Here is a 117933-nt window from a genome sequence, read left to right as displayed (position 1 = left end):
GACTCCTTGGTGAAGTTAGTTTCACTTTGCCAATGAGTTCAAATAATAGACGAGTGCAAATGTGTAAAGGCTATGCTAGGTTTTAGTAAAGCATGGTTTAAGAATGACTATTCCATACGGTCTCGCAAGCAGCCTCCTTCAAATGCGCCGTTGAATTATACCGATTATACCGACAAATACCGATGCATTTATTTGACATATCGCGCGTTGCGCCATTAAAGGGAATGACAGATGTCATTCTCATTGGTTTAAAATGATGTTACGCCCCAAACACACCCATATGACTGATTAAAAGACCTAGGAACACCTTGTTACGCCATGCGCTCCACTTTTGAGAACGAAACCCCTCCCAATGTGAACTGGACATCCTACTAAATTTGAATAGACTTTTGACGAGTGACGATGCACTTTAGAATGTCATGATAGGGCCCTATATCTTAAAGCTGCAGTTGGCAAGTCTGACAGATTAAGGAGACTATTAAACATTAAAGTTTACAACTCTCATGCCCCTCCCTCCCACCGAGCACCCTCTTATCGAGTTTGTGCTTGTCAGTGCACACCAGACTGCACCAGACTGTGATTGACAGTCAGATCTCATACAGAGTTTTGCAAAACAAATAACAGGCTCTAGGTGGAGGTAGAAGTGCGGGTATTTTTTCTAAAACCAGCTGATTTATGTTGTTCAGTCGGAGCATAATGTCGGTTTCAGTATGATCAAAAAAATCTTGCCAACTGCAGCTTTAACTTATAAAGGTCCGATCCTATTCAAACTTAGTTCACACAATCATTACATACAAACATACTTTGGACGCACACCGAATGTTGTGAAATTCTGTCCACAGGGGGCGCTGTCAATATCTCCAATATATGTCTAATCTTATCCAAACTTCGTACATCACTACAACATTCTTTGGAGGCACACTGAATTTTATGATATTTTGTCCATGGGAGCGCTACAGTAAGTCAAAATGTCCAATATTATCCAAACTTGGTACTGAAAATCAATATTAACTTTGGGGGGGGGGAGCCGGTGTTGTGTGCCTTCTGGTTTCTCCACCTACTGGTTTCCTTGCGCGTGCATGCGCTGCAGCAGTTGTCAGACATTCACAAACAAGTTGTTTTTAGGCGGTTTGAAGTCGCTTTTCATATACGCCATGAGCGCTCGGCTACATTACAGCCACTCGGACAAAAGACGTAAAAAAATATATGTTTTGAAAACTAGCATTAAACTGGATTCGATACCGCAAAAGCAATACATGCACGACTCTCTCCAGCCTGATTCCCTACTCCTTGAGCCAACTAATACCTGGCTGTTATGCGATACAATTAACTATTGTAGGCTACCATCAATTAATAACATAGGCAACACCCAGGTAACATGTTGTCCAGGCTATCTGAAACAAGTGGTTGCCCTTCATCTAAAACAACTGGTTACCTTAGGCTGCTACGGCCGTCAGTGCACTGTGCACAGTATGCTACTCTTTGTGGTTGATCAAATAAAAATAAAATATGTATTTGGTGATGGCGTTATTGTAGGTCTAGTAGTAGTAGCCTAGTAGTAGTCTAGTAGACCTAAATTCTTAGAAATTAAATGGTACGACAGAAGAAACGATCTACATTTTAGCGCACCAGACCGCGATGTCTTCAAGGGTTGATTGAATGAAGGGAGTTTGCAAAAATTAGCATATTTTTCAAGTCAATAAACATTCTTACGAATGTCTTTGTCAGGGAACATTTGACTTTTCAAAACCATAGGCCTGATAGTCGCTCAGACAAGGAGTTAGGCTATAAGATAAAGGCAATACCATTTGTGTCACCTAATGCAAGACAAAATGTTGCTTGTGTGGTTAATTAATAGGTGATTGATGACGGTTTTCAGCGAATTGGAGTGGCTCAAAGAGATAATGCGCTGAATAGGTCGGTCTGGTTCATAGGTGTGCGTATTTGTTGCAGGTTCGAATCTATTTTAATGCTATAAAGTGCAAAATTATAGCCTTTATTTTACATGTATTTTGTACGAGTGATTGTAGTGTAATGACCATGGGATAGATATGAAATGCGACTTCAAATCCGCCGAAAACAACTTGTTTGCGAATGTTTGACAACTCCTGCAGCTGTGGTGAGCAACGCGAGCACGCGCAAGGAAACCAGTAGGTGGGGAAAACCAGAAGGCACACAACACCGGGATTAGTGTGTGCTTCACCTCACTGTGTGTTCACTGTGTGCTGAGTGTGTTTCACTAATTCACGGATTGAGATAAATGCATACCTGTCAACATTTAGCTTTCCAAAAGCGGGAGATTTTTTTTCGGGGGCGGGGCGGTCAGTGTTTATACCGGATCTGTGTTTGCATATTTAATACGTTTCATACACGTGTTTCAACACTGCATTTCAGTCGTTGCTTTTACCTTACCATTAGCCTACCTTACGCATGCCAGTTATGTATCCACCAGCTGCCTGCCTGCAGCCTACTTCCAAAACTCCAAAGCTGCTTGCTGTCAGATTTGGTTCCGAGGGCACAAGTTCAGTGTATCAACAACACTCAATAACAGTTTATGTGATGTGTTAATCAATTAAATTCCCAACAATTTCACAACAGCTAGTTCTGGAGTAGGCCATTCAACTAGCCCACTTGCTTACGACGAGACTCGTAGACGAGGCTGCGCAGTCGGCACCCGCTTCCTTATTTGGGTTTTGGGTTGCCAGGTTTTAGCCTATGACAAAACGGTTGAAATTGAAACTAAGTGATCGTGTATGTGTAGGGTGTATTTCATACACAAGCTGGCAACCTGAATGGATCAGTGATTTTAAAATGAAGTTTGATGGCCATGCAAATTACGGGAGTTTTCCGGGAGAAATAACAAAACGGGAGGGTGCTGGGAGATGACCTTGAAATACGGGAGAAACCCGGGAAAAACGGGAGTGTTGACAGGTATGGATAAATGCAGAGAACAAATTTCCCTCACGGGATCAAAAGAGTATACTTACTTATACTTATTACATACTTTGGATTCTGTCCATGGGGGGTGCTAGCCGCCGCACCAAAACAGTGTATGCAGCCATAACCGTAATAGGTACAGACACTAGGCTACATTTTCACCCAGTGTTCACCATAGGTCCAAAATCAATGCATGGTTATCACAAAACAAAAATGACCCATTTCTGACCATAGGGGGCGCTATAATAAGCAAATTTATGTTTTTGCTCATATCTCCAGAACCGTAAGGATTTTTTCACAAAACTAGACCGTTGATCCGATTCCTATGAAATTCAGGACTCATCACCTTCAGACCAAGCCTAACAGATTGGCTTTTTTCTGATTTTTAATTTGTCACTCCAATTGAAAGTTACGCATCAATAACATTTTGGGAAAGTGGCCTATAACAATTCTATTACAAATATTGTACCTTGTAAAGGTCCAATCCTATTCAAACTTCATACATACAATAAATACTACATTCTCTGGAGGCACACCAAATTTCGTACAATTAGGTCCATAGGGGGCACTACAGCCCCAAGCCTTCATTCTGCTAAAGGGCACTTCTGCCATTTCACTTGGACCCCGACAATCTCCTTTTTTCGGATATATTTATTATTATTATTATTATTATTATTTATTCTCATTATCCTATATGTTGTAGAGGCATACTATAGTAGCTACATTTTAAGTATGGTTCATGTATGATCAACTGAGATTGTATTGTATTGATAACCTACTAACTGTAATTCTAATTCAAAAAGTGTGTACCTCAGTGCAAACAGAGTTTTCCACAGATGGTGTGCTGATTGTTTATGGTGGCCCATGAAAATGAAGTTGGACCAAACATGTTGGTCAAACCTGCCGCCATATGGGACTCCCTTTGGAGGCATTTGCCGATGAGTTATGGCAAGACTCTGCCACCTCTTCACCCTCAACTAACATTTTTCATTCAAATCGAGCCAGTTAGCATGTTGCAAATCAAACAGCCTCTCCTGTGTGTGCTTTGTTCATGGTGCCAGACGCCCCTGCTGTGTGTGTGTGTGTCTGTGCTTGTGTGTGTGCATGGTGTGTGTTTCCTCCCCTGCACACAGTGAGGCCCCAGTCAGTGTGCTGTTCGCTCTGTCTCACCCAGCGTGACACAAGAGGTGAGAAGGTGTGACCAAGTGTAGCCTCAAGCCTTACATTCAAGACAACATGACATCATTCTGGTTAGAGCTGGGAAGTCTCACACCGTGCAATTCTCACAGGAACGGGTTGGTAGTACAGTTGTTGTTTGTCTACTGCTGTAGCTGGTGTTCTTGCTGTTACTGTTGTGCTGGGGCAGCCGTGGCCCACTGGTTAGCACTCTGGACTTGTAACCGGAGGGTTGACGGTTCGAGCCCGACCAGTGGGCCATGGCTGAAGTGCCCTTGAGCAAGGCACCTAACCCCTCACTGCTCCCCGAGCGCTACTGTTGATGCAGGCAGCTCACTGCGCCGGGATTAGTGTGTGCTTCACCTCACTGTGTGTTCACTGTGTGCTGTGTGTGTTTCACTAATTCACGGATTGGGATAAATGCAGAGACCAAATTTCTTTCATGGGATCAAAAGAGTATATACTTACTTACTGTTGTTGTTGTTGATGCTGTTGTTGTTATTATGACCGCCGCGCAGCAAAGCGGCGGTCATATAGGTTTAGTCAGATTTTTTATTTTTTTTTATTTTTTTTATTTTTCGCATGTCCAAATTTTCGTCAATGAGTCCCGGGACACTGAAAGACCGGGGTACACGAAACTTGGTGGGCATGTAACCCCATATGGATAGCATGGAACCATCGTTTTTCGTTTTGATCTGTAGCCCCCCCGCTGGACTGCACCCCCCGAAAGGAGGGTAGGGCAGACACAGTTTTCTGTGAATATCTCGAGAACCGTAAGGTTTAGGAGGACCATTTTTTTTTTGTAAGTTGATCTCAAGGGGCCATGTCAACCCATTCCATAACCACTCATTTCATGTATAGCGCCACCTAGTTAAACACAAAAAAGTAAAAATGAGGTGTTGTAATCGCAGGTATCTGTGACCTAACATAGTCAAAACTGCACGAAATTGGAAGTGTAGGATCATGATGACACCCTCTGAATGCACGCCAAGTTTCGTGGAATTCCGTTCATGGGGGGCCACACAATAAATTAATTTATGTTACTATACACCAACTGGCCTGTAGGTGGCCGGAGACAGTTTTCTGTGAATATCTCGAGAACCGTAGGGCCTAGGAGGTCCACCTTTTTTTTGTATGTTGATCTCAAGGGGCCATGTCAACCCATCCCATTACCACTTATTTCATGTATAGCGCCACCTAGTTAAAAATTAAAAAGCAAAAATGTAGGTGTTTTCATCACAATATCTCTGGCTGACATGGTCAAAACTGCACGAAATTGAAAGTGTAGGATCATTATGACACCCTCCGAATGCATGCCAAGTTTTGTGTACTTTCGTTCATGGGGGGCCTTACAATAAAATAATTTATGTGTACATTTAGTGACGTACACCAACAAGGATTCCCGGGACACTGAAAGACCGAGGTACACAAAACTTGGTGGGCATGTACCCCCACATGGATAGCATGGAACCGTCATTTTTCGTTTTGATCTGTAGCCCCCCCGCTGGACTGGACCCCCCGAAAGGAGGGTAGGCCAGACACAGTTCTCTGTGAATATCTTGAGAACTGTAGGGCCTAGGATGACCATTTTTTTTCCGTATATTTGCCTCCAGGGGTCATGTTAACCCATTTCATGTGCACACATGTGCACAAACAGAAACACACGCACACACACACATTCACAGTAATCATACGTATGACATATACTCACACAGTAGACATATGTACACTTCCATGCACAGGCACATACGCAGGCACACACACAAGCACGCACACACACACACACACACACACACCCACACACATAACATAACCATAACACAAACAATCAAGAATTTCTCAGAATTATGAACAGGCAAGATGGAGGTGGGGTTGTATAAAATGAATTTTACATGTGAAAATCTATGAACTAATCATGTTTTGGTACTTGTTGTCTAGCAGATACCAGTGAGAATTGAGTGTGGATAATGCAATTTAGTGAGACAGTTAGAATCATATAGGCCTTTCAGCGTGATTTCTTTTTGTGGAAAAAATGTGCTGGACTGGGCGGCGGTCATATTTTGTACCGCTCTGCGGTACATCTAGTTGTTGTAGTTGCTGTTGAATACCTTGATGTCCAGAGGGGTATTTCACAAAACCTAGATAAGGGATTAAGCTTTTTAGGTTATCCTGGATGAATTTAGCCTTGACTTGGTTTCACAAAAGAGATGGCACATAAGTTACCATGGGGATTTATTCTCTGCACCTAGCCTGGGGGGTATACTACGAAGCACGTTAGACATATCTAGGCTATGTAGACATATCGAGGCTTGACAAAGCCTTGACTCAGGGGTATACGTTAAGTGATACTATGATTGCAGTTATGTGATATATTTATCAAACTAGGCTTTCAGCTCAGATCTGTGCGCGTTCTCGGTGTTGGGATGACTTTGGCCAATCGTGTAACGTGGAGACGCACAAGACCGCCTCTATTTAAAAACAATTACTTCCGCATTCATGAGCGATAGCTTAATCTACACTGGGGTGATTTTTTTGTGTCTAACCTATAACATCAAATAAATCAGTTATCAGTTGTTGTGTGGTATGCACGTCCATGTGGGATATTTGCACGCACAGCACTATTAAAGCACATTCGAGATCCAAAATGTTAGTAGAGGCGGAGCTCCACCTGTAAGATATATGACAGAATCCTACACGTGAGATAACTTCGTTTTTAAGACAATTGATTGGTCAGTGTGCGGTAGATTACATGATTTGAGCTATAACTTAGCACATAACCTCCTCCCGACCAGAGGGGTATTTCACAAAACCTAGATAAGGGATTAAGCTGGGATTTTTAGGTTAGACCAGGCTAACAGCCAAGCTAAGTTAATTCTAATGGTAATTATGTCGTCTTATTGGTTCAGCTAGCTGTCATTCACATCAGACCTCTGTGCTAATTATGACCGCCGCGCAGCGAAGCGGCGGTCATATAGGTTTAGTCAGATTTTTTTTTCTTTTTTTTTCTTTTTCGCATGCCCAAATTTCCGTCAATGAGTCCCGGGACACTGAAAGACCGGGGTATACGAAACTTGGTGGCCATGTAACCCCACATGGATAGCATGGAACCATCGTTTTTCGTTTTGATCTGTAACCCCCCCGCTTGACTGGACCCCCCGAAAGGAGGGTAGGGCAGACACAGTTTTCTGTGAATATCTAGAAAACCGTGGGGTTTAGGAGGACCATTTTTTTTTGTATGTTGATCTCAAGGGGCCATGTCAACCCATCCCATAACCACTCATTTCATGTATAGCGCCACCTAGTTAAACACAAAAAAGTAAAAATGAGGTGTTGTAATTGAAGGTATCTGTGACCTAACATAGTCAAAACTGCACGAAATTGGAAGTGTATGATCATTATGACACCCTCTGTATGGACGCCAAGTTTTGTGGAATTCCGTTCATGGGGGGGCCACACAATAAATTAATTTATGTTACTATACACCAACTGGCCTGTAGGTGGCCGGAGACAGTTTTCTGTGAATATATCGAGAACCGTAGGGCCTAGGAGGTCCATCTTTTTTATGTATGTTGGTCTTAAGGGGGCATGTCAAGCCATCCCATTACCACTTATTTCATGTATAGCGCCACCTAGTTAAAAATGAAAAAGCAAAAAATTTGGTGTTTTCATCACAATATCTCTGGCTGACAAGGTCAAAACTGCACAAAATTAAAAATGTAGGATCATTATGACACCCTCCGAATGCATGCCACGTTTTGTGTACTTTCGTTCATGGGGGGCCTTACAATAAAATAATGTATGTGTACATTTAGTGACGTACACCAACAAGGATTCCCGGGACACTGAAAGACCGGGGTACACGAAACTTGGTGGGCATGTACCCCCACATGGATAGCATGGAACCGTCATTTTTCGTTTTGATCTGTAGCCCCCCCCCCGCTGGACTGGACCCCCCGAAAGGAGGGTAGGGCAGACACAGTTCTCTGTGAATATCTTGAGAACTGTAGGGACTAGGATGACCATTTTTTTCCGTATGTTTGCCTCCAGGGGTCATGTTAACCCATTTCATGTGCACACATGTGCACAAACAGATACACACACACACATACATTCACAGTAATCATGTGTATGACACATACTCACACAGTAGACATATGTACGCTTGCATGCACAGGCACATACGCAGGCACACACACAAGCACGCACACACACACACACACACACCCACACACACTCACACACACACACACCCACACACATAACATAAACATAACACAAACAATCAAGAATTTCTCAGAATTATGAACAGGCAGGATGGAGGTGGGGTTGTATAAAATTAATTTTACATGTGAAATCTATGAACTAATCATGTTTTGGTACTTGTTGTCTAGCAGATACCAGTGAGAATTGAGTGTGGATAATGCAATTTAGTGAGACAGTTAGAATCATATAGGCCTTTCAGCGTGATTTCTTTTTGTGGAAAAAATGTGCTGGACTGGGCGGCGGTCATATTTTGTACCACTCTGCGGTACATCTAGTTATTTTAATTGTGATAGCCTTATAATTATTAACATAGCCCTAGGTACTTGTTGTTTGCTTCTTTTGTTGATAGATGTAGAAAGCGCTTTATTGACGTTGCGTGCCGAGACAAGGAAGCACTCACACGTGGGTTTAGACGTAAATTTGCATTCAGTTGGTCTACCACGCCTACTCCTGCTGTTTTACAGAAATAGCCATGATTCCCCATTCCATGACACCAGTTTTGTTCATGGCAAGAAGTTACCACATGTCTCACCACCTTGGACATGAAATGTAGATCACCCACCTCAGCAGTTCTACCTTTTTACAAAAACTTCTTCTCTTTGAGTATTGTACAGGACACGACATGCAATTGTTTTCATGTAACTGCATGCTACATGCATCCAATTCTATGCTTCTACACAAGCATTGCGCAGGCAGGAGTCGGGCAGGATTCTGCCATACACCCCCTTATTATTTAACTATGGAAGATGGGAGGCGTAAGGGGAGGTGGTGCGTTGCGAGCGGAGTAACACCGATGCTGCAACTTCGGCAGGTAAACTGCAAATAAATAACCTGACTGATTGAAGAAGGAGGCGTGGCAAATTCCGTCACGCTCTTCCCGAACTTCCGTTTGTAAACGCCATTTCACTAGTTCACATTCCTGAATTTGCATAAAGACATAAAAGTATAATAGAAGAGCATGTTTGGCGAGGTCTCTGGCCATGGTCCTGAAGGGCTTCGCGGAATCGTGCCGGAGTCGACTGCGCAGGCAGGTGTCGGGCAGGATTCTGCCATACACCCCAAAAATTGCGTCTCGGAGCAAATTCAATGGGTGAGCTTTCCTCAGATCAGAGATTTTATCTGATATATGAGTGATAGGCGTTGGAGGACCACCGGCCGAGAGTTTTGAGGCTTGATCGGACAGACCGTTATTTGCAGCAGTGGTGGCTGCACCAATCCTAAAAGAATGAGTCGAGTAACAGCCTGCTGGGATTCCGACCTGCGTTACAACAGCTTTGAGCTGCATTTGAAACCAGAAGCGAGTGACCCAGGAGCGTCCGTCGTCTGTAGCAAAGGGGGGATCTAATGGGGATGCGATAGAGGAACGACTTGAGTTAAGACAGCCAAGAGCCGCCTGTCGTCTATGGCAGAAGGAGATCTAATGTTGATGCAAATGCATATTTAGCCTAACATTGACACTGACTTCAGTTCACCCTATGCCTCCAGGCAAGCCGTGGTGGCTACTCCGTGAGCCTATAACTATTAACACACCCAATGCGACCGAAACTAGTTGTTAGCTAAAAACAGGCAAGCAGCAAAACAAGTGCCTTCATCTAGTACATGTTTGTGACATGTATCTAAACAGCAGAAACAAGTGGGCTTTACAAACAGCTCTAATACAAAGCAACAAGATAAGAACTACCTCCCTCCAGTAGTTTCCCACGCAACCTAGACCATGAAGGTCTGTAAACAGATAATGGGCAGCAAGTTCTGCTTAAACCAGAGGGCAAACCGGCAGTCACTGCGAGCGGAGTAACACCGATGCTGCAACTTTGGCAGGTAAGCTGCGAATAAATAGGGAGCCGAAGTCACGCCCTTCTACTTCCGGTCCATGGGACCTATCTTTCAAAAGAATATGAACGGTAGTTAATGGGGAGATTATTTATTGGTCCAGTTTGAATTGTGCCAAAAAAAGTATTTTTTGGTCCAGTTTGAATTGTGCCACGAATTTCACATATGATGTGTGTGAATTTAAAAGATAGTTTTTTATGTCAAGAAAGTACTGTTGTTCGATAGACTTAAAAAGTTATGTTGGTTTTGTGAGAATCCGCTCAGTGGACTACATCTCTCGTCTCGAACGATGTACGTCACCAACGTAATGAAACAATAAGATTAGGGTAGCTGTCAGTTAACGGGAGCATCTTGCTGCTTGCTGTGTCACTTAACAGTATCTTATGTACAGTCTATGGACGAATACAATTTACCTGATGTGTTTAATCCTCTGACTCATCATGGTATTTTCATCGGCAAGGAAAGCCCAATTAAGACCTGTTGCTGATATGCTTGTACAATCTAGTGTGGCTGTGAATGAGCTAACGTCATTAGCGCGACTGATGGGTTTGTAGTCGTTGGAATTACAATCTTTCACAATGTTGTAATTCAATAGTTCCGAAACAAACGGCAAATGTCTTTACATGAAAAATTGTCTTTAAAATTGACAAACATCATATGGGTAATTCAAGGCACAAGTCAACCAGGACCAGAAAATAATTTATTTTTCGCAATAGACTGCCATTCAACCAGGGGCGTAGATTTGCGTGGGGACCGAAGGACGTGTCCCCACCAATGTCAAATTACGACTGAAATGTCCCCACCAATATTCAGGTTGAAATGGGGAAAAAAGCGCTCACATGCGCTACACAAAGAGTTAAATCATTTCTCACTTCAGTGCTGCGGATCATCTCGTACAGATCTTGTAATGTGCAGTAGCCTATAAGGGTAAATCGCGCTGATTTGAAGTTACCTATAACTACCAGTGAGCCGCAGTCTCCTGCGCAGCATGCAGCGCTTCATCTTTACTTCACTACAAGCATGAAGTGCGTCCAAATTCACCCATTCTTCTCTGTTGAACTCCTCGAGAAGTAGGCTATCATGTGTCACATGAAAGAGCCTTTTCTCAGCTTTTAAACGGTGCTAGCTAGCCACTGTTTGCTGTAATAAACAGTTTGCGAGAAAAATAACTTCAAGAGATGTAATAATTATTCTCTGCGCCCATCTCCACATCCATTCGTCTCGGTGGAATATCGTAATCCTACACACTCTTCACGCAACACATCACAAACCATATATCAGAATAAACAGCAGACCTTACCGAACACAAAGGTGTAATGCATTCCCGTGTATATTTAGCTGTTCCAGAGTAATCCGGTTTTTAAATAAATTATAGCAAAATTCAACATGGTCTTTCGGCTGCATTTCTTAAAACTGAGCTGTGCTTACATCGCCTAGATATCTGTAAATATTAGAATCAGATAATATACAGGCAGCTCATGTTTGTTTGATTTCTTTTCACAAAATGCTAAGCATGCATGTATTTAAGTTTCTTAAAACTGAGCTGTGCTTAAATGGGCATGATTTCATAACAGACCAAATAGAAAATAAATGTTAAATATAGCCTACATATTTGTAGCCTACATATTAAAATCAGATTATGTAGGCTACACAGTGTAGTTTAGTTAGATCAAGTTGGACAGTAGCACATTTTAATCATGGATAGTAGTTGGACAGTAGCACATTTTAATCATTTTATATATTCGGGGGGGGGGGTGGGGGTGGTAGTGGGTAGTGTCCCCACCAAAGCTCAGACCAAACCTACGCCCTTGCATTCAACATTTTTTGAAAGGTCCCATGGTGGCTACCGGAAGGGGCGTGACTTCGGCTCTCTATAACCTGACTGATTGAAGAAGGAGGCGTAGCAAATTCCGTCACGCTCCTCCTGAACTTGTGTTTGTAAACGCTATTTGTAAGTCGCTTTGGATAAAAAGCATCTGCTAAATGAAGAAATGTCAATAAACAAATAACGTGTTATATCTGAGTGACACTTTCAGAAGCATCTCAGAGGTAACATCCATAAAAGAGTAGACTTGGTGCGTATTTGAAGTAAAGTAGAGGGTAGATGGGCTTCCAGATCGCTCCTGAAGAGGGCTGGTGCACAGCTGGTGGAAGAGGGAGCACTGACTAGAGCGGTGGCTAAAGCCTCCGTCGACGTGTCACATATGTTACGGAGCGCAGACAGAACCGGTGGGAAGCAGGGGGAAGGGCCAGACGGGGCCCACAGACCTTCTTCTCTAAGCATGTTCAGTAGTAATACATGCAGTAAAATGCCTTTGGAATGAAGATTATCTCAAGACTACGGTATGACTTCACAAGAGTCCCTCGGGAGCGGGCTCACTTCTTGCTCACGGGCCAATAAACATGAAAATATCCAAACTTCACTGACTAAGGAGCATCCCTGTGTTTTGAAAACAACAAACAAACACAACATGAGATAAACACACACACACACAAACAAACAAACAACATGGTACACACTTATGTGTCTTGTGCGCCTACTTAGAAAGAACTTAAGTGTTTTTGAAATTTTCTTTTTTCTTTCCAAAGGAACCATATGGATAGCATTTAGATATAATTCACAGTGGTGGAACAACTGTGCTCTCCCAGTGTGGAAAAAGGATTTCTGAATGGCACCAAACTCAAAGCCTTCACATCCTCAGCGTTTTATCGATGTGGAGACGGAGGCAGTGGTGTATGAAACCATCCCTTCACAGTTTAGAGCCTCATATGACTTCTAGGGAACATGCCAGTGACTGAGTCCTTGAAAAAACACATTTATTGAGTTTCATTTAATTGATTTTTTCCTTAGTAGACAGCATAACATTTGCATCTAGCTCATCCAACAGCTTCATTATAAGATATGAATATGTGTAATGAAATGTTTATGTATTACATATGTATATCTGTTTAGCAAAGATGTTTCTTTTCTGTCAAGAAGCCAGAGCCTCTTTTCTCTGTGTGAGGAAAAAAGTAAAAACATGCCAAGTGCGTGTTTAAGAGGAACCCTGTCTGGAACCGGTTTTCTTTGTTTAAATCAAACCAAGCCTGTGTCCTGCTGCAAAGCTGAAAAGTATTTTTCCAATGGTTTCCATGTGCCAGTCACTGCTCCACTCCTCGGGAACACGGAGAGAAAAACAACGGATAGCTCTGGTGGAGAGCGCCTGTGTGTTGTCTTGCGTATGAAAAAAAGCACCTCATGGAATATCCATTAAGTGAAAAGTAAATGAGACTGGCAGAGTGAAAATCCCTGTTAGCACCCTGTTGGGGTCAATAGGGGGGGAAGAATGCTGGGCTTCTACGTCTAGGGGGCCCTGCTCCCTGTCAGCTGAACAGAGAGCTGGGGGCACGTGCTTGAGTGTCAGTGTGAGTGTGTGTGTGTCTGGGTGACTGAGTTTCTATGTTCATGTTGGAGAAAGGGAGTGTGTGTGTTTATGAGAAAGAGAGAGAGTTTTGAGTGTGTGTGTGTGTGTCTGTGTGCGTGTGTGTCTGTGTGTGTGTACATGTGTGGGAGACTGAGCATGCAAGTTCACGTGTCTGTCTCAGGATTTGTGTTTGTCTTTCTATGTTCCAGGTAGTGTGTGTGTGTGCGTGTGTGTGTGTGCGTGCGTGTGTGTGTGTGTGCATGTGAGTGAGTGAGTGTGCATGCATGCGGATATGTCTGGTCCTGTAATTCTGTCAGAGTCGAACAGTTTTCTTTTATGCACTCTGGTATCTCTCTCTCTCTCTCTCCCCCTCGTTCTCTGTCTCGTTTCTCCTCTTCCCTCTGTTCCTCTCTCTCCCATACTCTGTATGCCAGTAATGTCTTTTCATTGCACAGGATATTAGCCATGCTCTGGGGAGGCTGGGGAACGGAGGGGGTGGTGTGGCGCTATGGTGTGTGGAGGGGGACCAGCTCCCTGCCTCTTCCTCCGGGAGATTCCCACAATCCCCTAATTATTTCTCCTCGTTTTTCCACACGGACCCCAGGAGGGCGGCAGGAGAAAGGGAGCAGAATTAGCTGATTTCACAGAATCGGGGGAAAGCCGATTGCCTACTGGACCCTTGCCGGTGGGTGTGCGATAGGGAGGGTAAAGGGAGAGAGAGAGGGTGATAGAGAGAGAGAGGGAGGGAGGGAAGCTCCTGCAGTTGGATGAGTGGTATTAGTGCATTATTAGGCCTATACTCCTCTTTTTAGTGTATCTGCTTACATATATATGTTTTGTTTTAGATTAGATTGAACTTTATTGTCATTGTGCAGAGTACAAGTACAAAGACAATGAAATGCAGTTAAAAGCTCATCATATGTTGTGTACAGCTGTTTACAGCCTCCTAATGCATATTTAAGTGTGTTTTACTGTAGAGTATGTATTTCTAACAGGTGGTATATGGCATATGGTAATGTTACTGTATATATATGTAAAATGTCATTTTCTTTTCAGGTCAGGTTAAGCCCTCCACCTGAGAAGGTCTTCTGTTATCGCAGTCTAAAGTCATTCAAAAATAAATAAAACCATGTGTCATAAACAGACATCTGTTGCTACGACTTCTCTTGACATCTGCACCGTTACCTTGATAATCTGAATTTACCATTACGTTTTATGTGCTTTCAATGAGAGCAGGACCTGAGGTAGGTAGGCTACAGTACGTCAGACTGTTATGAGGTCAGCCACAAGGGGCCTCAGCCCTCAGCAGTGAAACTACTCTGCTCCATGATTTACGTTTGGCCACTGCTACAGTTGCTTTTGCAGGCTGGTGTTTGCAAGACGTATGCAAACAAACCTTTTTGTAGAGCTTGCTCGAGGTTATGATCATTTAATACCATACAGGCTCAGAGATGATATGAATCTTGGAATCAACCCTGGCTTCATAGTCCAATACAGTTTAAAGTGTTTGGTTCCACTATAGGCCTTATCCAGATCTCAAAATGAAGATATTTGTTTAATTTGATTAATAGGTCTTGAGACAAAGAAAATGAAATGAAAACTCAATCATAGGAATGACTACAAGTATATATTTTACCAAAGAATGTAGAAGCAAACATGACTGAATGAGAAAGTCTGGGGAAAACATTATACTAACCACAGCAAGGAGCTAACATCACATACTAGATCAGTATCATAAATATAAATAGCATATGGGGATTAATCTTCCTGACTTTGGAGCTTGTCTCAACAGTGAATAACAAGTATTTCAGAAGAAGGAAAAAAACTACAGAACTAAGAAACAAGACAGTGAAAGAAATTAAACGTTATTCGGAGAACAATTGAAGCTTTTACCTGTGAAGCTCCTTTACTCTGCATAGAGGTTAGGCCAAGACTTGACAAAGCTACGTTCACAATGACTGTTGCCAGTACCAGCTCTTTCTGTCTCGGTGATGTTTCTAAAACATACCTTGTGCCAACATATGTCTGAGGATTATTTTTCAATATCAGGTCTGCTGTAGTTCATCTTTTCATCAAGTTGGATGACCAGGAGCACCCTGTGGGCATGTGAGTGTAAACGCATACTCCTGTCTGGACAGATGAGCACTCTCAAGATACATTAAAACCATCTGTGGACTTCCTCAATCTCAGACTTGAAAACGCACACACATGCACACACACACACACACACACAGGAGGACAAACAATCACACAATGATAAATACACAGACAATTTTGTCTGCTCTTCCATACCCATGCTTGATCACATGTAGACACAAACACACATATACATCTAAACACACACACACAGACATACACACCCATATGCATGGTTGTTTATCCATGTGCTTTACATAAGCATACACTAAAATCCAGACATATAGAAACACACACACACACACACACAGGAGAACAAACAATCACACAATGATAAACACACAAAGACAGTTTTGTCTGCTCTTTCATACCCATGCTTGATCACATGTAGACAGAAACACACATATACATCCAAACACACACAGACATACACACCCATACGCATGGTTGTTCATCCATGTGCTTTACATAAGCATACACTAAAATCCAGACATATAGACAAACACACACACACATGTTCAGTGTGTAACAGGAGCACATATGGATACATGTGGAAACATACACAAAGTCAGAGCCTGAAATACGCTTCTCTCCAGATGAGGTGCAGAGGAAAAGGACAAACTCAGTATTCCTCAATAAATTCAAGTTAGCATTTGTACATTATGCCGGCACAAGACATGGGGGGGGGGGGGGGTGAAACGGATACCCCCAAACGTTGTTCAAAGGACAGAAAAGGGAAAAAAAACAAATAAAAAAGATGACAGTGGGGGTTATTGGTTTTTCTTCTTCTCCCATTGAAATAGCTTTAGATCAGTTGGAATGTACTACAGAAGTTCACCCTACAGAAGAAGTCCGTGTTTTATGGTCAGTCAGAAATGGGGACTGCAATGGGGCAGTCCATGAAACAATGGAGGCATTCATCGTTGTGGGTGTCGAGACACAGCTGCCCCAACGCACACATACGCCGGGTGCAGCACAGTGTGTGTGTGTGTGTGTGTGTGTGTGTGTGTGTTAAATCCCCTGCCACCACCAGCGGTATCATGAAACGTTTGTGTCACTGTCCTCGTAGGACACTGACTGCTGTGGTGTTTCTCAAAAAGCTGTCCTTCCCGCCCCAAGCCATTCTTCATAGTTACACAAATAAAAACAAAATGAAAATAAAAGAGTAAAAAAAAATGTATTCCAGATGGTATGCTTAGTATGATTAGTGTGAGACCTCAATGTTTTGATCAGATGGTATTTTAGAGGAAGCACCACTGTACCATAGTGTTGGTGACTGCACTGTTGATGAACCAACAAGTCCAACTGTTCCACTGAGGAATCTGTCCTTCATTTGAAAGCTGGTTGTTGATTCTTTATGACTGAATGTCCCTGTGCTTCAGTAATAGTCTTCATCGTAGTCTTTTGACAGCCCCAATCCCATCATCTCTTTCATATTGTCCACGTAAGTGGACATTTCATCTGGAATCACAAAAAGGGGATCCGGTTACTCACAAACAAACAGACTCCAACTTTCGAATATCAACAGCAGGACCCATGCTGGCATTTCCCTGACATCTCGTTAGCAAGGGGCCTCTAATCTATCCTAATTATGGTTCTTGGATCCATCCACCCCACAAATGGAGCACAGATGTATCGGTTTCCATCAGCTTTCCATGGAAAGCAGGACAGTAGCTCACAGTAGAACTTGCCAAACACCAAACACCCCCCCCCCCCGTCTCTTCCCTGTTCCTTATACTCCATCCACTACTTCATCTCCTCACCACCGCACCACCCAAGCCCAGAAGGAGTCTAGGTTTCACGTTTCAGAGGTCTCAATTCTGGCCCTTGACCTGGATGACCTGAAGGCTTAAACCTGCCCAACATATGCATCTAACAACCCCTCCAAATAGGAGGGGGGGGGGGGGGGGTCAGGGTCAAAGGGTCAAAGTCGTTTTGTGTTTTTTACCTGGAGGCAGGACTCCTAGAATTGCGGAGGCTGAGGCGTTGCCAAGCTCGTTGCGGGCCACACAGCGGTAGGTGCCCGAGTCCATCTGAGTGGCCTCCTCGATCTGGAGCCAGCTGGACAGCTCGTACTTCTGGGGGCCTCCACGAGACTGAGAGACAATCCAGAGATTCAATTAGATACGTGTACATGTTCTCTGGAAACTTGCACCGAATCATTTTGTTTTTCAATCACACACACACACAAACACACATGTGGAACACACACACTCATCCACCCCCGCACCCCCCCCCCCCCAACACATACACACTTACACACATACACACACTCACACATACACACACACGAACACAAAGAATTATATTGTTCCGTGGTTCCCACTCCCAATGAAATAAGAGACCCATCCAGAGACTCCTACTCTAAGTGTACGCTGTAAGGAAATACAGGTGTTGGATGGGATCAGTGGAAATACGTGTCACTAGGTGCGGGATTTCATCCAATAAACATTTCCACAGGCACTTCCAACAGCCTATACGCAGTTACAATCACTAAGAAACCATCTATACATGCATAGGCAGTACCATAACACAGACCCCCTTGTGCTTCATACTGCTGCGGATTGCATAACTTTTCATAGCTTTATTGTTTTAGGAATGATGAGAGCTCTACTGTGCAGCCGTAACATTAAACTCAGTTTGCTGCCAACACCCCCTGCCAAGAGATAATTACATATAAAATTCCATTCTAGTTCTCAATGTTCACACTCATCTTCTTGGTCAAACTCCTCTACAATCGTTGTTAAATGTTTCCACAATGCATAATGATGTTTAATGTGATTAAGTCAATGGGTCTTGTTCAATAACATCTCCTTTGAAACAGTTCCAAACTAAAACAATTAGACTCAAAAAGCTATTTCAAAACACTACTGAAACATGTAAATCAGCCAATGTCATAATATTTGCAAATACACATGTAGAGGATTTGAAATAAATCTCTTGGCTTAAAAAGGAGTGTTTTCAAATGTGGGGACTTCCCTCAGTCTTCAGTACCCTTGTCTAGTGACCCTTGGTCCCCACACCAGAGTGAACTACCTGGACGGAGATGTGCGGGTCATCTCCAGGAAGGACGACATCACGGCCGTCTTTCCTCCACTCCACCAGGGCCATGGGATAGGCAAAGACCTCACACAGGAGCGCCATGCTGCTTCCCGTGACGTTCACATGGTCATGTGGGGGTACCTTGATGATAGGGACTGGACAGGCACCGGAGACGGAAGTGTAGAGAGCAAAAAACAGGAGGGTGTTTGTGTTAGTAACAGAAAGAGAGCGAGAGAGAGAGAAACAGAGAGAGAGAGAGAGCAGACACAGAAAGTCTCTGTGCTGTTTTACCCTGTGGCTGGTGTCAGTTGGGATAATTGGGACTTAATAAAAGAGTAAGAGAGAGAGAGAGAGTCGGGTTAAAGAGAGAGAGGAAACAGATAGGGAGAGGATAATGTTCAAGAGCTATTTCCTCTCTCTCTCTCTCTCTCTCTCTCTCTCTCTGTGTATCTCAAAAGCTGCTGTTGGTGTAAGCTCTTCTCTCCGCTCTGTCTCCTGGACCTACTTGAGAGGCAGTAAATCTTCTCTTAAACTCAGTGGGAAAATTATAGAGCTAGCTCAAAACATTCCCCAAAGCAGACACAGGACACAGGCTGAGGGAAGTCACTGTTCATGCCCACAAAGGCATAAGGCAAACAAATTGCTCAAAAATGGGTGTGCTTACAGGCTAACTGATGATTTTCTTTTCATTTAATTATTCTTTAACCTCTTGATTGTGTCATATAACTTTCAAGACTTGTTTGAGATAAATTCAGTCCAAAGAGCGACAAAAGTAATGATGAAAGTTATAGCACTACACTTGACATCTCAAATACGGGGGGCTACAAAACTCCCTATAAAGAATCCTTCCTGATGTTTGATATGATAGGCCTACCTGTATTTTACACTGTTAATAACTTGGGTAACTGGTGTAATTGAATTGTGTGTGACTGAATGTTTTTTTTTTACTGCCTGCTCTATAATTTCTTTATACCTGGCGAGATACAGATCAAAGCTCAGTTATTACAAAATATACCCATGAGGGTTAGATTTAGCAAAAAGTGTTCCTTGCCCAACTGGTTAGCTCTTGGTAGTATGTCAATTCATTGGTCTACAGTGATATATAGCCTAGATCTGTTTTGTTACAAATTTGTGACAGGTGTTGTGAATATAAAAGTAATTTGTGTGGTGTGGTGTGAATAGAATATCATTACTAAATTACTGACACATAACATAGACTATGAGATTTGACAACATTTTAAGGTTCATTTTTCAAGTAGACAGCCTGTAGAATGCTTCACATTTTCTTATGCAATTTTACTCCTTGGACATTATAAATGTTTCAAGTAGACTATTAGGCAATACCTGTTTTGCAAGGACCTGTGGTTACGTTGAGTGTCGGGTCAGAAAACTTAGCTTCTTTATATTTGCAATTATTCATGTAAGTCTTTCCGTCCGAACCGCACAAGGGCTCTTGCGATACGCATACACACTGCGGCTCAGGTGTCTCGCCATCTACTGACTCTACTAAGTCGAGCTTGCACTCGAGGTCAGAACCACACAAACCATAGTACACATTTTTGTCATCCAGATCACACGTTTGTCCTTCCAGGTTCCCACATTCCAAACAGCATTTGCAGCTATCCAAAACGACACCCGCTCGACAGCCAGCTGTCTGCGGACAAAGCTCTGGGACACAATCGGCACAGTCTGTAGAATTCCTTTCATCCATTTCAACCATGGCTCGGTAATAATCAAAGGTGGCGAGATCCTCATCAATATCCTCGTATTTGTAATTTGGAAAACTGTCGCATATCCCGATGCTGACGGCAATTAATGCCAAAATGATTTTAACCCATTGCATGATGGAAGAGTGTGGTCCACCGCTGACACACTGAAGTGTTGGTCTGTGTAATTTAGGTTAAATTACAGACTTCGCTGCTTTTCCAATTAGGCCACATAACGCCAAGTAACGATGGTTAAGGAATCCATGTCAAAACAAACTTGGGCATCTGACAGCAAGGTAAAACCCATCCAGAAGACGCGCTGAGGTGTTTGTATTGTTTTTCACCATAAGCAACAGAACTGCATTTGAATGTATTACAGCAAAAGTTCGTCTTTAGTTTGGAGACGGTAGCCTAAAGTATTCCAAAATATAATTCTCGGGGAGAGAGATATCCGGTTTGTAGCAGAGCACTGCTGTCTTTGAAGTCCGCCCCGTCTCTACTCTTGACATTTTCCCCATCCCCCCGGTAATGCCTTGTCGGTCTACCTTGAGTGATTGGTAACAGCTTCATCAAGCATGTTGCGCTTACGGGGGAAAATAACACACTTGTTGCAATTTTAACAAGTCAATTAAGACTGCATGTTACACATTAATAATGTCAGATAATTCAACATAGCTTAAGAAAACTTGGCCTATATCTGTATTTTGACAGGCTCGCTTGCATTTTCTTTGGTAATCCAATGCCGTTACCAGTGTCAACTGATAAGTTGAGACAGATGCGCGTGTGTTAAAAATAATGTCCACCAGGTGGACAGGCTGCACGAATGTTTGATTTACTTAACCAGCTATGCAGGCATTATCCTACATCAATTAATGCTGCCCAATATCACTGGCGTGAGAAACCTTAGATCAGGCATGGGCTTGGGGGAAGTAGCCTAGGCAAAGGCAACCGGCAAGCGGAATTCCCAATACAAAACTGCTCAAATATTGGATAAACCGAATAAATACACATCTAGAAACGTCTTGGGCTTTGATTAAATAAATAATCAGGGATGAGAGAAATAATCCTGGTTTGGTTTGAATGCACTTCGGCGGCTAATTCCTGAATAAGTCATCATTGTGTCCTGTTTGTTATACCATCCTACTGGAATGCTCATCTAACCGATTCTAATCCATAGCCTATTTAACAGATGTTCTCGAACACTGCCATCTGCTGGGACAATCGTCTTATTGCAAGACGTCTTTCACTCAGAATCTCCTCTAATGATCACTCCAGAGGTACTAGGATGCCTTTCTGGAATACAATTTGATAAATATTTATTTTCGTGACAAAATATACTTCAGGTAATGTACACTCTGACTCCTCTGGTCCTCTCCAGCTGCACAAATCACTCATCCTGGGAAGATAGCGCATTCCACCTCAGCTGATGGACTGGACTGTAATTATATTTCATGAAAAATAACATTGGAAGATTTGTGCCTTATATGTGGATATGTAAAGGAAGTGAAATAAGTATTTTCTTGGTGTATTTGTATAAACAACTGAGGCGTTAATTGTCAACAGATGATGTATACTAAAAGAGCTCGAGTTATGATACAGCAAAGTTAAACACAAGCAGGTCTGCAAGTATATAATCTATTTGTGTACATAAATATAGGCATAATGTATGTTGCTGTAGCGTGCATCATGAACATATGAACATTAGGCCTACAGGAAAAGCTTGCATACTAGAAAAGGTTACTTCTCTCTTCTCTCTGTCTCTCTGTCACTCTCTCTGTCTCTGTCACTCTCTCTCTCTCTCCCCCCTCCCTCGCTTCAAGCACACACCACAGCCTGTCCTCATTGTGAATCTCGGACTCTTGGCACTGGTTGTGCTGAATCATGGGATATCAAACAATGACCGGCGGCCTGAAATTGACAACTAATGAAATAACTTTGTGGGGGCATTGGGGCGGGGGGAGGCGGGAGGGGGCTTGAGAGCGGTGGGGCTGGGGGGGCATGTTGTGGGGGGGCAAGGGGGGAGAGGTTGGAGGGGTGCAGGTTGGTACGACTCTCTCCACCAAAGCCCAGCTGGGCTGCACCAGCCTATTAGGACATGATTAGGAGGGCATCCCTGGACACAAAGCAGCTTTGGCAAAGTTTCCACCCCTAGGCTTGCCGTATATATTGCGCCTCTCGTGCCACCCCAAACAGACTGGCACAATCAGGAGCTGGTAAGCAGACAGCGCTGGTTTGGTTTGTGTTCCAAAAAAGCTTTTTTTAATTTATTTTTTTTATTGCGGATGGATAAATATTTTCCAAAATCTTTATGCTGTTTTTAGTTTAGATTTGTCTTTAATGGTGCATGAAATAATTGTTTATTGTGATTAGTTGCATAATAATTTGTGTATATGCAGAATTTGTCAGTGCTAAAGACATGAATGTTCACCGATATATGTTTATATTTTTTTTAACTTAATATAAATATAACATAATAATTTCCAATATCAATTTCAAATTACTCCATGTAGGAGTTCTATATATTATTACAGTTTTATCATTCCAGAATGTATTGGGTTATATTTTAGCTTAATATAGTTATTACAGCTCTGTATGTGTATTGTTATGAAGACCATAATATTTATTTTCAGTTTAGAAATATCATTTTTAAAGTGATCTGTTTTAGGTGTTGAGAGATAACTATTTTTCCATCAGTGCAATGCCAGAAAAATAAAAAAGTACTTAGGCCTACCATTGTCTGTCAAACTCAGCCCAGGTCACTATGGCAACGGACCACCAGAACCCTGCATCCAAGCAACAGCAGTCAGGAACCAGTGCGTTTAAGGTGAGGAGGGTGGGGCTGCATTTGTTCTTCATTCCCACCATGCACTCTCATACACGTTCAGTCATGCTTCACTCTCACACGTCACTTTCCCTGACAGCCTTATAACATTACTACAGCCCAGTCCACATACATCATATGACTATTGGGTGGAGTTTGTCAGCAAGAAACAGGTGGCCCAGTATGACAGTGCACTAGCTTAAATCAGACAGTCATAAACAGGTCGTGGTGTCTAATTTGGATGAACCACCAGCAGGCCATTCAATCAGGTGACAAACATGACAGGGCAAATGAACGAACCATTCTGAGCTATTGTTTCCTCTGTCTCTCTCATGTCTCTTCCCATCTAGCTGATCATCTATGAGCAGGAGAACTTCCAAGGCAGATGTCATGAGCTGACTGGGCCCTGTAACAATCTCCAAGAGGCGGGCGTGGAGAAAGTGGGCTCGATACTGGTGCCGTGTGGACCGTGAGTGGGGAGTCCAGAGAGAGATGGGTGGGATGGGATGGGCAGAGAGGGTGGTGTTTACCTGGGAAATCTGCCATGGATGCCATCAAAGAGAAACCGGTATATCACATTCATATGAGTGTTTGGATGCCTACAGTAGAGGAGTGTGGTGTGTGCATGTGTGTGTGTGTGTGTGTGTGTGTGTGTGTGTGTGTGTGTGTAAGTTTAGGACAAAGAATAGTGTAAAATACACAAATATGAATCGCAAAAGAGAGTATGTGACAGAGACAATGGGAAAGAGATGTCTTGAAACATACTGTGCATTTGGAAAGTGTCAATTGTGAAATGAAAACCTTCCTGCAGATGGGTGGGATATGAACAGCCTGGCTGCAAGGGGGAGCAGTATGTGTTTGAGAAGGGCGAGTATCCTCGCTGGGACTCCTGGACCAACAGCAGACGCAGTGACTGCATCTTCGCCTTCCGCCCCATCAAAGTGGTAACCCATCCCTCTCACTTAGCTTCTGGCTTGATCTCCACCCATTCTGGTCCTCTCCAGCCAGTTCAGGGATCACTATCAGGATAGAAGTATTTTAATCAATTCAATTGGAAATATATCATAATCCCTTCCCTGCTGTTCTATTACTGTTGTGTCATCATCGTCATCCATGCTGTAGATCTACTGTGTCTATATGCGTTTATCGGTACAGCCTAGCCCTGACTTTCAGCATATACCCACCTTTCAATTCAATTTCATATGCATTCTTGCCTCTTATATCTCTTGCTTTCCTAATGAGCATGCTGCTGTGGTGTCTCTGTGATTGGTTCCTCAGGACAGCCAGGAACACAAGATCGTGCTGTATGAGAACCCCAGCTTCGCAGGGAAGAAGATCGAGATCATAGACGATGATGTTCCCAGCTTTCATGCGTATGGCTACCATGAGAAGGTCTCCTCCGTGAGAGTCCAGAGCGGAGTGTAAGCACAACTCACTCTCCTTGCACGGTCGCTTTGAAACTCTGATTCTGGTACTACAAGGTTAGGCTACGATAATCCAATAACATTACTTCAGTTGAGTAAGCAAATCAAGAGCATTGCCATCTTCTACTGCATTGAGAAGACCACTATATAGATAATGTTGACATATAATTTTCACCAAAAGTCTCACCAATTGGTAATTACTTATCTTTATGACAGCATTTCAATTTGGTTGCCATGTCTTTTTGCCCTCTATCTCTCTCTCTTTCTCTCTCTCTCTCTCTCTCACCTGTGACTCACAGCTGGGTGGGCTACCAGTATCCAGGATACAGAGGCTACCAGTACCTGTTTGAGAAGGGCGAGTACAAGGACAACTCTGAGTTTGGTGCTCAGCAGGCTCTGATCCAGTCTGTGAGGCGCATCCGGGACATGCAGTGGCACCAGAGGGGCACCTTCCACCCCTCTAACTGAGCTTCTAACTGACCCCCACACCCCAAAACACCTGCACCCCTCCCTGCCCCAACTTGACGCCTTTACTCCTGAACATCTGCATCTTCTACCACCTCCCCCCCCTCCTCACCCCTGACTACCTAACCCCCAAGAAGCACTATCACTTTTTGCCTCTTTGATGCTGAACTTGTTTGATGCCATCGCCACTGTGTCAGTGATATCTTTGCTACTGCATGCGAATAAATGATTTTGCCTTACAACTGAAGAGGAGTGATCTTTGACTCAATCTCCTCCTGAAGAAAAACATAGATAACTTTTAATCTGCAAACTTATAATAGTACTGTATACTCTTTTGATCCCGTGAGGGAAATTTGGTCTCTGCATTTATCCCAATCCGTGAATTAGTGAAACACACAGTGAGGTGAAGCACACACTAATCCCGGCGCAGTGAGCTGCCTGCAACAACAGCGGCGCTCGGAGAGCAATGAGGGGTTAGGTGCCTTGCTCAAGGGCACTTCAGCCGTGCCTACTGGTCGGGGCTCGAACAGGCAACCCTCCGGTTACAAGTCCGAAGCGCTAACCAGTAGGCCACGGCTGCCCCCCACCAAAAAAAAAAAACCTTAAAGTTGTTTGCAGCTTACCAACCTCAGATATAATTGATGTAATCTCTTAGGGTTTGTTGAAATCAACATTATCAAATTTACTTTATCAACTTTTATTGAGCATTCAACAAAAATAAATTGCAATTCGGTGCAACTGGTCCTTCCTATTGGGACATGATTAGCAAAGCATCCAGTTTATGTCCACAAAAATACATATTTGGAAAATATATTATTACAAAGTAAAATGTAAAAAAAAGAAAATGTAACATTACCTGAATTAGTGTAGTTCCAGGTAGTTAAGAAGTATATAGAATTGACCCCAGTAACAGAGCCATTGACACATTGGAAGTAACAAGGCATGCTGTATGACACTATATCGAATACATTATTATTATCACTTTCTTAACAGCAACTAATTTCTCCATAAAATGACAAACATACTAATACAGATGCATTAGTTTAATGTTCCTGTGTTTCCTGTGGCTTTGGGTAGAGAGCTGAACCCAGAACTCTTAAAAGAGGAAGCTGATGAGAGCGGCCCACTTCCACACTCACTGACTTGAAAAGATTGAGTCGTCCCAGACGCATAGGCAGCATCAGAGCTGACTTCCCCTTGCACTACAACAGGGAGAAGAGAACAAATACAGTCGGCTCAGCTCCAAAGACACATTCTGCATTCGACACGAGTGCTGCCTTGTGTCACTTTCAAATGGATCTCTTTCTCTCCCTTCTTGCAGCCCTGTGTCAAAAACAGCAGCAAATACTTGGCCTCTTTGGCTGAGAAGTGACCTGTCTCAGGGTTTTATGTGAAGAACCATAAATCTGCACTGGGGGCCAAGTGAAAACCAAATAGCTGGGTTTCAAAAACATTAGAGTTTCAGAGTTGTGAAGATTTACTCATATACTGTTCCTCAGTGCTACAGGCTATTAATTATACAATATAACCAAGACACATTTAGAAGTATTCATTTAGCAAATGTAACAAATAAATACACACAGAGCAAATTTGAGACTACTTGAGAATGTAAGCCTTGAATTAGTTATTACTACTGTTAAAAATTGATAGCACCCCCCCCACACACACACACACACACACACACAGACACACACACACACGCACACCCCACACACACACACACACTACTTGTTTGCAGTCAATCGGTCAATCAAATCGCATAACAGTAGGGAATGAGAGTAGGGAGCAATCAGGAAGAAGCAGATGCAAAGAATAAATGGTGAGCTAAAATGTTATTAAAGATTTTTTCATTTGTTTGAAATAGTTAGGCCTATAAAGGCCTTGTAGGCCCTGACAGTCTGCCATTGAGTACTAATTACCTGTTACCTTTTCCTGCTAGTTGAACTACAAGATCGCATTTCTGAATCTGAACTGATAAATCATGAATTTTAAACCAAACAAATATCATGCTTTTACTATCAATTTAGGAGTAGGCCTACAGAATATTGAATATTAATGGAATTGACTCACTGTTTGGTGGACCAAACACAATGCTCTGATTCATTTTTGGAAGTATCTCTTGTTCTATCTCTAAATCTGCATCCCCGATTTTCATATTTTCGAAAGGTTGGGGTTCTCTTGTCACTAAAAAGATAAAAAAAGAGTTACAAAGAAGACATTCACAGTAAATGAAAGGGTAAATGCACAAAGAGACAGGAAATTAAGAGCGAGAGAGAAAAAGACAGACAGAGAGAAAAAGACAGACAGAGCCAGAGCCAGAGCATGCTTCCGAATGTAAATATATGTTACACTATGCCAAGTAACTTACTATTTGGTGGGCCAAAGCCGTTACTGTGATTTTCTTCACCCATCATCTCTCTACTGACTATTGTGACATTCTCCTGGTTGAAGATGGTTGTGTTCTTGAAAAAATCCTCACATCTTGCATTGCTGTTTCTCTCCTTCATCATTGCCAGAATCTGTGTGTCAATCTCATAATGGCTGCCATTATTTGCCGCCACCATGTCTTCTATCTTCTCTAGCAGCCTGGTCACCTGGGTAAAGTCTCCTCTGTCCTTGTTGTTGAGAACGTGGTACCGGTTCCCACAGCTCTCCAAAACCCACCGCAAGGCTTCTCCTTCGCTTGCGATGTATTTGTCAATGGATGTGTCTCCCAGCCAGTCTCCATAAGTGAACAACACCAGAACGTGCCTCCACACAGGCACGCTGAGAAGGCCAAGGTGCTCCTGCAGCGCCACACGGCTCCTCTCCTGGAATGCACAGTCCGCCCGGATGACCAGCAACACGGCGTGTGGTCCTGGAGGACACAGAGACGTGCTACGCAGTATCTCCCTCTGAGTCCATTCAGGAGTGTTTGGGAGCAGGGAGTTACTCCACCAACCTGGGGTGTCGACCAAGGTAATCTGTCTCCCTGCGATGCATCCTTCTCTCTTCATGCAGAAGGGTTTTCCTAGGGACACATCAGATTCCTCTCTGTCCAGGATGGTGTTCACGGCTGAGGATTTTCCACCAGCAGTGTGTCCAAGCAATACCACCCTCATCTCCTTGAGTAATGGACTACTAGCTTCATAGGAAAATTTAAATTGTATTAACTGGGGCAATTCAGGTCATCAGTCATAACACAACACTTTGTGTCATATTTGATTAGTTTCATAGAATTGATAAATGACCATTACTGCAATGTCAAAACGTAGTTCACTTTATTACGGGACAGTGCATAACAAATCACCAATAATAATAATAATAATAAATAATATTAATAATAATAATGTAATCCACAAAGATGTATTAGCATATCACAAGGCAACTATCTGTATTCATTTATTGGGACTTACCCCTTACTAATCTGACACTTATCTCTGGCTTCAGTGCTGCCTTTGGTCTTTGCTGAAGAAAATAATCATCTGGATAAACATCTGGCTGTAATTGAGGAATTTGTGAAATGTCTATTTTGTCCATTTCATAATAGCAATCATCACATCCTCCAACCATGTCCTCTATTTTCTCCAGAAGTTCTGTGACTTGTGCATTGTTGCCTCTGTTCTGATTGTCTACAACATGATACCTGTTGCCACATTTCTCAATCACCCATTGGAGAGCCATGCCTTCAGCCTCAATGTGCTCCTCAATGGTTGTGTCCCCAAGCCAGTCCCCACAGGTGAACAGCACAATCGTGTGACTCCAGCATCTCTTACCCAGAAGCTCTAGTTGTTCTTTTGCTACTCTTCTGTGCATTTCGGTGAAAGTAGTATCTAACCGTATGATCAGGAGGAATGCATGAGGCCCTGGCGAACACATGGATGTGCTAATCTCAACCTCCAGTTTGTTTAACGCGGGTGTGTGCTCTATGCAGAAGTTCTTCCACCAACCTGGTGCCTCAATGACTGTTACCTGCCTGCTTAACACCACCCCTTCTCTCTTCACACATTGGGCAGATCTCTTCAAGGCAAATGCCTCTTTCCCCAGAATGGTGTTTCCTGTTGAACTCTTTCCAGCCGCTCTGTTGCCAAGTAGCACAATCTTCAGATGTGATATGACATGTGCATCACCTGTTAATGTACAATTATCATTTGAGGTTAAGAATTAGTAGATTTCTATACAAATGTAGCAAACAAAGAAGTTCTACAACAGTACATAGCTGTTTTGCTAATGGGTAAAACTGCACATTGACATGAGGAACCTTAAGAGAAATCCACTGTATGGTGACTTTTCCCGGCACCTCACTATGTCAACTTGAAATGTTTTGGTTTATTTTCTGGTATTTCTTGCATTTATCACAAACCTACAAGCTCAACACATTTCAGCAGATGCCATGTTTAACTCTCATTTCAGAGTCATGACTTACCAATCTGACTCTGTTCCAACACTGTCCTCCGTCTCTTATCCGCCCTTTCCCGCTCTTCCTTCCTTCTCTCCTTTTTCTGTAAAATGCATTCATCTTGTCCATACAAATAGCAATTGTATGTAGCCACCATCTCTTCTACCTGCTTGACAAGCTTTTCAACCTGAGTGACACTCTGCTTTTGGTTGTTGAAAACATGATACCTGTTACAACATGTCCGCATAAGCCACTGCAGGGGCATGCCTGCACGCTCTATGTGCTGCTCAATGGTGATGTTCCCCAGGTGGTCTCCGCAAGTGAACAGCACAAGAGTGTGGCACCAGACGGCCAAACCAAGAAGATCGAGATGTTCCTCCACTGCCACTCTGTGTGCTTCTGTAAACGGGATGTCTGCCCGTACGACAAGGACAAACGCATGGGGTCCCGTAGGTTGACACAGAGAGGCGCTGAGCTCTATTTCCCGCTTACTCAACACTGCAAGGTTCTTCACAGGATACGTGCTCCACCAGCCAGGTGCCTCTACCACTGTGACCCGCCTCCCTGCCTCTGTCGTCCCATGTCTTGTAACACACACAGACGATCTCTTTAAATCAAATTGTTCCTTTGCTATGATGGTGTTTCCTGTTGAACTCTTTCCAGCACCTCTACATCCCAACAGAACAATATTCAATTCTGAGTGGTCACCTGTTTGACATGTCAGAGCAGAGCAACATAAACAAACTGATTTACTGTATGGGTCATTCTATATCAAATCAGATAAAGTTGATACTGCAACAGTGTTTTCCACAGAATTGAATTCTATTTGTAGTGGTAGGTTTGCAGAATTAACTCGAATGCAACAGTTTTTAACAAATTAGTGCAGCGCGGTTATGATTCTAACCAGATTTAAGCACAATTAAGTACAACCAGGAATATCATTGTGTGGTGGTCAATGTTGATATTGTGGTGGGCCGCCACAAATAAGTCAATGTATGGGAAACGCTGTGCAAGATCTCAGATCTTGTTGAAACCTTGTCTATATCATGAATGGGTCCCAAGACCTGTAAAGTATTTACTCAAATCAAATTCATATATTTTTCTATTCATAGTTTCTATTCATATATTTTTCTACTATTTTTCTATGATTTTCTACAAGGGCCTATATTTGTAAAAACAAGAGTAAAAAGTGACATTAAGGGCATTATAAACTTTTTTGTATAAACTGTGTGGTATCAATCATGATCTTTTACTCAAATATTTCCATGTAAATCCATGAAAAACATGATATTCCATGAAAAACAAGTTAAGCTTGCAAATGTTTCAGTCAATTTTGAAAAATTTGGGGCAGGGCCGGCTCTACCCCAAAATATTATGTATTGCCCACCCAAACAAAGTCAAGATTTGTTTTCAGTTGTGCATCTCAAACCCAGTTTGGATGTAGATGAGTTGGTGTTGAGATGTAATGGTAGCTAGTTGGTACATACTGTAGCTGTGCAGTAGGCCTACAGTATGTACAGTATGTGTGTATGGTAACACCCTTAAAGGAAAATGCTGGACATGTATCACATAGATCTAAGTTTTCAAGTCACTTAATGCCGTCAGTACAAGAAAAACAACAACAGCCACAATGATTTTAAATATGCCCCCAGATTGCTGCCTGCTCTAGCTGTTGGCGGGGATGGGCAAAAATGCATCAAAACATATTTTAAAATAAAATATCAAATACCCTAATTTTAAGTGTATCAAAAAACTACAAAATACATATCAACACCATGTAACAACATAAAATACTGTATTTTTGTATTTTGAAAGTACTAAAAATACTTTTTAAAAGGAGCATGATATCACATAAACCTTCCATATTTGTCTATTTAATCATTCTTTCCTCTGTTGATTAAGTTGACAAGTGTTTGAGAACAACAGCTTTCCTCTGCCTACGAGACATGCCCTAACCTCATAACAGCATAATATACAGTCAACAGATCAATATGCTGACTTGCCTGTTACCATAGCCTAAATACTGTATCAGAGATGCACTCAAAAAGTCACAACAGAACCTGTCAAGCCTTAGTGGTACAAAGTCTCTGACATCATGAATGCATGGCCAGATTGAGCAATGTTGATCATTGAAGTTCTCAAAAAACTTGAGGTTGGTATGAAGGAGTGTATTGTGTGTGTGAACAACCTACAAGTTACTCATCCTGCACTGGATCAACTTCCAATCCTGAATCTCAATATTGATACAAAAATACGAATCCATTTTCTTCAACAAAATAAAATACAAATGACAACATTTTGTCAATTTTGATCCAATATCACCACTATGTTGCCCATCAAAAATTTCTACCAGCCCACCCAAATGTGGGGTAGCTCATAGGCCTTGAAAATCTATGTGGAAGTACCTCAACGTATGGACAGTGGTGTTTTTAATATTGTGCCAAATATAATTAGGTAAATAGAGTACCTCAGGAACAAAAACGAAAATGCAGAAGTATATCTATCTATAAATGAAACATGCTACACATTGAGACTTTGAACACTACATGATTAGATATTGAACTATTCACATACAGAATTTCAGGTGCTAGCCTACTTCTCCCCACATGACATCTCTGTTCTGATCAAGAAATGCAACCAAGTTTTATCCTTTATTTATCTATGTCTATACCACACACATCAGGAAAACATTAAATAATCTCAAACATTGGCGTAACATCAATAAAGTATTGTACTTGCAGACAAAATATACTGTTTGAACTCATGTGGCTAGGCCTATACAAAGTGAGGAATAGCCTACCCACAATATCACTCTTTTTTGCACTTCAGCATAAAGAAAAGAAAATATTGGAATTTGTCATATATATTATAGGCCTATAATGACTTGTTGGCTATGTCAGAGCAATTCAGTTAGCTTTAGATGAAATTTGTGCTACTACTTAAAAGACTAGGCCTATGTCTGTTTGTAATTGTTTAATTTTCTCACCCATTGTGATCCTTTTTAGCAATCAGGTAGCCAACGGTATCCTTTTTGTGTGATATGCACTAGGGCCTAGGCCATGTGCTTGTTTCTTCCTCCGAACGATCGGATGCTTCTTAGAATAAATTCCCGAGTTCTTTGTCTGTGCAATAAAAAAAGAGACAACACCATATGGTCTGACTGAGAGGTAGGCCTATGACATGATTGAACATGTCTACCACAATCTCCATCACAATCTGGGTCTCTGTAAACACTGTGTTTCTATGTGAATGTTTTGCTGCACTTAAATGTGAATGGGTGGAAAAAATCAGCTTAAGTTAACTGAACACAACAAACTAGAAATGCAATTCCAAGGAATTACCAGTGCATGAAAATGCTAAAGTTGTGATGTAAAATATCATGTATAGTTAAAACAGATAATACAGAGATGGTTACTACGGTGATGCTAGGATAGACATGGTGGTTGCATAGCTTAATAAAAGTTGATAGTTTAAAAGTAGACTGTTTAAAAGCTGAATGTAGATAGTTTAAAAGTTGTTGATAGACAGTAGATAGTTTAAAAGTTGTTGATAGACAGCTAGTTTAATAGATAGTTTAAAAGTAGACCGTTTAAAAGTTGAAGGTAAATTGTTTAAAAGTTGTTGACAGACTGGAAGTTTAATGAATGTTGATATTCAAATAGTTTAATGGCTGTGTATAGGTAGATATTTGACGATAACTGAACGTTGAAATGGCTCTAATGTTTGCTAGCAGTTATGCTAAGATTTTTAACTATGCTAACCATGCTACTTAGCTAACTTAGCTAATGTTTTCTAGCAGTTTTGATAAACATGCTAACTATGCTAGCAATGTTAACTATGCTAACCATGTTACTTAGCTAACTTAACTAAAGTTTTCTAGCAGTTTTGCTAAACATGCTAACTATGCTAATAATGTTAACATGCTAACAATACTAATTATGTGACTTAGCTAACCTAGCTAATCATTTTTAGTAGTTATGCTAACTATGCTAACTAACATGTTAACAATGCTAACATGCTAACTATGCTACTTAGCTAACTTAGCTAACGTTTTCTAGCAGTTTTGATAAACATGCTAACAATGTTAGCAATGTTAACTATGCTAACCATGCTACTTAGCTACCTTAACTAACGTTTTCTAGCAATTTTGTTAAACATGCTAACTATGCTAGCAATGCTAACATATTAACAATGCTAACATGCTAATGATGCTAATGTGACTTAGCTAACCTAGCTAATCATTTTTAGTAGTTATGCTAACTATGCTAAATAACATGCTAACTATGCTAACTATGCTAACCATGTTACTTAGTTAACTTAGCTAATCATTTTTAGTAGTTATGCTAACTATGCTAACTAGCATGCTAACAATGCTAACATGCTAACTATGCTAACCATGTTACTTAGCTAATCATGTTTAGCAGTTTTGCTAAAAATGCTAACAATGTAAGCAATGCTAACATGCTAACCATGCTAACTAGCTACAGTAGGTAGGAGTCATAGTTGATGACAAGTAACAGTTACATTGGCTGAACAGTTAAAAAGTTCAGTAGTTTAAAGGGTTAAATTGTTTAATAGTGAAATATTGTAGTGAGGACTTTTATTTTGAAACAGTTTTTGGCAGAGGAAGCAGTTGAACAGGATGTGTAGTCTTAATAGGGCCAGTTTGTATGCTTAAAGCCTGAGACTGGCAGTTGATCCAGGTGGCCTGAACACCTGCCATAGGATTCTAATTGCTTAACGGCCGTATTATGATGTCACAATCAGCAATGTTAAGTCTATGGGGATTTTTAAAAAGTTTTTCTTTAATAGTTTAAAAAGTATAAAAGTTTCAAAGTTGAAAAGACATAGCAGCTTGGTCCGTTTGAATACCTACGTTAAAAAGTTTGAATGAAGTTTCTAAGTTAAACTGTTCAAGAGAAATTGCGAGCGGAAAAAGTGGTAAGCGGAATAATAATGTAGCGCCGAGGCTATTTGCCCCGTGTTGGACTTTCCCCTGTGTTCCCCTGTGTCTTCTGTTTTCCCGGCGTGTGCGCACGTGTGTGTGTGTGTGCGTGCGAGAGTGTCTGTGTCTCCCTCTCCCTTCTGTGTCATAGAATGTGTCAATAAGTTCTGATGTGTTTTGATTGGGGGGAGGTGTCCGGGAGGGAATATTTAGGGGTTCGGATAGGTTAGCGATTGATAAGGGGAGGGAATAGAATAGGGGGTTCTAAGACGTCTAGTAAGTTTAGTCAGAGTAGAAGTAAATTACGTGCGAGTGTGTTGTGTTGCGTTGTGTTGTCTACCGATGAGAGTGAATGACGAGTGATTGAGACCTAATTTATCAAGATCAGTTTGTTGTTTTGTAGTGGACACCTCCTGCTACCCGTACCTTAGCCTGTACATCCTCTATACAAATAAATTACCGGAGTTTGGAACGGTATCTCAGCCTCCCCGTCTCCTAACTACTCTTCGGCATTACACTGGTGTCTGGAAGTGGGATCGTTACCTCTGCCGAAAATGGATGACATCGCAGGTCGTTCCCTTTACTTGGACAGACTAGGGACCCTGATACGGATGTGCCCCGACATGGGCAGGACCACCAAGGTCCAGAGGGACAGAGAGCTATTGCTAGATGGTCTCACAATAACCCCTTTCTGCCATTACTACAAACCGAATGTTCATTAAGCCCTGACTCTAACGCTCGTGCCCCTGACAGTGACACTCACGTTCGTTTTCCTGTTGCTACTGGCAACGGCGAGGAGATCAACCGGAAAGTATTCAATAAAAACATCCGGTTCGCTAGTACGCCAATAGTGGCTAGCGGCGCTAGTGGTGGCTGCCCTGCGCTGTCGGAAGCTAACTGGCTAGCGGGAGAAGCTAGTCGCTACTCCGGTAGCAGCAATACTGTTTGCTTAATTGATTCACATCCCAATTGCCTTCTAAATAAAGTCGAGTCCTCTTCTACAGAAGCCCTTTTTGCTCCTTCACTTCCCACACCACCCAGTTTTATGTGTCCAATACCAAACGCCTGCAACTCCCACTAGTGGGGGGCCTTAAGCACATTTTCGCGCAAATTCATCTAAAAGCGCCAAATTTGGTACAAATGTAGCTTAGGTCATACTGAAATGATTTAGCTAGGGCGCCGGAGTCAGCGACCCTTGGGGCCAAGATGGCGGCCAAATCCAATATGGCCGTTGCGCGAAAAGGGTTCCGGCTATAACTTTTGAACTACATGAGTTACAAATACAAACTTGATATCTTTTTCAGCTTAATTGATCATGGGGAATACATAGGAATGTTAATATTTATGACCCGGTGCATCTGGACCCCTTATTCCTCCAATTCTAATATGGCCGCTGTCCAAAAAAGCAGTTTTGGCTGTAGTATGGGGCCTTACACCCCATTGTTTGTGCAAATTAATCTACAAGCACCAAATTTGCCACGGATGCAGCTGAGGGAATAATGAAATGATTTAGCCAGGCCGCCCAAGCCAGTGGTCCCTGAGACCAACATGGCAGCCAAATCCAAAATGGTTGTCGCCTGAAAGAGATTCGGCTATAGCTTTGGAGCCAGATGAGATACAAATACAAATGTCTATTTTACCTTTTTTGATGATGGGAAACCCATAGGAATACTTACATTTATGATTGGGTATATCAGGACCCGCCAAATTCCCTAAATTCAATATGGCTGTCCGAAAAAGGGTTTTGGCTTCAAATTTTGAACCAAATGCGCTACAAATGAGGATGTTGTGTTTATTTTTAGTTTATTGACCACAGGAAGTCCATTGGCATATTTATATGTATGCTTGTGTCAGTCTGGAACCTGTATTCTTTTCAAGACTTTGGTTGAAAATCTTTTTTTACCACAGCTTTGAAGGTTATTCTCAATGTGGATTAATTTCCTTATAAAAGTGAAATGCTTTCAGTGTACCACAGGTGAATACATTTCAAAATGAAATCATATAAGAAAGAATAAGACACAATTATTATTGCAAGGCAATATTTATAGTATGTCAAATTGTTAAAAGAATAAGAGAATAGAATAGACTATCTAAGAGAATAATAGATAGTCAATTTGTCCAAAACTCTTCAAAGGTTTGCTTAGCATATAAAAAAACCCAGCAATAACATAAAAACAGAATTTTCATGGTCTCTCTCATGAATTTTTGCCTGAAGAAGACCCAGCAGGGTCGAAACGTTGCCTGTTGTGCATTAAATATATGGGAGTCAAAAGCAGTGTTGCGGACATTATATTTTTTAAATTGAGTAAGTTTTAATTTGTCCTGCACCTGCCAGAAGGTGGGATGTGCATACAATAACTGTTTGCTCTCTCATGAATTCTCATTCTCATGATCGATCTCTCTCACAATTGTAGTCATAAGAACAAAACACTTATGGAAAAAAGTACACCTGGTTAGGAAGGAAGTTGGTAGGAAAGGAAGTAGTTGGCTAAACACTGTTGTTGGTCATCTTCTGAGACCACAGGTGACTACTACAGTACATGGACCCATTACAATTTGCATACCGTCCAGAGGTGGGTGTGGAGGATGCCTTAATCTACCTGCTTCATAGAACACACTCTCACCTGGACAGGGGCTGGCAGTATTGTGAGGATCATGTTCTTTGATTTCTCAAGTGCTTTTAACACCATACAGACTATGCTGCTACGTGACAAGCTTTGAAGGATGCAAGTAGACACCTCCACAACTTCATGGATTACTTATTACCTGACTGACAGACCACAGGTTGTGAGAATGAAAGGGTGTGTGTCTGAACAGGTAGTCAGTCACATAGGAGCACCAAAAGGGACTGTGTTGTCTCCTTTTCTTTTCACACTGTACACCTCAGACTTCCAGTACAACTCTGAGTCATGTCACCTGCGGAAGTTCTCAGACAGTTCACAGACTGCAGTTGTGGGATGTGTCAGTGATGGTGAGGAGACGGAGTACAGGCAACTGGTGGACCACTTTGTGACATAGTGCAGAAACAACCACCTTGTCTTGAATGTGGCTAATACAAGGGAAATGGTGGTGGACTTTCGTAGGGCCAGGCCTGAGCTAAATACCATTTCATTACTGGGTGAGGAAGTTGTTGAGACTTACAAATATGTGCGGGTTCTTATAGACAATAAACTGGATTGGAGGTACACTGAGGCTGTATACATAAGTATATATACTCTTTTGATCCCGTGAGGGAAATTTGACTCTGCATTTATCCCAATCCGTGAATTAGTGAAACACACTCAGCACAAAGTGAACACACAATGAGGTGAACCACACACTAATCCCGACGCAGTGAGCTGCCTGCTACAGCTGCGCTCGAGGAGCAGTGAGGGGTTAGGTCCTTGCTCAAGGGCACTTCAGTTGTTCCTACTGGTCGGTGTTCGTACCGGCAACCCTCCGGTTACAAGTCCGAAACGCAAACCAGTAGGCCACGGCTGCTCCAAAGAAGGGTCAGAGCAGACTCTATTTTTTGAGAAAGCTTAGGTCATTTAATGTGTGGTCATGGTAAAAAAATAGTTTTCATCTGTAGCTTATTCGGTTCAAAAGTTGTAGTCAAAACCCTTTTTCGGACAGTCACCAGATTGCATTTGGGGACTTTGAGGGTCCACATATACCCAATCATAAATATTTTGTGTTTCCCATAGCCAGAATGGGAATAGCCAAATGTAATAATTTTACATTTGTATCTCATCTGGTTCAAAATATGCAGCCTACAGTAATCCCTTTTCAGGTGGTGGCCATATTGGATTTGGCAGCCATCTTGGTCCCAGGGGCCACTGGCTCAGGCATCCTCACTAAATCATTTCAGTATGCCCTCAGCTGCATCCATGCCAAATTTTGTGCTTGTAGATAAATTGGCGAAAACAATGGGGTGTAAGGCCATATTGGAATTGGAGGATTAAGGGGTCCAGATATACTGGGTCATAAAGATGAACATTTATATGTGTTTCCCATGATCAATTAAGCTGAAAAAGACATCAAGTTTGTATTTGCAGCTCATGTGGTTCAAAAGTTATAGTCGGAACACTTTTCGGGCAGCGGCCATATTGGATTTGGCTGCCATCTTGGCCCCGAGGGTCGCTGGCTGTGGCGCCCTAGCTAAATCATTTCAGTATGACCTGAGCTACATCTGTGCCAAATTTGGTGCTTGTAGATAAATTGGCGCAAACAATGGGGTATAACTACAGTCAAAACTGATTTTTTGGACAGGGGCCATATTGGAATTGGAGGATTAAGCTGTCCAGATATACTGGGTCATAAATATAAACATTCCTATGTGTTTCCCATGATCAATTAAGTTGAAAAAGACATCAAGTTTGTTTTTGTAGCTCATGTGGTTAAAAATCTAGTCGGAACCCTTTTCGGGCAGCGGCCATCTTGGCCCCGAGGGTCTCTGGCTCCGGCGCCCTAGCTAAATCATTTCATTATAACTTGACCTACATCTGTGCCAAATTTGGCGCTTTTAGAAGAAATTGCGCGAAACAACCTATTTATGTGCTTAAGGCCCCCCACTACACCAGCTCCTTGATATTGAGCCCCTTAGCATGCATGCTAATTTCCCATCCGAACACACTAGCATTGCGGCAAACACTCTGCAAAAAGGCTCCGACGAGGCAACCCGTCTATTTTATACACATAGAGAGAACACCACACAGTTGCCAGACACTCGACCTTCACCCCATCAGTGTGCTAACTCCCCAGTGACTGGGCCTCACTGGGGGGTCAGTCATTCTACCGGCGGGCATGCTACAGCCACAGAGACTTGGCCGTCTGTCCCCCTGACCCCTCTGGTTGCACCTGAACCTGTGCGTAATAGAAGTTTCCTGAAGTTGGGCAGATACGATGGCCGTACCTCTTATGAAGCCTTTCGTGAAAAGTTTGAGCTAATGGCTAACTCTAATGGCTGGAGTGAAGAGGATAGAGTGGGGTAGTTGGCAGCTGCATTGGAGGGGGATGCGCTGCAGGTTTTTCTTGACGTCCGCGGCAGCCAGGTGACCCAGGCAGATGTGCTACACAGGGCATTGTCTCGTCGGTTTGGTGACACCACTCCCACTGTGTCACGCCGTCAGCAGTTCCAGGAACGTGTGCGGCAGGACAAGGAGACACTGGGTGTTTTCATGGCTGACCTACAGCACTTAGCTCAGTGCAGCTATCCATCTTTTAATGTGGAAGTGAGAGATGCCCTCACCTTGGATGCATTTATTCGTGGTCTGACACCCGAGAGGCTTAGGCAACAACTGCGGCTGCAGCAACCCACCACTCTCGAAGAGGCGCTTCAGCAGGCCCATGCCATTGAGGGGATTTTTGACGAACAGCCAGCAAGAACCGCGAACAGCTGGGGTAGCCGTCCTAGGGCCTTTGCCGTTTATCCAGGTGATGGTAGCCATCCTCCATCTGCTCGTAGGCCTACTTCTTTTGACCATGACTCTGCCATCTGCTGGCGCTGTGGCAAGAGAGGCCACCTGCGCCGGGACTGCACCACACTGGACTCAGCTGTTGGCTTTTTACAGCAGGGAAACGGGAAGGGATCGGAGTAATGGGAGTGTCTCCTGGTCCTGTGTGCAGTGTAGAGTCTCCCGTCAGTGTTGTTTCATCTGATTGTGGCCTAGTCGAGTGCTGTCATGTATCTGCTGTTGTAAATAGTCATCCAGTTAAAGCTTTAATAGACACTGGTTCCACCGTCACTCTAGTCCACCCCAGCTTGTTAGTGAACCATGCACTACAACCCCCCAGTGTCCCTTTAACTACCGTCACCGGCGATCGTGTGCCTATGGTCGGCCAGTGTGAGGCGGAGATCCAGGTGGCTGGACAATTCTTTTTCATACGCGTCTGGGTTGCTGAACTTCCTGAGCACTGTATCCTTGGAATTGACTTCCTTCATGCTGCAACGGCTGTCATTGACCTAGGGGCAGCATGCCTCAGACTTGGAGAGTCAAACACTGCGCCCATCTGTTTCAGCCCCTCACCCCTTTGACCACTGTTTAACTGTGTTGGCGTGCTCCATGCGGCTGAGAATCCTGACCCGCCAGCACCTGAGACCATACCCACTACCCCAGACCTTCCTGTGCCGTCTTCAGCAGCCTGCTCTGGGTCCGAGACTCCAATTCCCCTACGCCCCTTTCCTGCTGTAGTGGAACCTGAGCCTCCAGCACTGGTCACTGATGCACCAACACAGAGACACACCATCCATCAGTTGTGGGAGGACAACAGCGTAGGCCTTGATGAGTCACAAAAACAGATGCTATGGGCTGTGCTGGACCATCATCGTGCTGTTTTTGCTGCAACCCCGGTGATGTTGGTAGGACCCCGTTGATTCAGCACAGCATTGACACTGGTGATGCAACCCCTATCCGTCAACGTGCACGTCGCTTGCCCCATTCTCGACAGCTGGCTGCAGAATAGTGTCTGGAGGAAATGAAGGCTGCTGGAGTCATCGAGCCCTCTGACTGCCCCTGGGCATTTCCGGTTGTATTGGTCCCAAAAAAGGATGGCAGCTGGCGGTTTTGTATCGATTTTCGGCGGCTCAACGAGGTGACTGTTAAGGACTCATTTCCACTACCCCGGATTGACGAGTCCCTGGATCAGGTGGGTGGGTCGAAGTGGTTCTCGTCGTTGGACCTCCGGTCTGGTTACTGGCAGGTGCCCCTCGCTGCTGATGCCAGACCAAAGACAGCGTTCACTACGGGGACAGGGTTGTGGCAGTTTAACACCATGCCAATTGGGCTTTGTAATGCGCCGCAACATTCGAGCGGCTGATGGAGCGTATGCTGCAGGGAATTCCCAAAGAAAGGTGTCTTGTGTATCTTGATGACCTGCTCGTACATGGCAAGGACTTTGAGTCTGCGCTGCGTCATCTAGATGCAGTCATAACAAGAATAGCCCAAGCCGGCCTGAAGCTACACCCAGAGAAATGCAGTCTGATGCAACGCGCTGTCACCTTCCTTGGACACCACGTGCCTGGAGAGGGGGTTGCTACTGAACACCGAAGCTGTTCGTGACTGGCCAGCCCCCTGCAACCTACGACAGTTAAGGTCTTTCTTGGGTCTGGCTTTATACCACCGCCGCTTCGTTCTAAGCTTTGCCACTGTGGCTGCCCCACTCCACCAGTTGTCTCTGAGGGAACAGAAATTTCATTGGGGGCCTGAGCAACAACGTGCTTTTGACAATCTGAAGCTGGCTCTTTGTAGTGCACCAATCCTTGTGGCGCCAGACCCGAAGCTCCCTTTCATCCTGGACACGGATGCCAGCAATGTAGGCCTCGGGGCCGTCCTATCCCAGGTGACAGCAGATGGAGAGAGGGTCATTGAGTATTACAGTCGGTCCTTCAACAGAGCTGAACGCAACTACTGTGTGACCCGGAGAGAACTGTTAGCCGTTGTCGAAGCTGTTCGTCATTTCAAGCATTACCTGTGTGGCCTTCCTTTCGTGGTCCGGACTGACCATGCCTCCCTGCGTTGGCTCCTCTCTTTCCGTGAGCCAGAGGGTCAGGTTGCCCGTTGGATAGAACAGTTTGAGTTTCAGTTTGAGATTCAGCACCGGAAGGGAGAAAACCACCAGAATGCTGATGGGCTGTCCAGGAGGAGCTGTTCAGCTGCGTGTCCACAGTGCAGTCGTCTACCTGTGAGCGCTGAGGGCACGTTGCCTGACGTGTTAGAGGATGAACTGCTAGCCATTCAGTGCCGAGCCATACTACCGGCCTCCAACATGTCCTGGGCTACCGAACAACGTAAAGATCCAGAGCTCCAGGTTGTGATCAGCTGGGTGGAGGCTGGACAGCGCCCATCCTGGGAAGATGTAGCTGCTCATGGACTCACAGTGAGGGGCCTGTGGTCCATGCGGGATGGGTTGGCCCTACATGACGGGGTGCTGAAGAGACGCTGGGTGGAGCCTGCAACAGGTTTACCTAAATGGCAGACTGTTGTCCCGATGTTTAGCTGCGGATTGGTCCTCGCAGCCATGCATGGGCAACCTGGAGTGGGTCCCTTTGGGGTGAAAAAGACACTGAAGCATGTGCGGCAACAGTTCTATTGGAGCACGTGCAGGAGGGATGTAGAGTCCTACTGCCGCCGGTGTGGCGCATGCACTGCCCGTAAGGGACCCGTGGGCCGTTCCCATGCTCCACTTCAGCAGAGGAGGGTAGGCTATCCGATGGACCGTATAGCTGTGGATGTGATGGGGCCCTTACCGTTGACACCCCGGGGAAACCGTTACATCATCGTGGCTGTGGATTATTTATAAGTGGCCCGAGGCGTACGCTGTGTCCAATCAAGACGCGTGTACTACAGCTGAGGTGCTCCTTGGAGGCATGTTTGCTCGGTTCGGAGTGCCTGCAGAACTTCATACGGATCAAGGGCAGAACTTTGAGTCCCGCACCTTTGCAGATTTTTGTCAGCGGATGGGCATTCGGAAGACTCGAACCACTGCTCTCCACCCTCAAAGTGACGGCCTTGTCAAGAGGTACAACCGCACCCTTGCCGAACAGCTAGCCTTGTGTGTGCAGCAGGTTGTACTCCAGCGCTGTTGATGCTTGGTAGAGAGCTGCGGACCCCACCCTCACTCCTCATGGGCCTACCCCCAGATGCTCCAGATGCCCCTGCAGGGCTTGAGTATGCACACCAACTGCAGGACCGACTCCAGCTAGCTCATGACTTTGCACGCCATCAAGCCATTCAAGCTGGAATTCGGCAGAAGAGAGCATATGACCACCATAGTGCAGGACGTGACTTTACTGTGGGTGAGTTGGTCTGGGTGTATGGGCCAAAACGGAAAAAAGGACGGTCGCCCAAGCTCGACTCAGCGTGGGACGGGCCTGTGTACGTGGTAGAGAGAGTTGGGGAGGTGACATATCGCATCCGTAAAAGACCTAGAGCGCGGTGTGTGGTCCTTCACCGTGATAGGCTGGCTCCGTACCGAGGGGATTGTAATCCCTTTGTCCGTGGAAGTCCGCGTCGTTCCCCTGGGGTGAACTGCCCTGAACCTGGAGGAGCTGGACACGCAGCGCCAGGGGATGGGTGGGGAATCTCAGAGGAGGCCTCCTGGAACACTCCCGTTGCCCTGATCCCTGGGAGTGTTCCAGGAACACCTGGAGGAGCTGAACACGCAGCGCCAGGTGGACCTGGAGGCAACCAGGTTCAACCAGGTTTGGGATTGTACTGGCCAAACCCCGCTTCGCCTGCGCTTGACGACCACAGGGGGGAGAGGGCCCATGGGTGCCGGCCCCAGCGGAGACCAGCAGGTGAGGGCCGCTCAGCAGCAGCATGCCCCTCCTAGCCTGTGCCTGACAACCACAGGGAGGAGAGGGCTCGTAGGCGCTCAGCTCACCGGCTCGCGGACATGTCCAGCACCATCTCATCCGAGTGGAGGGAGAGGAGATGGAGATCACGCGCCCACCGAAGACCGGCAGCACCGGACGACTTTCCTGTGTCGCCTCTTGGTGCTGTGCTTCTGGGTACATCACCGCAGCGGCTCCAGCAACATCAGCCTGCGTATAGCCTGAGGCCCAGGAGAGGGCTTCGCCAGCCTCAACGCTTTGATGAGGCCATCTTTCCTCGAGGGCGAGAAACTTAAAGGGGGGGGGCAGTGTAGCGCCGAGGCTATTTGCCCCGTGTTGGACTTTCCCCTGTGTTCCTGTGTCTTCTGTTTTTCCGGCGTGTGCGTGTGTGTGTGTGTGTGTGCGTGCGAGAGTGTCTGTGTCTCCCTCTCCCTTCTGTGTCATAGAATGTGTCAATAAGTTCAGATGTGTTTTGATTGGGGGGAGGTGTCCGGGAGGGAATATTTAGGGGTTCGGATAGGTAAGCGATTGATAAGGGGAGGGAATAGAATAGGGGGTTCTAAGACGTCTAGTAAGTTTAGTCAGAGTAGAAGTAAATTACGTGCGAGTGGGTTGTGTTGCGTTGTGTTGTCTGCCGATGAGAGTGAATGACGAGTGATTGAGACCTAATTTATCAAGATCAGTTTGTTGTTTTGTAGTGGACACCTCCTGCTACCCGTATCTTAGCCTATATCCTTTATACCAGCGGTTCCCAAACTTTTTCCCCGCGGACCACCTTCTACATCCTGACTCAGCTCGCGTACCCCCACCATCCAACACATAAAAAAGTAACACATTCTATTGACGCATTCCAGGCATCGTGTTTAATTAGCCGCCCTACATAATAACAAAATCAAAATGTGCAACTGGTCTATGAGCTCTCACGCTAAAATGAAAAACCACACTAGAATGGTTAGATAGCATCTCACTGCAGACCAGGCACTGTGGCTTTGGGAAGTCTCCCAATCCACGTGAAGCCTAGGGCTATATGCCTCATCATACATACATCATACAGCCTATTACCTTGACTGACTCCTTTAAATTTCTTGGCTCACATATCAGCCATAATTTGAAATGGGACATTAACACCACCCACCTTATCAAAAAGGCGAATCAGAGACTTTATTTTCTAAGACAACTGAAAAAGTTTCATGTCAACAAAACCCTTTTGCTGCTCTTCTACAAAGCCATCATTGAAAGCATCATCACATCTTCAATCACCGTCTGGTATGGGAGCTCTGACAGTCGCACCAAGAGGAAATTAGAGAGAGTTGTCACCAAAGCCTCCAACATCACTGGCTGTGACCTTCCATCAGTCCACTCTCTGTATGCTGAACGCAGCTTGAACCGAGCAACCAAGATCATCAGGGACGCCTCACATCCGAGCCATGATCTCTTCCAACTTCTGCCCTCTGGAAGACGCTATAGATCTCTGAAGACAGGAACGACGCGCTTCAACAACAGCTTCTACCCTTCAGCAATTAGACTCCTGAACTCCTGCAGATTTGCAACTCTACTTATTTATTTATTTAATTTATCCCCTCCCGCTATTAACCCAACCCCCCCCCCCCCCCCCCCCCCCCAAACGGACTGAGCTACAAAAAATACCACCAACATTGTTGTGTGGCAATTAAAGTTTCTATTCTATTCTATTCTATACTTTCGTTTTCTTCACGTAGTCTTTTCTGTCTCGTTCTCTTTTATCCTCCTGCGCTTCACCTCCACCTTCATTAGTCTGCTCCCCATCCCATCGTTACCTGTGTCCTGCTCTGTTTCTCTCGCTTCTTCTCTTCGATCGCTTTAATTAGGCCTTTTGGACAGTGTCCCTGTTTTTAGCCAGTTTTAGCTACCTAGCCTATACTTCAACAAAACTAACGCGCCAGATATTCTGGCTGCCCGCAGGAAATCACGTGTATTGTGTGTAGCTTATATTTTAATGAATACATAGCCTATTATAGAGTTTACAAATGATTTCCTTTAATTTCACATTTCCATATTATTATAACCCGATTCAAAAGTATGTATTATTTATGAATTAATTAGATTATTAAGATCATTTTTAACTCCTTTCCGCCATTGCCCTTTTCATCTCGCGTACCCCCTAGTGGCAGCTCGCGTACCACCGGGGGTAAGCGTACCACAGTTTGGGAATCCCTGCTCTATACAAATAAATTACCGGAGTTTGGAACGGTATCTCAGCCTCCCCGTCTCCTAACTAGCCTACTCTTCGGCATTACAATAATAAGAAGTTGTTGTTGTTGTTGTTGCCTTGGAAGAACAGTACAGTGCATTTTCATGCACTGAAATTACCCCAACATGTAGGCTAACATGGATTTTGGGGAAGTTTACACAAGAACAAGTGTATCGTTCAATTTATTCCACAAGGTGGCAGAATTGGCAACGTCTTTCCCCGTGTCACCTTGCACACGATGCAATTCTCGCCGGATAGCTGGTTGGGTTTGAATACCAAAACAAATCCCTTCTCCTTCCGTGGAATCCGAGCCGCGCGCCTCCGTTTTCCGGGTTTTCTCCAGCAAGTTAGGCTGAGGCAAGGTACAGTGAACCACAACAATGTGAAAGTTATGTTCAGATGAGAAAAGGTACACGAGTCGAAAGGAAGTTTTGTTTGGCACATTCCAATGGGTCGACAGGTGCATTAAAAATGCACAGGTAATTTATAGCCTACATCACCCGGCCACACTTACGGACCTTAACCTCTCCGCGGCAGCCAGGTTACGTCTCTGGGGGGGACGAACCGAGTCTTCGTTCAGATCACAGTAATGGCCTCGGACTAATAAAGGATTGGTTGAGGTACAAAGCCGTTCCCGGAGGCAGAAAGACAAAACTAGCCCGTAAAAAGAGAAACGACAGGTGGAAAGATGTCGGGCTGAAGTTATCTTGGCTCTACGTTGCCCTTTCTACGGCGATAGCAAGCCAGTTTGCTTGCTAACAGACTACTGGCTGGCTGGATACCCAAGGAAGGAAAGAGGAGACAGTCTGTCTACTTTTTTCTTCTACTTTTGGAAGAATTTTCTTGCTGGATATAGTTCAAATTGGAAAACATACCGACACGCCCTGGGATCCATACAGGTAAATAAAATTAAGCGTCAAGACCAATTTAAAATGTAGTAGTTGTTGTGTTTAATTTTTTAACAACCTGATTAGATACCAAGCTAGCATAGAGGACTCAGCTGACGAATTTGGTTCTGTGGCTAGCTTAGTTGGACAGCAATGGGGTCTTGCTACTTGGCTAACAATATTGAGCCCAATAGTCATTTGGTAGAGTTAGCCAGCACGATAGCAGCTATCTTACTGTATTTTATACGGATAAACTATGCACTGAATTGAAGTTGTGTACACAATGTGAAAATATAATTTCACCATTCTTTAGCCTAACTTACATTTCACTGCATCCCATTTTACCAGCGCCAATAACCTTCAAATAATTGTTAACTCAAACAACACTACTAGGGGAATGAACACAATGAAACATAAATTGGATCATTTCTCAAATAGCCTTTTGGAGTTTTGGATTTGAGTACATTCATAAACTGACTTCTTTGGAACCACAATGGTTCACTAGCGCATTATTTTTCCGACAATGTTTTAAAATGTAGCCTACCAAAGCCAAGTTAGCTTATACCCTTTGATGTTTCATTGTGCCGTTGTTCGGTTTCCGAAGTAAATACACCGCAGATTTACAGGTTAGTTGCTGGGTTCTTGTGTGTAGTCAACACGGACCATTTTACACCCTGTTCCCCAAAGCACCACTTTATGCACATGAAGATCCCAGTGTTCCTCTGTGAAGTTAACTTAGCCTACCTCTGGTAGCGACGATACCTATTCATCCATCTTCAACCTGAATCATCAAGTTAACAGGTCTACAGCCTGCGGAATGAGTTCGGAGTCACCTGATTAATTATATCGAATAGGCTATTAAGGGTATGCCCAATTAATTAATTTAGTCTAAATTTGCTTCCTGGAACTTTTCTGATTTTCTGGAGTAGGCTACAGTTGTAGGTTATCTTACCCTCTCACCTTTTCAACACTGTAAGTAATGATTTATGGGTTATAATGGTGTTTGAAGGAGAAGCCTATATTGTAGGCGGGAGGGTTATTACAAATGCACATGAGGTATTTTTCTTCTGTAAAACTGGCCAAACCAGTGAATGTGTGTGGCTTGAACACGAGGAACACACACACTCACACACACACACACTCACACACACACTCAGCATAGCCTACTCTTCACAGGAAATGGTGCACAAAGAAGACAGGCTAGTCCTATCTGAACTATTGGACTACTGGATTCCTGTGAGGAAAGAGCACAGCTGAAATGCAATACTGGGCCCTATACTTCCAGTCAGATAAGCAAGTCCTCAAGACCAGAAAATAAAAGTACTGACAAACAAATCATCTTCAGCCGTTTGGAGTGCAGTGATGTGCTGTTAGCATTTGATCATTTAAGTTTGGGAATGGTGGGCTTTGCTCCGTTAAAAATAATGTAATAGAGTTCTAAACTTTGGTGTCTTGACGCGCGTCAGATGCTGCCAGTGGGTGTGGGCCTTTGAATAGCCTATTTCCAAAGTATCATAGTTATGACATGCTCTTCTTACCTCTGCTTATCTTTCTATCTCCTGCTCTCTGTCACTCTCTTTCTCACACACATTCTTTCTTTCTTTCTTTCTTTCTTTCTTTCTTGCGCTCTCTCTCTCGCACGCACACGCACACACACACACACACACACACACACATACAGACACGCACACACACACACACACACACACACACATACAGACACACACACACACACACACACACACACACACACACGCACACACAGACACACACACACACACACACACACACACACACACACACACACACACACACTGTTCACAAATTCTCCAACCACCATCTCAGACAGTTCCTGAATCAGCACTGTTGTGGGGGGCAGACCCTGACTACAGATTCAATCTATTCTAATTGAAGTTCAGTCCAGTCACTGAAAACCCTTCATGCAAAAGCTTAGGCCTAGTTGACATTCGATAATGAAAAGGAACTCACCAATTTCCTGAACAACTCTATGGTCCTGACGTTGACGTAGCATTTCTTTCTGCAATCTTGACTCTTCTCAGAACACTCAAGTGCAGTCATACCCACATTCAGACAAACCTTGACAAGCCTTGATCTCAAAGGCACAAACACCAGTCACAGTGGTGATATGTGTTTATGTTTGTTTGCAGCTGTAACAATTACAATATGTGTCCTGTTATCACATTGCTCAGTTGACCAAGTGTGTTTATGGCTTGTTTGCTTTGCATGTGTCCTGCTGACATGACCTTGATGACAGTATAACCACAAGGCTGAGGTTTAGGGCTAGTCCACACGTACCTAACCAATCTTTTTTTCCTCCGTCTTCCCTGGAACCGTATCAAGAATATTTGCGTCCAAACGGATCCATCTCAACACGACTCAACATGTTACTTCATATCCTAGGCTTATAGGTGGCACTGTTTCTCTTACAGAAATTGACCAAAGCTTGCGCGCTGTAGGCTATACAAACAGACAGAATAGGCTAGGACGAAAAAGGCTAGTGCAAGGAAACCAGAATTGTTTGTGTGGACTGATAGTGAACTGCCAACTGTAGTCAACTGTAAAACTAATAAACTTCATTTTTACGTTTTGTGAAGGGTGCAGTCCCATCCTTTATTTGGCTAACGCAGGTACAAATAATCTTCTTTACTTTCTTTGGTTGTAGGATAGTCCGCGATTCACATTAGTTTTGGCTATCACCGCAAATGCATAGGCTACTAAACGCTAGGTCTACCCAAGTTAGGTTATTCTGTCGGCACATTTATAATATTGCTATAATACCTTCGTTAGTAACAGTATACTTTTGCCTGCATCGCATTCGCATTTAGTGCTCATCTACCATAGGCTTAACATGAGTTACGCGTCTTTGTATGCTCATATCTGACTTCACTAGACTATGAATGCATTTATTTATGTTGTAAGACATGTAAAATAAATTAATGACACCGCCACTACGCACAAATTAATTTAAACTTACACCACACTTCCCTGATAACTTCTGACTATAATTCTCTCGCGTCACCGACGATAGCTAGAAATGCATCAAGAAAACACAGGGAAAACACTGTTCAGTCCACCAAGTCATGATAATGATCTTCTCATGAAGTCATGAGAATGAGTCATGATTGGCGCTGCGCAGCACCAGTTGTGATATTTATCCTACTGAGTGTAATTGTAGGTAATGTCATGTATGAAAACTAGTATTGTTAGGTAATACTATAAGTGTCAAGTCCAGGGCAGCTGAGGTGTGGCGATGACATCATCAATACGCAGGTATGCGGTTTCGCCGTCCAAACGAACTCACAAGGGCTACGGTTTTAGATTTTTCCACCCTGGGACCAGGTTTCAAAAAAGTGCGGTTTCGGGCAGTGCGTTTACAGGATTCGTTTGGACGATCGGCCAAGACGAAGCAAAACCGGTGTGTTTAACCCAAAAAGCGTCTCCGTGTGGACGAGGCCTTAAACCATGTTCACCAACTCTGTTGCTCTTCCATCAGTTCTTCTCCTTCTCTTGTTCCTCTTCTGTACCTTACTTTTGACCCCCATCTCACTCTCTCTGTAGCTCTTTCTCTCTTATCTACCCTCCCCCGCTTCCTCTCTAGTAGTAACCCCCCCCCCCCCCCCTCTTCTCGGACCTTTGATCCACAGAGTGCATCCTGTACAGCCCCTAGCACTTAGGATGGGACTGTCACTTCAAGGTGTGTGTGTGTGTGTGTGTGTGTGTGTGTGTGTGTGTGTGTGTGTGTGTGTGTGTGTGTGTGTGTGTGTGTGTGTGTGTGTGTGTGTGTGTGTGTGTGTGTGTGTGTGTGTGTGTGTGTGTGTGTGTGTGTGTGTGTGTGTGTGTGTGTGTGTGTGTGTTGAGAGTGAGATATCGGCTATTGAGGCTTGACTCATCAGGTAGGTGAACTTGTAGAATCTAACGATACATTGTAGGTTGCACACCCAAATCATTGATTGAGCGAGGAGAGATTTAGGGACTGTGAGTGTTGCTTTGAGTAATGGAAAGTTTGATCGTAGTCACCCACAAGTGTCATCTTGAGAGACATGAAGAATGCCAAGGGAGTGAGTTTGTTCCTTGCCTTGCTGATTCTGTTGTGATTGATACTAAGTAGGCCTACATCTCTGCCACTCACAATGTAGGCCTACTCCTAGACTCCAATGTTATTTCCATCAGACATATTTAATACACAAATGCAAACACACACACACACACGCGTATTATGTACACATACGCACACACACGCACATGCATACATGCACACAGTACTCCGATCATGGCTGTGTGTTGTGGTGTGAATGCTCTTCCAATTGACCTAAATGTGGTCATGGCTTTAATGCCATCGGATGTCAGGAATCCGTCACCACCAGAACGCAGACCTAGACCTATATTAGGGATCGACCGATATGGATTTTTTAGTGCCGATACCGATACCGATTTTTTTCCATCAGCCTAAGCCGATGACCGATACAGGCTGCCGATTTTCTTGAGCCGATATTTGGAGCCGATACTGCTTTTATTTTGCTCCCTAAATTTACATCATACAAATGACATAATTACACAAATGATGATAACAAATGTTATAAGTCTCAATTTAAAAAAGCAACATTGAACTTATGGATGGGTGCACTGAATGGTTAACTGTGCAAAATGCTTTCATCAACATCTTACAAGACAGCCTTGATGATGCATTGCTTGCTGACATATTATAAGACATAATTCAGGTCATCACAAAATGTCCTTTGTCAACACATTTAAATAATTTAAGAAAACAATAAGCCTGAAAATTAGCTATTGAAATAAAGTGCTTGATTTGTAATTTAAGACTGCATGGTTTCAATTTTTCTATGTCTATATTTTTCTAAAAAAAGCTGCCAGATTTGTCAACCACAGAACATAAATCAGCAGAGGAAAATAACGTGGTGTCAAATGTTTCTGTTCTAAACGGCATCAACGTCAAAAAGTATAAAAACATATCTCTCAGTTTTAAAATCTCTCCTTCAGGTAGCGCAGCACTCTCATATCGCTGTGATGCGTGTGTCCCACTGAGTGAGACCAGACGCACACACAAACTTCTGTTTGGTAGCTGACGAACCACCATTGAACTGGATTGATAATGATAACATTAGCAAACGGCTCTAAACAACACAAATTAATATTCAACTACATATAACACGTCTCTCATTATTAAAGCTCTGATATCACTGCGATGGCAACTCCGCCCGCTCGAAGGGAGACGCACACACCACACGCGTCCAAAACTCAGCCAGATGGTTGCTGAATAAAACTCCCACAAATACTTCGGAACAACGTCGGCATTACTTACTGTAATCATATGATTGACCACCGCTACCCCATGCATACGGATAGCCCACAACTTAGCTATTTGCAGCTACCTAAATACAATGGCAAGCAGTTTTATAAACGAGGCATTAAGCATTAAATAAAGTAGGCTACCTATATCATTCGCATTTTCCATTTGGACCCACAAACTTGCTTCTACCTTCAAAGTGTATGGCAATATTTCAGCTAAGTCAAACAGTTAAGATGTTTTGAAAGTTTAAAGTTTACTGTTGTCTTGAAGAGCAGGCTTTCAGCTCTCTGCTCTTGGGGGAGGGGCAGTCTGCACGTGAATTGCAGCGTCTCCAGCAACACAGACCTGCCTGTGGACGCCTGTATGTAAATAATGCGGGGGAAAAACTATCGGCGAACGCAGCCGCTTATCGGCTGATGCCGATACACTTAAAAAACCCAAATATCGGCCCGATATATCGGCTGGCCGATATATCGGTCGATCCCTAACCTATATAATGTGCTCATCATCAGTTATGGCTGTGAAGGACATCCACAAAGTAGACTGAGCTTGATGATTTAGCAGAAGCATGGCTCTGCTTAAGTGTAGCTTAATAGCTTGATTCCTGTGGCTTGGCTGGTGGTTACAGTCAAGTGACAGTTGTTGAATCTAGGCTAAATCCATCAGTTTCAGGTCAACACTCATGCTGTAGCCTACTCGGTAGTAGATTTAGTAGAGTGTTTGTTTTGGTGTGTGTACACGTACTCTGCATGTTTGTAATCTACTCTTAAATGCTTATGTTTACCTTAGTTTGAGAGATGAAATCGGCCTATGCCTTTTGTGCCTTTGCCGGGGCTTGAGTTTCTGCACTCCCATATCTTCTGAAGGGGATCGAAAAACTGCTGCTTTGTGTTTACTTGTTGTCTTGAAATATGTGATTTGTGTGTGTGTGTGGTTTTCTCTCCGCTGGCCCACTGCTTCTCTGGATCTCTCTCTGCGCGTTTCACATTCCAGCTCCGCAAAGGCGTTTCCTGTCAACAAACACGGCTGCCTCCAGTCAGCAAACCCCCGTGAAGCGCACTCCTTCCTCTACTCCCTCGCTCTCTCCCCCGTATCAACCACCTCTCTCTCTCTCTCTCTCTCTCTCTCTCTCTTCCTCTCTGTCTCTCTCTCTCTCTTCCTCTCTGTCTCTCTCTCTCTCTCTCTCTCTCTCTCTTCCTCTCTGTTCATTCCTCACTCTCTCTCTCTCTTTTGTCTCTCTCTCTCTCTTTTGTCTATCACTCCTTCCTGTCTCTTCATTTACTCCCTGTGTCCATCACCTCTAACCCTCTGTTTCTCTGTCTCGCTCTCTTCTCTCACTCTCTGTCCCTCTTGCTTGCTCCCTCTCACACCGTTCACACACCCTGTCTCTCTCTCTTTCTCTCTCTCGTTCTCTCTTAATCCCTTCCTCAGGCTCTGTCTCTCGCTCATTCATGCCTATGCCCCCCGCCCCCCTCGGTCTGCCCCTCTGTTTTTTGCTAGAGGTGTGCGGATAAGCCATTTTCATTTAACAGTTATTTTCAGGGGTATGGTTACAGCAGACATGTTTTCTGCTAACGTTGCATGATCTAGTAGTGCATAAAAGCATTAACATAAAAACCAAATAGGGATATTGGAATTCTAACAAAGGGTTATTCGATTATCCGTGCCCAACCCTGGTTTGTACCTTTTTTTCTTCCCTTTCCCTCTTGCTCTCCTTCTCCAGATTTCTGTCTCTCTGCCAGCTGCTCTATTTCCTCCTGTCCTGCACGGCTTGAATTTCACAAACATGGCCGTACTGGGCATGGTGGTTTGTGTGTAGGCTAAATCTGTAGATGTAGGTCAATCTTGTTGGTAAAGGCAGTAATCATCTCTTGTTTTGTGTGTGTGTGTGTGTGTCTGCGGTATCTGTTTCTGTGTATTTTTTGTCGACGCTGTCTGGCAGATGTAACAGCAGCACAGAATGATAAGCTTTGATTCAGGCAACCTGTTATTTAGCTTAAACCATGCGATGGCAACAAGTGTGTGTGTGTGCGTGTGTGTGTGTGTGTATGTTTGTCTGGCTACTGTAGCCTCTCTGTCTGACCACACTGTGTGTCCCCTCCTCCCCACCCCCAGCAGTACCAGCGTCTGGACCCTCCTCTGCTCCGTATGATATGACATCACCCTGCGGTTGCCACAGAAACCAGGGCTGCCCTGCAGACGGTTGACAGCCAGGTAGGTGAGTTATTGTCATGAGAGAGAGAAACTGCAGACAAAGCAGAAATAGTGTGTGTGTGTGTGTGTGTGTGTGTGTGTGCGCACAGGCACATATCTACAATGCTTTTACTTGCAAGCTTTGAATTTGCTTGCATGAGGGTGTGCTGTAGCCTAATTGATTACATTTGTATAATGTGTGTGTGTGTGTGTACGCGTGCACGTGTGTGCATGTGTTTTTATTTGATGTTTACGTATCTATGCATTTGTGCATGTTGCCCTGTTTTTCGAGACTTAAGAAATGGGAGGTCTTGTTGAGTTGGCTGTGGAAGTGCACATGTGGATCACATTATGACACATGGGGCACAGCAGCAGCGCTGTGTGTCTGTGTGTGTGTCCATGTGTGTAATGTTGATCCTGCAGCACATTTCCACTCTTGTCCAGGTTGTGTGGTTGTCTGCATGCGCAGAGTTTGCTCCGAGGTACCCCTGTCCAGTCAGAAGACCACACACACACACACACACACACACACACACACAGAGAGGAGGAGAGGAGCATAGATGAGAGGCTTCACAGTCAAAGTAGGCAGAGAGGTGGGAGAGTGAGGCACTTCCTCTGATGACTGCAGTGGTGCTCAACACTCTGCCTAGTGCCATTCACTCACGCAGACAAGGCGAGAGTCTAGAGAGGCAAGTAATGTTATAGCTAAAATTGAAGGCTACAGACGAGCGGAGAGCGTATGGGAGAAAGAAGCGCGTATAGTCGAGCGGAACGTAACGGGCAGAGAGGAGAGCATAGCTGAAATTCATTCACTCACACTAAATGTAACCCTTTGTAATTAAAAAATAAAGGTTGAACTAGGCTGCGTTAAACATTATTGACCCCTGCGGGAATAAGCGGTCTTGGGTAGAGTGGACAGAATTGGAGTAAGACCCATGGGGCTGATTGTACATCACTAGTGAACAAACAAGCTGCAGTCAGGTCTGTGGCAGACAAACAGTGCTAGCAGTGAAAAGGAGTGTAGATCGTAATACTATACATCCAATAAATTACAAGAATAGAGCAAAGCAGAAGTAAAATGTAATTTAATAGTGACAGTCTTTCAGCAGCTACCGTCACACCGGTGTAATGAGAATGTTGTAAAATGAATGTTCTAAAGAATATTTGGGTTTATCCAGAGCCCTATCTATAAGGCTTATAGATTTATACATTTTTGGGTTTATCTAATTCAACATGGAATTTTAGAACCTTAAATTGTTGCAGAACGGAATCTTTTGTTAGAATGTGCAACATTGTATTTAGTGGTGTTACATGGGGTGGGTGGTCTCTGACTTGGTTGAAGAAAAGTGGTGAAGAAGTAAGAGTTAAATTTCATAGAGAAACAGACCAAAAAAGAGTGTTGATTTATTTGTTACACAAGTTAAATTGCTAATAGAAAACTCTCTCTCACAAACATATTTTATATACTTTATTTGATTCCACTTTACAAGTCAAGTTACATTAGGAATCAAATCTTCTGAAAAATCCAGTAGATTAAAGCAGTTCAGCAATCTATCATAAGTTCAGGTTCAAGGGTATAGGAAACAGTCTCTTCCAAATAAACATGCTTCCTATAACTGCTGATATGGAACAGTACTTTACTAGCTGCTTGGCCTTAATTTTATATAGTCCCCCAATGTAGTTGTCCACGGACCACCAACCTATATACAGTACATGACCTAGGCTACCAGAAAGGAAAAAAAAACACACACACGCACTGTGATTTGTGGTTACCGTCCAGACTACAGATACTTTGCCTCCTGGCTGTCTTGCTCATTGAAGTTGAACTCAAGATTCCAAGACAGACTGCCTACAGCAACAGTACAATAGTCTGCATTTCACACTGCTCTCCCTGTGTTGGACCTTTGTTTATTTAGTCGAAGTCCAATACTGTTTCATTCGCCATAAAATGATTTTTATTGCATGAACATCAACCATGACCAGATAAGCAACTCACTGTTGCTTCATGTTCCAAAGACGTCCAAAAACCCTGCCTTGGATGATTGGAAATTATTAACAGTTATTGGGATTAAAACTAACTTGTAAATCAGTATTATCAGTGTGTTTTCCAAGTTATGTCACCTTCATCTCATAATGATATTAAGGGGAAGGTTTGATTGCAGTGGAGTGATGCCAGAGTTCTCCTGCAATGAATGGGAGAGAATTGTGGAAGTACTGCCTTTCTTCCTGATGGGCAGTTTCATATGTATTGGATGTGACACTCATATAGTCCTCTATGTGGCCAAGCTACCTTTAATATGGAAATTATTGTAGTGGTGTGTAATACACTCTTGTGAGGTGAAATTGAATTACAGCAGAATTACAGAATTATTGCTTTTCTTTTGTCATTGTTACCCTTCACAATTGGTTCCTCTGTCAGTAACTTTTAGCCTGGCCTAGAGATAGATGTATAGAGTGCTTGAGTCAGTGACTTTTCTCTATTCAATTCAGTTTATTGATATTTACAAGGATACAAGGAGGTTTATTTGTCACATACATAGTAATACTAATGTAAAGCATGTAGTGACATTTCGTTTGGTGTTCAGCTTTTTCTGTGCAAGTGTGAAGAAAGAAAGATCAAGAAATATTTTAATAAATAGCAAGAGAGAATAAAAAGTGCAGTGTATGTACAGTCCATGTGCAAGTGCGTAAGAAAACAAAACAAAAAAAAGTTTATAGTCTTGTGTGTGTTTAGGATACAGATTGCTTGAGGATAGAAGCTCCTCCTCAGTATCTCTGTTCTGATCTTGTAGCAGCAGAGACGTTTGCCTGACCTCAGTCTTTTGAAAAGTCCATGATCAGGATGTGATGAGTCCTCGTACATAGTCTAGTACATACTCTGGTACATAGTCTTTTCTTGTAGGTCTCCTGCAGGGTAGGTAAAGGTGCTCTGATGGTACGTTCGGCAGATCGCACCACTCTCTGTAGGGCACTGCAGTCACAGGCTGTACAGTTCCCATACCAAGTGATGATGCTACTTGTCAGGACACTCTCCACAGCTGAGGAGTAAAAGGCCTTCAAGATGGGTGCCAATACTTTGAACTTCCTCAGCTGACGTAGGAAGTACAGTCTTTGCCTAGATTTCCTCAGTGTGTGCTGGGTGTCAACAGTCCATGTTAGATCGTCAGTGAGGTGTTCTCCCAGGTATTTGAAGCTCTCCATTGGCAGCCCACTGATCTTAAGTGGATTGTAAGCTCTGTTCTGTTGTTTCCTGTAGTCCACCACCATTTCCTTTGTTTTGCTGACATTCAAAGTGAGGTTGTTGGACTGGCACCACTGTGCTACCTCATCCACCTGCTTCAGATAGGCCTGTTCATTGTTGTTGCTGATCAGGCCCACCACCACTGTGTCATCTGCAAATAATGATGGAGGTGTGACTGCTGCTGGCTCTGCAGTCATGGGTGTAGATGTTATACAGCAGAGGACTCAAAACACAGCCCTGGGGGGCACCTGTGCTGATGGTTAAGGTGTCAGATGTCAGACCACCCACCCTGACCACCTGTGATCGGTCAGTGAGGAAGCTGTGAATCGATTTGCAAATGGTTATTGAGCATTTGTAACAAAGACACTAACAGCAACTGAGATTGGTTAAATGGTTTAAGAATGTTTTTCACTGTAATATTGGAATAAAATAAAATGTAGATTATGCCAACAGACTGATTACTTGTTTGGAAAGTCTGTTTAGGGTCTGTGTATGTCAGCATAGTTGAGATCTTAACAGGAGGCTTTTCTGTTGTCTGGCAGCTGTCATAAGGATGTCTGCTCAGGTGGAGCTGGACGCGGGCAGGACAGGTGTGGTGGGAGCGCGGCTGCACCTGAGCCCCCTGGCCGACTCCAGCAACACAAGCCTGATGGAGAGCCCCGCCTGCCCCCAGGGCGCCCTCATCCTGACCCCTGAGCCCAGCAAGCCCGCCCCAGGGCCTAAGCCCCGCCTCACCCCCAAGCCCTACGCCGTGGAGAAGAACCCCACCATCCGGCCCATCCTCGCCCCCAAGCCTCAGCCCAAACCTCGCCCGGACTCCACTCGGCTGTCGGTCTCCAAGCCAGATCCTCCCTGCATGCCGAAGCCGCCGCTGGCTAGTGTTGCGGCTAGCAAGCCCCGATCAGTCTCCACCGGCACCCCCAACACTGCCGCCAGGCCGACGCCCTCCACCTTCTCCACCAAGCCGGGGTCGAAGCCCAACTCAGGCCAGACCAGCAAGCCCTTGGCCCAGCCTTTCAAACCAGCGCCACCACTCGCCTCGGACGAACCCAGAAAACCCTCCCCCTCCCAGATGGCCAAGAAGCCCGCAGTAGCCGGACCTGCAGTGCCTCAAAAGAGAGGGGGCGTTCAGACAGGCCGGTCTGCAGCGGAGTGGTCGGGACCGACCCTGCAGAAACCGCCGGGCTCCACCATGACCCGGGCCAAGTCCCTGGGCTTCCTCACAGAGGTGGGCCTAACGGAGGCGGTGCCAGACACCAGCGCCAGAGGGCCAGATGGAGGCCGCGCAGCCATGGAGGTGGCCGCCGCCCCCGTGCCTCTCAGGCCTCAGGGCAGAGGCGGCCGGCCCCGGCCCATGTCGGCCATTTTTTTACCCAACTCTTCCTCTCCAGACGCCCAGAGCTCGGGCAGCGGCAGCGGCAGTGCCGGACCCCGCTGGAGAGGGCGGCGGCCGCTCTCCGCCGACCTCACTTCCAGGTTCGAGATCGCAGGGCTCACTGTGCACCATAGAGCTGCCAGCAAGGAGAACTTGCCAGAACAGACACGAGGGCAGCAGCAGGACGAAGAGGAGGACGAGGATGAGAGGACTAGAACGAGAGGTGTGACCAGGAGTGGAGAGAAAGACAAAGAGAGAGGAAGCGGCGATGGCACGGAGGACAAGAGCAAGGTGTCCACCACGCAGGAAATAGGCGAAAGCAGGAAGCAGGAAGTGGGGGAGGGCCAGGAGGAGGTGAAAGGCGGAGGGAGCATAAAGAGGAGGATCAGTCTCCTGTTGGACTCCTCCACGCTGTCCGTGCCCGGAGGGGGCCGGACGTCTGCCGACGGGGTGGAGACTCGCTCGGCGGCACAGCCAATCCCGGATGTCCCAGACAAAGCCATCGGAGTGAAGCAGCGGATCCGAAAGCTGACGGAAGACACGCCCCTCTCTCAAAGCCCATCTCAGAAGCCTGTGGTTAAGCCACGCCCCCTCCCAAGAGACCTCACCAAGCGGTAAACATATTTATGATATTCTTTTTCAAGTGAAAAAAAAATCTTTCTCATGTAAACAGGGAAAACATTTAAATGTCATATGCTGAAATCATACACTATTATACACGAATGAAAATGCCCAAAATGAATATTTTGTATTATACTGTGCTGCTTTGCTCATGTAAAACCTTTGTCTAGTGGTCACACCCTAGTGTGTGGGGGTGTTTCTGCAACCACTTGTGTCACTGACATAATATGTACTGTAGTTGTACCATAAAGGGACTTGAGTGTTTTCATTCTAAAAATAGATGCTATTGTAGTTGCATTTGAGTCCTTTAATTCACATGGGGCAGGTGGTATTTGATGCATCTTCAATCTGCATTGTCACTGCGTCTTGTGTGTATTGTCGCAATATTTGAATGGAATATATCCACATCATACGCATTACTCCTAGGCGACATTCTCCTTTTATACAACAGCACTATGATCAAACAATGACCTTGATGTATGTAATGTTTTTAACATTTGTGGAGATTGGGATTGATAACCACAATGTCCACCTTCAATTCACAGCTTTGGTTCAGAGAAGTCCATTGATTCCCCCACAACTCCAACAAGTGAGAGTAAAGATCTTGTGGACAGTGAAGGAGACCAGCACAGAAAGGTGAGAATGGCGGCCAGCAGTGTGAGCAAGACCGGGCCTTTTGTGAAGGCAACAACAAATCCTCACCCATTGTTCAGTGCAGAGGGGGAGAGACTATGCATTCAAAGGCTCATAATTGGGCCTTGTGCAAGGGCCACATGTTTGTATGCTAAAATGTTTGACCTAATTTCTCTGACCCAGTGTGTGTGTGTGAGTGTGTGTTCACACGCTGTTGGTAAGATGGTGAAACATAACTATGTACTTCTGAATTCCTCTTGCTAGTGGCAAAACAGTAAGTATGAAAAACAGAAACCGTAAGGAGGCCATGAAATAATGCTATATGTTGTCTGAATTTTGTGTACCCAAAACACATGGTCAAGTCAAGTCAGATTTATTTTTAAAGCGCATTTAACATGCACATAGTGCAACCCAAAGCGCTCCACAAACAAGATACATAACAACAAGACAAACGATGCCGGATGGAGCGGCGTAGTCGCCAGCGTACCCATGACATCAAGACAAGACAAATACATTTAAAAAATAACAAATACAAAAAATGCCGGACGTAGTTGCCAGCGTACCCGTGACACCAATACATACAAGACAGACAACAAACAAATGAATAAATATAAAAAGAAAATATATTTAAAAAGGGGGAAAAGTGATGTTAAAATTAGTCCAATTTCCAAACCAGCTGAAAATGTCCAAGGGCAATGATGATCCGTGAAAACTGCGCACAGAGCTGTGTCTTCACAACCGATGCAATGCCAACAAAGTTCTTTAGCAACTGACCAACCTGGTGAATTCACTGGCAGTCTGGAGATAACGTTAACGTTAGAAGCTAGGCCTTGTAGACCGCAGTCTGGAGATGACTGGAAGCACAGTCCAAAGTACTGGGCGATCGTGTAGATCCGCAATTCGGTGGACTTAACAGCGACCGTTTGTTGCTCCGTGAGATTGCAGCTCTTCACTGTTAACGTTAGTCTGCAGTTGGCAAGGCAGCTCGCAGGTCAGCAACAGCTCGGCGGCCACGGCAGATCTTTCGCCGAGTAGCTAGCCTAGGTCCAGCTGTCCCGAGAGATCCCCTCGACCAGACAGTGAAGTGCACTGTTCACGGATGGATGGAAGGATGTCAGTCTGCAGTTGGCATGGCAGCTTGCAGGTCAGCAACAGCTCGGCGGCCACGGCAGATCTTTCGCAGAGTGCTAGCCTAGTTCCAGCTGTCCCGAGAGATCTCCTCGACCAGACAGTGAAGTGCTGCACCGCTCACGGATAGATGGAAGGATGTCCGATGCCAAGCTAGGGCAAAAGCTAGCCATAGCAAGCTCCCAATGGACAAATGTCAACGACATCAGCTGACTTAGAAGCAGTAAAAACGACTAAGAATAACACGAAAACTATCAAAAATAGCGTAAATAAATAGGGAAAACATTTAACTAGACAAACCAATACAAAAAATAAACATGGCATTACATAAAATAACAAACATGACATAAAAACAAACAAAAACATGAGTCCAGACGGAGCGGCGTGTCTCGACAGCGTCCCCGTAACCTAGCAAAGTATGGTGCTGGTGTTCCATACTTGGACTAATCCAAAGACCTGGCGCTAGTTCCACAAAGCCATTTTATGTTGGACTGTAGGCTTATCCAGTACCTGGATCATTCTATCATAGATTAACTTGAGGTGGACAAATACCAAACTGCTTTGTCCAATGGATTAATTTCGATGACTACCTGAAGTCTGACTATTTACAACAGGGGTTGGACAAAATAGTGGAAACTCCAGGTTGAATAATATGTTTCTTATTTAATATTGAGCTTCTCAGAGCTGGTTGTTTCTTGTTTTTGGTATGCCAGCGTGACTCGAAACGTTTAACTACTCATCAGTTTTTTTGTTACCGAGGTCCCAGCCATTTGCACTCCATCAATTGTTGGAAGTCAGAAAGGTCACATTATGACATACTGATGCACAGATCAGTAAAAAGTGAAACATAAATATACTGTAAGTAAGTATAAGTATATATACTCTTTTGATCCCGTGAGGGAAATTTGGTCTCTGCATTTATCCCAATCCGCGAATTAGTGAAACAGACACAGCACACAGTGTACACACAGTGAGGTGAAACACACACTAATCCCGGCGCAGTGAGCTGCCTGCATCAACAGCGGCGCTCGGGGAGCAGTGAGGGGTTAGGTGCCTTGCTCAAGGGCACTTCAGCCGTGCCTACTGGTCGGGGTTCGAACCGGCAACCCTCCGGTTACAGGTCCGAAGTGCTAACCAGTAGGCCACGGCTGCCCCCAACATCTTGGTTATTACATCAAGTACAGGACATCTGCAGTGCATGTACGATTTGTGTACCGTTGGGACTTATTTATGTCCAAACATTGGCAAAAATATAGGGTTCGAAATATCACCCGTTTCCTTTTTCTACTGTCTGACCCCTGTATATCTAAGCTGTAGTCAGACTCTATCTTTGGGTTTGTGAAAAAGCCTAAAAGAGAGGTACAATGGAGATGTCCATAGAGAGAAGAACGTTTAGTCCAGGACTAGGACTGGCCCATAGTGTTCCTCAGTGTGTCTGGACCCCATTGTCTGCTCTATGCAGTAACAACAGCATTGAGTAGCACAGGAAATTGCATGCAGTTTGCAATCCTGTTTGCAACCATTCAGATATTTTTCAAATAGCTGTTTAATACATTTTTTTTGTCTCGTGAGACTGTAGGAAAGGATCGTATTTATTATCTGAGACAGTTTATAATATCCCTAGGGCCGTGCATTTATTTGTGCAGTTTTGTTTTGTTTGCGTAATCTGTCGTGTCACTATGACCAACACCTGCACAGCACAACTAGCAGGCACTAGCATTGTTTATACTTATGTAGTAAGCAAGTAATTAAAATTCATTTATATACAGCTTACACTGACCTAAGTGTTGTTTTCAAAACAGAAAGAAAAATAAAGAAAATAAATAAATGAAAATAAAATAAAAATAAAATACATACGCATACATCTACACATTACACAAGGAACAGCAGGACACAGAAAGCAAGCATAGCACATTAGAGGCCAGAGAGTACAGGTGGGCTTTGAGCCTGGATTTAAAAGCAGTTAAAGGGATGGAGGGAGCAGTTCTTATATCAGATAAGCAGCTGATTCCACAAGCGTGGAGCAGTGACTGCGAGGGGTCTGTCCCCTTTTTGCCTTAGCCGAGAGCGGGGGATGTGGAGAAGGTCTTTGTTGCCAGATCTAAGAGACCTGGGGGCTGAATGGGGGTGCACAAGGTCAGTAGATTGGGATTATATGACAATACACTAGCGTACCGATGTGATGGCTCTTGCTTCCCTTGAAGGACCAAGCCCAACAGTCAGCTTTCAAAGTTTGCATGTTTTTCTACTTAAGCCCGCATTTCCATGTGATTTTACTTCATTCCCGCGGCCCTCCCTAAGACATCCTAAAGCCCTGTAGACAGAGTCAAGTTTTTTAGTTTATTACCCATGACTTTGTTTGACTTTGACAAATTTGCATGACTTTAGGAACAACTAATGTATGTTTTAGTCAAAGGGCTTTTAGTGCTTAAATTAATACCTGGTAGAAATTATAGCTTAAATATGACATCACTCTCAGACCTCCCTCTGTGTTTCCATTTGGTCGTTTAGAGGAAAAAGAAATGGCAAGCCAGCTTTTTTTCTTCTGGTGTGGATCTCTAATATCAGAGGGGAGGCTGGAGCCGTTGAAAAGGCTTGTAACCTGAGTTGGGGTATTAGTCATGTGCCGTGTGACAGTGGTGATTTATGAAATATTCTCACTCACTCAGACACACACACACACACACCCAGGGGAAAGGTCAGAAAGCGAGAGAAAGCTTTGATTACTCGGCACCCCACCCAACTTCGTCAGTGCAAACAAAGCTGACACAGATCTTCTTTCGGTGTCCACACCTGTATGGATTTTACCCCCTCCTTTTTACCCCCTGTGGTCTCTGACTACTTTCACGTTCAAAAGTGCTTTACTGACATGGCTCATTAATAAAGCTATGTAATTGGTAGTTATCTGATGAAACAGCCAACATTCATGTAAAAAAAATATATTGCACTAACAATAAGGAAGAAGGAAGCAACATGTTATTATTGTTAATTATAGAAATTCTTGGCAAAGGGCTATTGGGTCTAGCACTTATATTTCCCTTTATATGCTCCCTATTATTTCACAATGATGAGTTTTGTCATTTGTACTCTGGTTTGTCTTTAACATCATTTAGATGTTCAAATTGTTTTGGTAAAACAAAACACTAAAATAGGATATAAATCCATTTTGAAGTCTAGAGTAGCTATGTCAGACAGTATACTACTTCTGTCACCCGTGGTCAGTAATCGGTGACAAAGCTGTCTGGCAATATCGCTGACTGATGGGCACTGCTCTCAGTGAGAAAAGGCTGTAATCACTTAAAGGAGCTGTCGGTGCTTGTTTTTTTTTTTTTTTGGAGGGATTAGAGGTGTAGACAGGGCTCACCTTTGTCTAGCAGAAAGCCATTCTCTGCTTCAGTGGCTGTGCCTCGATTTCTCTGACTACTGTATTGACTGTCAGCCAGCAGGTTTTGGGGTGAGATGTAATCAAGTGGCATGTTCGAACATCTGCGAATAAGCCTCTGGCATTAAGGGTTTTTTTTCCCCCTAAATAATAACTACCGCAATGTTAGGCCAGCTGTCATATATTTCCCATAGTGTGTTATAATCTTTAATATAGAAATTAAGAATACAACTATGAATACAACTGCAAAATGCATTTACTATGATAGTAACTTATACCTATTACTAATAAATTACTATTACCGTAACGCATTAAATAATATAAATAATTAAATAAATAAATATAAATGAAATACATATCCTCTACTTTTCAATAATATTTCAATTAATATAACTATAGCATTAGTTATTAAAAATGGTACAATTATAAATGAAATGGCAAGAAATATAACAAATATTTAGAAATAAATATTTTCAATGTGAAATTAAATAGTGGTTTATTGTGACAGACATCAAAGAAGTGCCTCTGAGGGAAGTCTAATCATATTGTTTATGCTCCCTCTCCCTCCCTGCAGCCTGGAGACTCAACCCTCAGTGTCCAAACAAATCATGAAGGCGACAGGAAGGAGGTCCTACAGGAAGTCCATGACCAGCCCGAGCCATCTTCTTGGAGGCCCACTGAAGGGCGCAGATCAGTTAGTGATGCCCAGGGGGCGTGCCCCAGCGGCGGGGTGCAGACAGTCCGAGCGGCCCTCTTTGAGAATGTGGTGGAAAGACACAATGTGCAGATGGTGGAGGATGGGAGATCTGGGGCCCCTGGAGCAGCAGAGGGGGCAGCAGGGAAACACAAGCCTGGCAGGAGCCTCTCTTTGCGGGGCAGAGGAGACCTGCAGGCCCGCCCTGAGGCAGACGATGATGACGGTAGTCTGGTCATGGCAGTCTATTGTGAATCGGCATCCCCTGCCAACCTGGAGCGTGTGGATCACGTGTTTGAGACCGTGTCTGTCACAGGTGAGAAGTGGGTCACGAGTGAGAAGGTGCCATTGGCTCAGCTGGAGGAACGGGCCCTCACGTTACGCACACGTCGCTCAGAGGCCGGACTGAGGGATATTAATCTCACTTCCCGGCCTGATGAGAGAGGTCAAGACCAGGGCCCGAGTGAACACCCACTAGGGCAGGAAGATGGTAACCTTCGCTACCTCAGAGTTGGGTCCCTGCAAAGGTGGGGCGTTGTGGATGCCACAGAGCGTCAGGGTGAAGCGGAGAGAGGGAGGAAGACTGACATGGTGAGAATGATGGAAGAAGAGATCCAGAGGCAGATGGAGGTACACAGGGCCGCAGCAGCTGAGCTGGAGGAAGACGAGGATGAAGAGGTGGAGAAGAACCTCCTCGCTCAGGTAGAAAACAAACAGGTGGACGTACAAAGGGAGAGAGAGCGAGAAATAGAGAGTGAGAGAGAAGAGGTTGCAGCACCTAAACGACCCAAAATGCTTGAGGGTGATGAACAAGCGACCAAACCGAGAGCTACGTACTTCGCGCTCACCGGACAGGTACAGGAACCAGGATCTCATCTAGAGGGAGGACTTGAGAGGTCATTCATGGGAGGAGAGGGGAGGGTGGTGTCTGTTAACATGCCTTATGAGGACTTCTCAGTAAGGTCCGGGAAAATGGATTCACAGGGTAAGGTGATCCCGCTACGCAGGAACCCCTCCCTGGATGCCGCACTCAGGAAGAGCACTCAGCAGCCAGAGCCCCAATGGAGGGATGGAGGAGGGGGAACGAGGGAACAGAAAAACGAAGGAAAGAGGGATCAGAGAGTTGTAGACTATGCGATGGAGGCAGAGAGACGCATGCTACAGGAGTTTGAGAAGAAGAGGGAGCAAGAAAGAGAGAAGGAGAGGCAGAGAGAGATGGAGAGGAAGAGGGAAGCAGAAAGGGAGAAGGAGAGACAAAGGGAGCTGGAGAGACAGCGGGAAGCTGAAAAAGAGAGGCAGAAGGAGATCGAAAGACAAAAAGAGCTTCAAAGGCAAAAAGAATTGGAGCGGCAAAAAGATCTGGAAAGAGAGCGGCAGAAACAGATCGAGTATGAGAAACGAAAGGCCGCAGAAAAAGAACTGGAGCGACAAAGAGAAGCAGAGCGGGAACGACAGAAGGAGTATGAAAGGGAAAAGGAGCGGATGCTTGACCAGGAGAGGTTTAGGCTGCGAGAATTTGAGCGCCAGAGAGAGTTGGAAAGACAAAAGGAACTGGAAAGACAGCGAGAGATTGAAAGGGAAAAACAGAGGCAGCTGGAAAGGCAGAGGGAAATAGAGAGACTGAAACACCTAGAATTGGAAAGACAGAAGGCATTGGAAAGAGAGAGGCAAAAGCAAAAGGAACTTGAGAGGCAGCGGGAGTTAGAGCTTGAAAGACAGAGAGAGATAGAAAGACACAGAGAGATAGAAAGACAGAAGGAGATGGAGAGACAACAGAAGGAAATGGAGCGACAGAAAGAATTGGAGAGACAAAGAGAATTGGAGAGACAACGAGAGTTGGAGAGACAACGAGAACTGGAGAGGCAAAGACAGCTTGAACAGGACAGACAGCGAGAGCTTGAAAAACAGAGGCAGAGGGAACTTGAGAAACAGAGAGAGATTGATAAACAAAAAGCCATTGAGCGATGGAAAGAGGGCGAAAAACAGAAGGAGATTGAGAGAGAGAGACAGAGAGAGCTGGATGAATTTGAAAGACTCAAGGAGCTGGAGAGACAACGCTTGCTCGAATTTGAGGCACAGCGGCAGAAGGAACGTCAACAAGCAGAGCAAGAGAAGCAACGCAAGAAAGGGAAGGAAGAAGAGTTGGAGAGGAAGCGACAACATGAGCTGGAACGACAGCGAAAAGCAGCAGAGAGGGAGAAGAGGAGTAGTGAGTCTCCCCTCAGACCCAAAGTGCTGGACTTGGATACTGTGAACCTGGGTGATCGATCTGGAAGAACCCCCATCACACCCACTGAGCAGCATCCTTCAGCCCGCTGGAAACAGCCCTCCCCTCGGGCAGAGGAGCCATACCGATTGGCCATCCTGGACATTGACTCCTTCAAGAACCAAGCCCAGTCATCTCCCTCTGGGGAGATGTTCCCAGTGGCAGGATTCCAGAACACGGAACCTTCTGGAACTCCAGTGAGAACACAAGCTCAGCCTCAGACCCCCGAATGGGCTAAACCCCAGCCCTCTTTTCCACAACAACAGCAAACACAGCTTCAGCCTCAACAGCAAGCACAGCCTTGTCCTCGACCACAGTACCAACCCCCAACTCAACCCATGTCTTTGGACTGGACCAGAGTCCAACCTGCAACCCACCAGCAGCACCCTCAGTACCAACACCAACCTCAGCCCCAATTCCAACCTTTCACTCCAGACTGGACCAAAATTCAGCCCATGCCTCAACAACTCCCACAGTACCACCATCATCAAACACAAACGCCCCCCACCCAACATCCACCCCAGAACAACCATTACCACACACAGCAGCTTACTCCAGAATGGACCAAAATCCAGACACCTCTCCAGCCACACACACCGTCTCTGCTCCAAACCCAACCCCAGGCTCAGCCAGCCAGCTCAGAGTGGGCGAGACCTCCGGCCGTACCTCAGACTGCTCCCCATTCCCTCCCTCAGCCCATGGCACCACTCCGGGCAGGTGACCGGGGATTGGGCTCAGGCGAGCCGGAGTGGTTGACGGCTGGGACGAGGAGTACCACGGGGACCAACGTAGCATGGTCATCATCCCAGGCTGACGTCTGGCAACCAAGGCCAAGGGATGAGGTCCTGGTGGATGACCCCTGGGTTCTGGCGGATATCTCCAGAAGGCCTGCCGCTGGCGCCAAAACCAGCATGGACCAGATGCTGCAGAGGCAGCCAGAGAGACCTCAGGCAGCTCCACTGATACCGTCACTTCCTCCTCCTCTGATTCCCACCCCAGCAGTCACCGTGACCCCCATGTTGTCTCCATCCCAGTCCCTCAATCCTGTCCCAGCAGCTATTGCCCCTAACCCAGCATCATACTCTGCTCTGACCCCACACACAACTCCTATAGTCCCCTCACATACACCAGCCATGCTTCCTGACAGGCGGTGGGTTGGCTTCCCTACGGAGAGTGACTTTGCTGGGGCATCGCTGCCCTACCAGTCCCACTCCTCTGCATCCACGCAAAGGAAAGAGACCTATGGAGGGCAGGACTCGAGTATGCGGAGCATGGGGCAGCAGGTTGCAAGTACAGATGTGGGTGTATCTGAGCCCATGGCCTGGGAGCTGGCCTCTCAGGGGCAAAGACCAGAGGGCAGAACGGTGCGAAGGGAGCCGAGCCAGCAGGTAAAGGCTTTGGTATGATCTGTATGTGTCTAAGCATTTAGAGTTGCAGGCAGTAGGATGCATTTACATTTAAGGTGAATGGTGATTTGTTTTGTTTGGATGTGGATGATTGTGTGTGTGTGTGTGTGTGTGTGTGCATGCGCATTGTAGCTGTGTTCAATGTGTGTCTCCGTATGTTGCATATTTGCATAATAGGTAAATCAATCGAAACGTTTTTATTAATAGATCAAATGGGATCTGTAAGGATATTCTGTATTGTGGTAGTTTCACAATCAGGGTGTGCGCTTCACATTTTTCACACACAGGCCTGTGTACCCCAAATATGTCATAGTATTCCAACATTATATGTTGTTATTAATAGCTAGACTTGGAGCACATTGACAACTGGGAAAAAAAAACAGTAAAAGTACAATTTCTTGGCACAAAATGCACCTTTCAGTAATTCATTTTTATCCACAAATTGGTGTTTCATTATTAAATCTTAACCACTTCCACAACTGATATTAGCAAAAGTAGACAATGGACAGACAATTTGGCCACATCAGGCCATTTTTAACATCTTACAAATGCAATGTGAAAAAAGTTTAGTTAACACATAATGTTAACAGACATAGTGGGTGTTGTAAGTAAAGGTAAAAATTCCGCCAACAGAAATTCGACATTAGTCTTAGAAAAAGCTCAACTGACTGACCCCATTTGGCAGAGGGTATACCTTTGCTATATTTCATACCAAGCAACAACCTCCCAACAACATGCCCAGAACTAATTTGAACATCAGAAGCATGTATGCATCTGGGAAATCACCCTAAACTTAACCAAAAATTGTAGTTGAAAAAATACAGAAATGTATTTACAGCAAAAGTAGGCTCACACATTGTTTCCTGACTGCCTATTCTGTTTATAGTTTGTAAAGTTTAGGCGACTCTGATCAATGTGATTGACCAATGATTTCAAAGTTAATGATATGTCTACACCCATTACCATGCTAGCGTTGTAAAGAATTCCCAATTGTTAGTCATCAGACTATTCACTCGTGAATGAGTTTGGCCTACCAGGCAAGCTATAACCCTCAAAAGATAAAGTCATGTTTTCATATCCTAAGACCCTCATGTTGGTGCTGCCTTATCTGTCCCTTTGAGTCATTTGTTCATATTTGGAGGGATTTCTCTTCTTTAGATTACGCACATACACTGCTTTGACCATGGGGTTTTATCATGGAATTCACAGGTGATTTTGGCTTTGATCAATCCCTGAGTTGTACCTGACACTTTCAGGGTTTTTAGTCAATGCAAAGGCTCACTTAATGAAACTGAAATCCATTTGATTCTATTTACCACCTTCTTACCACAGAGGGTGAAGCACAGTTGATTGAAATTACAATTGTGATTACAAATGCAATTAAAATAGCATAATTATGCATCTGTGAAAACATGCAAAATGATACCCTAATTTTATCCAAATAAAGTGTTTCGGACAAACCAAAGTGTTTTACCATTTTAGAAGTAACGTCTTAATTATCTGTGTGTTTAGACAAAGAAACACTAAAATGTCTACTCCAACTCAAATGTTTGACAGTCCATCAGACACAGCTCAATCAAGATAAATCCAAAAAAAAAGTTTTACAGTTACAACAACATTTCAATGCTGGCAAGCAATCATTTAAAAAGGTCATGGCTATTTAGTGCAAAACAAGTTACACAAGAATATTTTTAAAAATTGGTGTATTTGCAACAAAAACCCTTAATTATGCATATTATATCCCATACATAAAATCACTAATATTTCTTGAAGTATAGACTGTGTACTACCCATCAGTAGGATTTATAATGCTTCAGATGGAATATTAATTTAGACTGAGGATCTAATACTGACTATATTGACTGTGTTAAACCCAAACAATGGCATTTTGAGAATTTAGAAAGTGCACACCCTGATTGTGAAATTACCCATTTTGTAACTGCATCAGCATGACCTGGTGCTGTTCAAATGTGTGTGTGTAACTGTGTGTGTCCTGCATGTGCAGGAGCTATCTCGGATGCGCTCCAGGAGCGTGAGCCGGCGTTCTGCACCATGCGAGAGTTCCGTGGACGCACCGATGAACCGCATGAGGAGCCGCAGTGCGCACAGAGAGAAGGGACGGCAAAGCTGGGGGGTGAGTCACAAACACACACACACACACACACACACACACACACACACACCTTACTATTGAAAATCAGACAAGCACTTGACCTGTTAGTCATGTACACTTGCATACAAACTTCCCATACTACTATCATGCATCAGATGGAAGATTAAGAGGAAGCTAGAGGTGGTGTCCTTATTAAGCCGTGTGTGTGTGTGTGTGTGTGTGTCCGCATGTTTATGGTTAGTGAAGGAGGGTTTGTGTTGGAGGTGAATGCCTCTGCCATTACTCATAAACTATTATCTTTTTGCCAATGTAATTCATTCCTGCTCCACCTGTTCCAGCACCAATACACACACACACACACACACACACACACACACACACACACACACACACACACACACACACACACACACACACACACATACATACACACACACATACACACACACACACAGAATCTGTTCCTTCCATTTGCAAATACACTGAACCTGAGGAGAATTCATGAGGAATTGTTGTGTTCACATTCCTTAGTTTACATTGTCTGAGGAATGCGTGGAGGACTCTTTCCATAGCTCTCCCCTAGCAAACACTTTTCTTTTATGAGTTAGATCATTATACGGCACTACAAAGACAAACCTACCGGGCAGATTTGAGGCAGGCATTTGCTCGAGTAAACATAAGCGTCTGTTTCACCTATAACACAACCTGCACTATGTGAAAAAGTAACTTCAGCTTGCCTGTTGTGTCTAGGAAACCTGTTTGGTGAGTGTGTGATTTGGCTAGAGCCGTGCTCCACAGACGCCACCTGGTGGTTGGATTGGAGTATGACATGTATGTAGAGCGGGTCACACCGGCATGCCCCAAAGAACTTGATCTAAGCCTATCTGTTTATTGGCCCCAACCCCCAGGGATAGCCTTTCAATCAGTTTCTGCTTATCAACAGTAGAGTCATATGACTGCTTGGCGAGCCAGTGAAAGTATTTGCTTACACACATCTGCAATCAGTTGAAGACATACGCTACTAGTTCACTTCGGTGAGATATGTTGAGAACTTGAGGAACACAAGACTATCATGACTTATGTAATCTCACCTGTTGAGAGTTGTTGTAGCTACTTAGCATGTACCAGCTGTATTTTATTTTGAGGACATCTCACCACCAGGAACATCAACTGCACAGTGGTTCCCTCTTAAAACAAAGATATCAGAGACAAAGGTATGAAAAGGTATTTGTGATGCAATTCAGTCCAATCTTCCTTTACGCAGATCATTTCTCAGTATGTCATAAATGTTTGTTCACTGACATTTGTATGGGAAGTAATGGTTAGGCTCAGAGTTTCAGTATATATTGCAAAGGTTGGCCACCATTTTCAGGAGAACTGCAGTTTTGCAGTTAAACCAAAGATGTTTTAATAGGACAAAGGTGCTTTTTATGTTTATAGTTTTTGTTAGTATGAAAACCCATTATTTTCACTGTTGATGTTTAATATTAGTAGTATTACTGTTACTATTACTATTATTGTTGTGCGAAAGATGGCAATCTTCTCCCATTGATAGAAAACATAATGGCTAACTGGCTTTAGCTTGGGTCACTCTGAGCCAATCATATCAGTTCTGACATCACATATGTTGCCGAACATTTTCAAATCTTGCTTAGCATAAATGATTCTCATGCACTTATATGGGGTGGAACTGTCATTTGTCTCAAAAAAACATTATTTTTATTGTCATTTTAGCAGATGCCGTCATAATTTACTAGGCTGTGGGAAAGATATTAAGATGTCTAATTTATCGAAAGTGGTGACCTAATTGACACCCAACACAAAATAGGAGTTTGTTCAGGGTCAGGGTACTACTACTTCGTCACTTCTCTCGCAGAATTCCATTTTTTTAAAAATACATACCCCATGCGGCATGCCCCACGAGAAGATTGGAATCTCTGGATAAACCAGTGGTTCTTAAACTTTTTCTGTCATTCCCCTCTTTGGAGGTGAGGAATTTTCAAGCCCCACCTTACCCCATCACCCCGGTAAAATGTTAACATTAAAATGTTATTTTCGCATTTTGGTTCCACGTTACATGTTCCGTCTCGGTCTGCAGGATGTTTTAATTCAGTGGTCACCAACCTTTTTGAGCCCAAGATCCCTGACCTCGGCCCTGAACAAAGGCAGGATCTACCTTGAAGCGTCAAGAGAATCAAAGCCAAAATACTTCCAATTTAAGGCCTTTTATTAAATGTATAAGGTCAAAATTGTCACATCTTCCACCCTCTTATACAGGCGTCAATGAGATAACAACATTTAACATAGTCTTTACTTACATGATTTTGGTTTTGATTTTCTAATTGGAGTAAGTGTTTGACAACAAGTCATGATACATTTATAATGTTTGATCACTGTGTTGGTATGAAGCATCTTTCACGTATGTGGCTACGTTTTTCTACTGTTCTACTAAATTAAAGAACGTTTAAGAATATGAAGGATTCTTGATGTCATGAATCACCCAATTTGGTCTGGTATAGCTATTTAGGAGCATGTTTGAATATGTTGTAATAGTTTGATTATTTATTCATAGTGATGCCCAGTCATTTTGTCTGTCTGTCTTTTTTTTAATGTCCAGACCGTTCTGATTTCTATGGAAGATGAGCATTTTTCGTTAGAGACGTTAAAAATTCCTTGTTCATTTTTCTCTGCTCTCACTTCCACTTTAAAACCCTTGAAGTTTTTCTTGTTCTTTTTGTGAAATGATATCATAGCTGTAAGCCATATTCCCCTCAGTGCCGTCATAGAGTGCATTAGTGTATAACTGCTTCATCACTAGCAGGTCTTACTCTAAGGGGTTGACCAGGCGTGTCACCAGGAAATTCTGCTGGGCTGGCAATGTTGTCTATGGTGACAGTAACCTTGGCTGATGTCATTGCTTTCTTATGCTTTCATACTGTATGTGTTAAATTGCATGGGCCCTGTAGACTCAGACAAAGACTAAAGACAAAGTCAGGAGTACAAAGACAGAAATCGCAGATACTGCGAGCTTTAAGTGAATGTAGTAGATTCAACTGTATGCATAGAGAAGGGGATAGGTATGTAATGAAAATTTAGTTGTACTCAATCCATCACAAACTGGGATTTCACTCCACTTATTCACATATAATCATTTTCAATTAGACACATTGTGTATAATATTTGTTTACATTTGCATTTGTTCATTTAGCAGACGCTTTTATCTCAACATTCAAGCTAGAGGGCAGAGGAGACCTTAGGTAGGAATAGGCCTAACTACTGCATCAGTCAGTATACAGGCGTCAATGAGATAACAACATTTAACATAGTCTTTACTTACATGATTTTGGTTTTGATTTTCTAATTGGAGTAAGTGTTTGACAACAAGTCATGATACATTTATAATGTTTGATCACTGTGTTGGTATGAAGCATCTTTCACGTAATGAATGCGCACTCTAGAAAGTGAAAGTAACCTATGCCTAGGCCTACGATGCAAGTACTACGATACGCTCTGTGTCTAGCTGTCTGTGCACGTCAGCAATTGATTACGTTCTTCAAATGGAGAACAAATTCCTGACAGTTCCTGATCGCTAAACTTTCATTTTCATTTCCTGTCAGTTAGCAGTTGATGTAGAAGCACCTAGCAGAATTTGACTTCAGCGGTGACAAGTCCTGTTGCGAGAGAGAGAAGGAGGGGGGGGGGGGGCACAAAAAAACAAACAAATTCCCTCTTGTTCTTTGCACCCCACCTGTCATGTCTCTATTCCCCACTAGTGGGACCCGCCCCGCACTTTGAGAACCACTGAATTAAACCCTCTGTGTGATGCTCACCAGGGCCTACCAAACCCAGTGTCCCTGTTAAGCCAGCCTGGGTCATTAACCAATTAAGTCCAGATCTTTGCAGTCAGTTCTAGATTAGGTTTGTGTGTCTCGTGAAGAGACTGGTTTTGTTCAGAGTGAAAAAGGAAAGCCTCTCACTCAGTTGCATGACTTTGTGACTGACTGACTGACTGACTGACTGACTGGCTATGGTATTGAAATGGAAAGAGTGTTTTTGGTTTTGGTCCTCCTGTGCACTTTACCCTATACTTCACCTCCACTTTACTTTTCTCTCACACACAGTTTCTATTTGAACGATTTGACATTATATATCTGACCTGGCCTGAATTTGATTTCAGTAGTGCAGATATCTATAGATATTAATTAATTAAATAGTCTGTCCTCTCTGTTTGTTGGGGTCTGTTTCTGAGTGTTTGTCTTTCCTCCTTCCACTCCCCTGTGCACCCACCCACCGACACCTTCATATATATCTCTCTCTCTTTCTCTATGTGCGTCTCTCTCTCTTCTTTTCTTTTCTCTCTCTCTCTCTCCCTTTCTCTCAACCTCTCTCTCTCTCTCTCCCTCTCACACTCTCCCTCTCTCCCTCGCTCTCTCACTGACTGGGTCATCTGCAGAGGAAGAGTCATGCTTGCATCACCCATGCTACTCCCACAGCAGTCGAGGGCCAGTCAGAGCCTGACTCGGTGCAGGGAGGAAGTTGTGTCTGCTCGTAGTGAAAGCACATCCAGTGAGAGAAAGAGAGCGTTTCAGATCAAAAGTTAAACCTGAACGGCCGTGAGACAACCAGGGTTAGTGGAAGAACGAGAACGCTGGTTTACAAATCTTCATCAAGTCGAAGGTGTATGCGTGTGGATGGGTGAATGGTGATGGAGCCGTATCTGTGTCCATCCTGCCTCAGACCTCTGCAGCGTCTGTGGGTAAGTTGAGTTTTATCTGTTGATTCAGAGTGGCCTGTGGTGTAAAAGGCAGCTCTCATAGATAAAGCTCTATGTAGCCTACTCTTCAAGGTGGAGGAGGAAGGATGTGGTGATATTAGATTTGACTTGCCACAACACAGGACACAAACAAACAGTTGACCAGAGCACTAGTGCTTGTCACACATGCATTTGAATCTCACAAAATACTGGAATCAAGAACTGTCTGATGATGATGTAGATTTCCTGGAAACATTTGTAGACTGCACTAAAACAATACAATACAATTCAATGAGTTATAGGGTCCAGTTTTTATGAGGTGGCTAAGTTTTTCTACTGTTCTACTAAATTAAAGAACGTTTAAGAATATGAAGGATTCTTGATGTCATGAATCACCCAATTTGGTCTGGTATAGCTATTTAGGAGCATGTTTTAATATGTTGGAATAGTTTGATTATTTATTCATAGTGATGCCCAGTCATTTTGTTTGTCTGTCTTTTTTTTAATGTCCAGACCGTTCTGATTTCTATGGAAGATGAGCATTTTTCGTTAGAGACGTTAAAAATTCCATGTTCATCTTTCTCTGCTCTCACTTCCACTTTAAAACCCTTGGAGTTTTTCTTGTTCTTCTTGTGAAATGATATCATAGCTGTAAGCCATATTCCCCTCAGTGCCGTCATAGAGTGTATTAGTGTATAACTGCTTCATCACTAGCAGGTCTTACTCTAAGGGGTTGACCAGGCGTGTCACCAGGAAATTCTGCTGGGCTGGCAATGTTGTCTATGGTGACAGTAATCTTGGCTGATGTCATTGCTTTCTTATGCTTTCATACTGTATGTGTTAAATTGCATGGGCCCTGTAGACTCAGACAAAGACTAAAGACAAAGTCAGGAGTACAAAGACAGAAATCGCAGATACTGCGAGCTTTAAGTGAATTTAGTAGATTCAACTGTATGCATAGAGAAGGGGATAGGTATGTAATGAAAATTTAGTTGTACTCAATCCATCACAAGCTGGGATTTCACTCCACTTATTCGCATATAATCATTTTCAATTAGACACATTGTGTATAATATTTGTTTACATTTGCATTTATTCATTTAGCAGACGCTTTTATCTCAACATTCAAGCTAGAGGGCAGAGGAGACCTTAGGTAGGAATAGGCCTAACTACTGCATCAGTCAAGGCTATTACTAACATACGACCGTGGGACAAAGTGCCCATTAGTCCACAGGTTGTGCTTTAATCCAAAAGAAGAGTATGGAGGAGAAATGCATTCCCATGTGCAGTCCTCTCCTGTGTATTAACTCTATTGCTAACTCTATAGAAAAGTAGCTGTGTCAATCTATAAAGCTCAGTTAATTGGCAAGAAAATCCTGTATTTTAAGTGCATTCATTAAAATTCACTGTGTATGCCTTCATCCTCTGTGTTATTGGAGTTAAACAAATGTACATGCTCCATATCAGGGGAAGATTTTCTTCACAGCTGTGAGATCCAAGCACAAGGTAGTCATGGCAACATTAACATAAACAAGTAAATAGAAATGCAACAAATTTGGATAAACTGTTCATCATCAACTATAATTACTGTACATTATACCTACCGGTATGTTAATCGAGACTTAATCCACCCGCCTGTAAGGAATCAGATTTGTATGGACATTAATAAATGTTCATAAATAAATATCCAGTTTCCAGTCAGGATTTTTTGTTGGAATGTGCAAATTGTGCATTGTATGGGAAAAGTTGAATGGCCGAGCTATGCAAAATCAAGTGATTACTGTACATGCAGTACATTACTTACCTGAAGAGCAGCTGTAACTCACTGGAGGTCAGCAATGTACTAACTAATCCAGCTGAGTCAGTGTCTCCAAAGTCAAGTCAACACAGTTAGCCTAAATCTCTTAGCAGATACTTTCCTCCAATGCTTCATATAAGATAAGTTAAATTTGTGTGTTATACTTTACTGCTCTCTGTACTTGTAAGGTGTGTGTGTGTTGTGTGTTGCAGTGTGTTGCACAAACACAGTATGTGTTTTTTGTGAGTGTGTGAGAGCGTGATTGCACACCTTGTGATCTGCCATCCTGTTGTCATTATCTGAAATAGAAGTCCACCCTCAGTTTCCTGTTTGAGCTAATACAGGCCATTTAACTGTGTATGGGTGTGTGTGTGTGTGTGGGTGGGTGTGGGTGCGGGTGTGTGGTGGGGGCGGCGGGAGCTCACACACTGAGTTTTACTGTGTGCACATGTGGTGGGTATGCATTGTTAATTCAGCCTGAATACGTGTTGAAAAAAGTTGATCATTACGACAAAACACAGCTAACCACTGAAACAAACCTTGCAGAACTAGTGGTGCTTGTGCTAGAACTGAGCTTATTTATAAGAGACAATAGAGGTTTGTTAGTTGCAGCTGCTTTTGTACCTGCAAAGATAATATAATTTCTTGATCACAAGAGTGTCTTTTAACAAATTGTGTTTTAGTGTTAGTGATCTTCAAGGTATCACTTTATTTCACCTGACTTTTCTACTAGATGATCAATGACAATAAACGTCTCTTGAAGAAGATTCATTTTGAAATATATGGCTTCTTATTTGGTGTTTGTTTTTTTCTTGGATTTAGGATATTAGGAATTTTGTGACGTTGTAAAGATCAGTAACTGAACTTTCATAGTAGGTCACCAGGGGGCGACAGCACACAAAGCTGTGAAAGGATGAGCCAATCAGTTTTACTTATGATGAGTTTTACTTATGAATAAGCACTTCTAATCATCCAGTTTGTGGCGTGGATGGTGTTGATGTGTAGAGGAAACGTGTCTGCCTAAGGCACACACACACACACACACACACACACACACACACACACACACACACACACAGTCATTGTAAACACTAGCTTTCTTTTTCCTCTTTCTTGTTTTTCAATTCCCCTGCCTTGTTGTTCATTTCCCTTTTATGTTGTCCATCTGTTCCCTTTGTCCCCAAGTCCCCCTGTGCGGTCCCAGAGATATGGGATCACAGGCGGGATTACATAACAACCCCACCTCTCCCCCTGTCTCCTGCCTCGCTCCGATCGTCCGCATGCAGGAACAGGCACTGCACTGCCACCATCACCCGCCTCCCTCCCTGTCGCAAATCACCGGCTTCCCTCAACCCTCCTTCTCTCTCTCTCTCTCTCTCTCTCTCTCTCTCTCTCTCTCTCTCTCTCTCACCCTCCTCTCTCACAGTTACCTCCCTCTCCTCTGTTTTCTCCTTGAGCGCAAGTCCTCTAGCACTGTGCTCCGGGAGCAGATTCGCTGACGCATTCATCCTCCACCTGCTAGCACCTGCAAGAGAGAGGGAAAGAGAGAGAGAGGGAAAGAGGGAGTGAAGGAAGGAAGGAAAGAGAGAGAGGGTGAGTGGAGCATCCGAAGGGCATTTTGACCTCCTCCTCTGCTCCAGTCTCATATGATGTGCATTCGCGGAGTGCTCCCCTTAATGCACCAAGCAGAAGAGGCACTGCATACAGAGCAGGAAGGAGAAACGGAGCGTGGGCATCGGCAGTAGCACCAGCGCCTGCGGAGCGATGGGGCTTCCTCCACGCTGAGTTTGCCCCCAGTAGAGGAAGAGCTCGTCGGGGGAAGCCGGCTGCGTCTCAGTCTCGTTAAGGGATATAACCACCACAGGATCAAGGAGTTTTGGGGAGAATCTGAGCGTGACGGAGGAAGATTTAAGAGGGACTATAGGGATATAGAGCTGGTTGTTTGGAGAAGAGACTTCTCAAGAGTGTGTGTGTTTGTGCGGGCGTGTATGAGCGACACGAGGTATGTCTATGTGAGGGAGGGCACGTGTTTGGGACTGTCAGCTGCATTTGTCAATGTAGGAGGAGAACAGAGTCTTATAAATGTCATTGTTCTGTGTATTTTGCATTTCTTAGTGTTTCTGAGCTTCTGTGTATATGTTTTGTTAGTGTTCACACATTTCAACCCTTCCCATTTATTGTGTGTGAGGAGAATCTGCCCACAGACTTTAAAAAAAACAAAAACAAACTCCAATCACACAGGTGTGGTCGCCCTGCCTTCTGCAGGGGTTTGGCTTGCCCTCCTATTACGTGGCACGAAAAACAAAATGCCACATCTGTTACTTTGACATTAATGTGTGTATTTATGCAGAGCCTGAGAGTGTGTGGCCAAACGAGCTCTGCTAGCTGTTGCGTTAGATGCGGTAACTTTAAGCAGCGCAGTTTCAGCCAAGGTGGCCAGACTGCAGAGTGAATCCATGGCAGCTGGAAGCACGGTCACCAGTCTCCAACAGTAGGCATATTACCTTTCAAAATCGCACTGTGAGGGATGCGACTGCTGCTTGCTTGGAGCCGAAATGAAGTGAGCACACTCTTTGATGAGTCAGAGGGTGTGCCTGACATTTAGAAACTGATACTTCAGCGGAGACTCCTTGTGGAAAGATCATGATGGCAAGGGCTCTGGTACAGATAGCTTGCAGACCTCGAGTTGCCTGACTGTCAGAAAACATGGATTAGCTGGGATATTGGAGATGATGGTGGTGATCATCATCACACAGTATTGCATTAGAGCTGAACCAGAAAGCCACAGAGGATTTGAGGATCAGTGGGAATGCTAATGATCGTTAGTGACCGTTGGTCTGCAATGCACCACGTCTTTTAACTCCTCAGTCGAGCAACTTTTGAAACGCGGAGAGCTCGCCCGTCACTCAAGGAAGCTTTCGCTGGAGTAAGTTGCCAGCCAGCGAGACCGTCACAAGCGATTGAGGTTGACTCAGCTAGAAGCCAGCTGACTGGTCTTCGATCTGTAGGCTTTCTGTGTGTGCTGTAGCGAATGTGTTTGAGAAAGTGTGTGTGTGTGTGTGTGTGTGTGTGTAATCAGGAAAAAAAACTCCTCGACCTACTTCTGACCCTTTAGCATTCAGCACCACCAGAAGAAGTGTTCCTCGCATGCACAGACCAAGAGAGCGAGTCCGCCGCTTGGGACCGCTTTAACAGCAAGCTCCAACCAGGTCACCAGCTACCCATGGGGGCGAGTTCAGTTGAATTAGGTTGGATCGCACCATACACTATTTACTGAAGGACTTGGATGGAACCAGAATACCTTTGTTTACGAGGAGGAATCTCAGTGTAATTCTTTAATACTCTATATACTATAAGAACTTACTCATATTTGGATCTGAAGCTCTGGAAAGGATATAGACATTGGCTTCTTCCCTCTCTCTTTTCTGTCAAGTACCTTCAAGCACATGGGTTCCCTGTTGAACAATAGCCAGTCCTAGAGGCAAACAAAACAAAACCTGTTTCAGTGTTTGCAAAAAGCTCAGGACCTCTTGTAGTTGTTGGCAGCAGACTCAGACCTGAACCTGTGGTTCCTGTCTTAAAAACTTCCCACTCACCAGCAATGGAGTACTTTGGCGACAAGCTGACAGTTGCCCAATCCCAGGTGACTGGGTGGATGGGGAACGTTCGCCGCTCCCTTCAAGGGGCTCTGAGCTTCGTTTCGAGTAATGTTGAGCGGGGAGGAGGAGGTGGAGGAGGAGGAATCGACGAAGGCAGCGGATTCAAACGGGCGGCGTCTCTTCGCAGCCTGGCCTCACGCAGCCGAGAGTCCTTCCGGAGGCTCTCGCTACGCAGCCAGCGCCTGTCACTACGGAGACGCCCCAACTCTCCGGCCACACCCACCTCTGTAAGCAAATCTCACCGAGCACTTTCTCACCAGCACACAGTCCTATGTGCCTTTGTCTTCTAACCATAACCACCACCTTTCCCCCTTTTCAGTGGATGAATGGCTATAGAGGGTGTCAGTCACCGCCATCATTTTGTATGTGGGGAATTAGCGTTTTTGTTTGTTCTGAATTTGCATTTTTGCATGTTCCTTTTCCTGAGAAATAACCCCAAATCTGTGTCCTTTCTACAGAATCAACCTGTATGTTGTCTCCGTTTGGTCCACCTAATGTTTGCCTTAGCATTTTGGTAGAAACATTGTTATTTTTACAAGACGACAGTTCGTCACAAATTACCGAATATAACTCACCAAACCGAATGCCTAGGTTTTCTACTGCGGTTGTTTATTGCAGATGATTATTTTTGCCAAATTTGCAAAAAACACTTTCCATAGGGTTTTTTTTTCTCCTGGAGAACCAGGTGTTAAAATGCTAACACTTAATAACTACACATCCAGTTGACTTCACCACTCTATTAGGATGAGACGGCATGTTGCCAAACCTTTGATGTACAGCACTATGTTTATCAGAGTGGTCATGTTTTGAAAGGCTTTATTTCTCCTGCATTCTCTTCGTAACTCAGACTCCCTGTTGTGATCTGTTATCCGTCCATTATTCCTCATTTTCTTTTTTTCTTCTAGAATTTTATTCTCTTAACACTAAAGCAAAATAAATCTCCCTCTCTACTGACAGTAGATGTCAGTCCTGCCTTTACCATGACAGAATATGTAAGGGATAATGTATAGAACGCAGGTCATAATTGGGAAAATAAGTCCTGACAGGGCGAACCAGACCCCAACACGCAGCGGCGTTCTATACATTATCCCGCTTATTACACAGCTACTTGCCAAAACGAAACGATAAACTCTCCACAATATGACTCTTTTGCCTACATAGCCTAGGCTATAGCCTATTTGTTACCGTTCATCGTGGCTTTTGCTGAGAAACAAGTATTTCGCAACAACACGCTGAACTTGAATCAAACATTCTTTAGAACACAGCTGATCAACCGTCTGCTTTTCACTTTTGAATGAAGTTCTAGTAGTTGCAGAGTGATATGAAAGACCTGAATTGGAAGCACAAACTCTGTTGCCATTGACAGCGGTCATTATTTTTTTCAGAGGTCCTCTAGTCAAAAATAATTATGGCTATAACTTTGGGAAATCCCATTCAAGTCAATGGAGCATTCTACTTGCATTGTGAAGAGCCGTGTAATAATACAATATAACCATATGTCTATGATAATAGTGTGCAGAACAGGGTTGAGGAAATAAACGAGGGACCAGGTGAAGGTTGACAGATCATTCACTACATGGGAAGCTGCGTGCGTGCGTGTCTGCCTGCGGAGTGTGCATTTGTATTTTTAGTGAATGGGACAGATAGAGAGGTCAGTCTGGTTTAACTGGACGTGACGTGTGTGTGTTCACTATGCATCTGTTATGTGCATCGTACCTGCACTAACGCTCAGCACAGAGTTCCTCTTGCCCAAAGCAACACGGCACCATATGTTAAAAATGTCAAAACTCTCATCCCCCGATGGGAAGAGGTGTGTGTGTGTGTGTGCGTGTGTGTGTGTGCGCGTGTGCGCGCGCGTGCGTGTGTGTGCGTACATTTGCGTGTATGCACATGCATGCTTGTGTTTGTCTAAGAAGAGGAAATTGTATAGAGCTTGTGTGAGTGTTGTTTAAGTGAGAAAGAGAAGCCTCACATTTGTGTGTGTGTGTGTTTTGCTTTGTCTGTGAGCATAATGGAGTGCCATATGTTTAAGAGTTTAAGGGCTTGCTGGTAATGTATCTGCTGGTAATCAGTGTGGCTGAATGGAAGCCTCTGATTGCAGGGTTCGGTTTCTGTTGGCCTCTGGTGAGTACATGGCCACTAGCTGCATCCGCACACACACACACACACACACACACACACACACACACACACACACACACACACACACACACACACATATATATATATATATATATATATATATATATATATATATATACACACACACACATACACACACACACACACACACACGTCCTGGTGATCTGATTAGCCTAAAGACTTAGCTTGCTCTTGGTCACTCTGTGCAACCCACAGGATTCATCTCTCTCTCTCTCTCTCTCTCTCTCTCTCTCTCTCTCTCTCTCTCTCTCTCTCTCTCTCTCTCTCAGTCTCTATCATCATTCTCTCCATTTTACCAATCTATCCATCTCTGTCTTCTCACTCTCTATCCTCTCCTCTCATGTGCTCACCCACTTTCTCTCCTTTCTTTCTGTCGTTCCGTCTCTTCATCCTCTGTTTTTATACTTTCTCTCCACTTGCGCTCCTCCTCGGAGCCCCTCTCCCTATTCTCCTAGCCTGCATGCATGAGTGAAGCTGCTCGCCACATCTCCGCCTGAAGATCCCATCTCTCTTCATCGTCTCCCTCTATACCCTACCCCACCCCACACTCCCCCACCCCCTTCACCCTCTCGCTCGCTCACCCCCTCCCTCTCTTCCCCTCTCTTTCCATGCCTTCATCACCCAGTCATCCCTGATCCCTGATGGTGCCCGGCGGCATAAATCCGCCAGGATCCATGCCTGGTAATGCCTTGGCGCCTCTTTGCTCTTAAACGATGCACAGTTGAGTAACCCACCCCCCCCCCCCCCCCCCCCCCAACCATCTCGTGACAAGAATCCAGTGGTCGTGACCTAAAGCAGTGATGTGATTGGAGTGATCTTTAAAATGCTGAATTCTGCTGGCCTTACTCAAATATCCGCTGAAGAATATTGAACATCCAGGAGAGGAGTTGAGGAGTGTTTCCCAGTATCTCAAATTCTAGAGATGTCTTCTCTACATTATTGCCACTTATTATTTCTTCATCGCAGTGGATGGTGTCACTTAGCTTATAGCATATTGATGACATCATCAATTTTGTATGGTGGCAGAGAAAGCTTAACAATTGCAATAGGGTGTCATTTGTTATACTGAGGGTAAGATTGGCCTTGGGCTCTCCTCAGCTGCTCTATTTAGAGTCAGAGGGACTTTCTGTGAAAGTCATGCATCGCCCCCAGAAATATATCACCTATCAGCTGACCGTGTCTTGCTCAGTTGGTGTTCAGGATGTAAAATATAATTGTATCACAGGAAATTGCATCACTGTGTGTGTGTGTACGTGTGTACGTAGACAATAGCCTATGTTTCCTATTTGTTTGCTTGATGGTGTGCATTTGGTTTGTCCATCAAACTTGATTTGTTCACTCCAGGCTTGTAGATTACCTGTGTGATTTACCGTGAGACCTCTGTAGCCTGCAGTAGTTGGTGAAGGTTGTAGACAAACAAATGTATTGTACAGTTACAAATATTTCCTGACAGCTACCACCTTTAAGACATTTATTATTGAATAGCTAGGATTTGTAACTGTAGGATAGTTTAGCATTGATATGCAACTATGAAATATATTTGTATTTGTAAGTTATTTGTAACCGTGGGATCATTTGTAGATGGACAGATCTTTACCCGTTGAAGTGTGGAGAATGTTTGTAATATTGAACATTATTTGTGCAAGTTATTTTCAGTCATGATACTCACATACATAACTTTTGTTAAATTGTTAGCATAGATATAGTAGTCTAATGGTTTTGTGGTGGTGTGATAAATTGTGTTGCAATTTACGTTTGCATTTAGTCCTTTAGCTGACATTTGTTAGCCAATAAAGTAAAATAAAGGTAAAATAACGGTACACTGCCACAAGGATATAGTTAGAGCAGCAATAAGTAGGCTACTATTTACCGGTACATAGAATAGAATGACCGTTAAGCTTGGCTTCTGGACTAGACTACAGTAGGACAGTCCTCTACACTGACTTTGTGTTCTCATAATGATATAGCCGTTTGTTTTTAATTATTTGTATCGTGTGTGTGTGTGTGTGTGTGTGCGTGCGTGTGTGTGTGTGTGTGCGTGTGTGTGCACTTTCCCTTATGTTGACTGTGTTCTCAGCCTTCACTGTGGGTGGGAGGAACTTGCCCCAGATAGGTCTAAAAATGGCCCTTGATACACTGCTGGTGTCCTCCACGCATGAGAGTGTAGGAGGCTCCAAACTGTGTGTGAGTGACTCTGTACCTGTGAATGTGTATTAGAGGTGTAACGGTACACAGAAGTCACGGTTCGGTTCATACCTCGGTTCGGACATCACGGTTCGGTACGAGTTCGGTACAATGGAGGGGAAAGCAAAACAAAAATGCAGAAAGCATTTTTTTTGTGCATGTCTCAGGCTGTACCACCTAGTGTCATACAGTATCTTCCCTGAGTTATCTGCAACAGCCTGAAGTGTGTAAGATGTAGGCTAAACAGTACAATAAGTACCCAGACTCCATCTGTAACTTGTAAACAAAATAAGACAATCAGCTCTAAAACTGAAAATAGGCCTACAGCATCTCTTATTTCTGAAAGTGCAAATTACATAGAAAAATTAAGCAAGACCTTCAACATCTGTGTTTAGTTGTATATGGAAGGGTCTACAATTTGCCTCAATATTTTTTTTATTGTGTGTAAAGTAATAATCTAACCTACTAATTGTGAAAATATCACACTATTTTGACTTTTTTAAAAAAACGAAATTGCTCCTTTCATTTCATAAACAGACTACAACTAGAAGTCACGTGACTTTGCCCTTAAACGTTAACTCACCGTAGCATGGTTTGTTTATTAGCCTGGTTAGCGTTGTCACTTTATTTTACTGTCTATGCACTTAACACTACCAGAACCTCATGTGAGAAGTTACAAGTTACCCCAACATAAAGGCAATTACCACGCGATTTACATAGCTTTCTGTCATTACGAAATCATTTAATTTAAGCCATAGGTTTTGGCCCTATTTGTATGTGTATCCAAAGGCTGCTGAAGCGCAGGGGAAGTTTTTTCCCCTCGTTTCAGTGATCGGTAGCCTACATCATCTGGGTGATGGCTTCGAGTAGCATTTTTTCCACTCACATACCCAACAACTGCTGAACAACGCCGACAAACAGTTTCATCTTATCCACCACTCTTTCGCCTGTACTAACGTTACTGTAACTGAAGTTTTCAAACTTGCGCTCTTAAAGAGACCAGCGGATCCTCTAACTCTTGTGGGTCTAACGTTAGTGCTGCTAATGACTGACGGACTCGACCGACGACCTGACAAAAAAAAAACATAGGCGCCAATCAGAGCTAAGGCGAGGCTACAGATTAGCATTAGGTGTCGCTAAAGAACTCCCGTAACTCTCGCTGCTTAACAGTAATTGCGCATGACATTAATTAATCCGCACACGAGTTTTATGTATTTTTATACCGTGTATTCTCCGTGTAAATTCATGCACCGAACCGTGACGCCCGTACCGTTTCGGTTCAATACGAATACATGAACCGTTACACCCCTAATGTGTATGCATGTATATTTCATCATTCATCATCATTCATGTTGCATATGTGTGTGTGTGCTGTATATGAATGTGTGCGAGTATCAGAATCAAAGTGTGTGTGTGTGACTTATGTGCAGACAATAACACAATTTACATGGAGTGGTCTGAAACTGCAGAAATCTGCATCCCTTACAATAGGCTAGTACACTTTCACCTTGTAGGTGTCTACAGTATGTATAGGTGTTTTCAGTTTTGCCATGGCCTTGCCATATCATCAGTACAGGAGGAACCCTAGCCATGTTGACCTCCTTCACTTTTCCCTAACCTCTGTGCTAACTCCGTAGATGACATCTCGTGTCAGAACTCCTGTCTCCTCCCAGGTGACATCAGAGACATATCCACCAATCAGTCCTGTGGCAGGAAGTCAGAACTGCCCTGCAAAATAGTGTGTTTTTAACTTTAGCCTGTAAGTGTTTGAGAAGACACCACGCACAGTGCAAACTGCCCTTGGGTCCAGTGCCATTACCATGAGCATCGTTTTATACGTTTCATTAGTACATAAGTACATTTTATTATATGTACTTTAGTTGTTATATGAGGGATTATGATTACAAAACCTTTAACTCTGTCGAGGGGAAGAGGAGAAAGTTTGCCATATCAGTTAGCTGGATATGAAATATTGATGTGGTAAGGGGAGTGGCTAGGCCTGTGTGCGTGTGCATCTGCACATTTTGGGATGAAGTTGTTTTGTGTCCTTATTTTTGGCAGGTCCTCAGATCCTAAATGTTTTAACAGGGGGAGCAGAAGATCACAGAGCTGGAGAGAGAGATGCTGTAAGGCCGTCAGGTGGCATTTCAGGCCTGTTTTCTGCACTGCGCTTCACCTCAGTGAGCATTGCTGACATTTAGTTGCATAAGCAATCTTACCACAGAAAATGTGATCGTATTCCCTCAACTTCTTTTTTTTTCCACCACCCCCCACCCATGTCTATTTTCCATCTCTCTTGCTCATGGGTTTGTGTTGAGGTTAGAGAGGAATAGAAGAGCTCTTCCCAGCCAATGTGAAAGTGTAGATCCTGTGGGGGAAAAAAAGCTTTGACTTGCTGTTACTGCATCATATCTGATGAGACTCTCTCTACATACAGACACGCATACACACACACACACACACACACCTTCGCACTAAAAATTGCACAGACCCATCGTAAGCAGTTTGACGGTGTATTGATGTGTCAGAACCCTGGTTTCTTCCGACACCCTCCCTCCCTCCCTCCCTCCCTCTCTCCTCCCTTCCTTTCATCCGTCCATTGTTCAGTCATTTCCCCCTGGCGCACCCTTCCTGTCCCTGACGGACGAGGAACGAATGGAGTGAGCTGATATTTGTTCTCTCTCTCTCACTCTCTCTTTCTCTCTCACTCTCACACACACACTATACTTTCCTCATTCTTTCATGGAAAAGGTCTGTAGAGCACTTGACAAGAGATTGGCAGTGCTTGAGCAAGCAGTCCCTCCTGCTATGATAAGGCTGTTGTTATTTGTTTTTAATAGGGCACTGAGCCTTGGTATAAAGAATGGTACATTGTTCGGCAAGGTGGCTACGCCCGAATACCGTCGATATACAGTAAGCCCCAAGGCAATGGGAGTCTGACCTCACCTTCAGTCTATGTGTATATTTGGCCTGTGTGTGTGCGTGTGTGTGTGCGTGTGCGTGTGCGTGTGCGTGTGCGTGTGCGTGTGTGTGTGTGTGTGTGCGCGCGCGCACGTGTGTGTGTGTGTCCTGCTGATGCACACTCAGTTCACATAAGCGATTGTTCAAGGAGCGGGCCACTCTACAGCACGTTCCTCTTAAGGAAGCTTTAAATATATGAGGAATATTCATTCAGAAACTAATAAACTTTTCCCCATTACTATCTATTGAGTATATTCTTGTGTCAATTTAATACTCAAATCTAATTTGTGTTAGTCTGTCCTAGCTCTCAGTGGAGTGTGTATGTGTAGGCTCTCGATTTCCAAAGTCACTGGCAATCTTTTGCACATCTCAAATAGGTTTCCAATATGTATACAAGGTGCATGCTTTACATATCTGGAGGGTGTGTAACGCCTGTGTATGTGTGAGTGACGTTCAGTCTTGCTCTGGTCCTCAATCTAGAGAAGAATGCACACACACACACACACACACACACACACACACACACACACACACACACACACACACACACACACACACACACACACACACACACACACACACACACACACACACACACACACACACACACACACACACACACAGAGAGAGAGAGTCTTCCTAGCAGGGAAGGCAGTGATGATGAATGGCATCCTGGACTGTTGTTTTTGCAGTCACAATCATGACATACACTTCATCTGATGAACCGTCTTCTCACACACACAAGGAGCGTTTTATTGTTTGTTTGTTTTGCTGCATGTGTGAAAGAATGAGAGGTGTGTGTGTGTCTGTACGTCTGTACACATGTACAGGACACTGCACCCTCTGTACTGCCCTCATTAAAAGCGACACGGTTGAAAACACACACACACACCAGTCTCTCACCTCTCCCTGACACACACATAACACTCCTATTCTCTGTTTTTGTGATGCTCCCTCCATGAGCTGAGATGATCACATTACCTTCTTTTTTACAGCTGACCAGCGACAGACAGTTCAGCACCCACCCCCACTGTCTTTCTCTCTCTCGGACACGCAGGCACACACACACACACACACACACACACACACACACACAAAATACCTGCTTTTACTGCATTTACAGTTTTTAGCTGTTCAGTAATTTAGGTCTTGAGCATTCTTACTCTTGACTGTTTTGTGTGATTGTTTATGCCTGTGAGTAAGAGAGTGATGGGTAGGCGTTTGGAGGGAGATTCAAACACAGAAAGTTGGCTGCGATTGTAAGTCAGTTGTGAGACTGTATCAGTCAAGTTCTGTTGAGTGGCTCTGTGGTAGACAAGATGGTGTTATTTGCCTGTTTCCCTCTTGAGTATGTTGTGTGCGTGCGTGCGTGCGTGCGTGCGTGCGTGTGTGTGTGTGTGTGCGCGTGTGCGTGTGTGTGAAAGAGAGAGAGAGAGGGTTGAGGAGGTGTGACGCGGTGATGTCATCTGTTATGAGTCAAGCATCTTGAATTACAAATTATTTCCCAACATTTACGTCTACCTCCACCTACTGGCTAGAAGTGGTACTACAATTATCTTAATTTATTTGTAACACTTTTACATACGCCAATTAATTGCAGGGCCAGGCTCCTGTGAGCAAATTGTGGTTAAGTGCCCTGCTCAGGGGCACAGCTGTGGCAGCTGGGAATTGAAGCTGACTTTCCAGGCCACTGCATGCTAACCCAGCTCCTACCTATACCATTCAGTATCTTGCACCATTAACAGTATTATGTTGCATCTCAGTTCCTCAAGTGTTTTGCCAGGGGCCTTTACACTTGATAAACCCAGTGTTCTTCTGCCCCACCCCCACCCCCCCATTACTACCTCACTTTCCAACCCAGTCTTGTGTTTTAAGTCTGAGAATTTGAAAGTTTGCAAAAGTGCTGAATTATAGCTGTACTTTCATTACTATATATTTGTGTTCCAGGTAATATCAGTGGAAAAGCAGTTGGGTTTATTTGATTTGTTTTTGTTCTAAACAAAACAACACAACTGCAAATGTATTACTTGAAATGCACAATAAAATAAAACATGACTTATGAATATTCTTGGCCATGGAAACATCTGGTTATGAAACCAAACTTTACACCCTAAACCAGTGGTTCTCAAACTTTTTCTTTCATTACCCACTTTGATCAAGGGGGCATTTTCGAGCCCCACCTGTCCCTCATCGCTCTAAGAAAGTGGTAGGTCAAGCTTAAAATTGTCAAATTTATTGAAATAATGACAAGTTCTAAATATATCCTCTTCAGCAGAGTTAAAATCAGCTGGTGCTGCAGATATAATAATAAATAAATACATAATGTGCCATTGTAAATTAAACACACATATTTCTGTTTTCCAGCAACATATTAGGAAGCATAGGCCAATATTTTACAGCATTGTAGGCTACAATATATTCAATGAAATACCAACATGCTGCATTAAATGGATCCATAATCCAGTCATACTGAGCACTGCTGGTTGGGAAATATTTTTGGAAATAAACTTTGCAGGGATGTGATGTAGGCCTACTGTTTAATACATGGGCTCACAAGAGTGGCTCCCAAATCAGACGTTTCAGCAATTTCACTCAGATTCTCAAAGGCATAATACTGTTGCGATCGAGGCGCTAGTCCCATAGCCTACCTCAAGTTTTTTGGTGAATGCAGTAATCTTATCTGTAAGGTAGGTGCTTCTCTTTGCCTTGTAACTGGAGATTTAACTCATTGAGCTTTCCAAATATATCGCTAAGATAGGCCAGCTTCGTCAAGAAATGTTCATTAGTGAACGTGCTTGCAGATTCAAACATGCGCTCTTCCTCCAAGAAGAGGCGACTCGGAGCTCAAACACGCGCGATAGCACTTCACCTCGGGAAAGCCATCTTGCCTCGCTGTGAAACAGTAGTGCTAGGCCTACAGCCTTTTGGTCAGCTCCCATCTCCTCGCAAAGTGAATATAAAAAAAAATAGACGCGCTTTTAAGGGCCGGGTCTTGATGAAATTCACCACTCACACAACCTCGTTCAAAATCTCATTCAGGTCGGGACTAACTAAGCTGCCTTGACACGAGCGCTTCCCTATGAATAACACAGTGCGTCCATTGCGCATCGGGTGCTACCTGGGCCTAGGCTGTTTTTCACGTCAGTTCGCGCCCCAGTTTGAGAAACACTGCCCTAAACACATCTATCTATCTAGCTATCTATCTACTGTATATATCTGTCTATCTCTCTCTCTCTCTATCTATCTATCTATCTATCTATCTATCTAAATCTATATCTATCTGTCTGTCTCTATATATCTAAATCTATATCTATCTGTCTGTCTCTCTATCTATCTAAATCTCTATCTAAATCTCTCTCTCTATCTATCTATCTATCTATCTATCTATCTATCTGTCTGTCTGTCTGTCTGTCTGTCTGTCTGTCTGTCTGTCTGTCTGTCTGTCTGTCTGTCTGTCTGTCTGTCTGTCTGTCTGTCTGTCTGTCTGTCTGTCTGTCTGTCTGTCGATTAACCCAGTGTTGATCTCTCTCTCTCTCTCCCTCTCTCTCTCCCCCCCCCCTCTCTCCCTCCCTCCCTCCCTCCCTATCGTTTAACCCAGTGTTGATCTCTCTCTCCTCCCCTCTGTGTGTCCCTGCAGGAGCAGCTGAAGCAGTGTGTGAGCGGTGAGCAGGAGCCAAAGGACACAGACACCCTGGTGCAGGAGACAGACAGCCAGTACGGCACCTGGGAGACGGGACTGCGCACGGACGACAGGTGCTCAACACTAAGCCCAGCCCCCTCTCAGCCATTTAGACCCCCCCTCCTCTCTCTCTCTCTCTCTCTCTCTCTCTCTCTCTCTCTCTTTGTCTCCTCTTTATGTCTCTTTCTGTCTCTCTCTCTCTTTCTCTTCCACCCCTACCCCTCTTTCCCCATACACACACACACACACACATCCATTGCTTGCCTCCCTTCCCCAGATTATATTTAATTTTGTAACTGTAGCAAAAATGCCCGATCAGTTCTTTCTGGTGATTCAACTTGCTCACACATCCATTCCCTTAAGAGAGGATGTTGATGTAAACTGTGTCAGCCTTTTGTCAGCCTGGCGAAAGCACCACCTTACAACAAATTGTAGGCATATGTGCACACACACACACACACACACACACACACACGGACACACGGACACACACACAAACTGCTGAAGACTCTGGGTGATGCTGACTCACTCTCGGAGACCAGACATAGAGAACCATCTCTGAAACTCAACCCCTGAAGGGATCAATAGTCCCTGTGTGTGTGTGTGTGTGTGTGTGTGTGTGTGTGTGTGTGTGTGTGTGTGTGTGTGTGTGTGTGTGTGTGTGTGTGTGTGTGTGTGTGTGTGTGTGTGTGTGTGTGTGTGTGTGTGTGTGTGTGTGTGTGTGTGTGTGTGTGTGTGTGTTTGCGTGTGTGTTTGCCCTGAAGGATGGCTCTGTCCAACACTGACCTCTGAGCAGAGACTGTGAGTGCTGCACCTCCATCAGCCAAAGGGCAGGGCAGGGACATCATGGTGTACAGGCAGGACCCACAAAGCTCAACATGGGGAGTGTTAAAAACATGGACTTTGATCTGAACATATGGGGCTGTGATAAAGAAATCAGGACTGTTGAAGGATGGAAATGAAGAAGACATGTAGTCAGAGCACAGAGGTGAGAGTGAGCAAGGGGAAATAGCTGCAGAACTGGCAGGAACTCTAGAACAGCAACAACATGTTACATGTATGTAGCACTTTGCTCAACACTCAAAGTGCTTCACAGGGAAAGAGGAACCTCACTAACCACCATCAATATGTAGCACCCACCTGGGTGATGCACGGCAGCCATTATGCTCCACAATTCAGTAATTCAGCTAAGACATGGTATCTGTTAGTCTGGCTGCTTTCTTGGTCTGGCTCGGTGTCTCTGGTTAGAGACACTGAGAAGGCAAAGACAACTGAAACTGGAAGTGGACTGATTAAATCTGAATAGATTATTCTTAAGATAACTGCATGGGTTTATCTGTGTAGAATATGTATTGTGTGATGCACAAATACACATAGTCATCAAGTCATCAGTGATTCTTCCAGTGATCGATCCTTCCAATCCCTTCCACTGGCCTGGGATGACACCCTGTGGTTGCAGCCAGAATTACACCAATAGCTCAATGCCATTCTACTGCACTTATCTGGTTTTATTATGGAATTAAGCAATTAGTCCCGAGAGGCTGTACTGGTTCCAGTGATTTTAGAAAATCTAAGGGCCATTGTTAGGCACAACATGCAGCCGAGTACCTAAAACCCCTCTTAGCTATTCTAAAATCACTGGAACCTAAGGACTACCTGACAAGATTTCATAAAATAACGGCACAGCAACGAGAAATTCATCGATTCAGATAATCATTCTTCTGCCAGGAAATATATTTCTTCTATCAGAATGGTTGCCAAGCAACGTTGAGACGCAGCAACTCTGTAACGCTTGTGTCAATTTGTGGTAGCACAGTATTATAGAATGAAATGCGGTGAACATGAAGGATTGTGCTGGGTTTTATATCATGGCATCGAATGTGATTTAGCCAATCATAATTAAGGACCAGAACTATCCATTTTAGAATTGTAAATGATGTATTGAATGGTGGAAATTGAACCTTCTCAGAACACACACGCACACGCACACGCACACACACACACACACACACACACACACACACACACACAAGAGAGAGATGTCTGAAGTGTGTCCTCTTCCTCTTTGGTCTCCTCAGCCTTACTCCAGCCACCCCATCCTCAGACGGCATCCTCACTCCATCACCACGGAAACCCACACCGCCACACACTCCAGGGGAACAGTCTACGCCCACAGACACTCCAGATGGCTCCACCCCCTCCCCAGAGGAGCCTGCAGAGCCCCTCCCCTTCCCTGAGGTTTGTCCCAAACGAGAATCTGTTTGCTAACAGAGTGACCTGTCCTCTTCATCACAACAGCAGTGTCTAATTAGTGGATATAAGACAATAAATTGTTCATTTATAGCTGTTACCTCCACCACGACATCACGATTATTTACAATGTCACTGAAACTAGGCTGTCTCCTCCCTTTCCATTGTGTATTGTTAAACAAATGTCGCAAGCACATTAAGAAATGTATAAGCCTGTATGTAAGTAACAATTGTATGTAACAATGTGCTACATCACTTTAGGGCCATGAATGTATGCTGTTTAAAAGGGTAGACATGTAACGTGTGTGTGTGTGTGTGTGTGTGTGTGTGTGTGTGTGTGTGTGTGTGTGTGTGTGTGTGTGTGTGTGTGTGTGTGTGTGTGTGTGTGTGTGTGTGTGTGTGTGTGTGTGTGTGTGTGTGTGTGTGTGTGTGTGTGTGTGTGTGTGTGTGCAGTCGTCCATGTCTCTGCTGGACTCCAGCGCCCTGCGTTCCAGAGTGCAGCTGAGTAAGAAACGCAACAGGAGAGCCCCTCCCTCTAGAGCCGCCCGCCACAGCGCACTGCTGTCTGCCCTTCCAGAAAACCAGTACAAAGACACCACAGGTACGTGGTAGTGTAGTGACCAAGGAGCTGGGCTAGGCTGAAAAGTTGTGGGTTCAATTACCGGCTTCCACCATTGTGCCCTTGAGCAAGACACTTAACCCGGAGTTGCTCCGGGGCCAATGATATATTTGTCACTTTGGATAAAAGCATCTGCTAAATAAAAAAGTAAATAATAAAAAAAAAAGTATGTACACCCACACACATGCATGTACGCGCATTTACGTACACACACAGCTGTCTGTCAGAGAACCAGTACAGAGACACCATAGGTACACCCATGCTCTCACACACACACTATGGTCTCCATGGGTTCTTGGGATTTTCCTTAAACTTTTCATACTTGAATTTAACTCATAATGGTCTTAAAAAGGTCTTAATAGTCCTTAAATGTAACATGATGAAACCTACACACACACACACACACACACACACACACACACACACACACACACACACACACACACACACACACACACACACCCCACTGTTGGTCCTGCTGGAGGAACAGTAGAGACTCCACAGGCACGCACATGCACCTATATAGAAATGGACAGACAAACACCCAAGCATGCACATACAGTTATATACACAAACACCCAAACACACACTACAGTGTATATAGACACAGACACACATGCACATCAGGGTTTCCGTTGTCCGGTAATTACCGGACATTGGCCGGACAAAATTAAATCTCTCCGGTCAAATTGTCCGATTGAAATTGGCTAATAATCCCGTCCCCTAACGCAATCTGAATTTGAGAATAAGCCTTAATATGTAAGCCTATATTATACGTCCTCTGGCTATGTTTTTAAATGAACAGGCTTTACCGTTTGAAAAGTAAGCTATTAAACACGCATAGCCTATGCTGCATTTGAAATAGGAAGCGCACGCTTAAAACGTCCATGTTAAACAACGAACAAATGAGTGAGGCGGTTCAAACATGGCCAGGCCCAGGCAGACTAGCCTTAAAAGTTTTTTCAGAGGCCAGACGCGATGGATGATGATAAATTGGTAACGTCTGAAGCCTCAGATGTCCGGTAGAAAAAGTAGAAGTGTCGGGCGTATCTGTCGGAATCAGTGACATTGGAAGTGGAGTTGCGGGGGTGTGGCCGCTCCAAGACACTGTCATTCTCCGTGTACACTGGACATGCAAAGTGTTCTTTACCCAAAGCATACAGTAGGCCTATGCGTTCTCTGTCTATGATCTGCAGGGTTAGAGCCTCCTCGACGAGGCGATTACTGGTCCGTGGATAATTTCTGGCACAATTAAACGGTATCATTGAACCGCGGCCAAAAGAAAAAGAAACTAAACATTTCCCAGAATAGGAAACATTTCTTATTGTATTGTTATCAAATAAAGAGGCATAGCATTAGGGGGTAGTGGTGTGAGCGCTCATTCTTGTGTGTGCGCATCTGTGTAAGTTAAACAGTCACCACTGGAGATAACGTGGGTAGCAGCAACAAACAACGTAGCCTTTTTAAAACAACGAACGAAGCGGACTCTTGCTGTCCATGAAAAGATACTGGCTAGATCTTGTTAGGCATGTTTAAGTTTGGCTAATGAACATGTTGCATTCTATACAGCCTGATTATGTCATTCTTTAAGCCAGTGTTTCTCAAACTTTTTCAGACAAAGGACCACTTAACCAATAAAAACAACCTCACGGACCACCTAGCTAAAAAAACAGTATATTACACAGTAGGCCTACTCACTGAACCACCTTGCTTATTGTATTTGCACCTTGCTTACAGTATATTGTGTGAGAAGATTCATTTAAACTGGCGTAGCTTACATAAGCATTGTTACAGAACTGTTTGGATTTACATACAATTTGGTTCAATATTGCAAACAACACATCTATATTATATTTTACCACGTCTGCTCGCGGACCACTTGGGATAGCTTGCGGACCACCAGTGGTCCCCGGACCACACTTTGAGAAACACTGCTTTAAGCTACATAGCCTGTCTCCAGTTTTCCTCAATTTGACTAATTAAGAAGGGATAATAGGATATTTGACCGGCATATCATCAAAATGTCCGGAAAACGAAACCTCTGCCGGTCACTTTGACCGGCACCATTTTTTTCTAGCGGAAACTCTGATGCACATACAGTTATATACACAAACACACACATACAGACACGGAGACACACATGCACATACAGTTATATACACAAACACCCAAACACACACTACAGTGTATACAGACACACATGCACATACAGTTATATACACAAACACCCAAACACACACTACAGTGTATACAGACACACATGCACATACAGTTATATACACAAACACCCAAACACACACTACAGTGTATACAGACACACATGCACATACAGTTATATACACAAACACCCAAACACACACATACAGACATACATGGGTTGTTGCATGTACACAAGTAAGCATACCCGCCTCCCCATCTCCCACTCACCTCCACCCCTCCCCCTCCCTGCAGACAAGAAGGTTGAGCTGCGTGAGCAGGAGGATTCTGACTCTGAGGAGAAACTCCGAGGCGCCCCCTCTTCCTCCTCCTCTTCCTCTCAGCCCCAGAGAGTGGCCCTGTTCCCAGGCATGGATCCCTCTGCCCTCAAGGTGAGGAGACACTGCTGGGCATGTTTGTTCATTCATTCATTCATCAAAGCATGAGTGCCAATGAATCAAATTTACTTATTATTCATTCATCAACTCATATCAGTGTGTATTTGTTATTGTCAGTTATTTAATTACTCATTAATGTATTCATTCCACATCAAGACAACATCAAGGTAATGTAATTATTTATCCATGACATCATCCAGTGAATCTAATTCCTAATTTTTTCATCCATGTCAGTCAATTAAATTTTCATCCATGTCAGCCAATTCAATTCAATTATTTGGTAACACCGGTAAGGGTACATGAATTATCATGAATTCATTCATGAATTAATGAATGATTCCCGCATTACTTCATTCCTTTATATCTTATGAATAATCAGGAGTTGACATGAGTTCATAGTCGCTTATTCATGACCTCCTGCATGAACAACACCTCAACTTAGGCATCAGGCACGATGGGTACATTATTATGATTTATGATTTCTTAAGCATGATTATCATGATTACATGAATTTAAGGTTAATTTCTCAGTTCATCTTACCGGTGACCCCTCAACTAAAGTGGTGAATAATGACATGTGTTTAGAGAACTGCAAAGTTGTGTTCAAATCAGAATTTGAGCAGTGATGACCACATTTTTGGCAGAAAAATAAATAATCATGATCATTCTTAATAAATCATAATTCATAATGATGTGCCCACCGTTCCTAATGCTTTAGGTGATGTGCTGTTCATGTATGAGGTCACAAATGACTCATGTCAATTCCTGATGATTCATGAGATGAAGGAATGAAGTAATACCAAAAACATGAATTAATTCATGCATGAAATCATGATAATTCATGTACACTTATCGTAAAGTGTTACCAATTGTTTCATTATTCATTAAGTTACCAGTCACATCTCTCATGACTGTGTGTGATGTGGATCAGCGATGGTTCTTATAATGTTTCATTCTGTGTTCCCAGGCCCAGCTGAAGAAGAGAGGTGACTCTGACGGCCCACCAGAGGGCGCTGTTGCTCCGTCTCCATCTCAGCTCTCTCGCTCCCCAAAGTCACCCTTCCTGCCGCGTGCCTCTCGAGTCCTCCCCCCTCCCACTGCAGGCAAAGAGAATGGGTAAACCCTCCATACACACACACACACACACATAAGTACAGAAAACGCACAACTAAACACTTTTTCACCCTGCGCGCATTCTGCTCTTAACTTAAGTCTGATATTTACTTGCCATGAAGGTTACGCACTTTGGGACAAGCTACTCCAAAATCTGCGAGTTTCTCTCTGCAAGCAACTCTTACCCGCATTCTGCCACTGACTTGTGCACTTTTTCTACTAATCACTTCTGAGGGCTGTATTAAGGTTGAGCGCCACTGCAAGGTGAAACAGCATATTGCTTGATGTCGGCAGTAGGCCTAGTTCTAACTACATGTAGATTACAGCCCCTATTTTGCACCCTGGCGCATGGAGTAAAACTCGTTTTCCACCCGGCGCAAAGTTTATTTTTCTTATTTTGCACGTCTATTTTTTAAACAATGCCCCAGGGGTGTAGTAATTAACAACCTAGGGAGTGGCCTAGCCTAGCGCATTGTCTAAAAAACGCTGTTGTGCACCACCTAAAACGCATTACGCCACTGACCAAGAGAAACCTGGTCAGAAGTCTATGGCGAGTTGTTTATATGTTATTTTAAGAGCGCAGTCATATTGGTGGGTGCACAATGCATCTTCCTTCTATCCTCCATGAACGCGCACCAGCGCACATCCATGCAAAACATTAGAAATTACACAATTAGGCTACAATGGGAAACATAATTAGAATAAAGATATTACAAAATACATCTCACAATGCATTTGCAAATTGGTAATGACGGTTAAAAGTGATTAGGCGAGATCACAGCTGAAAACACACCATCATGAGATATAAGCAATTCCTCTGCAGGATAAGGACAAGTTTGTTTTATTCAGTCATTCGAAAAATATTAGGGTGTTCAAGTGTTGCTTGTCGTTGACTGACACCATGGTGAAGTTAGTTTCACTTTGCCAATGAGTTCAAATAATAGACGTGAAAATGCGTAAAGGCTATGCTAGGTTTTAGTAAAGCATGGTTTAGTGGAATGACTGTTACATACGGTCTCGCAAGCAGACTCCTTCAAATGTGGCGTTGACTGTCAAAATACCGATGCATTCTTTGACGTCACGCTTTGCGCCGTTAAAGGCAATGACATGACATGACTGATTAAGAAACCTAGGAACATCTTGTTGCGCCATGCGCTAAACGTTTGATAAGGAAAACACTCCCAATGTGGACTGGACATCCTACTAAATTTGAATAAGCTTTTGACTAGTGACGCTTTAGACATGTCATGGGCCCTACATGGTCAAAGAACTTTACAAAATGTAAAGTCAGTACATTTCAGTATCAAAATTAGTGCTTAACGTGCCGAAAATTGGCATTATGTTTTTATTCCCCATTACAGCGTCACAAGGTGGCCTATTTCCCATAGTTACTTTAGGTATGAGGATACATCATTAAAAAGAAAAAATAAACGTTAGATTCACATGACCTTGCGAACAATATCACTCAATGATGGAAAAGAGCTTGCCAAGTTCATAGAGGGTTGCTGCTAGATTTCTCACCTTCTTTGGATATTGGAGCTTACCAACAATGCAGCATCAGCATCAACTTAACGTGAAGTCACACTTCATTCAAATCTGTCCATTTTATTCCAACTTTACCGAAGTCATCCATATACTTGTGGAGACGCCTCCACTACTGTCGAGCCGCAATAATCGTTCATATTCTCAAACTGTAGGTGTCAGTTTTGTGAGCATTGAAGAGACAAATTTATGTTATGCGAAGCTGCTTTCATATTTCTAGTTAATCTGACGTCTGCCTCCCTCACAACAGAAATGATGTGCATAGCTAACGTCAATTACCATGTGTTTTTTCTTTTTATTTGTTTTATTTAATACTAGTCTATACAGTGATCATAAGCTAAGTCTTTAAAAATGTTCTTTCACAAAAGTGAAATTTTAAATCATGAATCTACACTCCTCAAGCACGTCTTAAACAAACCTTCAGGCAGAAGTGAAATCTGGTTAAAGGAGAATTCCGGTGTGATATTGACCTAAAGTGTATTGAAACATGATACCGAGTGTGAACGTATGTCTCATAGCCCATCTCGGCTTGTCCCCTGCACTCCAAAATCTGGCGCTAGTTAGCCGATGCTACCAACAGCTTTTTCAATTGTGGTGCTTCGGCATCGGGCTAGCCATACAAATAAATCACTGTTTTACACCATTTACGAGGCTCAATGTATCTCAACACTTCATTGGTAGACTTCCGAGGGCCCTGACATTTAAAACGAGACATTGAGAACTTTGAAAAAGCACTGGTAGTTTACTTACAAGACAATTTATACAGACAGTATCTTCACGAAGTTTAGCGTTTGCAGCCATCTTGAATTTAGTCACGATAAGTCGAGCTACGAGTAAGAATGAACAGGTATGATAAGGGATCAGATTCCAAAAATAATTCAGTGGAAATGCATGGATTCCAGTTGCTGCTACTGGAAGAAACTGGAATCCATGCATTTCCACTGAATTATTTTTGGAATCTGATCCCTTATCATACCTGTTCATTCTTACTCGTCGCTCGAATTCAAGATGGCTGCAAACGCTAAACTTCGTGAAGATACTGTCTGTATAAATCGTCTTGTTGGTAGCATCGGCTAACTAGCGCCAGATTTTGGAGTGCAGGGGACAAGCCGAGATGGGCTATGAGACATACGTTCACACTCGGTATCATGTTTCAATACACTTTAGGTCAATATCACACCGGAATTCTCCTTTAAATTAATTATTTGTTTATGTGATGAAACATAATTTTATTGTAGGTTGTTAGATATACAGTTCACCTTGCTTACATTTTCAAAATCAAAGACAAATTTATGTTCTTTGTGGATTTAAATGACATTCATAAGGTTAATGAAAAGTCCATGTTCCACGTTTCAACAGCCTAAATTAATGTGGTTTTGGATCAGTTTGGTTCTATTTGAAATAGACAATTGAAATGCCTCTTTGCATAATGCTGCCTTGATTTCGACTTACACATTGACGGTGTGACAGAAATGCCAATAGGTGAATGTGTGTAACTCAAAAGCGCTTAACTGGAGGTGCTTAAAAAATACTTTTAAGACTTTTAAAAAGAATTACGTGTGAATGGGGACATTTGGGCCATATAGTGCTTTGGAATTCAAACTAAATGTAGTGTTTCAGGGCATAATGGCTAATGTGTAACCAGAAGCCTGTGTATTAACTGAATATTGTGTGTGTGTGTGTGTGTGTGTGTGTTCATGTATTCATGTCTTCAGGGAGGAGGCTTCACCCCAGTGGCTGAAAGAGCTCAAGTCTAAGAAGCGTTTGAGTCAGTATGAAAATGACGGTTAAGTCTCAAAAGCAGGTAAGCTTGTCTGGGTGTGTGTGTATGTTTTGGAGAGGGTCTTGCCCTATATGAAACCCCAGTTAAGATATAATTTTACTTTTGTCTAGTTCAAATGAAATGAAATGATTTTTTTTTCTTCTTTGCTTATCTCATGCATGATATAGACAGTTTGTCAGTTTATAAGACAGTAGTGTTTATATATTCAGATAGATAGACAGCTAGAGAGAGAGAGTCTTCACTGCGCTTGATGGTCTTTTGGCCCCCACCGTCGACTTTAAGGCAGCCTTGCCTAGCCTAACCCTAGCACCTTCCAGGCAGCGCTGCATTGAAGTCGCTGGTGGGGGCCAAAAAGACCATATATCCTTTAGTGTCAAGGGAAATCGGTTGTCACTGTCTGTACAGAGCCTCAAAAGCATACACACAACACAGGCACATCACAAGCCCATATATTCCACTAACACCTCCTTGTGCACAGCACATACACACACGCGCACACACACACACACATATAACATCTCTCTCTTTTTAGGTTGCCTTAAAACGGGAGACTCAAGACAGAAGCCTTAACCTTTGACCTTGAGTTGACATGGATTTCCACTGCTGCTGCTGACAACAACATTGACGGTGTCAATCACATTTTCTCTTTCAGTTTTTGTCTCTGTCCCTTCTGCCTGAGTCACCCACATGCGCATGGTGCCTTTATGGTAGAAAACCTCTAGTAGTCTCATGGACAAATGAACAAAACCACAGACACACGACAGTCTTTCTTGTCTTGGTGTGTTTGTCATGCCTGCAGTTCTTTTACAGAGTGTCCTGTCAGACTGTTTGTATAGTCACTTTAGTCTCTCCTGCGATCAGATCAAGAGTGGGGTAGGAACAAACTCCCCAGAACTTTGTTGTATTCAGGAGCAATTAGCCTGCAGCACCACAACTCCTGTTAACCTGGAAATGCTTCTGAAATCAGAAGGATAATCCAGTCACTCCATTTGTTTAACTGTCAATGTAAGTTGTTGTATGTTGTTGTTATTGTTGTTTTCTGTTAACTGGTTGTATGTAAACTTTTTTGATTTATTCTTGTTGTAATTTGTAAATCAAGGGATGATTGAGACAATCATCTGAAGCGTTTGCCATAGGATCACAGGACTGGTTTATAATTCCCAAGGACTAAAAACATGAAATGTGATGGTGTTGTCCCTGGGATCACTGTCAGAGAGACTGTATAGTGTATGTATGGGCAATAAAGTAAAACTGTAATCATGAAATGCTATATTTGTATTTTTGCTGGTTTGAGTAACTGAGTTACATTAAATGATGCTGAGAAATGTGGCAAGTGTTGCATTTTTTTATCTGAAAAGCTCAGTCTTCCAGTCTTCATCAGCTTGTCTGTTGGCCCTTTTCATCCTTGTCCTGGCAACATTTCCGGAAAGGTACTGGCTTGATGAAATTCATTCTGGACTCTCTATCCGACCACATAAAGACCTCGGGATACTTCGGTTTGGCTTTAGGGACCCTCTACTCACTACCACGTAAGTGTAATGTTGTTTGGAACTGTAGAAGAGGTATAAAAATAGCGTTTGTATCGGCAAAATGACATGCCCGCGTCACGTGCAGGCTAACGAGCTTTGACTAAAAACGGTAACATCGAACTTTCTCAAAACACATCCGAATGACATGATTTGGGTGTCAACTCAACGTATGTACTCCCAATCATCCGTAAATTGATCTGAAGTGCATTTTACTCCGGATAATTCCTTTAAGGCATACGTTGCTAAACACATGATTTATCCAGGCTCATAATCAAGTCTGTTTGTTACAGGGGCAATTCTTCAATACACGCAGTAAACACATAAACACACACATTCACATACTAAACTCCTGCTAAAAGAAAAAAAAATGAGTCAATGTTACAACATACATAGCACTTTTGTTTTGTTTTTTCAAAAGAAGTGACTGCACCACCATAGCCATGATTTGACGCAAAATCAAAACTAGATTTGCATGCAGTACTTACAGGATTCCAATGCAATCTGGAAAACTTTTGAATACCTTCCCAGCTCAAAATAACATTGTCATCGGAGCATCTGAGTCTTTTTCAGGATTGTTTTGAAACGGGTGCTTGCCACTGTGTATGTGTGTGCATGTGTGCAGAGGCGGACAGAGTACACAGCTTCATTACTTGAGTAAAAGTACAGATACCCCTTGCTAAATTTTACTCCAGTACAAGTAAAAGTACAACAGTCAGATGACTACTTAAGTAAAAGTACTGAAGTACTTGTTTTTAAAAGTACTTGAGTATCAAGAGTACATTTTCTAAATATTGCATTACTACTGCCACAGTGCTTACATTTATGTACAGAAACGTCATACATGGAGTTATGAAAAATGTTAATGGAGAATGTAAAAGGAATTGAAAGTAAAATCGAGTCATTTTCATCTTTTTACCATGTTGCCAGAGATGGACAGTATTTATAATACATGTATTTAAAATACGTATTTCAAATACAAAATACTATTTTGTAATTGAAACACTTGAAGCGAAAACTATCATTAACTTGTTCAGCAAATTCAAATAGTCTGGCGAGGTGGGGTCACGGGTTGGCACATTCCCAGCATCCAGTAACCTTCTGCGTCTTCATCCATTGTTTCGTCCATGGTTTCGTCTCTTATCTAAATCTGACCATGGAGTTGACTTTGGCGGAAAGCTGAAGGTGATTGCTGATAGGCTGTCCCAATCAGTGGCGCCTGCACAATCCAATCACGTTTGAGAGGGAAACAACAAATGAGGGTTTCCGAGATTTTTCTTTTTCCCTTTTTTTAGAAGAAGTATCGGGTACTCACGGTTATGGATAGAAATGTAGTGGAGTAAAGAGTACAATATTTGCCTCTCAAATATACTTGAGTAAAGTCATGAGTACTCCCCAAAAATGATACTCGAGTAAAGTACAGATCCCTCAAAATTGTACTCAAGTAAATGTACTCCGTTACTGTCCGTCTCTGTCAAGTATGCATGAAGGAGTAAAGGAATACATGTTGACATTAAAAGATTACAGTAATCAACCTGCAATATATCATTAATATATTATTCAATCATAAACAATAAAACACATAAGATCAACGGGTTCCAAATCTCTTGATCTTTCTCTTGAAAGTGTTTTCCTACCATGTATACCCATATCTTTTGATGAGATCAACTTTTGACTTCAACAGCATCACCAGATCTTTGGCATGTGTGCGAGACTGGTTCATATTCTATCAGTGGTCTCACAATGTCATCAAGAGCAGGCTGTAATTCAGGCAGAGCAAGAGGAGGTTTTTGTTTATAAAGAAGCTTGCGCAGCTCTTGCATGGTACTGTTAGACCAGGGTTTAGAGTTGGTGAACATCTCCAGAAGAGTGATGCCAATGGACCACATGTCTGACATGGTGCTGCATTTCTCACACTCCACTAGGCACTCTGGGGCCATGTAGGGAGTTGTTCCTCCCAGTGGGCCGCAGTGAGCACCTATCTGACTGCTTCATCTCGCCATCGTTACGGTTTCCTTCAGGTTTGCCAGACCCCAATCAGTGAGGTAGGCCTTTTTGCTCTCTGCTGCAATCTTTTAGGGAAACAATTTCAAAGCGATTTGTAAACTGAATGTAGCTCTACTATGATGGCAGTAGTAAGACATTAACATCAGAATAAGTTCTTTCTGCTGTGTTCTAGTTCTCAGTTCTATATATTCAGCTCTGGCGTGGCACATTTTTCAGCACTTTAGCTTCGAAAACATCTTTATGAACAAAAACTGAAAGAATACAATGTAGCATCCTTATTCCTTGAAGCAGCATATTGAATACTAACCAATATATTAGCTGGTTTAAGATCTTGATGGATGATCTTTATTCCATGTATGTATTCAACAGCCATGGCAATATCTAAAGCATACATGGGCAACATACGGCCCGCGGGCCACATCCGGCCCGTGGGCTTTCCCTGACCGGCCCGCGTAAGGTCCGTGAAAGAACAATAGTCAAGAGCCTAGCATAGAGATAATGCATGCAAATCAATATCGTTGTTTTTATTTTGAAAGCGACTACTATTTGTACGCCCATACATTTGTGCGTGGATGCATACGACGTAAACACACTCACTGATGTGCTGGTGAACAGAATTTATGCTTCTGCGTCGACACAATGCAGTTGCCTTTACGTCGGCGTAAACCTTTCAAAGTTTTGTGTCTTTTATGTCTGCGTCGCTCACCACCGCAAAGGTTGTTAGAACGACTGGAACTCCTACTGCTGCTCGTTGGCGATACGAAGTGTTCATTTCAAAACGTTACTGGCAGATAGACAGTTTACAATCGGATAACCCCGTAATTGTAACCAAAATATGTCTGAGTTTATTTGCAAAGCTTATGTTAGCGAACTAGTATGATGCTACTACCCACAGGTTGCTTGAAGCAGCCGGCTCAACACACAGAGCGAATTGACCAATCACTTTATGTGCATAAAGTTAAAGCAAAAAAATAGCCTACATTTTTAAAATAGTTTTCTTTGTGCATGTTGATTAACTAATGACAGCCTACTATTGTCTGCTCCACATTTTCGTAGTCTAATTCTGCATAGAGTTAATTTAATGATGGTAATGATTTAATGATGATATATTGCTAAGTGTTGATGAAATGGTGGCACAGGCCTATCGGTTGTACTGACTCCTTCACATTTTCATGACCTAGCCTAATTATATAGATATTGTAGTACTTTTTTATATCAGTCTTTGAAAACTGAAAAATTTTGGAGAATGAGGATTAAATACTGGACATAGATTAAATATTGCTGTTTTTCCTTTGTCTCCCTCACATTTTCATCTGTTCTTTTGACTAGTAAACAAAACCATATGATTTACTTAATGTTATACAAGAACAGAATAGAATTGAACAGAATTGAGTTCAGACTTGAGTTCGGTATTTTGGGTCCGGCCCTCCTCAACAGTCCCAGTTTGTCATGTGGCCCCTTGGGGAAATTAGTTGCCCACCCCTGATCTAAAGCCACAAACAGCTTGTCCTCGGGCTGCAGCTGAAAGTTGTTATAGAGCATAATATTATTGTGTTGTAATATCAGGTGAACACCAGACAATTCCATGTATAGCCCCACAAATCCAGATGACAACTGTCCATTCATATCTCTCTGATGTCCCATGAGTAGCTAGCCTTTCCTATAGCAGTCTCACAGAGAAGCCCTTTGCTATCTCTTGTAGTACAGGCATGTGGTGTACACTATATTGACAAAAGCTTTCACATGGCCTTTACACCTAGAAGCCTATATGACATCCCATTCTAAATCTTTAGCCAGAGGACACATCACAGCTTCCATCACAGCTTCCACTCGTCTGGGAAAGATTTCCACAAGATTTTGGAATTTGTCTGTGGGAATCTTGCCCACGCAGTCAGAAGAGCAGTCCATCCCAAAGCTGTATGATGGGGTTTAGGTCAGGGCTCTGTCTGGGCCATTCAAGTTGTTCCACACCAAACTCACCCAACCATGTCTTTACAGACCTCGTTTTATGCACCCCATGACAGTACCACACTTGTTTTTTTTAACAAATACCTGTGAATGCTAACTGCACGACAGCAGTTTTATCAGATCAACAGATGGATGTGGATGAACAAGCACTATTCGCCTTATTCACCCAGCGGCCAGAGCAAGGCTAGGGTAGACTTGCCGTTACACTTAAGTCCAGCAGATGGTGGAGGTAATGCACTCTGTTTGCAAACTACCAAAAAAACTCACTGAAGAAGAAGAAGAACAGGCCAGCGAACCCTTCTTTTTCTGTGAGCTTTTTTTTGGCAGTTTGCAAACGGAGTACATTACCACCATCTGCTGCACTGAGGTGTAATGGCAAGTGTACCCTGTAGCCTTGTTCTGGTCGCCAGGTGATGAATAAGGCGAATTAGGTGGGAGTGAGACTGTTTGTGGGAGTGTTTGTGAGTTTCATGTGGCAGTCATCATATATAGTTAATATATTGGCCTGTTGAGGAACATGACCTTAACTCATGCCCATCATTCACCTTCTGTATCTGCCGCTGATGAACATTACTGAACCAAACACCCCATATGATGGTCGGTTCATTACCTTGATAGGCGTGTCTGTATGACCTGCTGGAGATTGGCCCCATGGATTTACTCATTAGCAATGAGGATCTGTGTCTCACTTTTGGCTACAGCCATCATCCGCACAATGTTGGGGTGAGATAAACGACTGCAAAAGGAGATTAAAGGTAAGGATTGAGTTTATGCCGTAGACCCTGTGATAAAAGCACTGTGTAGTATACTCCTACTGTATGTGTTTGGACATTTTGATTCATATGTCTGTGTTGTCTCAAAAATGAAATAACAATATTCATATAGTACCTGCTGATTAAGTAGAAATTGGATTATTTATTATTGTTTGATTCACACCACAATGAAATGCCTTTTCAATACTTAGGGTACAAGTCCTATTTAACAGTAACGCGTACACTTAAAAACAGAAACACATACAGAGAGGAAGAGAGAGATGTAATAACATTGGAGCACCTGTTTTAAGTACAGTAATAACAATAGTTATTAGTTATTATAGTAGTTATAATAATGAGGCTATGGAATTATTCTCTGTAATTTGTATATGATCTAAGCCAGCGGTTCCAAAACTTTCTTTCCCATGTAACATATTATATTGACACATTCCAGGCATCATGTTTAATTAGCCGCCCTACATGATAACAAATAACAAAATCAAAATGTGCAACTGGTCTATGAGCTCTCACACTAAAAAACATTGTGGAGAACAACATTATGAAACACAAAGAACAAAGAGAACACAGGCGTAAGATTAAAGGAAAAATCATTTTTAACACCTTTCCGACATTGCCCTTTTCATCTAGTGCAGTGTTTCCCAAACTTTTTTTCTGGGGACCCACTTTTTAAAAATGACAGACCATCGCGACCCATTTCACTTCAGATCTAACATGCAACATGCATGCAACCACCAATATTTCATTTATTAGACAACATATATTGTGCTGCCGACCCAAATAAAATCTCCTGCGACCCAGCTGTGGGTCGCGACCCAGTCTTTGGGAAACACTGATCTAGTGGAAGCTTGCGTACCACCGGTGGTACACATACCACAGTTTGGGAATCCCTGATCTAAGCAAAAAAAGGCCAAAGCAATCTCATTTGGGGAGTTTGGTTTTGTTTCGGTGGTGAATTGCTGAGCTACTCAGGCACACACAGAGACACACACAGACATCTTTGTAGCATGTGTTATGCATTTCCTGATCACTAAACCTTTAATGGCAAATGTCACTAGCGGTCGACTCTGCACCTATGAATGATACTGTTCGGCAGTGGGTCCTGCATATTACGGTTACAGGGCGGTGACACTGATTATGGGACTGCACAACAGCTTAGTGCATTCATTGCAAAATGAAAAGGCACAGCATACACATTCTGCTGACTGGCCAAGTCACTGTTTATGCTGCACTCTTCAATGTACATACATCTACCCCAGAGTGAGAAGAGAGAGAGAGAGACTCTTACAAAGCTATTATGAACTCATTTGTTGTGACTGGACTGTCTCCTACTGGCATAATCTTATCAGCAGCTGGTGTTCCCTGGTATGATCCCCTGTAAACTTTTCCATAAGAGCCATTGCCGATGCATGCTGTATAATCAACACTAATTGTGGTTTTATCCACAAAGGGAGTTTTCACTTGGAAGGCTAGAAGAAAGGGACATGCAATACCAAAGATAACATCAAACACACATATATGTCCAATAATTTGACATCTTGATTTACATTTCATTAATGATAAAAAAAATAAATAAATATTATTTTCAGTAAATGGTTCATCTCCTAAAATTGAAGTAAAACTTAGGATTACCTGGAGTAACCAAAAATCTTTACAAACCTTGTCTCTTGGCATCAGGTTCTTTTCCATGTGCTGGCTGCTGCTGTCCTGCTGTGGCCTCTTTTGTGTTGCCTCCTCCGACTACTCTGATTGGTGGGATCAGACGTAATGACTCCTCAGCAGATCCACTCCTCTCCCCTGTCTCAGCTGAGCCAAACCCAGAGCTCTGAGTAGAGGCAGCAGTGCTGGGCTGTTTAAAGGCCTTTAAGGGCTCATGTTTAGGTGTTGGTTTAGCATGTGCAGAATCACCCACAGAGAAGTCATCAGGACGGCCTTCACTACAAGACATTGGAAATAAAATAAATAACAGTCAGACACAGAGCATATAAATGTGATAGCACCCAAAGTGTATACTTAAATAAAGTACATACTGTACATTTCATCTCTTTATTTCATAATATGTATAATTAAAAAAATATATCCAGCCAAATCACAAGTGGAGGATTTGAAATAAATGTTAAATAAATATACACTAACAATTAATAGGGTCCGCCATACTCCATTCTCCACTGTTTCTCAGCACCATCTCCTCTATCTTCTCCAGCAGCTCTGTCACCTGGCCACCATCACTCTTCTTATTGTTCATAACATGATACCTGTTCCCACATTTCTCTACAACCCACTGCAGAGCCTCTCCTCCACTCTCAATGTTCTGCTCAATACTTGTGTCTCCCAGCCAGTGCCCCCATGTGAACAGCACTATTGTGACTCCAGACTCTCTCACCCAGCAGCTCCATGTGTTCCTGCACTGCTCTTCTGTGTGTCTCTGTGAATGAGTTAATTAGTCATTAATGTTCAGGAGTAGTGTATAGGGTCCTGGAGGACACAGAGACACACTGAGGACAATCTCTCGTTTATCACGTTCAGGAGTTAGCTCTACAGTGCAGTTCTTCCACCATCCTGGTGCCTCCACTACAGTGATGTGTCTCCCTGCTGTTTCTCCTTCTCTCTTCACACACTCAGCTGTTCTTCCTGACGTGCTAAACTCCTCTCTGCCCAGGATGGTGTTTCCTGATGAACTCTTCCCAGCAAATTTGCCTATCAGCAGCACAATGCTTATGTCTGAATTACACACAGTGTCACCTGAAAACACTGCTCTTCTCTCTTCTTCCTTCTTCTTTTCCATCAGGTGTTTTGTAAACTTTAAATCAAAGTCAAATCGATGGCCCCTGTTCCCACATTTCTCTACAACCCACTGCAGAGCCTCTCCTCCACTCTCAATGTTCTGCTCAATGACAGTTCTCTCTTCACACACTCAGCTGTTCTTCCTGAGGTGTCAAACTTTGATTGTCCAAGGATGGTGTTTCCTGATGAGCTCTTTCCAACGGTTCTGTTTCCCAGCAGCACAATGTTAACGTCTGACAGTTGGGGTTGGCCACCTGAAAACAGAAATCATGCCATTATATTAAACACATTATGTATCATAATATTACAATAATCACTATCCTATGGCTTCACTGCAGTGATCATTGAGACATTGAGAAATTAACTCTCTGTGTGTGTGTGTGTGTGCGTGCTAAATATAATTATAAAAAGATCACTATCCATACCCACTGAGCAGAGATACATTCATGATCAGATTTTTATCTCGCATGAATTTGTTGAAAAACTTGGGGTATATGGATCTGTTATGTCCTGTGTTTTCATCATTGCAATCAATTTGCTGGCAGTGGTAATTATTTTCCTGAGAGAGTGTTTTTGTGCTTCTGTTGAGCTGGCAAACCAGCTTAAAACACAGGTTAAAGGCTTGAACACTCTCAATATGAGGAAGATATCAGTTGCTATATGGACAAGAGAATAACATAATTTTACAAACATAAATGTGCTTACTAATGTGTGTGTGTGTGTGTGTGTGTGTGTGAGAGAGAGAGAGAGAGAGAGAGTTAGACGGACAGAGAGAGAAAGAGTATAGGACAGAGAGTGACGAAATAGAGTAGATAAAAGTGCTATGCCAATTATAAAGTCTTATGTGTAGGTTCAACAACAGAATGAGTTTGTTCATGTGTTGGTTCAACAGCAGAAAATGTCTCTCACCTGCTGATGATCTGAGAGTCTGTCTCTGCTTGTGCACCTTCATCTTCCTCTCCTCTGCTCTTCTCTCTTCTTCCTTCTTCTTCTCCTTCAGCTCTTTCATCTGGAAGAGACTCTCCCCCCCGGCAGCTCCATGTGTAATGATGGCAATCCAGCTTTTAACACAGGTTAAAGGTTTGAACACTCAATATGAGGAAGATATCAGTTGGTATATGGACAAGAGAATAACAGAATTTTACAAACATAATGTGCTTACTAATGTGTGTGTGTATGTGTGTGTGTGTGTGTGTGTGTGTGTGTGTGTGTGTGTGTGTGTGTGTGTGTGTGTGTGTGTGTGTGTGTGTGTGTGTGTGTGTGTGTGTGTGTGTGTGTGTGAGAGAGAGAGAAAGATACCAAATGTCTCGTGTAAGTTTGACAGCAGAATATTTCTCTCACCTGCTGATGATCTGAGAGTCTGTCTCTGCTTGTGCACCTTCATCTTCCTCTCCTCTGCTCTTCTCTCTTCTTCCTTCTTCTTTTCCATCAGCTCTTTCATCATCTTTGCATCAAAGTCAAAGTTATGGGCTCTATTTCCTGCCACCATCTCCTCTATCTTCTCCAACAGCTCTGTCACCTGGTCATCATCTGTCCTCCTATTGCTCAAAACATGATACCTGTTCCCACATCTCTCTACAACCCACTGCAGAGCCTCTCCTCCACTCTCAATGTGCTGCTCAATGGTTGTGTCCCCCAAACAGTCTCCTCTGGTGAACAGCACTATAGTGTGACTCCAGACTCTCTCACCCAGCAGCTCCATGTGTTGCTGCACTGCTCTTCTGTGTGTCTCTGTGAATGGTATATTGGCATCAATGTTCAGGAGTAGAGCATGGGGTCCTGGAAGACACAGTGAGGACAATCTCTCATTTATCACGATGAGGAGCTCTACAGTGCTGTCACACCACCATCCTGGTGCCTCCACTACAGTGATGTGTCTCCCTGCTGTTTCTCCTTCTCTCTTCACACACTCAGCTGTTCGTGAGTCGTCAAACTCCTCTCTGCCCAGGATGGTGTTTCCTGATGAACTCCTCCCAGCTACTCTGTTACCCAGCAGCACGATCCTCATGTCTGAGATGTGTGGAACTCCAACTGGAAACATATGCCTATATACATATAAGTCTGTGAAATGCATTGTGTAATACACCACCTGCCTATAGTTTCACTGTAATAGACTGTCAAGTATTTAAATAAGATTGATAATTTACTTACAAGTAGTTTATAAGCCACTTAAAAACATGCAAATTCTTAATAAACCATTTACAAATTGTTACTACATGGTTAGTTTTGTATTCGGTGGCCATCACATAACACTTACAAATACTTTGTAAGACACTTAAAACACATTATGTGTGTGTGTGTGTGTGTGTGTGTGTCTGTGTGTGTGTGTTGATTTGATGTAGAACATAGGAAACAAATGGAAAATGTTGTCTCACTTGTAAGAAAGGATGCAGTCTAATACTTAAAGTTACTGGATCACATTCAAACTAAAAAACTTAGTTTCACTTCTCACACTTTTCTATTCCCAAATTGCACGCATGTTCAAACAATCTTTAAAAACAGACAGACATTAATTGGACGTCTTTACCTTTATCTGATCTAAGGAATCAGCAAACACTTGTTCCAGTGGAGGAAAGCAATAGCCTTCATTTAGAAAGTAATTGTAACATGCTAAATTATTACGTTCCCTGCTGATCATAGAGTGAGACACACCTGAGACTATGTCCATGTTATGTTAATTTGTATTGATATGTTAATACTCATATTATCACTCCCTTTCCCTCTGTCCCTGTATATAACAGCATGGATTGTTGCGTTGGTGTGATTTGTTAGCTGGTATTCCTCTGTGTCCACCTGCTGTCATAATGCAGTACAACACCAGTGTCAAGTTCTTTGATAGACACTTCTCTCTCTCCTTCTCCCTCTCTCTATCCCACTCTCATACACACACACACACACACACACACACACACACACACACACACATTCTCCTCCCTTTATTTCAATTCCACAGCTGCTCTTATTTGTGTCCTTCTGTCGTTGGAGCAGTGTGGATACTTGTGTAATGATTTTTATCAGAACATGAGGATGAGCAAACCTAATACCACATTAGGAACATTAGAACATTAGAACATTTCCATTACGACAACCAAAAATATGTTTTGTAATATAATCCAAGGTAAAACAGGCAGCCAATTGAATAACAAATATGTATTACATAAGTAAACACGCTGAGATAGTCAGATTGGTCAGATATGCTCTAAATTACATAACCACACAGAAGTGTAACAGATATCCACGTCACAAAAGACAAACACTTATATTTAGTTTTAGAAAAGCCAGTCAACAAAGCTTGGTTAAGATAACAGACACACATCTTCTCCCGTGTCTGACGATAAATAAGCAGGTTAAACTTGCTGGGAGAGAAAAATGAAACTAATGAAACCAAACCTGTCCAACAACAACAAGATAAAAACAGGCAAGGGCAGGCAAGAGATACAAATAACCAGTAGATAGCCTACTGTATTTGACGGACTAAAATACTTCCTGTGGTGTGATGTGTGAGTTGTCTACCCTGAAGGATGGCTCTGTGTCCAGCACTGACCTCTGAGCCAGAGGCTGTGAGTGCTGCACACCTCCATCAGCTGCAGGGCTCTGCAGGGACATCAGGGTGGACAGGAGTCACGAATCAAGTCTCAACATGGAGAGTGCTGTCAATAACATGAGCTGTACAAAGCCAGAATAAAGCAATGCAGGCACCAGGAGTGTTGGAGAAGAAGGGGGAGAAGAAGCAGATGAATTGAAAAAAGGAGAAGGCATACGCGACTAACAGAAGGCAAGAACAAGACTAACAGAAGGCAAAGACAAGACTAACAGGGAGGCTTTACCGGGCGCGTAACTGAAGCGCTCTGTTCGCGTAGCGTGAAAAATAGTTGTAGAAGTCTTGCCTACATTTTTCTAACGTACGCGCCCCTATCACGTCTGATGTAGCCAGTTTCATTCATTACAGTGAGAGCTAATTGTTGCAGCAGATGTAGCCTCCCTGTCAGAGAGAAAACAGGAAGCAGAGCTGCCAGGGAGAACACAGAGGAGCAGAGACAACCGGATGTAGAAATATCTGAATTAGACTCAGTCCACTCTATGGTGCAACTGTGTCAAATATGTTGTGTGATGCCCAAATAGGCTAGTGACAATGGCCCCAATTTTTTTAGATACCCCTACCGGAGGTAGAACTAAACCGATAACAGATATTGTTATACACACCAAAACCAAAAAAGGACTAAAATATAGCCTGTCCGTATTGGAGTTAAGGCATATAAATTAGTGCAGATCAATCACACAAGCTCTGAGACCTTTGAAACTTGGCACGTTTATAGTCAGGAAGTTGCTTTACCTACTAGAAAAGACTGGATGTGAATATCTTGATGTATGGAATGAGTAGAGACATGTAAACATACACCTAAAATAAGCGGACATACAAAAAATGTATATATATGCAGAATGTTTTCATTTACTTTGTGGCTGCTTTGCCAGGGATTATCATAGAAACACATATGATGGCTTGTTGGAAAGGTGGGGTTGTACTGAATCCAACAATACTAAATATGTAAATATAGTATGACGAATTAGGGTGTTCTGTCACTTAATGTATGAGGTGTCCAAAATTAAAGAAAAAGGAACACTGGCAAAATACAGTCTCAAGTCCAAATCACATTATCAGTGGTGAGAAGAATGTTGACAAATTCATTGTTACTGCAAGGTAAGTTACATAAGGTAAGGGCTGCTCTATATTTACATTTAATAATGATATATTTCATATGTCCCAGTATTAAACAATTCATATTAAACACAGATCCAATTGAATCAGGTTAACATTGGGATGGAACACCTTTATTAAAATATTTATATTCACTTGAATTTTGTTTTGGTCATGTCATTACTGAATAATGGAAAATAATATTGTTAGCTTTTGTCTGTCCAGACCAGCAGTGGACAGTAGAGCCTACACTGCTTAAGAAAAAAGATCCCTATGTCCAAAACCCCACAGTAGAAAGCCTCCAACGCATACTTACCCTTGCTCAGCAGAGAGTGAGATGGTGATGTCCATAAAACTCTGGCTCCATATACAGATGATATTTCCTCCAAAATCAAAGTTTCATATCATGTAGAGTGAACTACTGCATTAAGACAAATATCAGTGAGCAGCAGCAAGTTGCAAATGTTGAGAGTGAGAGCACATCTGCACCAAGAAGGCTGAGTTGATACAACATCATTTCAAATACGGAGAGATTGTTTTGTTTGTGGGAAGGCCAGCTCAGAACCTCTGACAGCCATTTCGACTGGTACAGGCGCAATGTAAATTATAAGTATAGTTGCGTATACAAGGAATTTGGTCTCTGCATTTATCCCATCCGTGAATTAGTGAACACACAGAGCACACAGTGAACACAATGAGGTAAAGAACACACTAACCCGGGGCAGTGAGCTGCTTTACTAAAGCGGCGCTCGGGGAGCAGTGAGGGGTTAGGTCCCTTGCTCAAGGGCACCGTGGATGTGGGCATGGGAGAGCAGTGCTCAATCACTTCCCCTGCCTTTTTTTCCTTCTGGGTCGGGGATCGAACCGGTAACTCTTCGGTTACATGCCCGAACCCCTAACCAGTAGGCCATTGCTGTCCCCAGTACCAGAGACAAGGTCCTTCGGGCAGCTTCTGAAAGGCTTGATGAAGATGTACATCTTCAAATTCTTTCATGCCCAGATCTCTTTGCATATGATGCCAAATACCATAAAATGTGCCTTGCACACTACATATCTAAACGAAATATAACAGCAGCCATAGAAAAGAATCAAAAAAGCAGACCAAAGCCTTTATTAAGCTCACTGAAGACATTGATAAAACAGTATTGTCCAAATATATGAAAGTGAGGACTCAATTCTTCGACTGATAGCTATGACAACATACTAAAGACCATTGCTGAACAAGAAGGTGTGTCCATAGTTCAACACAAGAAATATAGATCCTGGAAGCTAAAGGAAAAGCTGATACAGCACAAAGACAGGCTTGCATTTGTTCCACGTCCAAGACAGTCAGATCTGATCTGCTCAGATAGTATGACCATATTGTGCACTGAGGGAAGCTGCTAAACTCACAGACATAAAATCCAAATATTACACAGGACTGCAGACATATTGAGGAAGAGCATGAATCAGGTAGAGTATGACAGTGAGTAATATGTCAGCAGTGACTGTCTATTATGTTTCCAATGCAGCAAATATGTACCCAACATCCTGTATGACTTTGTGAACTGGTGTGTTGATTAACATGCCCACAGAGATTACCAAACATGTGATGATGACCTAACCTGACTCTCGCCAGATAAATTTCGTTCCGCCTAGCTCCGCCTAGCTCCACTCACATCCATCTGGGCTCGATTCCGTTGAGAGCACGAGATTGTATGGTAGAGCCAATCAGGACGCAGGGCGGGAGTTTCATAGATGTGACACA

General features: G+C 43.5%; 5 protein-coding genes across 13 annotated transcripts; 2 read left to right on the top strand and 3 right to left on the bottom strand.

Moving 5' to 3' along the window:
• Window positions 1–15289: 15289 nt before the first annotated feature.
• kazald3 (Kazal-type serine peptidase inhibitor domain 3) lies at window positions 15290–22399 on the bottom strand. Its single transcript, XM_076269457.1, has 4 exons — window positions 20133–22399; window positions 18783–18943; window positions 17695–17842; window positions 15290–17207 (listed from the first exon to the last, which is right to left on the bottom strand). The coding sequence occupies exons 1-4, from the start codon at window positions 20629–20631 to the stop codon at window positions 17125–17127; spliced, it is 891 nt and encodes a 296-aa protein (XP_076125572.1). The 5' UTR covers window positions 20632–22399; the 3' UTR covers window positions 15290–17124.
• Window positions 22400–23062: 663 nt separating this feature from the next.
• Window positions 23063–25207, top strand: crybb2 (crystallin, beta B2). The gene is made up of 5 exons (XM_076269456.1): window positions 23063–23318; window positions 23666–23784; window positions 24127–24259; window positions 24594–24736; window positions 25039–25207. Exons 1-5 carry the CDS (start codon window positions 23256–23258, stop codon window positions 25205–25207), a joined length of 627 nt encoding a protein of 208 aa, XP_076125571.1. The 5' UTR covers window positions 23063–23255.
• A 635-nt stretch (window positions 25208–25842) lies between these two features.
• LOC143105493 (GTPase IMAP family member 9-like) lies at window positions 25843–47917 on the bottom strand. Of its 3 annotated transcripts, XM_076269453.1 has the most exons (7): window positions 47702–47917; window positions 32569–32704; window positions 29610–30290; window positions 28600–29313; window positions 27573–28328; window positions 27275–27388; window positions 25844–26406 (listed from the first exon to the last, which is right to left on the bottom strand). In XM_076269453.1, exons 2-7 carry the CDS (start codon window positions 32570–32572, stop codon window positions 26243–26245), a joined length of 2433 nt encoding a protein of 810 aa, XP_076125568.1. In that variant the 5' UTR covers window positions 32573–32704; window positions 47702–47917; the 3' UTR covers window positions 25844–26242. The 3 variants fall into 3 exon arrangements, with proteins under 3 accessions (XP_076125569.1, XP_076125568.1, XP_076125570.1); XM_076269454.1 differs by lacking the exon at window positions 27275–27388 and having other exon boundaries at window positions 25843–26406; XM_076269455.1 differs by lacking the exons at window positions 28600–29313; window positions 29610–30290 and having other exon boundaries at window positions 25846–26406.
• Window positions 46404–103764, top strand: LOC143105492 (uncharacterized). Of its 4 annotated transcripts, none has more exons than XM_076269451.1 (13): window positions 46404–46969; window positions 54405–54504; window positions 58263–59709; window positions 60262–60352; window positions 65434–69207; window positions 71231–71359; window positions 92494–92609; window positions 94614–94773; window positions 95239–95386; window positions 97856–97992; window positions 98965–99113; window positions 102368–102456; window positions 102968–103764. In XM_076269451.1, exons 3-12 carry the CDS (start codon window positions 58274–58276, stop codon window positions 102441–102443), a joined length of 6216 nt encoding a protein of 2071 aa, XP_076125566.1. In that variant the 5' UTR covers window positions 46404–46969; window positions 54405–54504; window positions 58263–58273; the 3' UTR covers window positions 102444–102456; window positions 102968–103764. The 4 variants fall into 4 exon arrangements, with proteins under 4 accessions (XP_076125566.1, XP_076125565.1, XP_076125567.1 ...); XM_076269450.1 differs by having other exon boundaries at window positions 54402–54500; XM_076269452.1 differs by having other exon boundaries at window positions 54402–54504; window positions 103088–103764.
• Window positions 103765–108889: 5125 nt separating this feature from the next.
• Window positions 108890–115512, bottom strand: LOC143106276 (GTPase IMAP family member 4-like). Of its 4 annotated transcripts, XM_076270518.1 has the most exons (6): window positions 115318–115512; window positions 112832–115084; window positions 112400–112551; window positions 110843–111448; window positions 110366–110643; window positions 108890–110175 (listed from the first exon to the last, which is right to left on the bottom strand). In XM_076270518.1, the coding sequence occupies exons 2-3, from the start codon at window positions 113562–113564 to the stop codon at window positions 112496–112498; spliced, it is 789 nt and encodes a 262-aa protein (XP_076126633.1). In that variant the 5' UTR covers window positions 113565–115084; window positions 115318–115512; the 3' UTR covers window positions 108890–110175; window positions 110366–110643; window positions 110843–111448; window positions 112400–112495. The 4 variants fall into 4 exon arrangements, with proteins under 4 accessions (XP_076126633.1, XP_076126632.1, XP_076126635.1 ...); XM_076270517.1 differs by having other exon boundaries at window positions 112832–115512; XM_076270520.1 differs by lacking the exon at window positions 110843–111448 and having other exon boundaries at window positions 112832–115512.
• Between the last annotated feature and the right edge of the window lie 2421 nt (window positions 115513–117933).

The sequence above is a fragment of the Alosa pseudoharengus genome, unplaced genomic scaffold (assembly GCF_046254945.1).
Source record: "Alosa pseudoharengus isolate Yale_2024_CS ecotype anadromous, Long Island Sound unplaced genomic scaffold, YU_APseudo_1.1 YU_APseudo_1.1_scf_6, whole genome shotgun sequence".
Classification (NCBI taxonomy): domain Eukaryota; kingdom Metazoa; phylum Chordata; class Actinopteri; order Clupeiformes; family Clupeidae; genus Alosa; species Alosa pseudoharengus.
Note: the sequence above shows the minus strand (reverse complement) of the source record. Positions and strands in the feature narration are given on the sequence as shown.

Bases quoted from the DNA above. Each gene is read 5' to 3' on its own strand.
- LOC143105492 (XM_076269451.1), top strand. From the start codon at position 58,274: ATGTCTGCTCAGGTGGAGCTGGACGCGGGCAGGACAGGTGTGGTGGGA. The intron at 94,774-95,238 runs GTTTGTCCCAAA...GTGTGTGTGCAG, and splicing joins AGCCCCTCCCCTTCCCTGAG to TCGTCCATGTCTCTGCTGGA. The intron at 95,387-97,855 runs GTACGTGGTAGT...CCCTCCCTGCAG, and splicing joins CCAGTACAAAGACACCACAG to ACAAGAAGGTTGAGCTGCGT.
- LOC143105493 (XM_076269453.1), bottom strand. The intron at 27,389-27,572 runs GTAAGTTACTTG...TTATCTTTTTAG, and splicing joins CGGCTTTGGCCCACCAAATA to TGACAAGAGAACCCCAACCT. The intron at 26,407-27,274 runs GTGAGTCAATTC...TCCCTGTTGTAG, and splicing joins TGTGTTTGGTCCACCAAACA to TGCAAGGGGAAGTCAGCTCT.
- kazald3 (XM_076269457.1), bottom strand. From the start codon at position 20,631: ATGCAATGGGTTAAAATCATTTTGGCATTAATTGCCGTCAGCATCGGG. The intron at 18,944-20,132 runs GTATTGCCTAAT...GTGCCTGTCCAG, and splicing joins CACAGGTCCTTGCAAAACAG to TCCCTATCATCAAGGTACCC. The intron at 17,843-18,782 runs GTAGTTCACTCT...ATTGTCTCTCAG, and splicing joins ACCCGCACATCTCCGTCCAG to TCTCGTGGAGGCCCCCAGAA.
- crybb2 (XM_076269456.1), top strand. From the start codon at position 23,256: ATGGCAACGGACCACCAGAACCCTGCATCCAAGCAACAGCAGTCAGGA. The intron at 23,319-23,665 runs GTGAGGAGGGTG...CTTCCCATCTAG, and splicing joins CAGGAACCAGTGCGTTTAAG to CTGATCATCTATGAGCAGGA. The intron at 24,260-24,593 runs GTAACCCATCCC...TTGGTTCCTCAG, and splicing joins CCTTCCGCCCCATCAAAGTG to GACAGCCAGGAACACAAGAT.
- LOC143106276 (XM_076270517.1), bottom strand. From the start codon at position 113,564: ATGCATTTCACAGACTTATATGTATATAGGCATATGTTTCCAGTTGGA. The intron at 112,552-112,831 runs GTGAGAGAAATA...CTGTGTTAAAAG, and splicing joins GACTCTCAGATCATCAGCAG to CTGGATTGCCATCATTACAC.